Source organism: Lissotriton helveticus, chromosome 2_1 (genome assembly GCF_964261635.1).
Source record: "Lissotriton helveticus chromosome 2_1, aLisHel1.1, whole genome shotgun sequence".
NCBI classification, from domain to species: domain Eukaryota; kingdom Metazoa; phylum Chordata; class Amphibia; order Caudata; family Salamandridae; genus Lissotriton; species Lissotriton helveticus.
The window spans coordinates 935809863-935954041 of NC_136059.1; positions in this window are offsets into that span (position 1 = coordinate 935809863).

Below are 144179 nucleotides of genomic sequence, written 5' to 3' on the forward strand. Positions count from 1 at the left end.
GCGCCTTGGAAAAGGATGCACTGACGGCTGGTGTTGTACGCCTGGTGGTGTTTGTTGTTTGTGAAAGTGTGCATTGATGGCTGATGGTGTTTGGCCCTGGTGATAGCGTGCACTGACGGCTGGTGGTGTGTTGTTGTGTATGTGGTTGTGTGTGTAGTGGTGAGTGTGTGATGGTGAGTCTGTGGGGGTGAGTGTGTGGTAGTGAGTGTGTTACACCAATGAGGCGCACTGGTGCCACTGCACCTGCTGCACAATGGTAGGTACGCCACACTGGTGGTACTACACCTGCTGCGCAATCATAGCTAAGTAACACTGATAACACCTCACCTGCTCCACGAATGGTAACTACGCCACACACTGGTGCCACACCACCTGCTGCACAATCATAGCTCAGCAAAACTACCAGTGCACCAACTCCACCAATGGTAGCTACCACTCACCGGTACCACTGCACATGCTGCACCAATGACACCTATGCCACACTGGTGCCACTGCACCTGCTGCACAAGCATAGATAAGTAACACTGATAACACTACACCTGCTACGCAACGCCATCTACCACACACTGGTGCCACTGCACCTGCTGCACAATTATAGCTAAGGAACACTACCACTGCAACTGCTCCACCTATGGTAGCTACTACACAATGGTACAACTCCACCTGCTGCAGCAATGGTACCTACGCCACACAGGTGCTACTGCACTTACTGCAGCAATGGTACCTACAGCACACTGGTGCCACTGCTCCTGCTGAACAATGGTACCTACACCACACTGTTGCACCTGCTACGCCACACTGGTGCCACTGCACCTGCTGCACTAATGATAGCTATACTACACTGGTGCCACTGCACCTGCTCCACTAATCGTAACTATACCACACTAGTGCCACTGCACCTGATGCAGAATGGTAGTTACGCTACACTGGTGCCACTGCACCTGCTCCAGTAATGATAGCTATACCACACTGGTGCCAGTGCTGGTACTACTCCACCTGCTCCACCAAAGATACTTACACCACACTGGTGCCACTGCATCTGCAGCACAATGGTAGCTATGCCACAGTGCCTATGGTAGCTACTACACACTGGTACAACTGCACCTGCTGCAGCAATGGTACATACGCCACACTGGTGCTACTGCACCTACTGCAGCAATGGTACCTACACCACACTGGTGCCACTGCACCTGCTGAACAATGGTACCTACACCACACTGTTGCACCTGCTACACCACACTGGTGCCACTGCACCTGCTGAACAATGGTATCTACACCACACTGTTGCACCTGCTACGCCACACTGGTGCCACTGCACCTGCTGCACTGATGATAGGTATAGCACACTGGTGCCACTGCACCTGCTCCACTAATGATAACTATACCACACTAGTGCCACTGCACCTGATGCACAATGGTAGCTACGCTACACTGGTGCCACTGCACCTGCTCCAGTAATGATAGAAATACCACACTGGTGGCAGTGCTGGTACTACTCTACCTGCTCCACCAAAAATACTTACACCACACTACTGTACAGGTGGCTGTAGTAGTGGTAGTACTGGTGGCTGTAGTAGTGGTAGTACTGGTGGTGGTAGTACTGGTAGTACTAATGGTGGTAGTACTGGTAGTACTGGTGGTGGTGATGGTACTGGTAGTGGTAGTACTGGTGGTGGTGGTACTAGTAGTGGTAGTACTGGTGGGGGTACTGGTAGTGGTAGTACTGGTGGTGGTGTTGCTGGTAGTACTGGTGGTGGTGGTCGTGGTGGTAGTGGTAGTACTGGTGGCTGTAGTAGTGGTAGTACGGGTGGCTGTAGTAGTGGTAGTACTGCTGGTTGAAGTACTGGTAGTACTGATGGTGGTAGTACTGGTAGTACTGGTGGTGGTGGTACTGGTAGTGGTAGTACTGGTGGTGGTGGTACTGGTAGTGGTAGTACTGGTGGTGGTGTTACTGGTAGTACTGGTGGTGGTGGTACTGGTAGTGGTAGTAGTGATAGTACTGGAGGTGGTGGTACTGGTAGTGGTAGTACTGGTGGTGGTAGTACTGGTGGTTGTAGTACTGGTAGTGGTGGTACTGGTGGTGGTACTGGTAGTACTGGTGGTGGTGGTAGTACTGGTGTTGGTGGTAGTGGTAGTACTGGTGGCTGTAGTAGTGGTAGTACTGGTGGCTGTAGTAGTGGTAGTACTGGTGGTGGTAGTATTGGTAGTACTAATGGTGGTAGTACTGGTAGTACTGGTGGTGGTGGTGGTACTGGTAGTGGTAGTACTGGTGGTGGTGGTACTGGTAGTGGTAGTACTGGTGGTGGTACTGGTAGTGGTAGTACTGGTGGTGGTGTTACTGGTAGTACTGGTGGTGGTAGTACTGGTAGTGGTGGTACTGGTGGTGGTACTGGTAGTACTGGTGGTGGTGGTACTGGTAGTGGTAGCACAGGTGGTGGTACCGGTAGTGGTAGTGCTAGTGGTGGTGGTACTGCTGGCCGTAGTACTGGTAGTGGTAGTACTGGTGGTGGTGATACTGGTGGTGGTAGTAATGGTGGTGGTAGTGGTACTGGTAGTGGTAGTACTGGTAGTGGTAGTACTGGTGGCCGTGGTACTGGTAGTACTGGTGGTGGTGGTAGTGGTAGTACTGGTGGTGGTGGTACTGGTAGTACTGGTGGTGGTGGTAGTACTGTTGGTGGTGGTAGTGGTAGTACTGGTGGCTGTAGTAGTGGTAGTACTGGTGGTGGTAGTACTGGTAGTACTGATGGTGGTAGTACTGGTAGTACTGGTGGTGGTGGCGGTGGTGGTAGTGGTAGTACTGGTGCCTGTAGTAGTGGTAGTACTGGTGGTGGTAGTACTGGTAGTACTGATGGTGGTAGTACTGGTAGTACTGGTGGTGGTGGTGGTGGTAGTTGTAGTACTGGTGGCTGTAGTAGTGGTAGTACTGGTGGTGGTAGTACTGGTAGTACTGATGGTGGTAGTACTGGTAGTTCTGGTGGTGGTGGTGCTGGTGGTAGTGGTAGTACTGGTGGCTGTAGTAGTGGTAGTACTGCTGGTGGTAGTACTGGTAGTACTGGTGGTGGTACTGGTAGTGGTAGTACTGGTGGTGGTACTGGTAGTGGTAGTACTGGTGGTGGTGTTACTGGTAGTACTGGTGGTGGTGGTACTGGTAGTGGTAGTAGTTGTAGTACTGGAGGTGGTGGTAATGGTAGTGGTAGTACTGGTGGTGGTAGTACTGGTGGTGGTAGTACTGGTAGTGGTAGTACTGGTGGTGGTGGTGGTGGTACTGGTGGTGGTAGTAATGGTGGTGGTAGTGGTTCTGGTAGTGGTAGTACTGGTAGTGGTAGTACTGGTGGTCGTGGTACTGGTAGTACTGGTGGTGGTGGTAGTGGTAGTACTGGTGGTGGTGGTACTGGTAGTACTGGTGGTGGTGGTAGTACTGTTGGTGGTGGTAGTGGTAGTACTGGTGGCTGTAGTAGTGGTAGTACTGGTGGCTGTAGTAGTGGTAGTACTGGTGGTGGTAGTACTGGTAATACTGATGGTGGTAGTACTGGTAATACTGGTGGTGGTAGTACTGGTAGTGGTGGTACTGGTGGTGGTACTGGTAGTACTGGTGGTGGTGGTACTGGTAGTGGTAGTACTGGTGGTGGTACCGGTAGTGGTAGTGCTAGTGGTGGTGGTACTGCTGGCCGCAGTACTGGTAGTGGTAGTACTGGTGGTGGTGGTACTGGTGGTGGTAGTAATGGTGGTGGTAGTGGTACTGGTAGTGGTAGCACTGGTAGTGGTAGTACTGGTGGTCGTGGTACTGGTAGTACTGATGGTGGTGGTACTGGTAGTACTGGTGTTGGTGGTAGTACTGTTGGTGGTGGTAGTGGTAGTACTGGTGGCTGTAGTAGTGGTAGTACTGGTGGCTGTAGTAGTGGTAGTACTGGTGGCTGTAGTAGTGGTAGTACTGGTGGTGGTAGTACTGGTAGTACTGATGGTGGTAGTACTGGTAGTACTGGTGGTGGTGATGGTAGTGGTAGTATTGGTGCCTGTAGTAGTGGTAGTACTGGTGGTGGTAGTACTGGTAGTACTGGTGGTGGTGGTGGTAGTTTTAGTACTGGTGGCTGTAGTAGTGGTAGTACTGGTGGTGGTAGTACTGGTAGTACTGATGGTGGTAGTACTGGTGGTGGTGGTGGTAGTGGTAGTACTGGTGGCTGTAGTAGTGGTAGTACTGCTGGTGGTAGTACTGGTAGTACTGGTGGTGGTACTGGTAGTGGTAGTACTGGTGGTGGTACTGGTAGTGGTAGTACTGGTGGTGGTGTTACTGGTAGTACTGGTGGTGGTGGTACTGGTAGTGGTAGTACTGGTGGTGGTAGTACTGGTGGTGGTAGTACTGGTAGTGGTAGTACTGGTCGTGGTGGTACTGGTGGTGGTAGTACTGGTAGTGGTATTACTGGTGGTGGTGGTACTGGTGGTGGTAGTAATGGTGGTGGTAATGGTACTGGTAGTACTGGTAGTGGTAGTACTGGTGGTCGTGGTACTGGTAGTACTGGTGGTGGTGGTAGTGGTAGTACTGGTGGTGGTGGTACTGGTAGTACTGGTGGTGGTGGTAGTACTGTTGGTGGTGGTAGTGGTAGTACTGGTGGCTGTAGTAGTGGAAGTACTGGTGGCTGTAGTAGTGGTAGTACTGGTGGTGGTAGTACTGGTAGTACTGATGGTGGTAGTACTGGTAGTACTGGTAGTGGTGGTGGTGGTGGTGGTGGTAGTGGTAGTACTGGTGGCTGTAGTAGTGGTAGTACTGGTGGTGGTAGTACTGGTAGTACTGATGGTGGTAGTACTGGTAATACTGGTGGTGGTGGTGGTAGTTGTAGTACTGATGGCTGTAGTAGTGGTAGTACTGGTGGTGGGAGTACTGGTAGTACTGATGGTGGTAGTACTGGTAGTACTGGTGGTGGTGGTAGTGGTAGTACTGGTGGCTGTAGTAGTGGTAGTACTGCTGGTTGTAGTACTGGTAGTACTGATGGTGGTAGTACTGGTAGTACTGGTGGTGGTGGTACTGGTACTGGTAGTGGTAGTACTGGTGGTGGTGGTACTCGTAGTGGTAGTACTGGTGATGGTGTTACTGGTAGTACTGGTGGTGGTGGTACTGGTAGTGGTAGTAGTGGTAGTACTGGAGGTGGTGGTACTGGTAGTGGTAGTACTGGTGGTGGTAGTACTGGTAGTACTGATGGTGGTAGTACTGGTGGTGGTGGTGGTGGTAGTGGTAGTACTGGTGGCTGTAGTAGTGGTAGTACTGCTGGTGGTAGTACTGGTAGTACTGGTGGTGGTACTGGTAGTAGTAGTACTGGTGGTGGTACTGGTAGTGGTGGTACTGGTGGTGGTACTGGTAGTACTGGTGGTGGTGGCAGTACTGGTGGTGGTGGTAGTGGTAGTACTGGTGGCTGTAGTAGTGGTAGTACTGGTGGCTGTAGTAGTGGTAGTACTGGTGGTGGTAGTACTGGTAGTACTGGTGGTGGTGGTGGTACTGGTAGTGGTAGTACTGGTGGTGGTGGTGATACTGGTAGTGGTAGTACTGGTGGTGGTGGTACTGGTAGTGGTAGTACTGGTGGTGTTGTTACTGGTAGTACTGGTGGTGGTGGTGGTAGTGGTAGTACTGGTGGCTGTAGTAATGGTAGTACTGGTGGCTGTAGTTGTGGTAGTACTGCTGGTTGTAGTACTGGTAGTGCTGATGGTGGTAGTACTGGTAGTACTGGTGGTGGTGGTACTGGTAGTACTGGTGGTGGTGGTACTGGTAGTGGTAGTACTGGTGGTGGTGTTACTGGTAGTACTGGTGGTGGTGGTACTGGTAGTGGTAGTAGTGGTAGTACTGGAGGTGATGGTACTGGTAGTGGTAGTACTGGTGGTGGTAGTACTGGTGGTTGTAGTACTGGTAGTGGTGGTACTGGTGGTTGTACTGGTAGTACTGGTGGTGGTGGTAGTACTGGTGGTGGTGGTAGTGGTAGTACTGGTGGCTGTAGTAGTGGTAGTACTGGTGGCTGTAGTAGTGGTAGTACTGGTGGTGGTAGTACTAATGGTGGTAGTACTGGTAGTACTGGTGGTGGTACTGGTAGTGGTAGTACTGGTGGCTGTAGTAGTGGTAGTACTGGTGGTGGTAGTACTGGTAGTACTGATGGTGGTAGTACTGGTAGTACTGGTGGTGGTGGTAGTGGTAGTACTGGTGGCTGAAGTAGTGGTAGTACTGCTGGTTGTAGTACTGGTAGTACTGATGGTGGTAGTACTGGTAGTACTGGTGGTGGTGGTACTGGTACTGGTAGTGGTAGTACTGGTGGTGGTGGTACTCGTAGTGGTAGTACTGGTGATGGTGTTACTGGTAGTACTGGTGGTGGTGGTACTGGTAGTGGTAGTAGTGGTAGTACTGGAGGTGGTGGTGCTGGTAGTGGTAGTACTGGTGGTGGTAGTACTGGTAGTACTGATGGTGGTAGTACTGGTGGTGGTGGTGGTAGTGGTAGTACTGGTGGCTGTAGTAGTGGTAGTACTGCTGGTGGTAGTACTGGTAGTACTGGTGGTGGTACTGGTAGTGGTAGTACTGGTGGTGGTACTGGTAGTGGTGGTACTGGTGGTGGTACTGGTAGTACTTGTGGTGGTGGCAGTACTGGTGGTGGTGGTGGTAGTGGTAGTACTGGTGGCTGTAGTAGTGGTAGTACTGGTGGCTGTAGTAGTGGTAGTACTGGTGGTGGTAGTACTGGTAGTACTGGTGGTGGTGGTGGTACTGGTAGTGGTAGTACTGGTGGTGGTGGTGGTGGTACTGGTAGTGGTAGTACTGGTGGTGGTGGTGATACTGGTAGTGGTAGTACTGGTGGTGGTGGTACTGGTAGTGGTAGTACTGGTGGTGTTGTTACTGGTAGTACTGGTGGTGGTAGTGGTAGTACTGGTGGCTGTAGTAGTGGTAGTACTGGTGGCTGTAGTTGTGGTAGTACTGCTGGTTGTAGTACTGGTAGTGCTGATGGTGGTAGTACTGGTAGTACTGGTGGTGGTGGTACTGGTAGTACTGGTGGTGGTGGTACTGGTAGTGGTAGTACTGGTGGTGGTGTTACTGGTAGTACTGGTGGTGGTGGTGGTACTGGTAGTGGTAGTAGTGGTAGTACTGGAGGTGGTGGTACTGGTAGTGGTAGTACTGGTGGTGGTAGTACTGGTGGTTGTAGTACTGGTAGTGGTGGTACTGGTGGTGGTACTGGTAGTACTGGTGGTGGTGGTAGTACTGGTGGTGGTGGTAGTGGTAGTACTGGTGGCTGTAGTAGTGGTAGTACTGGTAGTGGTGGTACTGGTGGTGGTAGTACTGGTAGTACTAATGGTGGTAGTACTGGTAGTACTGGTGGTGGTGGTGGTGGTACTGGTAGTGGTAGTACTGGTGGTGGTACTGGTAGTGGTAGTACTGGTGGTGGTACTGGTAGTGGTGGTACTGGTGGTAGTACTGGTAGTACTGCTGGTTGTAGTACTGGTAGTACTGATGGTGGTAGTACTGGTAGTACTGGTGGTGGTACTGGTAGTGGTATTACTGGTGGTGGTACTGGTAGTGGTAGTACTGGTGGTGGTGTTACTGGTAGTACTGGTGGTGGTGGTACTGGTAGTGGTAGTAGTTGTAGTACTGGAGGTGGTGGTACTGGTAGTGGTAGTGCTGGTGGTGGTAGTACTGGTGGTGGTAGTACTGGTAGTGGTGATACTGGTGGTGGTAGTGGTAGTACTGGTGGTGGTGGTACTGGTAGTGGTAGTACTGGTGGTGGTACCGGTAGTGGTAGTGCTAGTGGTGGTGGTACTGCTGGCCGTAGTACTGGTAGTGGTAGTACTGGTGGTGGTGGTACTGGTGTTGGTAGTAATGGTGGTGGTAGTGGTACTGGTAGTGGTAGTACTTGTAGTGGTAGTACTGGTGGCCGTGGTACTGGTAGTACTGGTGGTGGTGGTAGTGGTAGTACTGGTGGTGGTGGTACTGGTAGTACTGGTGGGGGTGGTAGTACTGGTGGTGGTAGTACTGGTAGTACTAATGGTGGTAGTACTGGTAGTACTGGTGGTGGTGGTGGTGGTACTGGTAGTGGTAGTACTGGTGGTGGTACTGGTAGTGGTGGTACTGGTGGTAGTACTGGTAGTACTGCTGGTTGTAGTACTGGTAGTACTGATGGTGGTAGTACTGGTAGTACTGGTGGTGGTACTGGTAGTGGTAGTACTGGTGGTGGTACTGGTAGTGGTAGTACTGGTGGTGGTGTTACTGGTAGTACTGGTGGTGGTGGTACTGGTAGTGGTAGTAGTTGTAGTACTGGAGGTGGTGGTACTGCTAGTGGTAGTGCTGGTGGTGGTAGTACTGGTGGTGGTAGTACTGGTAGTGGTGATACTGGTGGTGGTAGTGGTAGTACTGGTGGTGGTGGTACTGGTAGTGGTAGTACTGGTGGTGGTACCGGTAGTGGTAGTGCTAGTGGTGGTGGTACTGCTGGCCGTAGTACTGGTAGTGGTAGTACTGGTGGTGATGGTACTGGTGTTGGTAGTAATGGTGGTGGTAGTGGTACTGGTAGTGGTAGTACTTGTAGTGGTAGTACTGGTGGCCGTGGTACTGGTAGTACTGGTGGTGGTGGTAGTGGTAGTACTGGTGGTGGTGGTACTGGTAGTACTGGTGGGGGTGGTAGTACTGGTAGTGGTAGTACTGATGGTGGTGGTACTGGTGGTGGTAGTAATGGTGGTGATAGTGGTACTGGTAGTGGTAGTACTTGTAGTGGTAGTACTGGTGGTCGTGGTACTGGCAGTACTGGTGGTGGTGGTAGTAGTAGTACTGGTGGTGGTGCTACTGGTAGTACTGGTGGTGGTGGTAGTACTGGTAGTGGTAGTACTGAAGGTGGTGGTACTGGTAGTGGTAGTACTGGTGGTGGTAGTACTGGTGGTTGTAGTACTGGTAGTGGTGGTACTGGTTTCTCTGCGTTCCTTCCGAGCACTGTTCACAGCCACCAAACATTCAGAGCGATCTCCCTGCCTGCCACAATCATGGGAGCGCTTAGGTTGTCAGTGCACTGTAGGAGAAAATGTATTCATTTACATTAACCTGGACCACTGAAATTATGCGGCAGAGGAGGACGCAATTAGCAGGCAGGGTTGAGTAAATTATGCTGCAATCAAATCAAATTGCGCGATGTAATCTGATACTCTTTGTAGTGGCATGGTTGTGTCAATCCGCAATTGATGTGTTGTACCCAAAGTACGTGTTGCTATTAAAGAGAAATACATATCAGATCAGCGCTTCAAAGGAAATAAGCAAATGTATGCACCCATGTTTATTTCAGGGTGCAACAGGGTGTCCTTTGGCCCCCCAAATTGCTCAGAGGGACGCCCGGTGTACCGACGGAAAGAGCGGTGCTCCACACACCTGAGCCGGTGCCAGGTGGGGTGATGCAATTTTCTCCTACCAAATAGCCCGTTGGAGGAGACTGAGTAAAATCTGAAATACAGAGGTGATATTGTTCTTATTTGTTTGCCGTAGCTGTTATATCTAGGTCCTGAAGAAAGCAGTGGCGTATCTTTAGTCACAAATGCTGAAACATGTTGACCCTATTTGCAGGCGGATATTTTGTTAAATCTGCCAGTTTATTATACATTTTTAATGTTGGGAGAATTGAGAGAAATCATTAAAATTGTTCACCTCTACTCAATTTCTACCCAATTTTATAATATAATTGCTTTTTCACCACACATTTGAGCACTGCAATTCAGTTACCCAGATGCACTAACTTTTTCGGTCACCCCCGACACAACTCTTTCATCCATCTTGAGTTGTTTTGTCTGTCATCACAATATCTAGTGACAGACTACACCTTCTCCTGGGTATGGAGATTCCAGATGATGAATAGGGCGGTACCGTATGGGAACTGATGGGCACTTTTTTCCAACTCAGGAATTGAGTGCTGTTTATTGCACAATTCTGCACTAATCACTCTTTTAGTCCCACTCCAATACACACAGTGGAACCCTTATCCTCTCACTGACCCACAGACATTTCTTTGTTATAAATACATAGTATTAGGGCACGTGTTTGTCTGGGTCATTAATCTAGCCCTAAGACCTCTCCTCAAACGTTGGTTTATAGTCCTTTGGACTCCCCTGCACCCTCGAAATCATTCTCAATTTGCGATTAGCAAATTGCATTTCGCAAGTTGAGAAAAAATTCCCATTCCTTCCTATGAGCCTCCTAGCCTATAGAAATGAATGGGAAAGTATTCCTTAATTGCGAATTTGCAATTTGCGAATTCGCAATTAAGGAATATCAAGAAATCGCTAGAAAATTGCGTTTTTCTTGATACATACTATTTTGCGATTCTGAAATAGCGATTTCTTAAAAATCGCTATTACAGAATCGCAAATTGGTTCCTTGATACATATGGCCCTCAGCAACCTATCAGCCAAACTTGAAATCAGGCCCTTTCAAAGAATGTTAATGTACATAAACTATTTTTAATTCTCAAACAGTGTGCATCTGTAATTTCGCCGTTTGTAAATGCACAATAGCTTTCCAAGATGTATGAAAGGCCCTGTAGTCGCAATTTTAGGTAATCACAATTTTTTGCAATTACCTAAAATTGTTAGCAGACCACCGACTGCCTATACTGAATTTGTGTATCTGTGAGGGTTCATCTCCTCCCCAACAGTCAGTCTATATGTCGTGCTGCAGGGATATGGAAAGGAACCACACAGCTGGAAGCACAATCAGATCACATCACATATAAACACAGAGCTCTGCTGGGTCCTGCACTTCTCTGTGTGTGACCTAATCTAACCCCCCACATTGGCCAAGTCATCATGTCTGCTTTTATAGTCACCCCAATATATACATAACCCTTTCCTTTAGTCCTAACAGTGCCCTACGACAAGGTCATAGCAGGGACATAACCAGGTCACATGGGGGGTCCCCAAGTTTTCAGGAGCCTGCAACCCTTCGGGGTATGGGGGCTCCATTCAGTCCAACGCCCACGAATATCTGTGAGATATGGGAGGCCTGAGGGGAGGGGGGGGTGGGGGGCTCTTGACATTTTGCAGGGGACACCCGCCATGTTGTGTTGAGTCATGGTCCAGGGGTGGGTTTGTGTGGGTTTCTGGTATAGAACCTTTGAAAAAGCCATAAGCTTACATCTCCTCAGTAACCACAAACACAACACCGTGTTTATCTTTTACTCAACGTTTGAGCCCATGGTCACTGGTAGTAGGGAGACCTGCTCATCACTCATGAACTGGAATGTTTTTGATAAAGAGCATGCATTGAAATGGGCTACAATTCAAGAAATATGAATCAGGCGGACGCGCCTGATTCAATAGGCGCTACGGTGCTGTTGGGGAAGGGCTCTCTGATAGAATTTACACTTTGTAAAAGCATCTGTGACTTGTGCTGAAGCATTTTTAAACTGATAGCAACTCGTGTAGGGAGCATTTTTTAAAAAGCATTTGTGACTTGTGCTGCTTGTATTTACTTCTTGCTCTTACCTGCTTTCCGGTCGTCGCCCCGTTCCACCGCGACAAGTGCCGTTTGTATGGAGGGCGTTTCCGACCGCGGGCCCGCCCCCTGAGGGTGTCACTTTGCACCAGAGGCGGGGACGGCGCCTACATAGCCTGACTCACTTTCTCCCGCGCATCGGATGCGCCTAATTCAATAGGCGCTACGGTGCTGTGGTGGAAGGGCTCTCTGAAAGAATTTACACTTTGTAAAAGCATCTGTGACTTGTGCTGAAGCATTTTTAAACTGATAGCAACTCATGTGGAAGCATTTTTAAAAAAGCATTTGTGACTTGTGCTGCTTGTATTTACTTCTTGCTCTTACCTGCTTTCCGGTCGTCGCTCCGTTCCACCGCGGCAAGTGCCGTTTGTGTGGAGGGCGTTTCCGGCTGAGGGTGTCACTCTGCACCAGAGGCGGGGACGGCACCTACATAGCCTGACTCAATTTCTCCCGCGCAGCGGACGCACGCGGCGGGTAGCTGGCAGGTCGCCAAAGGCGAGCCCGTCTGCGCCCGTCTGCGCTGGTCCGTCGCCTGTTGCCTAGATCCATGGTCACTTGATTAGCGATGGCGCACGGGATGAGCTGTTTGCTCTTAGATATCAGGCTGACTGCATGGCTCACGCATGGCACCCTGGTTCCCCTACTATACACTGCAACCAGTGTGGCTTTAAGGCCTCTGAGGCTTGCCCATCGCCATCTTCCTCAGCCTCTGCGGCTACTAGCTCCTCTAAGCTACACATATTGAGCCTGAACTGTAGGTCCCTTGTGAAGCATCACGAGGACGTCCATGAGCTCCTCTCAGACGAGAGTCCTGACGTTCTGTTTTTGACAGAAACATGGTTAACCGAGGATTCCTCGGCCACTCTAGCCCTGGCTCTTCCCCAAGGCTACCCTATATGTGTTCAGAATAGACCCATTGGTAGGGGAGGCGGAATAGCGGTGATCTATAAGTCTAAATACACCTGCACTCTCAAGGCCACAAGCATAGTTAGCAGCGAATGCGCACTATTCAAGATAAGGGTTTCTGACACCTTCACTCTCACAGGGCTTCTCGTATACCATCCCCCAGGGCCAGCGAATGCATTCCAAGAGTCGCTGGTATCAACTATTTCGTCATTAGCGCTTCAATCAGCTAATTTCAGTGTTCTCGGTGACCTCAACCTCCACCTTGAGCGTCAAGACTCTCCCACTGTATTGAAGTTTCTTGGCGACTTGGAGGCGTGCCAGCTTCATCAGCTGATCGTGGGGCCCTCTCATCAGGCAGGCCACCTCCTGGACCCGGTTTTCACAAATATAGAGGAAGTCACATCTGAACCCCCTAGTCCTCTCAGCTGGACTGATCACTTCCTGTCTCTGTTTCAGTCAAGATTCTAGCTAGTGGCAGGGAGAATCTCCTCCCCTTTCTATGGAGGCGTCCCTGGAATAGTTTAGACAATGCCTTGTTTGAAGCCAGGCTTAACCACTCCCGCCCTGTCTGGTCGAACAACATGGAGGAGGCGGATTCTGCCTATAGGGAGTGGATAAATAATACATTGGATCACTTTATCCCCATGAAACGCTCGAGGCCTAAGCGAGATCAGTCCCACCCCTGGTACCCGGAGACTCTCGCTGACACTAAAAAACAATGCAAGCTGTTAGAGCGTATCTGGAGACGATCTTATGACCCCCTGGCCAAAACTAAGTTTAGATTGGCCACTAAAGCGTACCACAAACTTATAACAAAAACTAAAGCCACCTACTACACAGACCTGATTGTCTCAAGCACCAACCATTCCAAAACGATCTTCTCCCTGGTGATAGATATGACCAAGGCTCCGGAAGGCACAGGCAACCTGATAGTGTCAGATGCACAGTGTGAAGAACTATCCTGTTTCTTTATTAATAAAGTCAAAGGGATATATGACCTATTACAACCGGATGGCCCCTTGGGGTTCCCCAATCCTGCTAGAGACAAATCTGATCCTCCTTACTCCCTCTCAACTCTTCCACCTATAGAGCAGACAGGGATGGAACATCTGGCTCTAAGAGTAAAGTCAGGATCCCCGGATGAACCCATCAAACCGGAATTGTTCAGATCACTTCGTGACTCTGTCCTGCAGGAAGGCCGAGAGCTGATTAACCGGTCTTTACAGCAAGCCTCCATTCCTAAATCTTGGAAACATGCCAAAGTAGTGCCCCTCTTGAAGAAACCATCACTGGATCCCTCTAGGCCAGATAGTTTCCGACCAATTTCGCTGCTTCCTTATCTCGCGAAAGTGGCGGAAGCACATGTCAATTCCACTCTGACTGCCTACTTGGAGTCCAATGGGATTCTAGATGAGTCCCAGAATGGCTTCCGTGCTAACCATAGTACGGAGTCTGCCCTGATAACAGTCACAGAACATCTAAGGGCTTCTTTGGACATGGGCGCAACCTCTATTTTGATTCTGCTGGATTTGAGTGCGGCTTTTGACACGTTCTCCCACAAGATACTACTTGAGAGACTGTGGGAGATCGGAGTCCGGGAAACGGCCCTGGACTGGTTCGTGTCATTTCTATCTGACCGTTTCTTCCAGGTGCACGCCCCGCCGTACTCATCCAGCAGGCTCCCTCTTGAATGTGGGGTGCCTCAGGGGTCTGCGCTCAGTCCCACATTGTTTAATGTGTACGTCCGCCCCCTGGCCTTGATGGCCCAGGAACGTAAGATCCAGCTAATATCATATGCGGACGACACACAACTCATTTTCAACTTTTCAAACAACAATGCGGTGGACCAAATTAAATTCCAAGAAGACATCCTGGCTATATCAAGGTGGCTATCTAACAATTGTCTTCAGTTAAACTCCTCTAAAACAGAGGTACTTCTGATCGGCAATGGCACGCAGACATGGGACGAGCACTGGTGGCCTCTTGCGCTGGGACCAGCTCCCATACCCAAGGAGTCAGTAAAAAATCTGGGGGTGACGCTTGACAACTCACTCAACCTGGAGTCCCATGCCAAAAAAGTGGCAGGCACTTGCTACGGGCGTCTTCGCTCTCTTAAACCCATCTTGGGTTTCTTTGAGCCCCCTACCCGCCAGATTATAGTCCAGGCATTAGTCTTATCTCACCTGGATTATTGCAATGCCCTCATGTTAGGCTCCAACAGGACTGCGATAAATAGGATGCAAAGAGCACAGAACGCTGCTGCTCGTGTTCTGTTTCCTCTACCCAAAACTTGTCACACGTCCCCCTTTCTCCGACGACTACATTGGTTGCCGATACAGCAACGCATTTAATTCAAGACACTCTGCCTCACCCACAAAATCTTGTAAAGCGCTGGCCCCCAAACTCTGCAGGGACTTTGTTCCTTTTATATTCCCACGCGCGCACTCCGCTCAGCGGACCTTTTTCTAGCTCGTACTGTCAGGATTCGGAGGAGTAGAGCCGGTGGCCGCTCCTTCAGGTATCTGGCCCCTAAGCTTTGGAATTCTATCCCCCCAAAAGCTCGGGCCACTTCAAACCACCTGCAATTCCGAAAACTTATAAAAACTTGGCTGTTTGCGTCCATCTAGCACATCCTCTGTCGTACTAGCTTCAGGCATGTCCGCAAGCGCTGGGAAGCCCCGTTGCTGGGGTAGCCATGCGCTATATAAGATTCCATAACATTAACATTAACATAACATATATAATTTATTGTCTAGCTTATCAAACATCAACTCAAATCAAAAATAACTTTATTCAAATGCTAAAAACACTCATAAAAGTACATTACGATAAATAAAATGATCAGCACATACTTCATACAAAAGATTGTGTACACCTTAGCAATACAATGAATCCCATTAACTCGTATGATTAAAACACTAGCAGATACAATTTAAAGTGTCCATAATTTTGTGTCACTCAGTTTCAAATTTTAAAATATAAATATTACCAATAAGAGAGCTTAGTGCTTCTGGGTTGCACAGCCAACTTCAGAAAGGATCTCAAATGATAGCAGCAGTCTGCATCAAGCAGCGGTTACAGACATCTTAATGCTACTGTATACTGTCGAATTTCGTCCTTCCCTAACAACGGAATTAAACACTGGTTTGTGTAAAACATGTAAAATGTACAAAAGAAGAATAAATGCAATAAAGACTGAGAGGTCTTGCCATCACAGTGGCGTCCTGAACCTTCTTTAAAATACCCTAATGGGAAACAGACAAAAATATAACTGTTGCTGCCCTAAAATTGGCCTGTCTTGGAGTCATAAGGACGGTTTTAAACAATAGACCCCAACCAGCTTTATCTTTACTGAAGACAACCCATACCAGAACAATATAGCCCTTTGGAGACATTGCACTGATGATATTCTTCTAATTTGACAGGGAATAAGATCTACCTGAAAGTGTTCCATGGATGGCTCAATGAAAGGTTACAGGATATTAAATTTATGATACAATACAGCCACACCAGTATTGATATCCTAGATATTTCGATCAAGGCAGAGGAAGGTCAACTCTATACCACCCTATTTAGAAAAAGTAGTGAAAGGAACACCCTCCTATGCAAGACAGGTCACCATCCCAGAAACTTGAAGAATAACTTACCTTTTGAGCAATTTGTTAGACTTCGTAGAAACTGTACACATAAAGCAGACTACTTCAGAGTCTCTAAAGATTTACAGAACAGACTAGCCGAGAGAGGGTACCAAAGAGCCTACTCAAGAAGGCCTACTTTGGTATTATGCTTGGTGATGACCTTAACACTATTTTAACAAAAATTCAGAAATTTCTCTTGTTTACATTTATGTTGCTTGCCAGACGTGAGGTGTGTGTAAACTGGATCCTTCCATCTCCTCCAACAGTGGAGAACTGAGTTTGGGCAGTAGATAAGTTTAGGAATCTGGATAGGTCCAGAGGAGAGAGCAGGCGTACCAATCACTGGAAACTTTGGGATAATAGTACTAGGTAGGGTAGGAAGGGACGTCCAATGATTTAAACTATGCGATCAACAAACTCTTGTGTCCCTATGTGCTGGTATGATGTCACATAAACTTAAAGATGGTGTTGGTTTACTATGACTTGGTTTCTACCTCCTCCTCACGATGGACCCCAGAAATATGAGGTGACCTTGCTAGCTATAACCACTAAGATCGCACAAAGCAGGACAAAAAAAAGGCCTATAAAAGGGCCTAGTTTAACCCCAGAGATACACTGGTAGAACCAAAACCACGATTGGGGGACACACAAGATAGAATGATCTGTGTTACTACCTATTGCACTCGCAGTAATGACTGTAAGACAGATCATCAACAACTATTGGAGATTTATATCAGATGAAATTGATATGAGGGAGCCACCTATGTACTCATTCAAGAATGGGAAAAGCATTAGAGATCATGTAGTCAGCTCCTTCCTAGGTGGCCCCCAACAACCCTCTATACGATCAATGTGGAATCTACCCCAAATCAATGGACACTTTAGATGTGGACATTGCAAAACATGTGACCTTACAATTGAGACCATAACCTTCAGCTATAAGGAGCACACGTTTGTGCCTAAAAGTCACACTAACTGCAATAGCGTAGACGTAATATATGTCATTCTATTACCATGTGGATTACGTATATTGTACTATTCAAAAAAAGAGGGGGAGGTAGAGGAAGAGATTAACCAGGTTCGCCCTCCACAGCATTAAGCATACAACAAAGATCTGAACGTTCAGATCCAGAAAACCTGGCTAACTACAGAAACATGACACCTTTCGGTCTGTTTCAGAACAGGGAAAGAAAATGTTTTCTTTATAGTCCCCTCACTCACCGGAGTTTCCTCACGGTGACATGCTTCATCATAGGGGCTTCCCAACCCGCTGCGGGTTGAGGCGTGCTACGACTATCGATATTGCGTAGGAGCACTTTATTGTGAAGACTATGTGTCGTGTGGTATGAAGAGGGGGGTGAAGTGGAGTGAGGAGGTTTAAAAATATCCTACTAGTGAGCTAAACTAACTTTATTCAGGCTCCTAGCGGATACATTAAAAATGGGGTGGATTACTGGGTAATCTGGTTCTATTATGAAAACACAGTACCCTGGTAAAGAGTCAACTAGTTTCGAGCTGTACCCCACAGCTCTTCTTCAGGACTACAACAGGGTCCAGCCCTATGAGTGCCACTCCAATCAAAACATGAAAAGTATGCCTATATTAATATATGAATATACATACTCTTTTTCTGCAAGGCTTTGGCAAATTTTTTCTGAGGTTTAACTAAACCTCATGGTCAATCGCGGGAAAGTTATTTGTCCCCGTAAGCATTTGTTACGAGGCTCTGTTGTTACGGCAAACCTACTCGGCTTCCCGTGTGACCGGCGGACCCACGGGAAGCACGGGAAGCCGAGTAGGTTTGCCGTAACAACAGAGCCTCGTAACAAATGCTTACGGGGACAAATAACTTTCCCGCGATTGACCATGAGGTTTAGTTAAACCTCAGAAAAAATATGCCAAAGCCTTGCAGAAAAAGAGTATGTATATTCATATATTAATATAGGCATACTTTTCATGTTTTGATTGGAGTGGCACTCACAGGGCTGGACCCTGTTGTAGTCCTGAAGAAGAGCTGTGGGGTACAGCTCGAAACTAGTTGACTCTTTACCAGGGTACTGTGTTTTCATAATAGAACCAGATTACCCAGTAATCCACCCCATTTTTAATGTATCCGCTAGGAGCCTGAATAAAGTTAGTTTATCTCACTAGTAGGATATTTTTAAACCTCCTCACTCCACTTCACCCCCCCTCTTCATACCACACGACACATAGTCTTCACAATAAAGTGCTCCTACGCAATATCGATAGTCGTAGCACGCCTCAACCCGCAGCGGGTTGGGAAGCCCCTATGATGAAGCATGTCACCGTGAGGAAACTCCGGTGAGTGAGGGGACTATAAAGAAAAAAAAATCTTTCCCTGTTCTGAAACAGACCGAAAGGTGTCATGTTTCTGTAGTTAGCCAGGTTTTCTGGATCTGAACGTTCAGATCTTTGTTGTATGATTACGTATATTGGTCAGACTCACCAGAAAGTCAAAGCGCGTATACTACATTGTAACCATGTGAGATGCAAGGTTCAAAGAGCATCCTTAGTGGAACATTTCCATACATCAAACCACCCATTGGAGAGTCATAAATGGCTAGTTCTACCAAACAAGCGTTCTTGAACCTCTGTGGTGTACCAGGATGTTTCTTTATCGGTGTTAACGGGCCAGATTTAATGAGCCTACACAGACGCAGAATTATGATGGTTGTATTCAGAGATTTTTCATTGCTCTGCTCAGCCAATAATAAAGAGTTCACAGTCGAGTATCTCAACTCTGATTCGGAATTCTCTGTAAGGGTGGACAGATCAGTGACAATGTTTGAGTGTTTTGAATGGGGCGTGTCCTTTCGGGGTGATATAGCAGGTCAGTCATTCATACCTTCACTGGAGACAGAGTTATAAAAGGGTTCCTTCACTCTCTCTTCCTATAGCACTCGGATTTTGGTGTACGCCAGAGATCCAGGAAGGGTTCCTTGCACCGTAGTTATAGCTACAGTAAGTCTGTCTAGTTGAGATTCAATTAATCTCAGGCGATCAGAAAGAGGATGCAATTCTGCTTGGAAGATGAAGGAAATCCACAGATAAGGGGGGTGCCATAGTTATCATGGATACTATGGCATATAGATCAGAGTGCCTACGACAATTGGAAGACAGGAGATCGTACAAAATATTGAAAATTGATCCCACCAAACGCCTCTCAGAAGAAATCAAGAAAATGGTGGATGAAGGAAAAGAAAGCCATTGGATCACGGACCATGAAGTGTCCTATTTGGTAACATCCTTTCCCACTATCCCGTACTGTTATGTATTACCCAAAATACATAAAGAGAAACGTCCCCCTCCCGAGAGACCTATAATTGGGGGAATTGTGTCAATACTTGAACCCTTATCCACGTTTGTGGATTTCTTTTTGAGACCTATGGTCTCCACCATGCCAACGTTTTTGTTAGGTACAAAAGATCTACTTCGTCACCTTACAGAGATTCCATTTGACAGATACCAAGGTTTTTTGGTCTCTTTCAATGTTGAGTCGCTGTATACCTCAAGATGAGACTCTAGCAACTGTACAACTGATGCTGGAAGAACACTTGACAGAAAGCATAACACCTGTACAATTCATTATGTCTTGCGCCCATAAAGTCATGAAAGAAAACTTTTTTAAGTTTGAGGATACCTTGTATCTACAAATCTCGGGCTCATCAATGGGCAGTGTTTGTGCGCCAAGCCTGGCCAACCTGTACGTCCACCAGTTTGAACAGACATCGATATTACAAGAATGTAACCGTTTCTACAGACACATTAGTGTCTGGCAACGCTACATAGACGATATCTTTGTGGTATGGAGAGGTGGCATTGAGACAATAAAGGCCTTCCATTCATGGATTATGAGAGAAATGAATACTTATGCTTCACCTTGGAATTCTCAAAAGAAAGCCTTGCTTTCCTTGATGTCCAGATCTTTCCTAAGGATGATGGACTAGCTACAGAGCTATACAAGAAGCCTTTGGCTCGCAACTCTGCTACCTTATCAGAGCTACGACCCCAAATCCCTCCGGGAAAATTTGCCCTTCGGGCAATTTCTAAGAATAAGGCGAAACTGCTCTACAATGGAGAAATACAACGAACATGCGAAAATGCTGACAAATGATTTGAAGGTAAAAAATTACCCTATATCAACAATACGTAAATCTTGCAAGAGAGCAGCGAACAACAACCGAGAAGCTCTGATAGAAATTCAAGCACCAAAACAGAAGAATTCTAGATTGACCTTTGTCAATACATTTTAAGGTTATTCTAATGAAATCAAGAAAAGTATCAATCGCCATTGGAGGATACTCAACTCAGGAAATGAGAAACTCCCAGTCCCTATGTTTGCTTACAAGAGAAGCACCAACATTAGAGACAGGTTGGTCCATACCCACCCAAGAGAAAAAAAGAAGAATGATGGGCCTACAGCTTTGTGGAATCTACCTCCTGTGAGGGGCCACTTCCCGTGTGCCATGTGTGTGGTGTGTCCCCAAACCGAAAAAACAACTGAAATCGACATAGGTACAGAGAGACCATGGATACTGTCAAAACACTCGAATTGCAACAGTGATAAACTGATCTATTTGATTTGGTGCCCATGCAAGCTCCGCTATGTCGGGATGACATCACATAAAATCAAAATAAGAATCTCAGAACATGAGAGAACCATTCGGTGCAAAAAGAGAGCAACTAAATTGACTAATCATTTTCTTGATAAACAGCACACAGAAACTGATTTATGTTGGGAGGTGTTAGAACAACCATGGATACCTTCACACATTACAGACATTTCTAATTTCTGTTCCATCATGAACTCTCACTTATGTTTGGGTGTTGAGGCTAAAAAGCGATACAAATGGGCTAAATGATGAGATACCTTGGTTGTCTTTACATTAAGTAACAAGTGGGATCAGGCGCGCAACACTCATTGGACTCACCGGGCTTCAGCCCCCCCACCCCCGTCGTGTGTGGCAGCCCGGGATGTGACAGATCCCGTGCACACACAGAGCTGCACCCGAACGTTTCACAGGTCTTTAAAAGACCATTTGAATGTTAATTAGGCCTTGCAGTTGTTTCACCCCTTCTAAGAGCCCCTACAGCTCCGCTCTGCCTACTGATTAAAGGTTCAGCCCCCCCCCCCCGAAATTTTTTCTTAGCCCCCCCCCCGAAATTGGGCTCTAGTTGCGCCTCTGAGTGGGATAATAGGTGCATTGACACAACACATACTCTACACAGAATTGTTACCATCAACATTCTACACGAAGGGAGAATACAGGCAGGGATCCTCTCACTTTTGCTTGTATGTTACACTACTAGTCAGAACCTGATGCGATTGGCCGTGGTAATCTAACCAGGAAGGAAGGTTCTACTGATGGCAGTTCTTCAAATTTGTCCTCCTGTGTATTTATATGTATATGTTTATGTTGTTGCTGCTAAAGAAATAACAACAACAGATGGGATACCTCTCCTCTCTTGCAAACATACTGACTATGTATATAATTGGTAACTGGCTTTATAGCCCATGCCGATAGCTCACTGGCCCTAGAAATGCACCACCCGGCCGAGCCTGCGCCGCCTACAATGTTAACTTGTGATATTCTTTGGGCAAAAGTTAATGTGTTCCACAGAGCACTCATTTTTCCTTCCCGAACCCCTTCCTGCAGCTGCTTCTTACCCGAAAGGCAGCCATATCATGTGCACAGCGTTTTTCAAAGGCGCATCCTTCTGCTGTGGTGATGACAGCTCCAGCGCGCCTGTTGCAAGACTAATGACCCGAAGGATTTGAAAAGGCGGGACACCGCCTTCACGCACTTAACAAATGATCCCACTCACTCTCACTCGACAACAGCCTTGTCAACGGCAGGCCGAGGCGGCGGCCATACTTAGCAAGCTATTCGCCTTTAGCTGTGTCCTGGTTTGACGCAGAAGAGTCAGGGGGCTACGACGACAGTTGTTTTTTGGGGCCCAGGGCTTATTTTTAATCTTCAGACTTTAATCAATAGGAAGAGAGAGAAAAGACAGTAAAGGGAAAAATAACAAGGAAGCGACAGATAGGAAAATAGGGAAAAAAGAGAAAGTATTGTTGAAAACAACCTGTAAAAGTGAGGTAAAGAAGCAGGAAGGTCAGGGTGATGGGAGAAATAAGGCATGAGGGCGGGCTCTTTAGATACAAGTAAGGCCCTCGCTTTTTTAAAAAGAATTGTAAACAAGAATCCATATTGATTCTAAATTAAACTCTCTACCCTGTAGCATTGTATATTTAAGACGTTTAGTGATATTTTAGCCTCACACAATGTTACTCAGCATTGTCACCATCACCTGATGCCATGCACTCACACTATTCAATGGCAGTATACTGTGACAATCACAAAAAAAATCAAAATAGCATTATATTTATCACAACTTACAATGTGAACGGTAGAGCCAGCCGACGCCTCTCATCTGCTACACTGTTACGGCCTCTCGCCAATAACACCACAGACATGCATGTTTTCAGCTTCTATTTTAATTATGCTCAACAGTTACCGAGCTGTGCACGAGTTCACCATGTCTAGATTATCACAGAATGAAGTGATGTCAAATAGTGGATATAAGCAGCATGAAACACACCTAGTCAAGAGCTAAGGAAAACAGTCTGGGCAGGGCCTATCCAACTCTACGTAGATGAGATGTCATATAAAGCATGTATTAGGGAGAGAGGAATTATTGATCCTGCATAGTGTGCCTAGATCATAACCACATATGACCAATGGATCCTCATTTGAAGGAAGCCTTGGCACAGGATGTCCCCCTCATGGTTAAACAACATTTGCCCTGCGTTGAGTGACCCAGCTGCCCATGAAACTGGTACCCTGATTTTTCTTTGGCCTAGCATACATCTCATATCTCGCATATATGCTGAAGCCTCGGCCTGTCAACGATGACTCTGGACCTGAACCTGTTCTGTGGCATGGAAGAGCACACCAAATGTACCCACTGTCTTGACATGGCACTATTGTCCATGTCCTGGCTTGTCGTAAAGCAGTGATAATAGCATGCTGGTTTTGAAAGAGTATAGTAACGAGCAGACATTTTTCAAGGTTCAGTTGGAGTGCACTGCCTACTGGCTGAACACCTGCACACTCCTGTAAAGTTTTGTTTTTATGTGACACCAGGAACCTTGAACAAAGATCCTGTGTGCATGTCGAGTGCAGGTGTGTTTAGTATGTCGAGTGCGTGTGTGTTTGTTCATGTGCGTGTTTGTGCAAGGTATGGATGGCCGCAAGCCTCTGTGTTCTGGTGAGAGTAAAGTGAGCCTTTGTGGATTGCCCCTGTTTTAACATGGCACAAGAAGGAAGATGGTGCACAGCTTTCCCAGAGAGGGAAAGTACAGCTTATCCCACAGAGGGGAAAAGTATTGCCTGTATTCATGGAGCTGAAAGGAAGAGCTCAAAACACCGAAGTGTGGGTGGATGGTAATAGGACAACCTTTAGGAATTCTATGACAACCTTTAAGCAAGGAACTGTCGTTTAGTTCTTCCCGAACAATGCCATTTGGTTGGTGGTAGTAAAATGGGAGTGAGACAGCAGTTTATATTGTTAGGGTTCAGGTACCTTCTAGGCAGGTCCACCCATTTATTCGTTCCCTCAGTGCTACTTTAGGAAGGCTTATGACAGCCAGGTGCAAAGTACAGACACTTTATTGTGCTCATGTTTTGGATCTTCCTTCTTAGAGGCAATAGTGTCAATAACTGCTGTGGGATTCAATGCCTTGAACAAAGAGAGAGTCTGCACTTCATCCAGGAAATGGCATTTAAAATGGACCAACCCCAAATCGGCTCCTGGATATCTGACGATGGATAAACATTCCATGTCTGTAAAATCAACATAAAGGTGGAGCCCATACCGTCCAACATTGTTCAGATTCCAAGTTCTTCTTGACCTAGAGAGTGCTCAACGTAGCACTTAAATGACTGATGTTATACAGGGCGGATGTATGCCTGACAGCCAGTCTCCAACAGCAGAGAAGATATCACCTGAAATCTGCAGGACTTACTGAGTGCTGAAGGTCTGTCTAGCACCTAAAAGCCTATCTGAATGTTCAGAGACGGATGGAGTATGCCTGGCCCTGCAGGAGAAGAGACTGCTCAGGACGAAAAGCCCAGCCATATTCCCGGAGTGTGGAGCACTCAGAAGAACATACTTGTGATCAGGAGAGTGATATGTGCCAACCTAAATTGAGGGGTTACCTGGTCTTTCTGCATGTGGTGAATTGCATGCAGAATCAGTCAAATCCCAGAGCGGTTGTATGTCCTTCAGCTAATGCAACATGACCAGATGACCCTTTTCTGCCACTGTGTTTCAAGTCCTGCAAGAGCCGACAACACTGCCATAGCAGGGGCCCTTAACTGCAAGAGGCGAGTGACTGCTGCCAACGCATGCCATGTTGTACCTCCCCTGGGACGAGATCCGAGAGACTGCCTGCAATCCTGTGCCCACCGGATGAGGCGCTGACTGTGCAACCTAGAAGGGTGCACCACTAACACCTACACCAGATGATGTCCTAGAGGACAAGTAACATGAGGCATATAGTGAAAAACTGAAATACTGTGTCTCTTTTAAAAAAATGCTTTAATTTATAGCCACAAACAAAACTATGTTACATGAGCAAAAGAATTCATAAACAATATACCAATAGTAATCATAGGACGAAAAGAGAACACACAGGGGCATAAGCAGAAAAAACAAGACATTACGAAATTTGTTGTAATTGTTCAATACAATTACATTTTGGCACTGTTGTAATAAATGAAAGCAGTTATATAGCACGGAAGACTAAAGTTACCGGAAAAAAAATACTTTAAACTATCAGTCCCTATCAGCCTCTAACTTTAGCTAATGCCATCTCCATTTCATATATTTCTCTTAGTAAAGCCCAAAATGCATTAATACTTGGACTCCTGCTCTGGATCCAAGAACGAGCTATACATGAGCGAGCATTAGAAGCAAAGGATTTAGTAAAACAGCCTAACTCTGAGAATATTCCCAACCCCAGCTCTTTCTCAGTTACCAGATTATCGTACCCGGCCCTGACTGCAAGGGCAAGGGTAATACCAGATCAACATTCTTACGACTTGGGGCATGTAACAAACATATGACGCAAATCTGCGGCAAATTCCTGGCATTTCGGACAGTATGATTTAGTGTTATTTAAGTTAGTAGCCCATTTAGAAATTCGCTCCGGAGTGTAATAGAGCATAAATAATAATCTAATTTGCTGAAGCTTCAAATTGACTGGTGTTACTGCTGAATCTATTGCTTCTAGAGATTCGTTCATCTCCTATTTAGTTACATTGCAGTTAAAGATCCGACTTAGTTTAGCCGCTATCTGTATACCATCGTCACTAACCCTCCCTCTGAGTTTCTGGTAGGTTTTGCCAATGACACCTCTTCTAGTAACGCCAAAAAATGCAGACAAACCCTCAGAGGGGCTACATAACTCTAGCAAACCTCGGCCTCAAATAAAATAACCCCTGATTTGAAAGAACTTATAAAAATAAGTTTGTAGCAGGCCAAATTCTTCTTTCAGGGACTGGAAACATCGGAAACCCTGTCCGTTGTATAGATGACCCAACTGTATCACGCCCTTATGTTGCCATTTGTTTCCAATGTGGTCATGGAATATACTAGGCAATAAAGGATTCCCCCATAATAAAGTGTATACATGTAAGTCAGGAAATTCATATGTCTAAGACATTTTGCGCCACATATTAGTAATGTCCCTAACTATCTTGAATAGTACCCGCTTGAAGTAATTCGGGTCAGATGTTTTATATAGTAAATATCCATAGCCAAATCCACAAGCCAACTGGTATGAAAGCCAGCTAGCACCAATTTCAGGTCCTTTGACTAAACTCTATATTCGCCCAGCAAACGCAGCCCAAAAATATAATTTAAAATCTAGAAGTTTGAAACCCCCCTGCTTAAATAATAGTTTTATATATCGTATGGCTCTCCTGGCGCACCGGTATCCCCAAATAAAACTACAGACAGCGCCATCCAAGCACTTAAAAAAGGTCTGGGGCACCCTCAGAGGGATAGTGTGGAAAAAATACAAAAACTTCGTGAGGACATTCATTTTAACAACGTTACTTCTCCCATATATACTGAAGAGGAGCCGTTGCCAGCTTCGCAGATTCACAACAACTTTCCTTAACAAAGGTTCATAATACAACGAAATATCACTAACTTGACTACTAAGAGATACTCCCAGATATAGTGCATTCTTTGTGACGCCTATAAGGCCGTTGGGAGATTTTCAGGTTGGAAGTTCAATAGTGTCTGTGTTTTGATCAAATTAAGTTTATAGCCGGAAAAAGAGCCAAATCGCTATGCCTCCAAAGCTATAGCATTCAGAGCATTTACCGGCTGACTCGAGAAAATGGCAATATCGTCCGCGGTTAATTTAAGATCCATCCCATTTAATGTAACTGGGATTATATCAGCGCTAGATAATAGATGCTTAATAAATTAAATACTGTGTCTCGAACACAAAGATAAATCTGCAGCTTAGAGCAGTGTTTCCTAAACTGGGGTCCGTGACACATTCCTAGGGGGTCCATAGGTAGCAGTTTTAAAAGCACAGCAAAGTTTCTTGCACAATTAGCAGCTTTCAAGCACCAATAAAAGTGTCAAGATAATGTCAGTGATTAATGTACCTGGTGGAGAGAGATGAGAGTTTTGTTCAGTGGCCGCTTTGACTTAACTAATGTAGCACTGAGGGTTAATATGCCTACTGCAAAGAACGTGTAACATGCATTTTAAAAAGCAGTATTTTATGTACATAGGTCCGTGGTTACTGCTTTTGTCATAGAGATTCTTTTGTTACTCTGCACTTCATAAGTGACAATTGTAATCTAGCTGAGGGACCTATAAACTGACATCAAAGAGCTGCTTGTAAACTGCATGGTACCAGTTAGTAACTTATGTTTTTTCCCAGTCATTCATTATCCTGATGCTGCTAAAAGTTTTATTTGGGTGGAAATACATTTTTAATTATTAAAGTCAGTGCTAGCCACTGTGTTATGTTCTGAATCCTGAGTTTGTGCTTTTGCAGACCAGGCACTCTTTAAAAATGCCTACCAGTTTGAATGACATGTGAATACTACACCTTGTAGACCCCTTTACCTTATGTAACATTTTCTATACACTGATTTACATGTTTGATTCATTGTCTCTATATGTGTGTGATGTAAACTGCTCTGACATCCTACAATGGTATAAGAGATGCTATAAAACAAATGAAATACATGTGACAGAGGGGCTATGGAGAGATGAGAGGTACTGTTGGAGGGTGATAATAAGGGAAACATTGAAGAAGCCCAACAAAGATTGTCGTATCCTGGTGCATGGTAAGGCTTTTATTTACTATTCTTTAAAAGTTAATACAATTCAATATATAATGAAAAATGTGTTGTAGAATGCACCATTGTTTCCTAAATATTTTGAGGGGTAGAGCCTCCCAAAGCCCCCTTTGTAGTGGTCAGGCTCACTCCCCGCACTTGGGTGCACCGTGTGGGGACTGGTCTGAAAACATTTGCCAGGGCTGCTTTGGGTTTCTAGTCTGGCCCTGGCAGGAGCAGGGGCCTTGTACTGTGAAATAAAACCAACAATTTAGAAGTTAGTCATGGAGATGCAGCACCAACTTTCCCATTAAATGTTTTCCTTTTTTGCAAATTCCATCAATATAAAATATTAAGGGCCAGATGTACAACCCGTTTTTATATGCGCAAACGGGTTCGCGAAACCGTCTGCGCATGCAAAAACCTATTGGGCCATGTACATAGCCTATTTCGCGAGTGTTCTGCTCGATTTTCCCGGCCCTCTTTTGAGGAAAGGTGATTGAAGGTGACTTCAGTCTCTTATCATTCCAGTGCAAGGGCTAGAGTAGTGAATAGAGCCTATTCACAAGGCCCTTTGATATAATTCTGTATTCTCCTCCTTAGATTAGGGCTTATACACATAGGCTAGGGGATAGATTCTAGTATTAGGGATAATCCGTCCTTTAGTGAGGGTATTATTATACTTTCCATGAAGTTATGCTGAATTCGGGCCTGGTAGGCCTCAAACGGGAGAGACTCCATCTTTCTTTCTGCTCCGGCAGCTTGGGATGCTTCTAGGTCAAGTGTAATGTTTTAGTTATGAGGTGTTGTTCGCTTGGAGAGAACCGGTTCAGGCCGGCCCTTGTCGAAGGATTGTATTTTTCTTCATGCCGAAGACACAACATCAGGCCGGCCGGCTGGGAACGTGTCTTTGGTACGGGGAGGTACAAGAATTTGGTGGGCGGCAGGGTGCTGGCCGGAATTTTCCATGAGGAGACACGCTTCTATATTAGTGAAAACCCGAGACAGTTAGTGAGTTAGTCCGTAGGCGGCATCTAGCCGTTAGCAGCAAAGCTATTACTTATTCCAGGGAAGCGCCATTCCAAAGGCGGAGAAGAACCGAGAAACAGATACTCTCTTAGTAGAACAGCCAGGGAAGAGAGAGTAGCCGATGAGAGAAAGGTTCCAGTGACTTGGAGAAAGGTGAAGGGAACAGCGCATAGCGGTGCAGACGTGTACCCGTGATTGCGGAGGTGTGACTTCAAGACGAGCCAAGCCACAGACGAGAAGGGAACCTAGATGACTGCTGAGCGCAGACTTCATATTAATAAGGTGATGTCGACCCTTTCTTACTAGAGTGCACAGCCTAATCTTTCACTTTTCTTTGCAGGTTATGTGTTGTAGTGTGGTGTTATATGATTGTTTATTGTAATGAGAAATAAAGTACCCCAGTTCTTTGTGAACCGACATGTGCTTCGTATTCTTGTATGAGAGGGTAACCTATTCTTCTAGTCGGATGCAACTATGTGAACAGATGCTAACCCTGATCAGGTAAGTGGTAACTGAATAAGGGAGAGAGGAGCCCCTTGAATTAGAGAATGAGTTGTACATTATCCAAATTGGCAACCGTTGTGTGATCGGTAATACTATAGTTCTATACCCCTGATGAATAGTGAGATTGATCCCTTTATGTAATGGTAATCATAGGATAAGATGCTGCCGTCTGGGTAGGTTGTCTGGGTTCGTCTGGGACCGCGAGATCGCCGCTATTGCTGCCGCTATCTGGGTAGGTTGTCTGGGTTCGTATGGGACCGCGAGATCGCCGCTGATGCTGCCGTCTGGGTAGGTTGTCTGGGTTCGTATGGGACCGCGAGATCGCCGCTGATGCAGCCGTCTGGGTAGGTTGTCTGGGTTCGTCTGGGACCGCGAGATCGCCGATGTTGCTGCCGCTATCTGGGTAGGTTGTCTGGGTTCGTATGGGACCGCGAGATCGCCGCTGATGCTGCGGTCTGGGTAGGTTGTCTGGGTTCGTATGGGACCGCGAGATCGCCGCTGATGCTGCCGTCTGGGTAGGTTGTCTGGGTTCGTCTGGGACCGCGAGATCGCCGATATTGCTGCCGCTATCTGGGTAGGTTGTCTGGGTTCGTATGGGACCGCGAGATCGCCGCTGATGCTGCCGTCTGGGTAGGTTGTCTGGGTTCGTATGGGACCGCGAGATCGCCGCTGATGCTGCCGTCTGGGTAGGTTGTCTGGGTTCGTATGGGACCGCGAGATCGCCGCTGATGCTGCCATCTGGGTAGGTTGTCTGGGTTCGTATGGGACCGCGAGGCCGCCGATTGCTGATATTATATGAGGTTTGGGTATGTATCTTAGGAATTCCCTGTCCTTAGGTGGTAGATATATGTTGTTACCTATTGTAAATAGGCCCTAGGGAGGGGGAGGTGGTAACGTTCTGGCTGAGTTGGTGATGCTCTGATGAGCTGGTCCTATCTAATCAGAAAAACCAGGCAGAACATTTGGCGTCACGAACCGTTTACGAAACCTGTGTGCTTTGTGGTTGTTTTTTTTTTGCTTTTGTTCTCGGCGCGTACGTGGTTTCGTTTGTATATTTTTGTATATAATTGTGTGTATAGTTTTTTTTCTTCAAGATGTTTTTGAGAAAGTCGAAATCTGTTTTTAAGTTGCCTGTTGATATTCCCGGCTGGGATTCAACGCCTTATGAGGCCTTGGCCAACGAGTGGGCTGATTCTACTGGTTTGAGTGAAAATTGGAATTCTTGTTTGGAGCTGGCGGAGCCGGCTGATGTGATTTCCTGTTTGCAGAAGGCGCCAGTGGCGAAGGGTGAAGAGCTTCCTATTTTAGGGCGCAGAGGTTGGATTGTTTTGTCTGCTTACAGGCTTGTACATGAGAGGTTGTCCAAATTGCAGAAGGAGCATGTGGAAATGGAACGGAAGTTTGTTGAAATTCAAAATGCTCATACTTTGTTGCGGTGTCAAAATAAATTGCTTGCCAACAAACTTGAAACGTATCAGACTATCGCTGAAAGGGCGGCTGTTCGGATTGCACGATATAAATACAAGAACCGTCGTGGTCGCGTTTCTAAACGTAAAGTGCGTCTGGTCGTGGCGAAAGCCGGACTGGATTGGAATCCTGATGAATGGGATGGTAATATCTGGAACTCGAGTGATTCTCGTTCCTCGGATGAGGAGTCTAACAATCGCTAGTCTTCTCGCTCCGGACAGGCTTTTAAATCTGCTTCTTGTGCTACAGATGTTGAGTCCCGCAATTACGATCACTCTTTGCATTGTGTTGATACTTCTCATACGGATTGTTCCCCTAAGTTTATTGATCGGGCTCCTTGTGATGCTTTTCCTGCGGTCTCTGTGCATCCTGTTTTTCGTAGGAAGTTGCAGCAGGCTCCCGGTAATCCGAACGGTATTCCTTTAGACTCTTTGGAGGATTTTACTCAACAGGAAATTAGTGATATTTTACAGCGATTTCGACAGCGAGCAGGTGAGACCTTGCTTACGTGGATGGTGCGCCTTTATGAACTGGGCGCTGCTGGCATTATGTTGGATGCTGGCGATTCTTTGAAGTTTTGTTCCTTGAGTTCGGATTCTACTGTTCAAGATCATTTTCGTAATTATAATGGTGCTGGTCAAATCAGTTTGCTTCAGTTGGCGACTGAGGGTTGTAATCAAAAGTACCCTACTGAATCTGATTGGCCTGTGAATGACAAGCCGTGGTATACATTGCGCGATGCTGCACAACGTCTCAAAGAGGAGGTGATGAAAACTGCAATTTTTCTGAGTACTGGCTGACAGATTGCTTGATGGTTTGCTGACGTCTTCTGTGCGGAATCGTATTATTCGTTCTTCCCCGGTTGCTTATAAGCAGGTCATGATGACTTTATTGATCAATCAGACTGGTAACGCGTTGTCTATGGTACTGGAATCTGTACGCCAGCTCGGTGAGCTGGGTGATTGGTTTAAACCTGAACGACAGTCCCGGCCTGACATTCGTAGTCCTGGAGACAATAAGCTTACTAGACGTGACATGTTTCTTGCACTCTTGGCTGACGGTGTGAGGAAGGAGGATATTGATGGTGAAACTACTCCTCGTTTCTGGGACTTGTTTCGCAAACGCGGTTTGGACCGGAAGGAGGGTGCCCGGCGTGTGCGGACGAATGAGTGCGATCGTGATTATTCTGATGACAGCGGGGATGACAACCGTCGTGTGCGTTCTGATCGTCGTGATGATCGACGTTATGTACGTGATGCGTCCCCTCGTCGTGGAAGAGAGAGAGAGCGAGAGGGGGAAAGGGAAAGGGGGAGAGATGATTATGTTAACAGCAGACGTAGAGATGAAAGGGATCAGTCCCCTGAGTTGAGGAGGAGGGAGGATCTACACAGATTTTCCGATCGAAATTCGCAGTACAATACAGAGGACAGGAATCCATTTCGTAATAGAGATGGATATGAACATGACATATTGATACCTGAGAAACGTGAGAATATTTATCCTGATTTGTCCTGGTTGACAGAACGCAGTAAAAATGACTAGGAAGTAGGTCAAGCTCCCGTACATAGATGGGCTCACCGAGATAATAGACCCTATGTTGATATTGAAATTTTTTGGAGACATCGTAATATCCAAAGGGCCCGAGCATTGGTAGATACAGGAGCGGAGGCCACTCTTATTCATGGAAAATCAAAGAAATTTAAAGGCCAATTTTTTACAATTACTGGTTTAGGTGGAAAGGAAACTCCCGCAGTACAAACTACACTTGAAATGAGAATAGGTAGAATTCCTAGAAAAGAATACTCGGTATTAGTCGTGCCTCTCTTAGAGTACATAATTGGAATTGACATTTTGAAAGGAATGACTTTGCATTTGGATGATGGATGTTATCAATTTGGAACTAAACATTATATATCATCCAGACCCGTACGGGTTGGTCATTTAAGAATGGCCCCCATAAAGATTCCCCAGGCGACAAAAGTGGTTTGTCAGAAGCAGTATCGTATCCCAGGTAGTAATGAAGAGATTAGTACCACTATTCAGGATTTGGTGGATGCAGGAGTTATAACTCCGGTTACTTCTGCTTGGAATAATCCCGTTTGGCCCGTGCGTAAGAGTGATAATTCTTGGCGCATGACTGTTGATTATCGAGAACTGAATAGGTATACACCCCCTTTAACTGTTGCAGTACCGGATATCATTACTTTAATTGAAAGAATCCAAAAGCATCCAGGTACATGGTATGCGTCCATTGATATTGCTAATGCTTTCTTTTCGATCCCGATTGCCCCTGAGTGTCAGGAACAATTCAGTTTTACATGGAACGGACGTCAAATGACGTTTAGAAGTCTTCCCCAGGGCTATGTGCATAGTCCTACGATATGTCACCGGCTGGTGGCCGAGCACTTAGCTGAGGTACCTGTACATCCGCAAATTCAGTTATGTCATTACATTGATGATATTTTGATTCAAGGTGAAACACGAGATGAAGTTCAGACCCAATTAGATAAAATCCTTGAGTGTCTGCGCGAGAAAGGTTGGGAAATCAACCCGGATAAATTACAAGGTCCATCCCAGACTGTAAAATTTTTGGGTATTAATTGGCATGAAGGACACAGAGAAGAGATCCCACAGGTAAAACATAAAATTCTTGATTTTGCAGTTCCGAGAAATAGGAAAGAAGCCCAAAGCTTCATTGGCTTGTTTGGCTTTTGGCGCCAACACATTCCCCATTTGAGTCAAATATTGGCCCCTTTGTATCGAGTCACTCGTAAAAAGAATGCGTTTGAATGGGGTAAACCACAGCAAGATGCGTTTAGTTTGGCAAAAGAAGCGATTCAGTATGCCTTGGATTTATGGCCTGTGTGCGAGGGTGATGTGGATTTGAATGTGTCTGTACAAGGCCTTTATGCAAATTGGAGTTTGTGGCAAAAACAAGGAACAAGTAAAGTACCGTTAGGTTTTTGGACCAAAAAGTTACCTGATGCTGGTGAGCGTTATACACCTTTTGAGAAACAGTTGCTTGCATGTTACTGGGCTCTGGTGGATACCGAGCAATTAACTTTGGGACATGATGTGGTCCTGCGACCTGAAATTCCTATCATGCAGTGGGTTTTGAGTTCGCCGAAAACTCACCGAATTGGACATGCTCAGGAGGCAAGTGTGATTAAGTGGAAATGGTACATACAAGACAGGGCACGTGTGGGACCAAAGGGAGTTGCATCCTTGCATGAGCAGGTGGCGCGGGCGCCATCGGTTGAGACGGAGAGTGAATGTTCCGTACCTATAGTACAGGAATCCCCTGTTAAGTGGGGTAAACCATTTGATGATTTGTCCGCGGAGGACAGAAACCATGTTTGGTTTACGGATGGTTCGGCAAGGTTCATAGGTACAAAACGACATTGGAAGGCAGTGTCCTATAATCCGATCACACAAAAGTTGCTGAGTACAACTGGTGAGGGAAAGAGCAGCCAATTCGCTGAGCTTTATGCTGTTTATCAAGTTCTGAAACAAGAGTTACCTGGCACCTGTCATATTTTTACTGATTCCTGGTCTACTGCCAATGGATTGGCAGTTTGGTTACCGACTTGGCATTCCCGTAATTGGGAATTGCATTCAAAAGAACTGTGGGGAAAAGAATTATGGCAAGAGATTTGGGAAATGCTCCCGCAAAGTACTGTTACAATCTTTCATGTGGATGCTCATACCCCGATAGACTCCCTTGACAAATTTTTTCATAATATTACAGATGAAAAATCTAAAATTGCTGAGGCACTGGTGGACATGCAGGATTCTGATATGGAAGGATTGGCGAAATGGGCCCACCAGAAAGCAGGACATTACGGAGAGAAAGTCACTAGCAGGTGGGCTGCTGATCGAGGAATTTATATTTCTTTAGATTTAATCAAAGACATTATTTTGCATTGTCCCATTTGTCAGCATGCTAGACGGCGGAAAGTGCCTCAAATTGTTAAAGGTCATTTACATCGTGGGAAATTGCCCGCTCAAATTTGGCAAATTGATTATATTGGTCCACTCCCTATGAGTAAAAATTGTCAATACATTTGCACCATTGTTGATACATACAGTGGCCTGTTAGTGGCCTTTCCTTGTAAACAAGCCACCCAAGTGAATACCATTAAAACATTGGAATTGATTATGCTTTATTATGGTGTCCCATTTCAAATTCAATCTGATAATGCATCCCATTTTCGTGGAAGATTGGTGCAGGAATTTTGTGTGGAAAATAATATTGAATGGGTGTTTCATATACCATATTATCCGCAGGCCTCGGGCCTGATTGAAAGATTGAACGGTTTGCTGAAAAATCAATTGCGAAAATTGACTGATGACAAGTATAAAAATTGGAGGGATTATTTGTTCCAGGCACTGTTAATTTTGAATAATCGTCCCTTTTTAAATGCTGAATCTCCATTGATGCGTTTGTTTCCTCCGAATGTTGATGCAAAGCCCAATTCTATTGGTGACACTGTGATGTACTGGGAAATTACCCCCGGAGCACTGGCTCCATGCAGAGCAACCCCGGGGTCGGCAGGTCTAGACCTGCATGCCATGAATGATACTATTATAAAAAGTAAAGATCGAGTCATCATTGAAACCGGTGTTGGTGTCTGTATACCCACTGGAAATTTTGGATTAATCGCCCCTAGATCGGGGCTGGCTGTGAAAGGTGTTCAAGTACTCGGAGGAGTCATTGACAGTGACTATCAGGGAGAGATTAAGGTGCTCCTGCTGAATAGCAGTGAGGTTGATTTACCGATACATAAAACTGACCGAATTGCTCAATTGTTGATAATGCCTATTTTCAGTGGTGAGATCACAAAAGGCACTGCCCCAACGTTGCTAACTGTACGAGGACAAAAAGGATTTGGTTCCACGGATAATCCTGGAGCTAGAGTTTGGGTGCAATCGCCTAAGAATCCCCCTGAACAAGCTGAGATTATTGCAACCGGTCATGATAATACTGTTCTAGTCATGAGACCAGGGAAAGATAGCTGGGAAGCTGTCCCGGCTGACAAATGTTACCTACGAGAATGAATAATGCCTGTATTTGATTTTCCTTCAGATCATTCTCTGGACTGTTGCTCCAGGATGTGTCGGCGTTGGACTCCTTTTGGACTGCTACGACGAGAGAGGAGGGAACCCATCGACCCGGGCTGATCTGAGAACCCGAGTACCGCGTTCCTTTGCTGCATGGGATTCGTCATCGAACTTTTGGACTACTTTAGCCAAGCGAGTGACTAATGCTCCTCATTTTTGTTTAACACCGATGCGTTCGGTGACTGACATTCTAGCGACTTGTTTAGTTGCTGTCCCTGCTTCATTAGAGACTTTGGCCCATATTTTTAATATATCGAATGCCCGTCCTAATGTCCTTTTGGGAGATTTTGCTACACATGAATACTGCCCCTTATGTACTGTGTTGTCCGATTCGACACCCCCGATCCAGTCCCAGATAATCACTTATAATATCACGCAGGGTGATTTATGTTTTTTCCTCACTTGCGATCCCAATGCTATTACTGAATGTGTGCGTTTAAAATTGAAAGGTACTACTTCATTCACAGCTCATGAAAGAACTTTGTGCTTCCGAAGATCACCGAAATCATGTAGTTCTGTTCAAAATAATATGACTTGTAAGAGTTTAGTGGTTGCCCCCAGTCATTATCGTACAATGTTGCTACCATCTGGGTGGCTCTTCTCTTGTGGTAATACATCCTGGCCATATATTCCTGCGAACATTTCCGGAGGCCCTTGTGCCATTACCAGACTGAGTTTGTTGATGTTCTCATCGCATCCTAATGCCAATTCTCGTGTGATCCGAGATACTGTAATGTTACAGGAGGACTGTGATTCGTCTATGCATTTATATTCCAAATCTGAATACCTTAGTTTAGCTATCTCAATTGTTGGTGTTCCTGCCTTGGCGGTCTATAATGCCAAGTCTATTGGGAAAATGGCCTGCTGGATGGTAAAATCCATTAATCATACTTCTACAATCCTGTCTGACATACTATTAGACGCCCAGGGTGAACATAGAGCTATCTTACAGAACCGGGCGGCTATTGATTATCTTTTGCTTAAACATGGACATGATTGTTCTGACTTTGAGGGTCTTTGTTGTTTTAACCTGTCTGACCATACGAAATCCATTCAGGCCCATATTGACAAACTTCATGACTTGACGGAAGAGGTTAGAAAACACATTGACCAGGGCTGGTTTGACTGGCCCTTTAATTGGTTACCTGATTTACATATGTTGCGTCAAATATTAGGGGATATTTTGATTACTATTAGCATTTTGGTAGCTATCTGTTGCTTTATTCAGTGTATTCCTTCTCTACTTCAATACTGCAAACCTGGTACTAGACATAGATCAGTTAGTTTTGTTTCATATTATTCGTCCACTGATGTTAGTTCTGTTTGATGAATGTATAATAGACTGAAGTCAAGGGTGAAATGTTCTGCTCGATTTTCCCGGCCCTCTTTTGAGGAAAGGTGATTGAAGGTGACTTCAGTCTCTTATCATTCCAGTGCAAGGGCTAGAGTAGTGAATAGAGCCTATTCACAAGGCACTTTGATATAATTCTGTATTCTCCTCCTTAGATTAGGGCTTATACACATAGGCTAGGGAATAGATTCTAGTATTAGGGATAATCCGTCCTTTAGTGAGGGTATTATTATACTTTCCATGGAGTTATGCTGAATTCGGGCCTGGTAGGCCTCAAACGGGAGAGACTCCATCTTTCTTTCTGCTCCGGCAGCTTGGGATGCTTCTAGGTCAAGTGTAATGTTTTAGTTATGAGGTGTTGTTCGCTTGGAGAGAACCGGTTCAGGCCGGCCCTTGTCGAAGGATTGTATTTTTCTTCATGCCGAAGACACAACATCAGGCCGGCCGGCTGGGAACGTGTCCTTGGTACGGGGAGGTACAAGAATTTGGTGGGCGGCAGGGTGCTGGCCGGAATTTTCCATGAGGAGACACGCTTCTATATTAGTGAAAATCCGAGACAGTTAGTGAGTTAGTCCGTAGGCGGCATCTAGCCGTTAGCAGCAAAGCTATTACTTATTCCAGGGAAGACAAGCGCCATTCCAAAGGCGGAGAAGAACCGAGAAACAGATACTCTCTTAGTAGAACAGCCAGGGAAGAGAGAGTAGCCGATGAGAGAAAGGTTCCAGTGACTTGGAGAAAGGTGAAGGGAACAGCGCATAGCGGTGCAGACGTGTACCCGTGATTGCGGAGGTGTGACTTCAAGACGAGCCAAGCCACAGACGAGAAGGGAACCTAGATGACTGCTGAGCGCAGACTTCATATTAATAAGGTGATGTCGACCCTTTCTTACTAGAGTGCACAGCCTAATCTTTCACTTTTCTTTGCAGGTTATGTGTTGTAGTGTGGTGTTATATGATTGTTTATTGTAATGAGAAATAAAGTACCCCAGTTCTTTGTGAACCGACATGTGCTTCGTATTCTTGTATGAGAGGGTAACCTATTCTTCTAGTCGGATGCAACTATGTGAACAGATGCTAACCCTGATCAGGTAAGTTGTAACTGAATAAGGAAGAGAGGAGCCCCTTCAATTAGAGAATGAGTTGTACATTATCCAAATTGGCAACCGTTGTGTGATCGGTAATACTATAGTTCTATACCCCTGATGAATAGTGAGATTGATCCCTTTATGTAATGGTAATCATAGGATAAGATGCTGCCGTCTGGGTAGGTTGTCTGGGTTCGTCTGGGACCGCGAGATCGCCGATATTGCTGCCGCTATCTGGGTAGGTTGTCTGGGTTCGTATGGGACCGCGAGATCGCCGCTGATGCTGCCGTCTGGGTAGGTTGTCTGGGTTCGTATGGGACCGCGAGATCGCCGCTGATGCTGCCGTCTGGGTAGGTTGTCTGGGTTCGTCTGGGACCGCGAGATTGCCGATATTGCTGGCGCTATCTGGGTAGGTTGTCTGGGTTCGTATGGGACCGCGAGATCGCCGCTGATGCTGCCGTCTGGGTAGGTTGTCTGGGTTCGTATGGGACCGCGAGATCGCCGCTGATGCTGCTGTCTGGGTAGGTTGTCTGGGTTCGTCTGGGACCGCGAGATCGCCGATATTGCTGCCGCTATCTGGGTAGGTTGTCTGGGTTCGTATGGGACCGCGAGATCGCCGCTGATGCTGCCGTCTGGGTAGGTGTTCTGGGTTCGTATGGGACCGCGAGATCGCCGCTGATGCTGCCGTCTGGGTAGGTTGTCTGGGTTCGTCTGGGACCGCGAGATCGCCGATATTGCTGCCGCTATCTGGGTAGGTTGTCTGGGTTCGTATGGGACCGCGAGATCGCCGCTGATGCTGCCGTCTGGGTAGGTTGTCTGGGTTCGTATGGGACCGCGAGGCCGCCGATTGCTGATATTATATGAGGTTTGGGTATGTATCTTAGGAATTCCCTGTCCTTAGGTGGTAGATATATGTTGTTACCTATTGTAAATAGGCCCTAGGGAGGGGGAGGTGGTAACATTCTGGCTGAGTTGGTGATGCTCTGATGAGCTGGTCCTATCTAATCAGAAAAACCAGGCAGAACATTTGGCGTCACGAACCGTTTACGAAACCTGTGTGCTTTGTGGTTGTTTTTTTTTGCTTTTGTTCTCGGCGCGTACGTGGTTTCGTTTGTATATTTTTGTATATAATTGTGTGTATAGTTTTTTTTCTTCAAGATGTTTTTGAGAAAGTCGAAATCTGTTTATAAGTTGCCTGTTGATATTCCCGGCTGGGATTCAACGCCTTATAAGGCCTTGGCCCATGAGTGGGCTGATTCTACTGGTTTGAGTGAAAATTGGAATTCTTGTTTGGAGCTGGCGGAGCCGGCTGATGTGATTTCCTGTTTGCAGAAGGCGCCAGTGGCGAAGGGTGAAGAGCTTCCTATTTTAGGGCGCAGAGGTTGGATTGTTTTGTCTGCGTACAGGCTTGTACATGAGAGGTTGTCCAAATTGCAGAAGGAGCATGTGGAAATGGAACGGAAGTTTGTTGAAATTCAAAATGCTCATACTTTGTTGCGGTGTCAAAATAAATTACTTGCCGACAAACTTGAAACGTATCAGACTATCGCTGAAAGGGCGGCTGTTCAGATTGCACGATATAAATACAAGAACCGTCGTGGTCGCGTTTCTAAACGTAAAGTGCGTCTGGTCGTGGCGAAAGCCGGACTGGATTGGAATCCTGATGAATGGGATGGTAATATCTGGAACTCGAGTGATTCTCGTTCCTCGGATGAGGAGTCTAACAATCGCGAGTCTTCTCGCTCCGGACAGGCTTTTAAATCTGCTTCTTGTGCTACAGATGTTGAGTCCCGCAATTACGATCGCTCTTTGCATTGTGTTGATACTTCTCATACGGATTGTTCCCCTAAGTTTATTGATCGGGCTCCTTGTGATGCTTTTCCTGCGGTCTCTGTGCATCCTGTTTTTCGTAGGAAGTTGCAGCAGGCTCCCGGTAATCCGAACGGTATTCCTTTAGACTCTTTGGAGGATTTTACTCAACAGGAAATTAGTGATATTTTACAGCGATTTCGACAGCGAGCAGGTGAGACCTTGCTTACTTGGATGGTGCGCCTTTATGAACTGGGCGCTGCTGGCATTATGTTGGATGCTGGCGATTCTTTGAAGTTTTGTTCCTTGAGTTCGGATTCTACTGTTCAAGATCATTTTCGTAATTATAATGGTGCTGGTCAAATCAGTTTGCTTCGTTGGCGACTGAGGGTTGTAATCAAAAGTACCCTACTGAATCTGATTGGCCTGTGAATGACAAGCCGTGGTATACATTGCGCGATGCTGCACAACGTCTCAAAGAGGAGGTGATGAAAACTGCAATTTTTCTGAGTACTGCTGACAGATTGCTTGATGGTTTGCTGACGTCTTCTGTGCGGAATCGTATTATTCGTTCTTCCCCGGTTGCTTATAAGCAGGTCATGATGACTTTATTGATCAATCAGACTGGTAACGCGTTGTCTATGGTACTGGAATCTGTACGCCAGCTCGGTGAGCTGGGTGATTGGTTTAAACCTGAACGACAGTCCCGGCCTGACATTCGTAGTCCTGGAGACAATAAGCTTACTAGACGTGACATGTTTCTTGCACTCTTGGCTGACGGTGTGAGGAAGGAGGATATTGATGGTGAAACTACTCCTCGTTTCTGGGACTTGTTTCGCAAACGCGGTTTGGACCGGAAGGAGGGTGCCCGGCGTGTGCGGACGAATGAGTGCGATCGTGATTATTCTGATGACAGCGGGGATGACAACCGTCGTGTGCGTTCTGATCGTCGTGATGATCGACGTTATGTACGTGATGCGTCCCCTCGTCGTGGAAGAGAGAGAGAGCGAGAGGGGGAAAGGGAAAGGGGGAGAGATAATTATGTTAACAGCAGACGTAGAGATGAAAGGGATCAGTCCCCTGAGTTGAGGAGGAGGGAGGATCGACACAGATTTTCCGATCGAAATTCGCAGTACAATCCAGAGGACAGGAATCCATTTCGTAATAGAGATGGATATGAACATGACATATTGATACCCGAGAAACGTGAGAATATTTATCCTGATTTGTCCTGGTTGACAGAACGCAGTAAAAATGACTAGGAAGTAGGTCAAGCTCCCGTACATAGATGGGCTCACCGAGATAATAGACCCTATGTTGATATTGAAATTTTTTGGAGACATCGTAATATCCAAAGGGCCCGAGCATTGGTAGATACAGGAGCGGAGGCCACTCTTATTCATGGAAAATCAAAGAAATTTAAAGGCCAATTTTTTACAATTACTGGTTTGGGTGGAAAGGAAACTCCCGCAGTACAAACTACACTTGAAATGAGAATAGGTAGAATTCCTAGAAAAGAATACTCGGTATTAGTCGTGCCACTCTTAGAGTACATAATTGGAATTGACATTTTGAAAGGAATGACTTTGCTTTTGGATGATGGATGTTATCAATTTGGAACTAAACATTATATATTATCCAGACCCGTACGGGTTGGTCGTTTAAGAATGGCCCCCATAAAGATTCCCCAGGCGACAAAAGTGGTTTGTCAGAAGCAGTATCGTATCCCAAGTGGTCATGAAGAGATTAGTACCACTATTCAGGATTTGGTGGATGCAGGAGTTATAACTCCGGTTACTTCTGCTTGGAATAATCCCGTTTGGCCCGTGCGTAAGAGTGATAATTCTTGGCGCATGACTGTTGATTATCCAGAACTGAATAGGTATACACCCCCTTTAACTGTTGCAGTACCGGATATCATTACTTTAATTGAAAGAATCCAAAAGCATCCAGGTACATGGTATGCGTCCATTGATATTGCTAATGCTTTCTTTTCGATCCCGATTGCCCCTGAGTGTCAGGAACAATTCAGTTTTACATGGAACGGACGTCAAATGACATTTAGAAGTCTTCCCCAGGGCTATGTGCATAGTCCTACGATATGTCACCGGCTGGTGGCCGAGCACTTAGCTGAGGTACCTGTACATCCGCAAATTCAGTTATGTCATTACATTGATGATATTTTGATTCAAGGTGAAACACGAGATGAAGTTCAGACCCAATTAGATAAAATCCTTGAGTGTCTGCGCGAGAAAGGTTGAGAAATCAACCCGGATAAATTACAAGGTCCATCCCAGACTGTAAAATTTTTGGGTATTAATTGGCATGAAGGACACAGAGAAGTGATCCCACAGGTAAAACAGAAAATTCTTGATTTTGCAGTTCCGAGAAATAGGAAAGAAGCCCAAAGCTTCATTGGCTTGTTTGGCTTTTGGCGCCAACACATTCCCCATTTGAGTCAAATATTGGCCCCTTTGTATCGAGTCACTCGTAAAAAGAATGCGTTTGAATGGGGTAAACCACAGCAAGATGCGTTTAGTTTGGCAAAAGTAGCGATTCAGTATGCCTTGGATTTATGGCCTGTGTGCGAGGGTGATGTGGATTTGAATGTGTCTGTACAAGGCCTTTATGCAAATTGGAGTTTGTGGCAAAAACAAGGAACAAGTAAAGTACCGTTAGGTTTTTGGACCAAAAAGTTACCTGATGCTGGTGAGCGTTATACACCTTTTGAGAAACAGTTGCTTGCATGTTACTGGGCTCTGGTGGATACCGAGCAATTAACTTTGGGTCATGATGTGGTCCTGCGACCTGAAATTCCTATCATGCAGTGGGTTTTGAGTTCGCCGAAAACTCACCGAATTGGACACGCTCAGGAGGCGAGTGTGATTAAGTGGAAATGGTACATACAAGACAGGGAACGTGTGGGACCAAAGGGAGTTGCATCCTTGCATGAGCAGGTGGCGCGGGCCCCATCGGTTGAGACGGAGAGTGAATGTTCCGTACCTATAGTACAGGAATCCCCTGTTAAGTGGGGTAAACCATTTGATGATTTGTCCGCGGAGGACAGAAACCATGTTTGGTTTACGGATGGTTCGGCAAGGTTCATAGGTACAAAACGACATTGGAAGGCAGTGTCCTATAATCCGATCACACAAAAGTTGCTGAGTACAACTGGTGAGGGAAAGAGCAGCCAATTCGCTGAGCTTTATGCTGTTTATCAAGTTCTGAAACAAGAGTTACCTGGCACCTGTCATATTTTTACTGATTCCTGGTCTACTGCCAATGGATTGGCAGTTTGGTTACCGACTTGGCATTCCTGTAATTGGGAATTGCATTCAAAAGAACTGTGGGGAAAAGAATTATGGCAAGAGATTTGGGAAATGCTCCCGCTAAGTACTGTTACAATCTTTCATGTGGATGCTCATACCCCGATAGACTCCCTTGACACATTTTTTCATAATATTACAGATGAAAAATCTAAAATTGCTGAGGCACTGGTGGACATGCAGGATTCTGATATGGAAGGATTGGCGAAATGGGCCCACCAGAAAGCAGGACATTACGGAGAGAAAGTCACTAGCAGGTGGGCTGCTGATCGAGGAATTTATATTCCTTTAGATTTAATCAAAGACATTATTTTGCATTGTCCCATTTGTCAGCATGCTAGACGGCGGAAAGTGCCTCAAATTGTTAAAGGTCATTTACATCGTGGGAAATTGCCCGCTCAAATTTGGCAAATTGATTATATTGGTCCACTCCCTATGAGTAAAAATTGTCAATACATTTGCACCATTGTTGATACATACAGTGGCCTGTTAGTGGCCTTTCCTTGTAAACAAGCCACCCAAGTGAATACCATTAAAACATTGGAATTGATTATGCTTTATTATGGTGTCCCATTTCAAATTCAATCTGATAATGCATCCCATTTTCGTGGAAGATTGGTGCAGGAATTTTGTGTGGAAAATAATATTGAATGGGTGTTTCATATTCCATATTATCCGCAGGCCTCGGGCCTGATTGAAAGATTGAACGGTTTGCTGAAAAATCAATTGCGAAAATTGACTGATGACAAGTATAAAAATTGGAGGGATTATTTGTTCCAGGCACTGTTAATTTTGAATAATCGTCCCTTTCTAAATGCTGAATCTCCATTGATGCGTTTGTTTCCTTAGAATGTTGATGCAAAGCCCAATTCTATTGGTGACACTGTGATGTACTGGGAAATTACCCCCGGAGCACTGGCTCCATGCAGAGCAACCCCGGGGTCGGCAGGTCTAGACCTGCATGCCATGAATGATACTATTATAAAAAGTAAAGATCGAGTCATCATTGAAACCGGTGTTGGTGTCTGTATACCCACTGGAAATTTTGGATTAATCGCCCCTAGATCGGGGCTGGCTGTGAAAGGTGTTCAAGTACTCGGAGGAGTCATTGACAGTGACTATCAGGGAGAGATTAAGGTGCTCCTGCTGAATAGCAGTGAGGTTGATTTACCGATACATAAAACTGACCGAATTGCTCAATTGTTGATAATGCCTGTTTTCAGTGGTGAGATCACAAAAGGCACTGTCCCAACGTTGCTAACTGTACGAGGACAAAAAGGATTTGGTTCCACGGATAATCCTGGAGCTAGAGTTTGGGTGCAATCGCCTAAGAATCCCCCTGAACAAGCTGAGATTATTGCAACCGGTCATGATAATACTGTTCTAGTCATGAGACCAGGGAAAGATAGCTGGGAAGCTGTCCCGGCTGACAAATGTTACCTACGAGAATGAATAATGCCTGTATTTGATTTTCTTTCAGATCATTCTCTGGACTGTTGCTGCAGGATGTGTCGGCGTTGGACTCCTTTTGGACTGCTACGACGAGAGAGGAGGGAACCCATCGACCCGGGCTGATCTGAGAACCCGAGTACCGCGTTCCTTTGCTGCATGGGATTCGTCATCGAACTTTTGGACTACTTTAGCCAAGCGAGTGACTAATGCTCCTCATTTTTGTTTAACACCGATGCGTTCGGTGACTGACATTCTAGCGACTTGTTTAGTTGCTGTCCCTGCTTCATTAGAGACTTTGGCCCATATTTTAAATATATCGAATGCCCGTCCTAATGTCCTTTTGGGAGATTTTGCTACACATGAATACTGCCCCTTATGTACTGTGTTGTCCGATTCGACACCCCCGATCCAGTCCCAGATAATCACTTATAATATCACGCAGGGTGATTTATGTTTTTTCCTCACTTGCGATCCCAATGCTATTACTGAATGTGTGCGTTTAAAATTGAAAGGTACTACTTCATTCACAGCTCATGAAAGAACTTTGTGCTTCCGAAGATCACCGAAATCATGTAGTTCTGTTCAAAATAATATGACTTGTAAGAGTTTAGTGGTTGCCCCCAGTCATTATCGTACAATGTTGCTACCATCTGGGTGGCTCTTCTCTTGTGGTAATACATCCTGGCCATATATTCCTGCGAACATTTCCGGAGGCCCTTGTGCCATTACCAGACTGAGTTTGTTGATGTTCTCAACGCATCCTAATGCCAATTCTCGTGTGATCCGAGATACTGTAATGTTACAGGAGGACTGTGATTCGTCTATGCATTTATATTCCAAATCTGAATACCTTAGTTTAGCTATCTCAATTGTTGGTGTTCCTGCCTTGGCGGTCTATAATGCCAAGTCTATTGGGAAAATGGCCTGCTGGATGGTAAAATCCATTAATCATACTTCTACAATCCTGTCTGACATACTATTAGACGCCCAGGGTGAACGTAGAGCTATCTTACAGAACCGGGCGGCTATTTATTATCTTTTGCTTAAACATGGACATGATTGTTCTGACTTTGAGGGTCTTTGTTGTTTTAACCTGTCTGACCATACGAAATCCATTCAGGCCCATATTGACAAACTTCATGACTTGACGGAAGAGGTTAGAAAACACATTGACCAGGGCTGGTTTGACTGGCTCTTTAATTGGTTACCTGATTTACATATGTTGCGTCAAATATTAGGGGGTATTTTGATTACTATTAGCATTTTGGTAGCTATCTGTTGCTTTATTCAGTGTATTCCTTCTCTACTTCAATACTGCAAACCTGGTACTAGACATAGATCAGTTAGTTTTGTTTCATATTATTCGTCCACTGATGTTAGTTCTGTTTGATGAATGTATAATAGACTGAAGTCAAGGGTGAAATGTTCTGCTCGATTTTCCCGGCCCTCTTTTGAGGAAAGGTGATTGAAGGTGACTTCAGTCACTTATCATTCCAGTGCAAGGGCTAGAGTAGTGAATAGAGCCTATTCACAAGGCACTTTGATATAATTCTGTATTCTCCTCCTTACATTAGGGCTTATACACATAGGCTATGGGATAGATTCTAGTATTAGGGCTAATCCGTCCTTTAGTGAGGGTATTATTATACTTTCCATGGAGTTATGCTGAATTCGGGCCTGGTAGGCCTCAAACGGGAGAGACTCCATCTTTCTTTCTGCTCCGGCAGCTTGGGATGCTTCTAGGTCAAGTGTAATGTTTTAGTTATGAGGTGTTGTTCGCTTGGAGAGAACCGGTTCAGGCCGGCCCTTGTCGAAGGATTGTATATTTCTTCATGCCGAAGACACAACATCAGGCCGGCCGGCTGGGAACGTGTCCTTGGTACGGGGAGGTACAAGAATTTGGTGGGCGGCAGGGTGCTGGCCGGAATTTTCCATGAGGAGACACGCTTCTATATTAGTGAAAACCCGAGACAGTTAGTGAGTTAGTCCGTAGGCGGCATCTAGCCGTTAGCAGCAAAGCTATTACTTATTCCAGGGAAGACAAGCGCCATTCCAAAGGCGGAGAAGAACCGAGAAACAGATACTCTCTTAGTAGAACAGCCCGGGAAGAGAGAGTAGCCGATGAGAGAAAGGTTCCAGTGACTTGGAGAAAGGTGAAGGGAACAGCGCATAGCGGTGCAGACGTGTACCCGTGATTGCGGAGGTGTGACTTCAAGACGAGCCAAGCCACAGACGAGAAGGGAACCTAGATGACTGCTGAGCGCAGACTTCATATTAATAAGGTGATGTCGACCCTTTCTTACTAGAGTGCACAGCCTAATCTTTCACTTTTCTTTGCAGGTTATGTGTTGTAGTGTGGTGTTATATGATTGTTTATTGTAATGAGAAATAAAGTACCCCAGTTCTTTGTGAACCGACATGTGCTTCGTATTCTTGTATGAGAGGGTAACCTATTCTTCTAGTCGGATGCAACTATGTGAACAGATGCTAACCCTGATCAGGTAAGTGGTAACTGAATAAGGGAGAGAGGAGCCCCTTGAATTAGAGAATGAGTTGTACATTATCCAAATTGGCAACCGTTGTGTGATCGGTAATACTATAGTTCTATACCCCTGATGAATAGTGAGATTGATCACTTTATGTAATGGTAATCATAGGATAAGATGCTGCCGTCTGGGTAGGTTGTCTGGGTTCGTCTGGGACCGCGAGATCGCCGATATTGCTGCCGCTATCTGGGTAGGTTGTCTGGGTTCGTATGGGACCGCGAGATCGCCGCTGATGCTGCCGTCTGGGTAGGTTGTCTGGGTTCGTATGGGACCGCGAGATCGCCGCTGATGCTGCCGTCTGGGTAGGTTGTCTGGGTTCGTCTGGGACCGCGAGATCGCCGATATTGCTGCCGCTATCTGGGTAGGTTGTCTGGGTTCGTATGGGACCGCGAGATCGCCGCTGATGCTGCCATCTGGGTAGGTTGTCTCGGTTCGTATGGGACCGCGAGATCGCCGCTGATGCTGCCGTCTGGGTAGGTTGTCTGGGTTCGTCTGGGACCGCGAGATCGCCGATATTGCTGCCGCTATCTGGGTAGGTTGTCTGGGTTCGTATGGGACCGCGAGATCGCCGCTGATGCTGCCGTCTGGGTAGGTTGTCTGGGTTCGTATGGGACCGTGAGATCGCCGCTGATGCTGCCGTCTGGGTAGGTTGTCTGGGTTCGTCTGGGACCGCAAGATCGCCGATATTGCTGTCGCTATCTGGGTAGGTTGTCTGGGTTCGTATGGGACAGCGAGATCGCCGCTGATGCTGCCGTCTGGGTAGGTTGTCTGGGTTCGTATGGGACCGCGAGATCTCCGCTGATGCTGCCGTCTGGGTAGGTTGTCTAGGTTCGTCTGGGACAGCGAGATCGCCGATATTGCTGCCGCTATCTGGGTAGGTTGTCTGGGTTCGTATGGGACCGCGAGATCGCCGCTGATGCTGCCGTCTGGTTAGGTTGTCTGGGTTCGTATGGGACCGCGAGGCCGCCGATTGCTGATATTATATGAGGTTTGGGTATGTATCTTAGGAATTCCCTGTCCTTAGGTGGTAGATATATGTTGTTACCTATTGTAAATAGGCCCTAGGGAGGGGGAGGTGGTAACGTTCTGGCTGAGTTGGTGATGCTCTGATGAGCTGGTCCTATCTAATCAGAAAAACCAGGCAGAACAGCGAGTCACACATTTTTTGTAACTCGCTATTTGGAAGGGGCATTCCCTTTCAAACAGCGAGTCTCAAAACCATGTATGAATGTTTTGCGACCGCAATTGCGGTGGCAAAACACTCGCAATTACCACCTACTTCAAGTAGATGGTAATGCATTCGGAAATGGGAATGGGTCCCTAGGGGACCCCTACCCCTTTGCAAATGCATGCAAAACTATTTTTACGGGCAGGCAGTGGTCCCAGGGGCACTGCCGCCCTTAAAAAATTAAACAATAACGTTTCATTTTCTTTTTTTTTAAATGCATGGAAAACTGGCCGCATTTTTTTGAAAAAACTGCTTAATTTAAAAGCAGTCCCAGACATGGTGGTCTGCTGAGCCCAGCAGGCCACCATCCCTGGGAGGGCTGGCATTCCCAATGGGCTCGCAAATTGAAAGAGGCTCAATAATATTAATGAGCCTCGCAATTTGTGACTCCATTGGAAATCCCAAACAGTGTTAAACGGATGTATGTCAGTACAACGCGATCTTTTAGATCGCGGTACTTGACATCGCAGGTTTTACAACGCAAGTCGTTACAACTACTTGCGTTGGAGGGCGCGGATTTAGGAATTTTTTAATTTTATATTCCAACACCAGGCCCTGTAACAGTAGGGAAGGTGTTGGACTATAAAATGAAAACATTCCTTATCCCACAGCGCCATCCAGCGCAAGTCGTAGTAACGACTTGCGTTGTAATAGCTGCGGGGAAAAGGTCGTGCGGTGTAAACACCGCGTTGTAAACGACGTTTCCCGTGTTAAACACTCATTTAGCGACTCGCAATTTGCCACTCGCAATGTGTCGCCAAATGCGAGGCACTAAATGAAATGGTTGTACATCTGGCCCAAAATCCTTAGTAATTTGAGTAATTGTTTTGTGTGCACACGTGTGTTTTTTTTCGAATTACTGTTTTAATATTTTAAATTTAAATCATACAAATTGCTTGGGGGTCCCTGGCTTCCAGTGGTGACTCAATGGGGGTCCTCAGGAGTCAAAAGTTTGGGAACCACTGGCTTAGAGCATTACAGTTTGCCTGCTTGAACACTTTCATTCAGGATCCGAACTGAACTTACCGACGGGTAAAAGGCAAACATATTTGCTTGCACAATGCGATTAAGGAACTCGCACCTGTGCCTGCTTCCTGCCTATCATCAACACTTTTCAGTGCTGCCGGAACAATGTAGTGATGTGGGAACTGTAGCAAATGTGGTAGGCACTGTGCTTGTGGTGGGAATAACTGCAACTATGTTAGAGCGCTGTTTTTCTAGTGGGAACAGTACAAATGTGCTGGAGCCCTGTAATGCACTAGAATCCCGCTGCGGCAGGTAGAGACATGTTCTTCCCATACCAGCGGAAAGAAAACCTGAGGGAGTCAAATATTTTTATTTTTATGCTGACCATAAATGGCATCTGGCAATATTTGGAAACAGTAGAAGAGCAGTTATTTGGATTTGCATTTAGTGCACTTTTGCATAATGATGACAGGGGCTGCTGATAGAGGGATTCAATCAGCAGCCACATTTAGCTTAAAAGTTGAAGAACATTTGACTCGAAGCCCTTAATAGATACCGTGAAATGCCATTGTGGTTTTCTGGAAGTCAGATTAAGATCTATGAAGACGCAGACAAGAGTCACTGAGTGTAATTTGTACCTGCAGAAGAAAACCTTTGGTGATACACAGTTTCATGGATCCAAGACACAATGGCACACAATATCAGGTAATTGAAATGGTTGTGAAAACACGGTAACGAGAGGACAAGAAATGTTAAAGTAACTATCAAAATCTTAAATAAAATCCACCCAGAAGGGTATATGAATTTTTGTTTTTACAGAAGGGATGCTCCGCGGAAATGTATTGTATGTGGATTAGGCATGGAGTTGAGGAATTCCATGAAGCTATTCCCTGACAGGAGAAGGAGCGAAATGTACCCCTCTGTCGAATTTTAGTACAACTTTGAAATTTTACTTTAATTCAGTGGGCCCTGTTGTATGATATTCACAAAATAATGGGACTTACTAACAACAGACATAAATGTCTGGCAACTGCCATGGAAACCTGCTAAAGTAAACCTTGTACTCTGTTGATGGCAACAACTGTCCCCACTCTGGACAAATGCCCCACAGGGCTCTAAAGTATAGCAACATCTGAAAAGCTCATACATAGGCTAAATGACCAAGTTAAAAACATTTGTCAGCTATGGTGTAATTTCCTTGGTGATTGATAGCTTGGGATATAGCCGTCAAGACCTTAAACATCACTTTTGGATGTATTCGGTGAGTAACATGCTCCTATGAAGACCCCATGGCCAGGTAAATGTAGGTGCAACTGCATTGTGTGAGCTGGGTCTTCGTGTCCCAAGTCTTACCCATTGATACATTAACACTGTGGGTGCGGAGTTCCAGAAAATTTTACTTGTCAAAGCTTCAACTCAACAGAAGTCCCATGGTTTGATGAATCGGAGATTGTGTTAAACTTAAATTTCATGAGGCAATGTGTCCCATGGTAAGGCACCTTCCAATATATCAAAATACAATTAATTAAGTAAGTAATTGAATTCTAGATCAGTGTAATACATTTTAAAGTTTATTACAAGATTCAAAAGGACTGTGATTCTGCTCCTGTGAAATCCCATACCTTTTATTTGATAGCATGTCTAAAGTCCAGAGGTAGGTCATCCTTTGTCAAAACTTTGAGCAACTGAACTCTTGAATCATGTGATTTAATTTTAAGCACTGAGTCTTCACTCTGGGGTTCAATTGCGACACCATCAAGTGCGCATTAAAGCATTCAGCTAAATTAGCCAAGCAAGTCTCTTCCCAATAAATTAACAGGACTCAAATCGCACAATATGACCTGATGATCATTGTCCATTGATCCATTATTAACAGGAACATCTGCCAGGACCTGGTAAGCAATATATTTATTGCTAAAGCCAACAAAGTGGACTTTTCTTCCCAAGAGGGGTAGGTTTGGAACCTTCACAGAACAAACTATAGTGCAGATAGCTCTTGTGTCTATCAAAAAAAGACGCAGAGTGGCCATTCACCTCACCATCTATATAAGGCCATATTTTGTCTACCTCCAGGACTGCACCAAGCCAGCAATCCTTCTGCCCTCTCAAACACTGTCATTGGGAATTAGTCTCTGGGGAGAACTGGGGAAAAGCATTATAAGAATCAATGGATTCTGCTGGTACCCTGGATTAGGAGGCATTTTGTTTCTCACATACTGCATTGACAGAATGCTGGGGGTATTCATATGGAACTGCCCTTGGTTTTGCACATTCTTCCCAAAAGCTGGTTGGGCTGGGGCTGCTGATTTGATCTGCATCAGATTTTCATTCTGCTTCATTAGGGGAACAAAACCATTCTGGATTCAATCTGGATTCTGTCTACATTCCTGGTTCCAGTGGCCAATTTTACCACTGAAATGACAAGAAGTGCCCTTCTTTAGAAAATCAATGTTTTCCTTCATTCCAGCATTGTTGACAACTCCTCCGCCATTACCTGCATCTGCATCTGTACCATCTCATATCCAATTCTCATGCCTTGTATTGGATGCACTCCATTCATTCCTGAATTGTCAAACGATGCCACACCCACATCAGAACTCATCTTCTGAATTATACAATTTCTGAGAAAAGTCTATGCACCCATCAGCTTCTCTGTAATCATTTTCTGCTTTGCATCAAACCAATCAATACTGTACTTGGGACATTTTAAGACCCCACCAATACCTTTAGTCTGCCAACATATAGCATTCTGCTGAATATGCAAACTAAGCTCAGGACACAAACCCGTAACAAAAGCAGATATGAAACCATTAATACCATCTTTCTCTGCTGTGTTTCTTAAAACTCAGCATAAGCCTCTCATATTAAGTATGCACTTACTCCTTTGGCTCTTATGTGGCTCTAAAAATATTTTTCTCAATACATTTCTGTCTCTGTCACCTTTTTTTTCAAATTCTCAATAACTGCTTTGTACTTGTCAGCAAGTACCTCAGATGGGCGTTATTTGCCACAACTCTAGCTGGTTCCTAAATCAGCCTAACAAACTTAAATTTGTTGATAAATTACTAGGAATGGCAATCTGAAAGAGCGCATTCAATCAGGCAAAAGCATTTTCAAAATTGTTGTCAATCTATGAACTTCCTTGTACCTTTTCTCAGGTTCCTCTCACAATTTTGGGAAATAATTAGTCATAAAAGCATAAAGATCACCCGTAACTGCAAGTTCAGTCAATCTCTGTGCCTGTGCACTCATAACCCTTCCACCTACACCCATGTCAGGTTTCATGGAACCCTGTACCTGTCTCAGAATCCCATTTAACTATGGAGGAGGTCTGGAATTCAAAATATCATTAAAAAATGTATCCTTTACATCTGAATCTTGTTCTATGCCTTGCTTCTCTCAGTATTCCACATTGTCTTCCTTTTTATCTGTTGTTGCATTCATGATTGGGGGAAAATCTCTCACTCCCTCTATCATATCTTCTCTCCAGCATCTCTCCTGATGATCCCAATTGCCTTCTAACCACTGTCTAAATTAACATTTTACCTGCTTCTTCATTTCCTTCTCTCCTTCTCTGTGGCTATTCAATGCCATTTATTCAATGCTTCACACTGAACTGAGTAGGTCTAGGTAACTGTCTGTCTGTCTCAAGAAATAGAGCTTTCTAGTGTTACAGGCACAGTTTAAAAGAAATTGCAAGTATTTGTCAGAAGAGGTGCATTTATGCCAATTGTGAGTCCAGGTGCTGGTATAAAACCCAATACTCGTCATCCTTTCATATGCAGGCAAAACCTCTGCAGGTATTTTTGACTCCCCATCGCAAGTACACTAGGAGCATTCAGCTTTTTTAACAAAGCACCCATTATTTTCACTCAAAATATTCTAAAGGCTGCACAAAACAAACTAGCAAACAACAACTAATCCCAGATCAGATATGTCAAAGGTCAAACAATCCCAGAGTTTCTTTGACAGCAGCCAATCAATGAGATAGCGAGTCTGTGGTGGCATCTTAACAATACCAGGGCAAAATGAGTCTCCTTGGCTGTCTAACCAATCACAGCAAAACGTGTTCATGAATGGGAAAACAACTGCACAGCCTTTCTCAATAAACACATACTTAAATAAACCAAATAAAATATGGTATGCTCAACATTATTAGGAGGAAATCAGCTTGGTACAATAACAAATCTTGCAAATGATAGGAACAAGACTGGTACCTCTGTGGCACTTGTCAAACTCAAACACTAAAGCAGACTCCGGTCTAGCCGCAATCCACCTCTGCCTAGCTTATTTACTCCTGTGCATGAAGAGGTCAATTACACCAACCTAAATTAGGACACAAACCCCTGTAAAAATATAATTAATTCAGGAAAAATCGCTATGTATGTGTATGCAGAGCCTTGCAAAACAAACTAAAAGTTGAACTCAGGCTCAACGTCACCATACCAAAAACTTCACATGCAGCATAACAATCCATCATGCAAAACAAACTTCGATAACACACCAGAAAACTCACAATCATCAAAATCATTCTTTTTGCTTAAAAGCAACATTACAAGTCAGGAACTCCACCAGGAAAATCCACAGTGTAGAATCCACTAAAATTAGAGACAGTAAAAATGGAAAATGTCCATAGCAGAAAGAAGGTGCTCTTAACTCGCAACCATCCTCTGCTACCACATATTTGTAGGCATGGGTTACCTTGGAAATTTTGCACCCCAAATCTTTACCTGAACAAAACAGGTAGATACATTGGAGATGGTGTTAAACCTCAATTTAATGGAGCAATGTGTCCCCAAGATACACATTAAAATGGTAATTAAGTAAGGCCCACTTAGTAATTGAGTTCTAGATCATCAGTGAAATAAGTGTTAAAGATTGTATTTTTAATATCATATAATTGCCTATCTGAATAAATGTAATTTGGAAAATATACTGATTTTTCTACTTTCACGGGCCCCCACTTAGTTTTAGATGTGCCTCCCTGTCTCCAGGTCTAGGCCCGCTCTCTATCAAACCAAGTTTTTAGAGAGCGAGGACTGCTGATGATCAAGCATGACACCAGGTGGTGTGTGAGGACAGTCCTTCACTCTTTGTGAGATGCCAGTACTTTCACTTAGTATCGATTAAGTTTCGGTCATTGTAACTTGGAGCAGCTTCTTTTGTGTATTGAAACTTACAGATCCTTTTTTCATTTTAGACATCGTGAATGCCAATTGTAAGGCGGATCAAAAGAGATTTGCAATCACGAAAGGGAGCAATATTATTATCCTTCAATAATTTCAAAATCCTGGTTAAATATTTTCACCCTAAGGCTTTAAAAAATTGCTGTGATATACTTGTTTATAAAACCAAATATTGGAACAAGTAAAATTACATCTATCTAAATACATATAGAAAATAAGAATTATTGTAACAAACTAATCAATATATTTAAACAATTGACATGTTTAGCTAAGTTCAATTATTCATATACTATGTTAATTGAAAGAAAAGCAATTCAATTAAAATTCTCTAATGTAACCCATCTCAAAATGTGAATATTGTTATACGTTTTTAACAAAGGACGATTGTCTGATGTAGACTGAAATTTGCAGAGCTTGAAGTCATTAATCTGAATTCACCTTTCAGATTTTTTGTGTTTAACCAGGACACTTTTTAATCTCTAAAAACCTTGGGAGAATATAGTCTGTACTGTTTAACACTTGAGAGGAGGAAAAACTCAAAAAGGCTTTAATAAGGGATACAAAATATTATTGTTTCAAAATGAATTCTGACCATTTAGTGCGCCCAGACTTTTTGTTTTTTAGATCACCCGGTTTTGTTTTTTTACTGTGTGATAGTCTCACTACCTGTGTCTCACCACGCTAATCAATGGAACAAAAAATGGTTCATGTTTACTGGCAGTGTGCGTCATTTAAGATGGCCACTGATAAGGCTGCTGTGATGCAGCAAGAGTAAGGGGCACCTGGCTAGTTACACATGAACACATGTGCACACATGTCAGGGCTGTACCTGTGAGACTATCATCTTATGCAGCCCGATAACTGCGCATAGGTAACCTACCACAAAGGGAACTCTTTAGTGTTAGATATTGGCCTGGAGTAGGCCTTATAATATCAAAGGGCATTCATAGGTAGGGTCAGTATGGTTTACTGTTTTGCCTGTGGTGACACGTTCTAATGTACCTAGGGATAAATCAGCATTAGAGTGCAGGTATGCTTCCATTTGGCCTACAATGTCCGGCAAGTTATCAAACCACAATTTGGGAAACTAATCACTCAGATATACTTTCATGCCCATTCATCTCAATAACTCATTTCAAGATTTGGCCACATATAAAAAGGAAAAAACTCAACTACTGGGTAAAAATCAAATGAAATGGATTTATTATGCCTAATACAGAAATCGTCAAGATAAAAACACAGAAATATCCTATCAATAAATACAAAATTCATAGAATCACAAAAGCTAATAATCCATCAGAAAACAATATGCATGAAAATATAAAAGGAGTGAAAAGACAAGAGTTGGACCAAACAACTTAGTCTTAACTAGTTACACATCCGTTATGATACCATCTCAAAGACGTGGGCTTAAGCACTCTATAATTGGCTTTTTGAACACCACTGTCCCCAAAGCGAATTGTGTATGGAGGTATAGCACCAACGCATTTCGACAGAGAAAACCTTATAAATCCATCTTTTTCAAGACTCTGGTATTTAACACTCTGTATCTTGTGACATATTTTCATGCAGAAACCTCTGCATAAACGAGAAGGGGGTAAAGTCTCCCTTGTTAATAAATTTTCAAAGATAAAAAGTCCCAGCTTAGTGAGGACCTCCCGAGAATTTATTATTGCAGCAGGTGTAGATCACAGAAGTTACTTTATTGTATTATTCTTTTCTTTATGGAATCTTCTCTTGTGATTACACCTTTCATGAAAACAAGGGAAAAAACCTCCCTGGTTGGATATGATATCTTCTCACTTATTGAGGTTAGTATGGACACCGTGGATTTTATTATCGATTCGGATGATTGATTAAAACGGTCCATTTTTTTCTTTAGGAATCCGTGGATAAAAACGAACGGCGAGTATTCTTGCTTCTCGAATAAACCGGGCCCGGTAGCCCGGTTTAATCGAGAAGCAAGAATGCTCGGCCCGGTAGCCCGTTTCATTGAGAAGCAAGAATACTCGCCGTTCGTGCATCAGGCCAGCAACTGCAAAACCTCTATGTGCAGTTTCTAAACTGCCATTTTGACCTGGCAAGTGCACCCACTTGCCAGGCCCAAACCTTCCCTTTCATTACATGTAAGGAACCCATAAGTTAGTCCCTAGGAAGCCCGATGGGCAGGGTGCAGTGTTTTTAAAAGATAGGACATGTAGTTGTGAATTTCATATTTCCCAGTAGTGTTGTTTTTTACTACAGCAAAGCATATCTCTCCTATAGGTTATCATTGGATCTGCCTTGCAACATTTTACAAATGTATCTTCCAATTGGGGGCAGATATAAAATTGGAAAATGGTGTCTCTGGACTCAACATTTAAAACACATCTTTTAGTGAAGTGGGTTTTAGCATTCCAGGTCTTAAAATGCCACTTTTGGAAAGCTGAACAATACAAAAAGACAGCTGAGTTGCACTCTGTTTCACAAAAAATATATGATGTATACAAGAGAAACAACTGTAATTTGTGGAGTGTGCACCCCCTGAGGTGGTTCTGCCCAGCCGCCCTATTCAAAATGATGAAAGACACTAAGACCTGAGTTCTAGACAGGAGGTGCACTACTGCTAACCACTCAACAAGTGTATACCAAATTAATTACAAAAGCTACAATGCTTTAAACACTATTCACATTCAACTTAGACCAAAAGCAACAATGTAATATGCAAAAGTCCATCAATGAATCTTCCTTGCAACCTGGATTTGATTAATTCACATTTATTGAGTAAATGCAGATGATTCACAGGAAGTCCATTCCACATGACTTCAAATTGTATTCCAGAACTTCTTGCAAAAATAAAAAAAGTCCCAATGCATTTCGGGCAGACACAATAGCCCTTCATCAGGGAAATCTTGTGGGTCCGAGCACCACAACCCGCAGATACAGTCCCAGCAAAATACTCGCCGTAAGTATAAAGGTACCTGTAATGAGCTTGTCTACTGTACTGCTCAAGCTCATTAGCAGAGCGCGATTAGGTCACTCAAATGGCTCAACGCACAGAGGTTGGGAACTGAGGGTCATCTTGGCAACCACTGCATCACCTCCCCTGCACCACACAACATCCCCAGGTGTCTGCGACTCACTGTTGCTTCAGTGATGCCTCATCTCCTTCGTGCAAGCACTGCCCTCGAGTGCCGGCATGCTAAAAACCTGCATAGCAGTAAGGAACCACTGCACTAGCCTCGCTGAATCCTCACCTCCTCTGAGTCTTGCATTGTCTTTGCTCATTTTGACTCCTGTTGCCAGCCCTCACTCCATCGAGGCCAGATTAACTGTGTGAAGTCATCGACATTAAGCACAACTAGAGAGCCCCAGTGAAGCTATTGTTTTCTAAAATCTATACTTGATATAATCTTTGAAAATGCATATCTTTACTTGTGTATGTTGGATTTTTGTCGGTCTGATCTTGTTTTGCTCAGATAAAAATTGGCTATTTTTCTAAACTGGTGTGGAATACTTTTATGGTGTTTTCACTGTGTAACTATTTGTGTGTTTTACAAATATTTTACACATTGCCTCTGAGAATAAGCCTGACTGCTCTTGTCAAGGTAGCAGGGGTGCGAGCACGGGTTATTCTTAGTATGAGTATGTAACTTACTTACCCTGACCAGAGTAAAGGTCCCCACTTGGACAGATTGAAACCACTGCCAACTATATCCCCCATTCTAACAGTAGGAAGGACCCTGTTAGCAATGTCAGCAAGTGGTGGAGCTGAGGCCCCCAGAGGTGATGTGACCAGTGACTTCTGTACGGTGCCATTTGGAATGGTCCCAGCATGCTTTGCAGTAGGGTTGTGACAGGGATGTAGGGCTGATGTGGCACCCTAGGATTAACTAGGGGTGCCCGGCTACTAGAATATTCCACCCCATTTAAAAACTCTTGCACAAGGGAGCGTAGTTGTTATTGGATTGAAAATGAGCACAAGATAGTTCAAAGCGGCCAAGCTGGGCTCAATACGGCTTTCTTTAATTTTGGTGACCTTTGACCCCTTTTAAAAATGGAACTCAGGGCCTCCAAGGCTGTTTTCCAACATTCCCCCAGGATGGGCCAGTGTCCAGGGGTCAGCAAAAGATTTAAAAATGTGTTTTTACAGGGAGCGCGTTGGACTTACTCCCTAGACTCCATCCCCCGGCCATGTATGCTGTAAAGGGGCCAGGACCCTATCCCCAACCACCAAAGCAAAGGCGGAAGGGGGAGCGCTGTTGGACCCCACAGTGATGGGGTCTGACCCCCTCTCCCTGTGCTCGTGCCTAGCGAGAGCAAAGAGGCCAGAAAGAAGAACACCCTGTCAGCACAGAGGGGCAAGAAGAACATAACTGCCGGATCTCACACTGGCAACAAAGAGTGCTGGCTGGGCAGGGAGCTGCCTGTGGCAGCTAGCAGTGAGCTTCCTGGGCTGCCCTAAACACCAGAAGTACCTTGGTGCCTGGTGGGCATGGACACCTGGGATTAAAGAGAAAAAAACTAAAGAAAATGCCACCAGAGGTTGCATGATACCAAACACAGTGGGACACCCACTATTAAAATATTCAGTGCTCCTTGAGCACAGGATAATGGCTTGATGATTTTCTGCATATAAGTTTCCTGCTTGTGGTGGCTCCGGTTGGGGAGGGGCACCCCAAATGAAGTTGTGGAGACTGTTGGAGGCACAGCAACCCCCACACAATGAATTACATAACTGGACCCTATGTTTCTTTCATCAACAAGTGTTTGACACTCCCCTCACCCCCACTGGTATTTTCATCACTATTTAAAGCACTAGCAAGGTTGAGCTTTTGAATATCAGCTGGAAGTGCACCGCTTTTTAGGGGCTTGTTCTATGGCTGCATTTTATGTGACCTGAAGGTGTAAGAAAAGACAAAGACACATGTTTGTTCAGTATGAATTCTTTATGAATCATATAATGCCAATAGGGATTTTTGATCAATAGTGAAATGCTTCATTGATACAAATGAGTGGATTTATATAAGCTTATTGATTTTAGTGAAAGTATGTTGATTTTAACATGTAGGTTACTTGTCTTATAATCTGGTGGACCCTTGACAAGCCAATATACTTGCCAGATATGTTGTGGTGAGTACCTCCTGACAAAGCAAATAGGCCTCCTTTGTTTAAAGTGATACCTGCCCATATTGTGATGTGATATTTGGTGTAGATGGGGCGCATTATGATTTGTGAGTCAAGAATCTTTAGTGGTCAAATGTGATTTCAGAGTATTGCAAAGGTATTTCTGTCCGCCTTATGTATATATTTATCAATCAATTCATAATATTTATTAGTGTATGCGTAATAAATGTGCTTTTCCTTTTTCAAAGAAAAAGCACTAACTGGACAATCATTTATTCAGGTTTATTACTGCGTACCAGAAAAAAAATGATTACTAGCCCACACCACCACCCCAAAGTTGGCCTTAGACTGCTCTGCTTCGCTACCTTGAGAGAGTCATGGTAAAATAGGATGCTTGATACCAATAAGGGGAAATTGTGGACCTATCACTTGAGCAGGCCTCACATCCTGCACAACTATTATCCCAATTTCTTATAATTAGGTACAAGCATTATTTCAGTTCAATCAAGCTTACATCACCAAGACTGTTATGAAAGTGAAGTCAAATATCAGTATTGCGTTCCGACGTGATTCAGCCCCAGAGAAATGATCCCTAGCTGAGTGCAGGTACCTTGAGAAACATGTGCTTTTGAGAACAGTTGCCTTTACTCACCCAAAGGTGACACGTTTCATCATAGGGCGGTGCTCCTTGCCTGGTCGGTGCTGCAATGCCTGGTGGGCACAGCGAGAGGGCTCTTTGTCAGAGATATTTTAATAACTATGCCGATCAATCACCATAGGACAAACAATGGTGTGTCCTACAATGTGATAAGATTGGTGAATAGTGTGGAAATAAAATCAACTGTCAACCAGATGCCACCAAAATATTTAATGTGAAATCCCTGGTTGATGTTGAGCTTAAAAATAAGGCAGAGAAACTTAGGATATAATGCTCCCTATCTGTGTGAGTGTAAATTGGTCACTCATAGACCAACTATTGAGCTATGGTCTACGTAACTGGTCAATATATTTCATGCCTTAGGTAGCCATGGAGCAGTCTAGTAACATTTCAGAAGGACCAATAATCTATGATGTGATCTAATCTTCTCAATAGAGTGAGGAGCTTTAGAACTCATTGCCCCATTTTGTGCGTGGATGATAAGTTTGCGGCTGACACCTTACTGTCATTGTTGAGCGATGTACTAATGATGCGCCTGGTTTAGGAGAACCTGCATTATAATAAAATGACAAAGTGTATATATGAATGCACAAAGTTATAAACTCCTGCTGAACAAGGGAGCGCACACCCACCCCAGAACATACCACTATTTTTTAAGTTATGAAAGTGGCCATGAATTAAAAAACTGCTTAATAGAGAAAATAATGCTAATGTCTTGGCATTCAAATTCAGATGCTTTTTTCTGGACTACAATAAAAACGAGTATTATTTATTTGAAGATATACTCTAAATCAATGACAATAATGGACAAGATTTCCATTTGATCTGACATACGTTTGTAACCAGACACTTTAGAGTAGGAAATAGTGTTATACATAAATGGTTCAAAAGAGTACTGAGCACTAGACATAGGGATTAAATAATATCAACATATACTGAAAATCTAACAGCTACTTCATTACAGTCAACCCTAAGAATTTAAACGTCAGGGGTACAGCCATGCATGGGCCACATTTGAGGTGAAAATAAGTGGAAAAGGCCATAGGGAAAAACACAACTTTTGGGATTAGTTTGCAGACTGTTTATCATTTTAAAGAATTTAGCCCAATCTGGAGTAAGCTAAAAGTTTTAAATATTAAAGGTCAATTAATCCTAGCAAAAGCCTTTTTTGCATCAAGCGAAGTGGAAGTAAGGAATTCACTAAAAGACAACGCTGCTAGTATTGCCCACAATGTTCTATACAATACTGAACCTGCCTGGCTGAACCTCTAACAGCCAGGCCATCAGTTGCGCTCAACTGATCTTCAGCCAACCCAGTCCCCCACATATACCATCAAAGGGATTGAGGAGGGAGATCCTTCTCTTTTTCTAAGCCGCTAAAAGCTGGAATCAACCTCTACCTCACTTGTGCTGTATCAGAGACTTCTCTACCTTTAAAACACTGCTTTAAACCTGACCATTCCAGCACTGTTAATCTGCTCCCCTATTATTTCTTTTTTGGAGCACTGGTGCCATGATGCCCTTAAAAAGGCAGCAGTCACGCAATACAAATAAATAAATAATCAAATAAATAAATCAGTTTCACATTGGAAAAACTCAGGCTTTCTATAAAGCCAGTTGCATTTTAGTGGATCCAGATTAGTAAACTTTTATACAAAACACAGAAATAATTCTAATCTAGTAGTTAATAATTTATCATAAATTTAACAGTCATTATTGAGTAACGAAATCAGAAACTATTATATTTTTAAAAGGTCTTCATTTTGTTTGGTAAAACCACAATAACGGCTTCTTTTCAGCTAAATAGGAATGTAAACATTCTAATGCTCTCTGGGCTAAAAATATAAAATCAATGATGAAACCATCTGGACCAGAAGCTTCAGCTTCCTGAGGGGAATAAACACTAAGGGGCATATTATCAAGAAACGGCGTTAAAATCATCGCCGCTCTAGCGGCAGGAAACTGCTGGTAAAGTGGCGATAATGGGCTTGATAATATGCCCTTATGAATTCCCGTAGAAACCCATGTTCTGGTGTGAACATGGGCTTCTATGGGAATTCTCAAGGGCATATTATCAAGCCCATTATCGCTGCTTTAGTGGCAGTTTCCTGCCGCTAAAGCGGCGATAATTTTAACGCCCTTCTTGATAATATGCCCTTTCGTTTTTACGTTCTCCAGAGTTATACTAGCCTCTACGTTAATACATTTCAAATCAATATTTTGTTGACTAGAAATATTAAAATAATATTTATCATGACATGATCTACCTGAGAGAGGTGAACTTCCTCTGAATCTAGTGATTTGTAATATTGTTTAAATGTTTTAGATACATGTTTATCTCAGACTAAAATTCAACCACCATTTTTTCCGGTGTAGTGATTCACCATTAAGAACATTGTTGCTTTTCAGCATAACAATTTTGTTTGATTCAAAGTTTGCAATAATTAGAAAGGATAACATATCCGAAAGAGTTGGAGGTGTTAGAGGATGTTTAAAAATTGTTGGGCCATATGTACATCCTTGTGGATAGCCCCCCATCTACTAAAAGGGCTGAGGTCATGACCTACCCACCCCTGGAGGACTGTGCACTCTTTTTAGAGATCCACGTCTGCCTGGCACAGATCTCTGTGCTGTGCACTGAGCTACTGCCACCTAAGCCCCCTACATAGCACTGAAGGTTTGCTGAGCAGGCAGCATGCTTAAAGTGCCACTTGGCATGTGTTTTTGTTCAGCGTGAAAAAACTCCCAAAGGACGAGTGGGCATCTCTGTAAGCAATTGGCACAAAATGGTAGGGAGTTTTCTCTCAGCACAAGGGGGGCATTTAGTCGAACTAAGGGGCTCATTAGGATGGCGGACGGAAGGACGACCGCTGTCCTTGAGTAGGCGGAAAAAGCCTTTTTTCCGTCCGCCTGCCGCGGACACTCCGTCCGCCATATTAGGATGGGAAAGCCTGTCAAATTACCGTACGCGGCGGAAGAGCACGCACCGCCGCGGTAGTACACCCGACCCTGCGGCAGACGCACCCAATCCAGACACACCGCCGTACGGAATGACGTGTCCGACCATCCCCCAAATCACGATGGCAGAAAACACACATAAAATCACAGCGGAAAAACAACCTGCCTGAACACGGCGGAATCACCACAGCGGAGATACACACCACAAGCAGATCGCAGTCATGGACCCAGCGCTGCACGCCTTTCCGATACTCTTCGTGCTCCACCACCAACAAGTCATGGACCATCACTGACGACGATGCAGGTACGCCATCTCACCTATTGCTGCCGGAAGGGGAGTACTTGCCAGGGCTGTGACGTTGGAAGGGGGAGTGGCTTGTCATAGGAAATACATTGACGATCTCACAAAAATATACACAATTGAAGTACACAACCAGGAATGACAACGACATACCACAAAACATGATTTATTAGCTTTATTCAACATATTAGGTGCATAATATCAGAATATCCAAGAGCATGGGCATTGTGTACAACAGATCATGTACACCATTGGCATCACATGAGAGGGGATAAGTGCATCGACAGTCCAGAACAGCTACATCAGAGGCAGCACATGAGAGGGGGTAAGTGCATCGACAGTCCATTGCACAGAACAGCTACATCAGAGGCAGCACATGAGAGGGGGTAAGTGCATCGACAGTCCATTGCACAGAACAGCTACATCAGAGGCAGCACATGAGAGGAGGTAAGTGCATCGACAGTCCATTGCACAGAACAGCAACATCACAGGCAGCATATGAGAGGGGATAAGTGCATCGACAGTCCATTGCACAGAACAGCTACATCAGAGGCAGCACATGAGAGGGGGTAAGTGCATCGACAGTCCATTGCACAGAACAGCTACATCAGAGGCAGCACATGAGAGGGGGTAAGTGCATCGACAGTCCATTGCACAGAGCAGCTACATCAGAGGCAGCACATGAGAGGGGGTAAGTGCATCGACAGTCCATTGCACAGAACAGCTACATCAGAGGCAGCACATGAGAGGGGGTAAGTGCATCGACAGTCCATTGAACAGAACAGCAACATCACAGGCAGCACATGAGAGGGGGTAAGTGCATCGACAGTCCATTGCACAGAACAGCTACATCAGAGGCAGCACATGAGAGGGGGTAAGTGCATCGACAGTCCATTGCACAGAACAGCAACATCACAGGCAGCATATGAGAGGGGATAAGTGCATCGACAGTCCATTGCACAGAACAGCTACATCAGAGGCAGCACATGAGAGGGGGTAAGTGCATCGACAGTCCATTGCACAGAACAGCTACATTAGAGGCAGCACATGAGAGGGGGTAAGTGCATCGACAGTCCATTGCACAGAACAGCAACATCACAGGCAGCAAATGAGAGGGCAGAATGCAGTATCAGAACAGCAACAGAGCATTGTGGATAACACAGCAGGTACATCATTGGCAGCAAATGAGAGGGCAGAATGCAGTATCAGAACAGCAACAGGGCATTGTGGACAATACAGCAGGTACATCATTGGCAGCAAATTAGAGGGCAGAATGCAGTATCAGAACAGCAACAGGGCATTGTGGACAACACAGCAGGTACATCATTGGCAGCAAATGAGAGGGCAGAATGCAGTATCAGAACAGCAACAGGGCATTGTGGACAATACAGCAGGTACATCATTGGCTACCCAAGTACGTGTGTCAAGCGACCCGTCACAAGGAGGTTAATAATACCTGGGTGGTTACATTCGTCAATCTACACACAAACTTAAATGACATGTGACTGATGGCAACTAGACCTCACACCACAGAATCTGGTGGACTGCTTGAACTACTCGCCTCGGATACACCGCCAGCACCAGCAACAGGAGTGTGAGACACAGCCACAGATCTACTGACTGACACATGAGCCCTAGACCCAGACACACCGCCAGCACCAGCAACAGGAGTGTGAGACACAGCCACAGATCTACTGACTGACACATGAGCCCTAGACCCAGACACACCGCCAGCACCAGAAACAGGAGTGTGAGACACAGCCACCGATCTACTGACTGACACATGAGCCATAGACCCAAACACACCGCCAGCACCAGAAACAGGAGTGTGAGGCACAGCCACAGATCTACTGACTAACACATGAGCCATAGACCCAGACACACCACCAGCACCAGAAACAGGAGTGTGAGACACAGCCACAGATCTACTGACTGACACATGAGCCCTAGACCCAGACACACCGCCAGCACCAGCAACAGGAGTGTGAGACACAGCCACCGATCTACTGACTGACACTTGAGCACTAGACCCAGACACCCCGCCAGCACCAGCAACAGGAGTGTGAGACACAGCCACAGATCTACTGACTGACACATGAGCCATAGACCCAGACACACCACCACCACCAGAAACAGGAGTGTGAGACACAGCCACAGCTGTGGTGACTGACACAGGTGCCATAGACCCAGACACACTGGCCGGACATGTCCCTGTACACTGACCAACAAATACCATGCCTGCACCTGACACATGTGAGTGAACAGCAGCTGAGCCACTAGGACCACTGAAATGGTGAGCCACAGGGCTGTATGGGCCAGGAGGCAGGGTGGCTCTGGGAGCTGGGGACAGCGGTACTGGAGCGACATTGGGGTGTTCAGGTCTCAGTGGTGTGTGTCTCCGTTTCTTTGTGAAATGTAGGGGCACCCCAGACATGCCTTGGCTGGTAAGTGGAGTGGCATCACCAGACATCAAAGGTGTATCATGTGCTTGTGGTGGTTAGGTTGTCTTGTCTTGTAAAGCGCATGGCTACAGCAGCAATGGGGCGTCCCAGCTCTGTAAACCACTGGGGAACCCGTCCTGGCATTCCCTGTGAGATGATCCCTGCTGGGTATCTCCAAGGTGAAACCAGGCATCCCCGGTGTATGTGGGGGGCCGTTGTGGAGATGATTTCAAAAAGGGGGTGGTGATGGACAGAGTATCTGAGTTGATCAGAACACTCCTACCCAGTCAACAGATCAGGGCTTGATCCATCACCGTTTTTTAGCTCACTGCACCATACCAGTTCAGAACCTGGCTATATGCAAATTAGTCTGTCCCTGGCCCAGTGCATCATGGGAACAGGGCAGACCAAACTACCAAGCCAATTCTTCACTGGAAAGGAAACACGCTTCCGGGGACCGGTTTCTGGCATTTCAGCCGTCTTCGGCCCGGCTTGCTTGAATCCTGATGGTGCAGTGAGCAAGGGACTCATGTCTGAGCATACCCTTCCACACTTGTGGTGGCCAAAATAATTTCAAAAAGGGGGTGGTGATGGACAGAGTATCTGAGTTGATCAGAACACTCCTACCCAGTCAACAGATCAGGGCTTGATCCATCACCGTTTTTTAGCTCACTGCACCATCCCAGTTCAGAACCTGGCTATATGCAAATTAGTCTGTCCCTGGCCCAGTGCATCATGGGAACAGGGCAGACCAAACTACCAAGCCAATTCTTCACTGGAAAGGAAACAAGCTTCCGGGGACCGGTTTCTGGCATTATAGCCGTCTTCGGCCCGGCTTGCTTGAATCCTGATGGTGCAGTGAGCAAGGGACTTATGTCTGAGCATACCCTTCCACACTTGTGGTGGCCAAAATAATTTCAAAAAGGTGGTGGTGATGGACAGAGTATCTGAGTTGATCAGAACACTCCTACCCAGTCAACAGATCAGGGCTTGATCCATCACCGTGTTTTAGCTCACATGTCTGAGCATACCCTTCCACCATTGTGGTGGCCAAAATAATTTCACGATTCACCCCCTTTTCTGAATCGTTTTGGCCACTATAGGAGTGGCAGGGTATACTCAGATGTGAGTCCCTTGCTCACTGCACCATCAGGATTCAAGCAAGCCGGGCCGAAGACGGCTGAAATGCCAGAAACCGGTCCCCGGAAGCTTGTTTCCTTTCCAGTAAAGAATTGGCTTGGTAGTTTGGTCTGCCCTGTTCCCATGATGCACTGGGCCAGGGACAGACTAATTTGTATGTAGCCAGGTTCTGAGCTGGGATGGTGCAGTGAGCTAAAAAACGGTGATGGATCAAGCCCTGATCTTTTGACTGGGTATGAGTGTTCTGTTTAATTCAGATGCTCTGTTCATCACCACCCCCTTTTCTGAATCGTTTTGGCCACTATAGGAGTGGCAGGGTATACTCAGATGTGAGTCCCTTGCTCACTGCACCATCATGGTTTCAAGCAAGCCGGGCCGAAGACGGCTGAAATGCCAGAAACCGGTCCCCGGAAGCTTGTTTCCTTTCCAGTAAAGAATTGGCTTGGTAGTTTGGTCTGCCCTGTTCCCATGATGCACTGGGCCAGGGACAGACTAATTTGCATGTAGCCAGGTTCTGAGCTGGGATGGTGCAGTGAGCTAAAAAACGGTGATGGATCAAGCCCTGATCTTTTGACTGGGTATGAGTGTTCTGTTTAATTCAGATGCTCTGTCCATCACCACCCCCTTTTCTGAATCATTTTGGCCACTATAGGAGTGGCAGGGTATACTCAGATGTGAGTCCCTTGCTAACTGCACCATCAGGATTCAAGCAAGCCGGGCCGAAGACGGCTGAAATGCCAGAAACCGGTCCCCGGAAGCTTGTTTCCTTTCCAGTAAAGAATTGGCTTGGTAGTTTGGTCTGCCCTGTTCCCATGATGCACTGGGCCAGGGACAGACTAATTTGCATGTAGCCAGGTTCTGAGCTGGGATGGTGCAGTGAGCTAAAAAACGGTGATGGATCAAGCCCTGATCTTTTGACTGGGTATGAGTGTTCTGTTTAATTCAGATGCTCTGTCCATCACCACCCCCTTTTCTGAATCGTTTTGGCCACTATAGGAGTGGCAGGGTATACTCAGACGTGAGTCCCTTGCTCACTGCACCATCAGGATTCAAGCAAGCCGGGCCGAAGACGGCTGAAATGCCAGAAACCGGCCCCCGGAAGCTTGTTTCCTTTCCAGTAAAGAATTGGCTTGGTAGTTTGGTCTGCCCAGTTCCCATGATGCACTGGGCCTGGGACAGACTAATTTGCATGTAGCCAGGTTCTGAGCTGGGATGGTGCAGTGAGCTAAAAAACGGTGATGGATCAAGCCCTGATCTTTTGACTGGGTATGAGTTTTCTGTTTAATTCAGATGCTCTGTCCATCACCACCCCCTTTTCTGAATCGTTTTGGCCACTATAGGAGTGGCAGGGTATACTCAGATGTGAGTCCCTTGCTCACTGCACCATCAGGATTCAAGCAAGCCGGGCCGAAGACGGCTGAAATGCCAGAAACCGGTCCCCGGAAGCTTGTTTCCCTTCCAGTAAAGAATTGGCTTGGTAGTTTGGTCTGCCCTGTTCCCATGATGCACTGGGCCAGGGACAGACTAATTTGCATGTAGCCAGGTTCTGAGCTGGGATGGTGCAGTGAGCTAAAAAACGGTGATGGATCAAGCCCTGATCTTTTGACTGGGTATGAGTGTTCTGTTTAATTCAGATGCTCTGTCCATCACCACCCCCTTTTCTGAATCGTTTTGGCCTCTATAGGAGTGGCAGGGTATACTCAGATGTGAGTCCCTTGCTCACTGCACCATCAGGATTCAAGCAAGCCGGGCCGAAGACGGCTGAAATGCCAGAAACCGGTCCCCGGAAGCTTGTTTCCTTTCCAGTAAAGAATTGGCTTGGTAGTTTGGTCTGCCCTGTTCCCATGATGCACTGGGCCAGGGACAGACTAATTTGCATGTAGCCAGGTTCTGAGCTGGGATGGTGCAGTGAGCTAAAAAACGGTGATGGATCAAGCCCTGATCTTTTGACTGGGTATGAGTGTTCTGTTTAATTCAGATGCTCTGTTCATCACCACCCCCTTTTCTGAATCGTTTTGGCCACTATAGGAGTGGCAGGGTATACTCAGATGTGAGTCCCTTGCTCACTGCACCATCATGGTTTCAAGCAAGCCGGGCCGAAGACGGCTGAAATGCCAGAAACCGGACCCCGGAAGCTTGTTTCCTTTCCAGTAAAGAATTGGCTTGGTAGTTTGGTCTGCCCTGTTCCCATGATGCACTGGGCCAGGGACAGACTAATTTGCATGTAGCCAGGTTCTGAGCTGGGATGGTGCAGTGAGCTAAAAAACGGTGATGGATCAAGCCCTGATCTTTTGACTGGGTATGAGTGTTCTGTTTAATTCAGATGCTCTGTCCATCACCACCCCCTTTTCTGAATCGTTTTGGCCACTATAGGAGTGGCAGGGTATACTCAGATGTGAGTCCCTTGCTAACTGCACCATCAGGATTCAAGCAAGCCGGGCCGAAGACGGCTGAAATGCCAGAAACCGGTCCCCGGAAGCTTGTTTCCTTTCCAGTAAAGAATTGGCTTGGTAGTTTGGTCTGCCCTGTTCCCATGATGCACTGGGCCAGGGACAGACTAATTTGCATGTAGCCAGGTTCTGAGCTGGGATGGTGCAGTGAGCTAAAAAACGGTGATGGATCAAGCCCTGATCTTTTGACTGGGTATGAGTGTTCTGTTTAATTCAGATGCTCTGTCCATCACCACCCCCTTTTCTGAATCGTTTTGGCCACTATAGGAGTGGCAGGGTATACTCAGATGTGAGTCCCTTGCTAACTGCACCATCAGGATTCAAGCAAGCCGGGCCGAAGACGGCTGAAATGCCAGAAACCGGTCCCCGGAAGCTTGTTTCCTTTCCAGTAAAGAATTGGCTTGGTAGTTTGGTCTGCCCTGTTCCCATGATGCACTGGGCCAGGGACAGACTAATTTGCATGTAGCCAGGTTCTGAGCTGGGATGGTGCAGTGAGCTAAAAAACGGTGATGGATCAAGCCCTGATCTTTTGACTGGGTATGAGTGTTCTGTTTAATTCAGATGCTCTGTCCATCACCACCCCCTTTTCTGAATCGTTTTGGCCACTATAGGAGTGGCAGGGTATACTCAGATGTGAGTCCCTTGCTCACTGCAGCATCAGGATTCAAGCAAGCCGGGCCGAAGACGGCTGAAATGCCAGAAACCGGCCCCCGGAAGCTTGTTTCCTTTCCAGTAAAGAATTGGCTTGGTAGTTTGGTCTGCCCTGTTCCCATGATGCACTGGGCCAGGGACAGACTAATTTGCATGTTGCCAGGTTCTGAGCTGGGATGGTGCAGTGAGCTAAAAAACGGTGATGGATCAAGCCCTGATCTTTTGACTGGGTATGAGTGTTCTGTTTAATTCAGATGCTCTGTCCATCACCACCCCCTTTTCTGAATCGTTTTGGCCACTATAGGAGTGGCAGGGTATACTCAGATGTGAGTCCCTTGCTCACTGCACCATCAGGATTCAAGCAAGCCGGGCCGAAGACGGCTGAAATGCCAGAAACCGGTACCTGGAAGCTTGTTTCCTTTCCAGTAAAGAATTGGCTTGGTAGTTTGGTCTGCCCTGTTCCCATGATGCACTGGGCCAGGGACAGACTAATTTGCATGTAGCCAGGTTCTGAGCTGGGATGGTGCAGTGAGCTAAAAAACGGTGATGGATCAAGCCCTGATCTTTTGACTGGGTATGAGTGTTCTGTTTAATTCAGATGCTCTGTCCATCACCACCCCCTTTTCTGAATCGTTTTGGCCACTATAGGAGTGACAGGGTATACTCAGATGTGAGTCCCTTGCTCACTGCACCATCAGGATTCAAGCAAGCCGGGCCGAAGACGGCTGAAATGCCAGAAACCGGTCCCCGGAAGCTTGTTTCCTTTCCAGTAAAGAATTGGCTTGGTAGTTTGGTCTGCCCTGTTCCCATGATGCACTGGGCCAGGGACAGACTAATTTGCATGTAGCCAGGTTCTGAGCTGGGATGGTGCAGTGAGCTAAAAAACGGTTATGGATCAAGCCCTGATCTTTTGACTGGGTATGAGTGTTCTGTTTAATTCAGATGCTCTGTCCATCACCACCCCCTTTTCTGAATCGTTTTGGCCACTATAGGAGTGGCAGGGTATACTCAGATGTGAGTCCCTTGCTCACTGCACCATCAGGATTCAAGCAAGCCGGGCCGAAGACGGCTGAAATGCCAGAAACCGGTCCCCGGAAGCTTGTTTCCTTTCCAGTAAAGAATTGGCTTGGTAGTTTGGTCTGCCCTGTTCCCATGATGCACTGGGCCAGGGACAGACTAATTTGCATGTAGCCAGGTTCTGAGCTGGGATGGTGCAGTGAGCTAAAAAACAGTGATGGATCAAGCCCTGATCTTTTGACTGGGTATGAGTGTTCTGTTTAATTCAGATGCTCTGTCCATCACCACCCCCTTTTCTGAATCGTTTTGGCCACTATAGGAGTGGCAGGGTATACTCAGATGTGAGTCACTTGCTCACTGCACCATCAGGATTCAAGCAAGCCGGGCCGAAGACGGCTGAAATGCCAGAAAGCGGTCCCCGGAAGCTTGTTTCCTTTCCAGTAAAGAATTGGCTTGGTAGTTTGGTCTGCCCTGTTCCCATGATGCACTGGGCCAGGGACAGACTAATTTGCATGTAGCCAGGTTCTGAGCTGGGATGGTGCAGTGAGCTAAAAAACGGTGATGGATCAAGCCCTGATCTTTTGACTGGGTATGAGTGTTCTGTTTAATTCAGATGCTCTGTCCATCACCACCCCCTTTTCTGAATCGTTTTGGCCACTATAGGAGTGGCAGGGAATACTCAGATGTGAGTCCCTTGCTCACTGCACCATCAGGATTCAAGCAAGCCGGGCCGAAGACGGCTGAAATGCCAGAAACCGGTCCCCGGAAGCTTGTTTCCTTTCCAGTAAAGAATTGGCTTGGTAGTTTGGTCTGCCCTGTTCCCATGATGCACTGGGCCAGGGACAGACTAATTTGCATGTAGCCAGGTTCTGAGCTGGGATGGTGCAGTGAGCTAAAAAACGGTGATGGATCAAGCCCTGATCTTTTGACTGGGTATGAGTGTTCTGTTTAATTCAGATGCTCTGTCCATCACCACCCCCTTTTCTGAATCGTTTTGGCCACTATAGGAGTGACAGGGTATACTCAGATGTGAGTCCCTTGCTCACTGCACCATCAGGATTCAAGCAAGCCGGGCCGAAGACGGCTGAAATGCCAGAAACCGGTCCCCGGAAGCTTGTTTCCTTTCCAGTAAAGAATTGGCTTGGTAGTTTGGTCTGCCCTGTTCCCATGATGCACTGGGCCAGGGACAGACTAATTTGCATGTAGCCAGGTTCTGAGCTGGGATGGTGCAGTGAGCTAAAAAACGGTTATGGATCAAGCCCTGATCTTTTGACTGGGTATGAGTGTTCTGTTTAATTCAGATGCTCTGTCCATCACCACCCCCTTTTCTGAATCGTTTTGGCCACTATAGGAGTGGCAGGGTATACTCAGATGTGAGTCCCTTGCTCACTGCACCATCAGGATTCAAGCAAGCCGGGCCGAAGACGGCTGAAATGCCAGAAACCGGTCCCCGGAAGCTTGTTTCCTTTCCAGTAAAGAATTGGCTTGGTAGTTTGGTCTGCCCTGTTCCCATGATGCACTGGGCCAGGGACAGACTAATTTGCATGTAGCCAGGTTCTGAGCTGGGATGGTGCAGTGAGCTAAAAAACGGTGATGGATCAAGCCCTGATCTTTTGACTGGGTATGAGTGTTCTGTTTAATTCAGATGCTCTGTCCATCACCACCCCCTTTTCTGAATCGTTTTGGCCACTATAGGAGTGGCAGGGTATACTCAGATGTGAGTCCCTTGCTCACTGCACCATCAGGATTCAAGCAAGCCGGGCCGAAGACAGCTGAAATGCCAGAAACCGGTCCCCAGAAGCTTGTTTCCTTTCCAGTAAAGAATTGGCTTGGTAGTTTGGACTGCCCTGTTCCCATGATGCACTGGGCCAGGGACAGACTAATTTGCATGTAGCCAGGTTCTGAGCTGGGATGCTGCAGTGAGCTAAAAAACGGTGATGGATCAAGCCCTGATCTTTTGACTGGGTATGAGTGTTCTGTTTAATTCAGATGCTCTGTCCATCACCACCCCCTTTTCTGAATCGTTTTGGCCACTTTAGGAGTGGCAGGGTATACTCAGATGTGAGTCCCTTGCTCACTGCACCATCAGGATTCAAGCAACCGGGCCGAAGACGGCTGAAATGCCAGAAACCGGTCCCCGGAAGCTTGTTTCCTTTCCAGTAAAGAATTGGCTTGGTAGTTTGGTCTGCCCTGTTCCCATGATGCACTGGGCCAGGGACAGACTAATTTGCATGTAGCCAGGTTCTGAGCTGGGATGGTGCAGTGAGCTAAAAAACGGTGATGGATCAAGCCCTGATCTTTTGACTGGGTATGAGTGTTCTGTTTAATTCAGATGCTCTGTCCATCACCACCCCCTTTTCTGAATCGTTTTGGCCACTATAGGAGTGGCAGGGTATACTCAGATGTGAGTCCCTTGCTCACTGCACCATCAGGATTCAAGCAAGCCGGGCCGAAGATGGCTGAAATGCCAGAAACCGGTCCCCGGAAGCTTGTTTCCTTTCCAGTAAAGAATTGGCTTGGTAGTTTGGTCTGCCCTGTTCCCATGATGCACTGGGCCAGGGACAGACTAATTTGCATGTAGCCAGGTTCTGAGCTGGGATGGTGCAGTGAGCTAAAAAACAGTGATGGATCAAGCCCTGATCTTTTGACTGGGTATGAGTGTTCTGTTTAATTCAGATGCTCTGTCCATCACCACCCCCTTTTCTGAATCGTTTTGGCCACTATAGGAGTGGCAGGGTATACTCAGATGTGAGTCACTTGCTCACTGCACCATCAGGATTCAAGCAAGCCGGGCCGAAGACGGCTGAAATGCCAGAAACCGGTCCCCGGAAGCTTGTTTCCTTTCCAGTAAAGAATTGGCTTGGTAGTTTGGTCTGCCCTGTTCCCATGATGCACTGGGCCAGGGACAGACTAATTTGCATGTAGCCAGGTTCTGAGCTGGGATGGTGCAGTGAGCTAAAAAACGGTGATGGATCAAGCCCTGATCTTTTGACTGGGTATGAGTGTTCTGTTTAATTCAGATGCTCTGTCCATCACCACCCCCTTTTCTGAATCGTTTTGGCCACTATAGGAGTGGCAGGGAATACTCAGATGTGAGTCCCTTGCTCACTGCACCATCAGGATTCAAGCAAGCCGGGCCGAAGACGGCTGAAATGCCAGAAACTGGTCCCCGGAAGCTTGTTTCCTTTCCAGTAAAGAATTGGCTTGGTAGTTTGGTCTGCCCTGTTCCCATGATGCACTGGGCCAGGGACAGACTAATTTGCATGTAGCCAGGTTCTGAGCTGGGATGGTGCAGTGAGCTAAAAAACGGTGATGGATCAAGCCCTGATCTTTTGACTGGGTATGAGTGTTCTGTTTAATTCAGATGCTCTGTCCATCACCACCCCCTTTTCTGAATCGTTTTGGCCACTATAGGAGTGGCAAGGTATACTCAGATGTGAGTCACTTGCTCACTGCACCATCAGGATTCAAGCAAGCCGGGCCGAAGACGGCTGAAATGCCAGAAACCGGTCCCCGGAAGCTTGTTTCCTTTCCAGTAAAGAATTGGCTTGGTAGTTTGGTCTGCCCTGTTCCCATGATGCACTGGGCCAGGGACAGACTAATTTGCATGTAGCCAGGTTCTGAGCTGGGATGGTGCAGTGAGCTAAAAAACGGTGATGGATCAAGCCCTGATCTTTTGACTGGGTATGAGTGTTCTGTTTAATTCAGATGCTCTGTCCATCACCACCCCCTTTTCTGAATCGTTTTGGCCACTATAGGAGTGGCAGGGTATACTCAGATGTGAGGCCCTTGCTAACTGCACCCTCAGGATTCAAGCAAGCCGGGCCGAAGACGGCTGAAATGCCAGAAACCGGTCACCGGAAGCTTGTTTCCTTTCCAGTAAAGAATTGGCTTGGTAGTTTGGTCTGCCCTGTTCCCATGATGCACTGGGCCAGGGACAGACTAATTTGCATGTAGCCAGGTTCTGAGCTGGGATGGTGCAGTGAGCTAAAAAACGGTGATGGATCAAGCCCTGATCTTTTGACTGGTTATGAGTGTTCTGTTTAATTCAGATGCTCTGTCCATCACCACCCCCTTTTCCAAATCGTTTTGGCCACTGTAGGAGTGGCAGGGTATACTCAGATGTGAGTCCCTTGCTCACTGCGCCATCAGGATTCAAGCAAGCCGGGCCGAAGATGGCTGAAATGCCAGAAACCGGTCCCCGGAAGCATGTTTCCTTTCCAGTAAAGAATTGGCTTGGTAGTTTGGGCTGCCCTGTTCCCATGATGCACTGGGCCAGGGACAGACTAATTTGCATGTAGCCAGGTTCTGAGCTGGGATGGTGCAGTGAGCTAAAAAACGGTGATGGATCAAGCCCTGATCTTTTGACTTGGTATGAGTGTTCTGTTTAATTCAGATGCTCTGTCCATCACCACCCCCATTTCTGAATCGTTTTGGCCATTATAGGAGTGGCAGGGTATACTCAGATGTGAGTCCCTTGCTCACTGCACCATCAGGATTCAAGCAAGCCGGGCCGAAGACGGCTGAAATGCCAGAAACCGGTCCCCGGAAGCTTGTTTCCTTTCCAGTAAAGAATTGGCTTGGTAGTTTGGTCTGCCCTGTTCCCATGATGCACCGGGCCAGGGACAGACTAATTTGCATGTAGCCAGGTTCTGAGCTGGGATGGTGCAGTGAGCTAAAAAACGGTGATGGATCAAGCCCTGATCTTTTGACTGGGTATGAGTGTTCTGTTTAATTCAGATGCTCTGTCCATCACCACCCCCTTTTCTGAATCGTTTTGGCCACTATAGGAGTGGCAGGGTATACTCAGATGTGAGTCCCTTGCTCACTGCACCATCAGGATTCAAGCAAGCCGGGCCGAAGACGGCTGAAATGCCAGAAACCGGTCCCCGGAAGCTTGTTTCCTTTCCAGTAAAGAATTGGCTTGGTAGTTTGGTCTGCCCTGTTCCCATGATGCACTGGGCCAGGGACAGACTAATTTGCATGTAGCCAGGTTCTGAGCTGGGATGGTGCAGTGAGCTAAAAAACGGTGATGGATCAAGCCCTGATCTTTTGACTGGGTATGAGTGTTCTGTTTAATTCAGATGCTCTGTCCATCACCACCCCCTTTTCTGAATCGTTTTGGCCACTATAGGAGTGGCAGGGTATACTCAGATGTGAGTCCCTTGCTCACTGCACCATCAGGATTCAAGCAAGCCGGGCCGAAGACGGCTGAAATGCCAGAAACCGGTCCCCGGAAGCTTGTTTCCTTTCCAGTAAAGAATTGGCTTGGTAGTTTGGTCTGCCCTCTTCCCATGATGCACTGGGCCAGGGACAGACTAATTTGCATGTAGCCAAGTTCTGAGCTGGGATGGTGCAGTGAGCTAAAAAACGGTGATGGATCAAGCCCTGATCTTTTGACTGGGTATGAGTGTTCTGTTTAATTCAGATGCTCTGTCCATCACCACCCCCTTTTCTGAATCGTTTTGGCCACTATAGGAGTGGCAGGGTATACTCAGATGTGAGTCCCTTGCTCACTGCACCATCAGGATTCAAGCAAGCCGGGTCGAAGACGGCTGAAATGCCAGAAACCGGTCCCCGGAAGCTTGTTTCCTTTCCAGTAAAGAATTGGCTTGGTAGATTGGTCTGCCCTGTTCCCATGATGCACTGGGCCAGGGACAGACTAATTTGCATGTAGCCAGGTTCTGAGCTGGGATGGTGCAGTGAGCTAAAAAACAGTGATGGATCAAGCCCTGATCTTTTGACTGGGTATGGGTGTTCTGTTTAATTCAGATGCTCTGTCCATCACCACCCCCTTTTCTGAATCGTTTTGGCCACTATAGGAGTGGCAGGGTATACTCAGATGTGAGTCCCTTGCTCACTGCACCATCAGGATTCAAGCAAGCCGGGCCGAAGATGGCTGAAATGCCAGAAACCGGTCCCCGGAAGCTTGTTTCCTTTCCAGTAAAGAATTGGCTTGGTAGTTTGGTCTGCCCTGTTCCCATGATGCACTGGGCCAGGGACAGACTAATTTGCATGTAGCCAGGTTCTGAGCTGGGATGGTGCAGTGAGCTAAAAAACGGTGATGGATCTAGCCCTGATCTTTTGACTGGGTATGAGTGTTCTGTTTAATTCAGATTCTCTGTCCATCACCACCCCCTTTTCTGAATCGTTTTGGCCACTATAGGAGTGGCAGGGTATACTCAGATGTGAGTCCCTTGCTCACTGCACCATCAGGATTCAAGCAAGCCAGGCCGAAGACGGCTGAAATGCCAGAACCCGGTCCCCGGAAGCTTGTTTCCTTTCCAGTAAAGAATTGGCTTGGTAGTTTGGTCTGCCCTGTTCCCATGATGCACTGGGCCAGGGACAGACTAATTTGCATGTAGCCAGGTTCTGAGCTGGGATGGTGCAGTGAGCTAAAAAACGGTGATGGATCTAGCCCTGATCTTTTGACTGGGTATGAGTGTTCTGTTTAATTCAGATGCTCTGTCCATCACCACCCCCTTTTTCTGAATCGTTTTGGCCACTATAGGAGTGGCAGGGTATACTCAGATGTGAGTCCCTTGCTCACTGCACCATCAGGATTCAAGCAAGCCGGGCCGAAGACGGCTGAAATGCCAGAAACCGGTCCCCGGAAGCTTGTTTCCTTTCCAGTAAAGAATTGGCTTGGTAGTTTGGTCTGCCCTGTTCCCATGATGCACTGGGCCAGGGACAGACTAATTTGCATGTAGCCAGGTTCTGAGCTGGGATGGTGCAGTGAGCTAAAAAACGGTGATGGATCAAGCCCTGATCTTTTGACTGGGTATGAGTGTTCTGTTTAATTCAGATGCTCTGTCCATTACCACCCCCTTTTCTGAATCGTTTTGGCCACTATAGGAGTGGCAGGGTATACTCAGATGTGAGTCCCTTGCTCACTGCACCATCAGGATTCAAGCAAGCCGGGCCGAACACGGCTGAAATGCCAGAAACCGGTCCCCGGAAGCTTGTTTCCTTTCCAGTAAAGAATTGGCTTGGTAGTTTGGTCTGCCCTGTTCCCATGATGCACTGGGCCAGGGACAGACTAATTTGCATGTAGCCAGGTTCTGAGCTGGGATGGTGCAGTGAACTAAAAAACGGTGATGGATCAAGCCCTGATCTTTTGACTGGGTATGAGTGTTCTGTTTAATTCAGATGCTCTGTCCATCACCACCCCCTTTTCTGAATCGTTTTGGCCACTATAGGAGTGGCAGGGTATACTCAGATGTGAGTCCCTTGCTCACTGCACCATCAGGATTCAAGCAAGCCGGGCCGAAGACGGCTGAAATGCCAGAAACCGGTCCCCGGAAGCTTGTTTCCTTTCCAGTAAAGAATTGGCTTGGCAGTTTGGTCTGCCTTGTTCCCATGATGCACTGGGCCAGGGACAGACTAATTTGCATGTAGCCAGGTTCTGAGCTGGGATGGTGCAGTGAGCTAAAAAACAGTGATGGATCAAGCCCTGATCTTTTGACTGGGTATGAGTGTTCTGTTTAATTCAGATGCTCTGTCCATCACCACCCCCTTTTCTGAATCGTTTTGGCCACTATAGGAGTGGCAGGGTATACTCAGATGTGAGTCCCTTGCTCACTGCACCATCAGGATTCAAGCAAGCCGGGCCGAAGACGGCTGAAATGCCAGAAACCGGTCCCCGGAAGCTTGTTTCCTTTCCAGTAAAGAATTGGCTTGGTAGTTTGGTCTGCCCTGTTCCCATGATGCACTGGGCCAGGGACAGACTAATTTGCATGTAGCCAGGTTCTGAGCTGGGATGGTGCAGTGAGCTAAAAAACAGTGATGGATCAAGCCCTGATCTTTTGACTGGGTATGAGTGTTCTGTTTAATTCAGATGCTCTGTCCATCACCACCCCCTTTTCTGAATCGTTTTGGCCACTATAGGAGTGGCAGGGTATACTCAGATGTGAGTCCCTTGCTCACTGCACCATCAGGATTCAAGCAAGCCGGGCCGAAGACGGCTGAAATGCCAGAAACCGGTCCCCGGAAGCTTGTTTCCTTTCCAGTAAAGAATTGGCTTGGTAGTTTGGTCTGCCCTCTTCCCATGATGCACTGGGCCAGGGACAGACTAATTTGCATGTAGCCAGGTTCTGAGCTGGGATGGTGCAGTGAGCTAAAAAACGGTGATGGATCAAGCCCTGATCTTTTGACTGGGTATGAGTGTTCTGTTTAATTCAGATGCTCTGTCCATCACCACCCCCTTTTCTGAATCGTTTTGGCCACTATAGGAGTGGCAGGGTATACTCAGATGTGAGTCCCTTGCTCACTGCACCATCAGGATTCAAGCAAGCCGGGCCGAAGACGGCTGAAATGCCAGAAACCGGTCCCCGGAAGCTTGTTTCCTTTCCAGTAAAGAATTGGCTTGGTAGTTTGGTCTGCCCTGTTCCCATGATGCACTGGGCCAGGGACAGACTAATTTGCATGTAGCCAGGTTCTGAGCTGGGATGGTGCAGTGAGCTAAAAAACGGTGATGGATCAAGCCCTGATCTTTTGACTGGGTATGAGTGTTCTGTTTAATTCAGATGCTCTGTCCATCACCACCCCCTTTTCTGAATCGTTTTGGCCACTATAGGAGTGGCAGGGTATACTCAGATGTGAGTCCCTTGCTCACTGCACCATCAGGATTCAAGCAAGCCGGGCCGAAGACGGCTGAAATGTCAGAAACCGGTCCCCGGAAGCTTGTTTCCTTTCCAGTAAAGAATTGGCTTGGTAGTTTGGTCTGCCCTCTTCCCATGATGCACTGGGCCAGGGACAGACTAATTTGCATGTAGCCAAGTTCTGAGCTGGGATGGTGCAGTGAGCTAAAAAACGGTGATGGATCAAGCCCTGATCTTTTGACTGGGTATGAGTGTTCTGTTTAATTCAGATGCTCTGTCCATCACCACCCCCTTTTCTGAATCGTTTTGGCCACTATAGGAGTGGCAGGGTATACTCAGATGTGAGTCCCTTGCTCACTGCACCATCAGGATTCAAGCAAGCCGGGTCGAAGACGGCTGAAATGCCAGAAACCGGTCCCCGGAAGCTTGTTTCCTTTCCAGTAAAGAATTGGCTTGGTAGATTGGTCTGCCCTGTTCCCATGATGCACTGGGCCAGGGACAGACTAATTTGCATGTAGCCAGGTTCTGAGCTGGGATGGTGCAGTGAGCTAAAAAACAGTGATGGATCAAGCCCTGATATTTTGACTGGGTATGAGTGTTCTGTTTAATTCAGATGCTCTGTCCATCACCACCCCCTTTTCTGAATCGTTTTGGCCACTATAGGAGTGGCAGGGTATACTCAGATGTGAGTCCCTTGCTCACTGCACCATCAGGATTCAAGCAAGCCGGGCCGAAGATGGCTGAAATGCCAGAAACCGGTCCCCGGAAGCTTGTTTCCTTTCCAGTAAAGAATTGGCTTGGTAGTTTGGTCTGCCCTGTTCCCATGATGCACTGGGCCAGGGACAGACTAATTTGCATGTAGCCAGGTTCTGAGCTGGGATGGTGCAGTGAGCTAAAAAACGGTGATGGATCTAGCCCTGATCTTTTGACTGGGTATGAGTGTTCTGTTTAATTCAGATGCTCTGTCCATCACCACCCCCTTTTCTGAATCGTTTTGGCCACTATAGGAGTGGCAGGGTATACTCAGATGTGAGTCCCTTGCTCACTGCACCATCAGGATTCAAGCAAGCCAGGCCGAAGACGGCTGAAATGCCAGAACCCGGTCCCCGGAAGCTTGTTTCCTTTCCAGTAAAGAATTGGCTTGGTAGTTTGGTCTGCCCTGTTCCCATGATGCACTGGGCCAGGGACAGACTAATTTGCATGTAGCCAGGTTCTGAGCTGGGATGGTGCAGTGAGCTAAAAAACGGTGATGGATCTAGCCCTGATCTTTTGACTGGGTATGAGTGTTCTGTTTAATTCAGATGCTCTGTCCATCACCACCCCCTTTTTCTGAATCGTTTTGGCCACTATAGGAGTGGCAGGGTATACTCAGATGTGAGTCCCTTGCTCACTGCACCATCAGGATTCAAGCAAGCCGGGCCGAAGACGGCTGAAATGCCAGAAACCGGTCCCCGGAAGCTTGTTTCCTTTCCAGTAAAGAATTGGCTTGGTAGTTTGGTCTGCCCTGTTCCCATGATGCACTGGGCCAGGGACAGACTAATTTGCATGTAGCCAGGTTCTGAGCTGGGATGGTGCAGTGAGCTAAAAAACGGTGATGGATCAAGCCCTGATCTTTTGACTGGGTATGAGTGTTCTGTTTAATTCAGATGCTCTGTCCATTACCACCCCCTTTTCTGAATCGTTTTGGCCACTATAGGAGTGGCAGGGTATACTCAGATGTGAGTCCCTTGCTCACTGCACCATCAGGATTCAAGCAAGCCGGGCCGAACACGGCTGAAATGCCAGAAACCGGTCCCCGGAAGCTTGTTTCCTTTCCAGTAAAGAATTGGCTTGGTAGTTTGGTCTGCCCTGTTCCCATGATGCACTGGGCCAGGGACAGACTAATTTGCATGTAGCCAGGTTCTGAGCTGGGATGGTGCAGTGAACTAAAAAACGGTGATGGATCAAGCCCTGATCTTTTGACTGGGTATGAGTGTTCTGTTTAATTCAGATGCTCTGTCCATCACCACCCCCTTTTCTGAATCGTTTTGGCCACTATAGGAGTGGCAGGGTATACTCAGATGTGAGTCCCTTGCTCACTGCACCATCAGGATTCAAGCAAGCCGGGCCGAAGACGGCTGAAATGCCAGAAACCGGTCCCCGGAAGCTTGTTTCCTTTCCAGTAAAGAATTGGCTTGGCAGTTTGGTCTGCCTTGTTCCCATGATGCACTGGGCCAGGGACAGACTAATTTGCATGTAGCCAGGTTCTGAGCTGGGATGGTGCAGTGAGCTAAAAAACAGTGATGGATCAAGCCCTGATCTTTTGACTGGGTATGAGTGTTCTGTTTAATTCAGATGCTCTGTCCATCACCACCCCCTTTTCTGAATCGTTTTGGCCACTATAGGAGTGGCAGGGTATACTCAGATGTGAGTCCCTTGCTCACTGCACCATCAGGATTCAAGCAAGCCGGGCCGAAGACGGCTGAAATGCCAGAAACCGGTCCCCGGAAGCTTGTTTCCTTTCCAGTAAAGAATTGGCTTGGTAGTTTGGTCTGCCCTGTTCCCATGATGCACTGGGCCAGGGACAGACTAATTTGCATGTAGCCAGGTTCTGAGCTGGGATGGTGCAGTGAGCTAAAAAACAGTGATGGATCAAGCCCTGATCTTTTGACTGGGTATGAGTGTTCTGTTTAATTCAGATGCTCTGTCCATCACCACCCCCTTTTCTGAATCGTTTTGGCCACTATAGGAGTGGCAGGGTATACTCAGATGTGAGTCCCTTGCTCACTGCACCATCAGGATTCAAGCAAGCCGGGCCGAAGACGGCTGAAATGCCAGAAACCGGTCCCCGGAAGCTTGTTTCCTTTCCAGTAAAGAATTGACTTGGTAGTTTGGTCTGCCCTGTTCCCATGATGCACTGGGCCAGGGACAGACTAATTTGCATGTAGCCAGGTTCTGAGCTGGGATGGTGCAGTGAGCTAAAAAACGGTGATGGATCAAGCCCTGATCTTTTGACTGGGTATGAGTGTTCTGTTTAATTCAGATGCTCTGTCCATCACCACCCCCTTTTCTGAATCGTTTTGGCCACTATAGGAGTGGCAGGGAATACTCAGATGTGAGTCCCTTGCTCACTGCACCATCAGGATTCAAGCAAGCCGGGCCGAAGACGGCTGAAATGCCAGAAACCGGTCCCCGGAAGCTTGTTTCCTTTCCAGTAAAGAATTGGCTTGGTAGTTTGGTCTGCCCTGTTCCCATGATGCACTGGGCCAGGGACAGACTAATTTGCATGTAGCCAGGTTCTGAGCTGGGATGGTGCAGTGAGCTAAAAAACGGTGATGGATCAAGCCCTGATCTTTTGACTGGGTATGAGTGTTCTGTTTAATTCAGATGCTCTGTCCATCACCACCCCCTTTTCTGAATCGTTTTGGCAACTATAGGAGTGGCAGGGTATACTCAGATGTGAGTCACTTGCTCACTGCACCATCAGGATTCAAGCAAGCCGGGCCGAAGACGGCTGAAATGCCAGAAACTGGTCCCCGGAAGCCTGTTTCCTTTCCAGTAAAGAATTGGCTTGGTAGTTTGGTCTGCCCTGTTCCCATGATGCACTGGGCCAGGGACAGACTAATTTGCATGTAGCCAGGTTCTGAGCTGGGATGGTGCAGTGAGCTAAAAAATGGTGATGGATCAAGCCCTGATCTTTTGACTGGGTATGAGTGTTCTGTTTAATTCAGATGCTCTGTCCATCACCACCCCCTTTTCTGAATCGTTTTGGCCACTATAGGAGTGGCAGGGTATACTCAGATGTGAGGCCCTTGCTAACTGCACCATCAGGATTCAAGCAAGCCGGGCCGAAGACGGCTGAAATGCCAGAAACCGGTCCCCGGAAGCTTGTTTCCTTTCCAGTAAAGAATTGGCTTGGTAGTTTGGTCTGCCCTGTTCCCATGATGCATTGGGCCAGGGACAGACTAATTTGCATGTAGCCAGGTTCTGAGCTGGGATGGTGCAGTGAGCTAAAAAACGGTGATGGATCAAGCCCTGATCTTTTGACTGGTTATGAGTGTTCTGTTTAATTCAGATGCTCTGTCCATCACCACCCCCTTTTCCAAATCGTTTTGGCCACTGTAGGAGTGGCAGGGTATACTCAGATGTGAGTCCCTTGCTCACTGCGCCATCAGGATTCAAGCAAGCCGGGCCGAAGATGGCTGAAATGCCAGAAACCGGTCCCCGGAAGCATGTTTCCTTTCCAGTAAAGAATTGGCTTGGTAGTTTGGGCTGCCCTGTTCCCATGATGCACTGGGCCAGGGACAGACTAATTTGCATGTAGCCAGGTACTGAGCTGGGATGGTGCAGTGAGCTAAAAAACGGTGATGGATCAAGCCCTGATCTTTTGACTGGGTATGAGTGTTCTGTTTAATTCAGATGCTCTGTCCATCACCACCCCCATTTCTGAATCGTTTTGGCCATTATAGGAGTGGCAGGGTATACTCAGATGTGAGTCCCTTGCTCACTGCACCATCAGGATTCAAGCAAGCCGGGCCGAAGACGGCTGAAATGCCAGAAACCGGTCCCCGGAAGCTTGTTTCCTTTCCAGTAAAGAATTGGCTTGGTAGTTTGGTCTGCCCTGTTCCCATGATGCACTGGGCCAGGGACAGACTAATTTGCATGTAGCCAGGTTCTGAGCTGGGATGGTGCAGTGAGCTAAAAAACGGTGATGGATCAAGCCCTGATCTTTTGACTGGGTATGAGTGTTCTGTTTAATTCAGATGCTCTGTCCATCACCACCCCCTTTTCTGAATCGTTTTGGCCACTATAGGAGTGGCAGGGTATACTCAGATGTGAGTCCCTTGCTCACTGCACCATCAGGATTCAAGCAAGCCGGGCCGAAGACGGCTGAAATGCCAGAAACCGGTCCCCGGAAGCTTGTTTCCTTTCCAGTAAAGAATTGACTTGGTAGTTTGGTCTGCCCTGTTCCCATGATGCACTGGGCCAGGGACAGACTAATTTGCATGTAGCCAGGTTCTGAGCTGGGATGGTGCAGTGAGCTAAAAAACGGTGATGGATCAAGCCCTGATCTTTTGACTGGGTATGAGTGTTCTGTTTAATTCAGATGCTCTGTCCATCACCACCCCCTTTTCTGAATCGTTTTGGCCACTATAGGAGTGGCAGGGAATACTCAGATGTGAGTCCCTTGCTCACTGCACCATCAGGATTCAAGCAAGCCGGGCCGAAGACGGCTGAAATGCCAGAAACCGGTCCCCGGAAGCTTGTTTCCTTTCCAGTAAAGAATTGGCTTGGTAGTTTGGTCTGCCCTGTTCCCATGATGCACTGGGCCAGGGACAGACTAATTTGCATGTAGCCAGGTTCTGAGCTGGGATGGTGCAGTGAGCTAAAAAACGGTGATGGATCAAGCCCTGATCTTTTGACTGGGTATGAGTGTTCTGTTTAATTCAGATGCTCTGTCCATCACCACCCCCTTTTCTGAATCGTTTTGGCAACTATAGGAGTGGCAGGGTATACTCAGATGTGAGTCACTTGCTCACTGCACCATCAGGATTCAAGCAAGCCGGGCCGAAGACGGCTGAAATGCCAGAAACTGGTCCCCGGAAGCTTGTTTCCTTTCCAGTAAAGAATTGGCTTGGTAGTTTGGTCTGCCCTGTTCCCATGATGCACTGGGCCAGGGACAGACTAATTTGCATGTAGCCAGGTTCTGAGCTGGGATGGTGCAGTGAGCTAAAAAATGGTGATGGATCAAGCCCTGATCTTTTGACTGGGTATGAGTGTTCTGTTTAATTCAGATGCTCTGTCCATCACCACCCCCTTTTCTGAATCGTTTTGGCCACTATAGGAGTGGCAGGGTATACTCAGATGTGAGGCCCTTGCTAACTGCACCATCAGGATTCAAGCAAGCCGGGCCGAAGACGGCTGAAATGCCAGAAACCGGTCCCCTGAAGCTTGTTTCCTTTCCAGTAAAGAATTGGCTTGGTAGTTTGGTCTGCCCTGTTCCCATGATGCATTGGGCCAGGGACAGACTAATTTGCATGTAGCCAGGTTCTGAGCTGGGATGGTGCAGTGAGCTAAAAAACGGTGATGGATCAAGCCCTGATCTTTTGACTGGTTATGAGTGTTCTGTTTAATTCAGATGCTCTGTCCATCACCACCCCCTTTTCCAAATCGTTTTGGCCACTGTAGGAGTGGCAGGGTATACTCAGATGTGAGTCCCTTGCTCACTGCGCCATCAGGATTCAAGCAAGCCGGGCCGAAGATGGCTGAAATGCCAGAAACCGGTCCCCGGAAGCATGTTTCCTTTCCAGTAAAGAATTGGCTTGGTAGTTTGGGCTGCCCTGTTCCCATGATGCACTGGGCCAGGGACAGACTAATTTGCATGTAGCCAGGTACTGAGCTGGGATGGTGCAGTGAGCTAAAAAACGGTGATGGATCAAGCCCTGATCTTTTGACTGGGTATGAGTGTTCTGTTTAATTCAGATGCTCTGTCCATCACCACCCCCATTTCTGAATCGTTTTGGCCATTATAGGAGTGGCAGGGTATACTCAGATGTGAGTCCCTTGCTCACTGCACCATCAGGATTCAAGCAAGCCGGGCCGAAGACGGCTGAAATGCCAGAAACCGGTCCCCGGAAGCTTGTTTCCTTTCCAGTAAAGAATTGGCTTGGTAGTTTGGTCTGCCCTGTTCCCATGATGCACTGGGCCAGGGACAGACTAATTTGCATGTAGCCAGGTTCTGAGCTGGGATGGTGCAGTGAGCTAAAAAACGGTGATGGATCAAGCCCTGATCTTTTGACTGGGTATGAGTGTTCTGTTTAATTCAGATGCTCTGTCCATCACCACCCCCTTTTCTGAATCGTTTTGGCCACTATAGGAGTGGCAGGGTATACTCAGATGTGAGTCCCTTGCTCACTGCACCATCAGGATTCAAGCAAGCCGGGCCGAAGACGGCTGAAATGCCAGAAACCGGTCCCCGGAAGCTTGTTTCCTTTCCAGTAAAGAATTGGCTTGGTAGTTTGGTCTGCCCTGTTCCCATGATGCACTGGGCCAGGGACAGACTAATTTGCATGTAGCCAGGTTCTGAGCTGGGATGGTGCAGTGAGCTAAAAAACGGTGATGGATCAAGCCCTGATCTTTTGACTGGGTATGAGTGTTCTGTTTAATTCAGATGCTCTGTCCATCACCACCCCCTTTTCTGAATCGTTTTGGCCACTATAGGAGTGGCAGGGTATACTCAGATGTTAGTCCCTTGCTCACTGCACCATCAGGATTCAAGCAAGCCGGGCCGAAGACGGCTGAAATGCCAGAAACCGGTCCCCGAAGCTTGTTTCCTTTCCAGTAAAGAATTGGCTTGGTAGTTTGGTCTGCCCTGTTCCCATGATGCACTGGGCCAGGGACAGACTAATTTGCATGTAGCCAAGTTCTGAGCTGGGATGGTGCAGTGAGCTAAAAAACGGTGATGGATCAAGCCCTGATCTTTTGACTGGGTATGAGTGTTCTGTTTAATTCAGATGCTCTGTCCATCACCACCCCCTTTTCTGAATCGTTTTGGCCACTATAGGAGTGGCAGGGTATACTCAGATGTGAGTCCCTTGCTCACTGCACCATCAGGATTCAAGCAAGCCGGGTCGAAGACGGCTGAAATGCCAGAAACCGGTCCCCGGAAGCTTGTTTCCTTTCCAGTAAAGAATTGGCTTGGTAGATTGGTCTGCCCTGTTCCCATGATGCACTGGGCCAGGGACAGACTAATTTGCATGTAGCCAGGTTCTGAGCTGGGATGGTGCAGTGAGCTAAAAAACAGTGATGGATCAAGCCCTGATCTTTTGACTGGGTATGAGTGTTCTGTTTAATTCAGATGCTCTGTCCATCACCACCCCCTTTTCTGAATCGTTTTGGCCACTATAGGAGTGGCAGGGTTTACTCAGATGTGAGTCCCTTGCTCACTGCACCATCAGGATTCAAGCAAGCCGGGCCGAAGATGGCTGAAATGCCAGAAACCGGTCCCCGGAAGCTTGTTTCCTTTCCAGTAAAGAATTGGCTTGGTAGTTTGGTCTGCCCTGTTCCCATGATGCACTGGGCCAGGGACAGACTAATTTGCATGTAGCCAGGTTCTGAGCTGGGATGGTGCAGTGAGCTAAAAAACGGTGATGGATCTAGCCCTGATCTTTTGACTGGGTATGAGTGTTCTGTTTAATTCAGATGCTCTGTCCATCACCACCCCCTTTTCTGAATCGTTTTGGCCACTATAGGAGTGGCAGGGTATACTCAGATGTGAGTCCCTTGCTCACTGCACCATCAGGATTCAAGCAAGCCAGGCCAAAGACGGCTGAAATGCCAGAACCCGGTCCCCGTAAGCTTGTTTCCTTTCCAGTAAAGAATTGGCTTGGTAGTTTGGTCTGCCCTGTTCCCATGATGCACTGGGCCAGGGACAGACTAATTTGCATGTAGCCAGGTTCTGAGCTGGGATGGTGCAGTGAGCTAAAAAACGGTGATGGATCTAGCCCTGATCTTTTGACTGGGTATGAGTGTTCTGTTTAATTCAGATGCTCTGTCCATCACCACCCCCTTTTCTGAATCGTTTTGGCCACTATAGGAGTGGCAGGGTATACTCAGATGTGAGTCCCTTGCTCACTGCACCATCAGGATTCAAGCAAGCCGGGCCGAAGACGGCTGAAATGCCAGAAACCGGTCCCCGGAAGCTTGTTTCCTTTCCAGTAAAGAATTGGCTTGGTAGTTTGGTCTGCCCTGTTCCCATGATGCACTGGGCCAGGGACAGACTAATTTGCATGTAGCCAGGTTCTGAGCTGGGATGGTGCAGTGAGCTAAAAAACGGTGATGGATCAAGCCCTGATCTTTTGACTGGGTATGAGTGTTCTGTTTAATTCAGATGCTCTGTCCATTACCACCCCCTTTTCTGAATCGTTTTGGCCACTATAGGAGTGGCAGGGTATACTCAGATGTGAGTCCCTTGCTCACTGCACCATCAGGATTCAAGCAAGCCGGGCCGAACACGGCTGAAATGCCAGAAACCGGTCCCCGGAAGCTTGTTTCCTTTCCAGTAAAGAATTGGCTTGGTAGTTTGGTCTGCCCTGTTTCCATGATGCACTGGGCCAGGGACAGACTAATTTGCATGTAGCCAGGTTCTGAGCTGGGATGGTGCAGTGAACTAAAAAAACGGTGATGGATCAAGCCCTGATCTTTTGACTGGGTATGAGTGTTCTGTTTAATTCAGATGCTCTGTCCATCACCACCCCCTTTTCTGAATCGTTTTGGCCACTATAGGAGTGGCAGGGTATACTCAGATGTGAGTCCCTTGCTCACTGCACCATCAGGATTCAAGCAAGCCGGGCCGAAGACGGCTGAAATGCCAGAAACCGGTCCCCGGAAGCTTGTTTCCTTTCCAGTAAAGAATTGGCTTGGCAGTTTGGTCTGCCTTGTTCCCATGATGCACTGGGCCAGGGACAGACTAATTTGCATGTAGCCAGGTTCTGAGCTGGGATGGTGCAGTGAGCTAAAAAACAGTGATGGATCAAGCCCTGATCTTTTGACTGGGTATGAGTGTTCTGTTTAATTCAGATGCTCTGTCCATCACCACCCCCTTTTCTGAATCATTTTGGCCACTATAGGAGTGGCAGGGTATACTCAGATGTGAGTCCCTTGCTCACTGCACCATCAGGATTCAAGCAAGCCGGGTCGAAGACGGCTGAAATGCCAGAAACCGGTCCCCGGAAGCTTGTTTCCTTTCCAGTAAAGAATTGGCTTGGTAGTTTGGTCTGCCCTGTTCCCATGATGCACTGGGCCAGGGACAGACTAATTTGCATGTAGCCAGGTTCTGAGCTGGGATGGTGCAGTGAGCTAAAAAACGGTGATGGATCTAGCCCTGATCTTTTGACTGGGTATGAGTGTTTTGTTTAATTCAGATGCTCTGTCCATCACCACCCCCTTTTCTGAATCGTTTTGGCCACTATAGGAGTGGCAGGGTATACTCAGATGTGAGTCCCTTGCTCACTGCACCATCAGGATTCAAGCAAGCCAGGCCGAAGACGGCTGAAATGCCAGAACCCGGTCCCCGGAAGCTTGTTTCCTTTCCAGTAAAGAATTGGCTTGGTAGTTTGGTCTGCCCTGTTCCCATGATGCACTGGGCCAGGGACAGACTAATTTGCATGTAGCCAGGTTCTGAGCTGGGATGGTGCAGTGAGCTAAAAAACGGTGATGGATCTAGCCCTGATCTTTTGACTGGGTATGAGTGTTCTGTTTAATTCAGATGCTCTGTCCATCACCACCCCCTTTTCTGAATCGTTTTGGCCACTATAGGAGTGGCAGGGTATACTCAGATGTGAGTCCCTTGCTCACTGCACCATCAGGATTCAAGCAAGCCGGGCCGAAGACGGCTGAAATGCCAGAAACCGGTCCCCGGAAGCTTGTTTCCTTTCCAGTAAAGAATTGGCTTGGTAGTTTGGTCTGCCCTGTTCCCATGATGCACTGGGCCAGGGACAGACTAATTTGCATGTAGCCAGGTTCTGAGCTGGGATGGTGCAGTGAGCTAAAAAACGGTGATGGATCAAGCCCTGATCTTTTGACTGGGTATGAGTGTTCTGTTTAATTCAGATGCTCTGTCCATTACCACCCCCTTTTCTGAATCGTTTTGGCCACTATAGGAGTGGCAGGGTATACTCAGATGTGAGTCCCTTGCTCACTGCACCATCAGGATTCAAGCAAGCCGGGCCGAACACGGCTGAAATGCCAGAAACCGGTCCCCGGAAGCTTGTTTCCTTTCCAGTAAAGAATTGGCTTGGTAGTTTGGTCTGCCCTGTTCCCATGATGCACTGGGCCAGGGACAGACTAATTTGCATGTAGCCAGGTTCTGAGCTGGAATGGTGCAGTGAACTAAAAAACGGTGATGGATCAAGCCCTGATCTTTTGACTGGGTATGAGTGTTCTGTTTAATTCAGATGCTCTGTCCATCACCACCCCCTTTTCTGAATCGTTTTGGCCACTATAGGAGTGGCAGGGTATACTCAGATGTGAGTCCCTTGCTCACTGCACCATCAGGATTCAAGCAAGCCGGGCCGAAGACGGCTGAAATGCCAGAAACCGGTCCCCGGAAGCTTGTTTCCTTTCCAGTAAAGAATTGGCTTGGCAGTTTGGTCTGCCTTGTTCCCATGATGCACTGGGCCAGGGACAGACTAATTTGCATGTAGCCAGGTTCTGAGCTGGGATGGTGCAGTGAGCTAAAAAACAGTGATGGATCAAGCCCTGATCTTTTGACTGGGTATGAGTGTTCTGTTTAATTCAGATGCTCTGTCCATCACCACCCCCTTTTCTGAATCATTTTGGCAACTATAGGAGTGGCAGGGTATACTCAGATGTGAGTCCCTTGCTCACTGCACCATCAGGATTCAAGCAAGCCGGGCCGAAGACGGCTGAAATGCCAGAAACCGGTCCCCGGAAGCTTGTTTCCTTTCCAGTAAAGAATTGGCTTGGTAGTTTGGTCTGCCCTGTTCCCATGATGCACTGGGCCAGGGACAGACTAATTTGCATGTAGCCAGGTTCTGAGCTGGGATGGTGCAGTGAGCTAAAAAACGGTGATGGATCAAGCCCTGATCTTTTGACTGGGTATGAGTGTTCTGTTTAATTCAGATGCTCTGTCCATCACCACCCCCTTTTCTGAATCGTTTTGGCCACTATAGGAGTGGCAGGGTATACTCAGATGTGAGTCCCTTGCTCACTGCACCATCAGGATTCAAGCAAGCCGGGACGAAGACGGCTGAAATGCCAGAAACTGGTCCCCGGAAGCTTGTTTCCTTTCCAGTAAAGAATTGTCTTGGTAGTTTGGTCTGCGCTGTTCCCATGATGCACTGGGCCAGGGACAGACTAATTTGCATGTAGCCAAGTTCTGAGCTGGGATGGTGCAGTGAGCTAAAAAACGGTGATGGATCAAGCCCTGATCTTTTGACTGGGTATGAGTGTTCTGTTTAATTCAGATGCTCTGTCCATCACCACCCCCTTTTCTGAATCGTTTTGGCCACTATAGGAGTGGCAGGGTATACTCAGATGTGAGTCCCTTGCTCACTGCACCATCAGGATTCAAGCAAGCCGGGCCGAAGACGGCTGAAATGCCAGAAACCGGTCCCCGGAAGCTTGTTTCCTTTCCAGTAAAGCATTGGCTTGGTAGTTTGGTCTGCCTTGTTCCCATGATGCACTGGGCCAGGGACGGACTAATTTGCATGTAGCCAGGTTCTGAGCTGGGATGGTGCAGTGAGCTAAAAAACAGTGATGGATCAAGCCCTGATCTTTTGACTGGGTATGAGTCTTCTGTTTAATTCAGATGCTCTGTCCATCACCACCCCATTTTCTGAATCGTTTTGGCCACTATAGGAGTGGCAGGGTATACTCAGATGTGAGTCCCTTGCTCACTGCACCATCAGGATTCAAGCAAGCCGGGCCGAAGATGGCTGAAATGCCAGAAACCGGTCCCCGGAAGCTTGTTTCCTCTCAGTAAAGAATTGGCTTGGTAGTTTGGTCTGCCCTGTTCCCATGATGCACTGGGCCAGGGACAGACTAATTTGCATGTAGCCAGGTTCTGAGCTGGGATGGTGCAGTGAGCTAAAAAACGGTGATGGATCAAGCCCTGATCTTTTGACTGGGTATGAGTGTTCTGTTTAATTCAGATGCTCTGTCCATCACCACCCCCTTTTCTGAATCGTTTTGGCCACTATAGAAGTGGCAGGGTATACTCAGATGTGAGTCCCTTGCTCACTGCACCATCAGGATTCAAGCAAGCCGGGCCGAAGACGGCTGAAATGCCAGAAACCGGTCCCCGGAAGCTTGTTTCCTTTCCAGTAAAGAATTGGCTTGGTAGTTTGGTCTGCCCTGTTCCCATGATGCACTGGGCCAGGGACAGACTAATTTGCATGTAGCCAGGTTCTGAGCTGGGATGGTGCAGTGAGCTAAACAACGGTGATGGATCAAGCCCTGATCTTTTGACTGGGTATGAGTGTTCTGTTTAATTCAGATGCTCTGTCCATCACCACCCCCTTTTCTGAATCGTTTTGGCCACTATAGGAGTGGCAGGGTATACTCAGATGTGAGTCCCTTGCTCACTGCACCATCAGGTTTCAAGCAAGCCGGGCCGAAGACGGTTGAAATGCCAGAAACCGGTCCCCGGAAGCTTGTTTCCTTTCCAGTAAAGAATTGGCTTGGTAGTTTGGTCTGCCCTGTTCCCATGATGCACTGGGCCAGGGACAGACTAATTTGCATGTAGCCAGGTTCTGAGCTGGGATGGTGCAGTGAGCTAAAAAACAGTGATGGATCAAGCCCTGATCTTTTGACTGGGTATGAGTGTTCTGTTTAATTCAGATGCTCTGTCCATCACCACCCCCTTTTCTGAATCGTTTTGGCCACTATAGGAGTGGCAGGGTATACTCAGATGTGAGTCCCTTGCTCACTGCACCATCAGGATTCAAGCAAGCCGGGCCGAAGACGGCTGAAATGCCAGAAACCGGTCCCCGGAAGCTTGTTTCCTTTCCAGTAAAGAATTGGCTTGGTAGTTTGGTCTGCCCTGTTCCCATGATGCACTGGGCCAGGGACAGACTAATTTGCATGTAGCCAGGTTCTGAGCTGGGATGGTGCAGTGAGCTAAAAATCGGTGATGGATCAAGCCCTGATCTTTTGACTGGGTAGGAGTGTTCTGTTTAATTCAGATGCTCTGTCCATTACCACCCCCTTTTCTGAATCGTTTTGGCCACTATAGGAGTGGCAGGGTATACTCAGATGTGAGTCCCTTGCTCACTGCACCATCAGGATTCAAGCAAGCCGGGCCGAAGACGGCTGAAATGCCAGAAACCGGTCCCCGGAAGCTTGTTTCCTTTCCAGTAAAGAATTGGCTTGGTAGTTTGGTCTGCCCTGTTCCCATGATGCACTGGGCCAGGTACAGACTAATTTGCATGTAGCCAGGTTCTGAGCTGGGATGGTGCAGTGAACTAAAAAACAGTGATGGATCAAGCCCTGATCTTTTGACTGGGTATGAGTGTTCTGTTTAATTCAGATGCTCTGTCCATCACCACCCCCTTTTCTGAATCGTTTTGGCCACTATAGGAGTGGCAGGGTATACTCAGATGTGAGTCCCTTGCTCACTGCACCATCAGGATTCAAGCAAGCCGGGCCGAAGACGGCTGAAATGCCATAAACCGGTCCCCGGAAGCTTGTTTCCTTTCCAGTAAAGAATTGGCTTGGTAGTTTGGTCTGCCCTGTTCCCATGATGCACTGGGCCAGGGACAGACTAATTTGCATGTAGCCAGGTTCTGAGCTGGGATGGTGCAGTGAGCTAAAAAACGGTGATGGATCAAGCCCTGATCTTTTGACTGGGTATGAGTGTTCTGTTTAATTCAGATGCTCTGTCCATCACCACCCCCTTTTCTTAATCGTTTTGGCCACTATAGGAGTGGCAGGGTATACTCAGATGTGAGTCCCTTGCTCACTGCACCATCAGGATTCAAGCAAGCCTGGACGAAGACGGCTGAAATGCCAGAAACTGGTCCCCGGAAGCTTGTTTCCTTTCCAGTAAAGAATTGTCTTGGTAGTTTGGTCTGCCCTGTTCCCATGATGCACTGGGCCAGGGACAGACTAATTTGCATGTAGCCAGGTTCTGAGCTGGGATGGTGCAGTGAGCTAAAAAACAGTGATGGATCAAGCCCTGATCTTTCGACTGGGTATGAGTGTTCTGTTTAATTCAGATGCTCTGTCCATCACCACCCCCTTTTCTGAATCGTTTTGGCCACTATAGGAGTGGCAGGGTATACTCAGATGTGAGTCCCTTGCTCACTGCACCATCAGGATTCAAGCAAGCCGGGCCGAAGATGGCTGAAATGCCAGAAACCGGTCCCCGGAAGCTTGTTTCCTCTCAGTAAAGAATTGGCTTGGTAGTTTGGTCTGCCCTGTTCCCATGATGCACTGGGCCAGGGACAGACTAATTTGCATGTAGCCAGGTTCTGAGCTGGGATTGTGCAGTGAGCTAAAAAACGGTGATGGATCAAGCCCTGATCTTTTGACTGGGTATGAGTGTTCTGTTTAATTCAGATGCTCTGTCCATCACCACCCCCTTTTCTGAATCGTTTTGGCCACTATAGGAGTGGCAGGGTATACTCAGATGTGAGTCCCTTGCTCACTGCACCATCAGGATTCAAGCAAGCCGGGCCGAAGACGGCTGAAATGCCAGAAACCGGTCCCCGGAAGCTTGTTTCCTTTCCAGTAAAGAATTGGCTTGGTAGTTTGGTCTGCCCTGTTCCCATGATGCACTGGGCCAGGGACAGACTAATTTGCATGTAGCCAGGTTCTGAGCTGGGATGGTGCAGTGAGCTAAAAAACGGTGATGGATCAAGCCCTGATCTTTTGACTGGGTATGAGTGTTCTGTTTAATTGAGATGCTCCGTCCATCACCACCCCCTTTTCTGAATCATTTTGGCCACTATAGGAGTGGCAGGGTATACTCAGATGTGAGTCCCTTGCTCACTGCACCATCAGGATTCAAGCAAGCCGGGCCGAAGACGGCTGAAATGCCAGAAACCGGTCCCTGGAAGCTTGTTTCCTTTCCAGTAAAGAATTGGCTTGGTAGTTTGGTCTGCCCTGTTCCCCTGATGCACTGGGCCAGGGACAGACTAATTTGCATGTAGCCAGGTTCTGAGCTGGGATGGTGCAGTGAGCTAAAAAACGGTGATGGATCAAGCCCTGATCTTTTGACTGGGTATGAGTGTTCTGTTTAATTCAGATGCTCTGTCCATCACCACCCCCTTTCCTGAATCGTTTTGGCCACTATAGGAGTGGCAGGGTATACTCAGATGTGAGTCCCTTGCTCACTGCACCATCAGGATTCAAGCAAGCTGGGCTGAAGACGGCTGAAATGCCAGAAACCGGTCCCCGGAAGCTTGTTTCCTTTCCAGTAAAGAATTGGCTTGGTAGTTTGGTCTGCCCTGTTCCCATGATGCACTGGGCCAGGGACAGACTAATTTGCATGTAGCCAGGTTCTGAGCTGGGATGGTGCAGTGAGCTAAAAATCGGTGATGGATCAAGCCCTGATATTTTGACTGGGTATGTGTGTTCTGTTTAATTCAGATGCTCTGTCCATCACCACCCCCTTTTCTGAATCGTTTTGGCCACTATAGGAGTGGCAGGGTATACTCAGATGTGAGTCCCTTGCTCACTGCACAATCAGGATTCAAGCAAGCCGGGCCGAAGATGGCTGAAATGCCAGAAACCGGTCCCCGGAAGCTTGTTTCCTCTCCAGTAAAGAATTGGCTTGGTAGTTTGGTCTGCCCTGTTCCCATGATGCACTGGGCCAGGGACAGACTAATTTGCATGTAGCCAGGTTCTGAGCTGGGATGGTGCAGTGAGCTAAAAAACGGTGATGGATCAAGCCCTGATCTTTTGACTGGGTATGAGTGTTCTGTTTAATTCAGATGCTCTGTCCATCACCACCCCCTTTTCTGAATCGTTTTGGCCACTATAGGAGTGGCAGGGTATACTCAGATGTGAGTCCCTTGCTCACTGCACCATCAGGATTCAAGCAAGCCGGGCCGAAGACGGCTGAAATGCCAGAAACCGGTCCCCGGAAGCTTGTTTCCTTTCCAGTAAAGAATTGGCTTGGTAGTTTGGTCTGCCCTGTTCCCATGATGCACTGGGCCAGGGACAGACTAATTTGCATGTAGCCAGGTTCTGAGCTGGGATGGTGCAGTGAGCTAAAAAACGGTGATGGATCAAGCCCTGATCTTTTGACTGGGTATGAGTGTTCTGTTTAATTCAGATGCTCTGTCCATCACCACCCCCTTTTCTGAATCGTTTTGGCCACTATAGGAGTGGCAGGGTATACTCAGATGTGAGTCCCTTGCTCACTGCACCATCAGGATTCAAGCAAGCCGGACCGAAGACGGCTGAAATGCCAGAAACCGGTCCCCGGAAGCTTGTTTCCTTTCCAGTAAAGAATTGGCTTGGTAGTTTGGTCTGCCCTGTTCCCATGATGCACTGGGCCAGGGACAGACTAATTTGCATGTAGCCAGGTTCTGAGCTGGGATGGTGCAGTGAGCTAAAAAACGGTGATGGATCAAGCCCTGATCTTTTGACTGGGTATGAGTGTTCTGTTTAATTCAGATGCTCTGTCCATCACCACCCCCTTTTCTGAATCGTTTTGGCCACTATAGGAGTGGCAGGGTATACTAAGATGTGAGTCCCTTGCTCACTGCACCATCAGGATTCAAGCAAGCCGGGCCGAAGACGGCTGAAATGCCAGAAACCGGTCCCCGGAAGCTTGTTTCCTTTCCAGTAAAGAATTGGCTTGGTAGTTTTGTCTGCCCTGTTCCCATGATGCACTGGGCCAGGGACAGACTAATTTGCATGTAGCCAGGTTCTGAGCTGGGATGGTGCAGTGAGCTAAAAAACGGTGATGGATCAAGCCCTGATCTTTTGACTGGGCATGAGTGTTCTGTTTAATTCAGATGCTCTGTTCATCACCACCCCCTTTTTCTGAATCGTTTTGGACGCTATAGGAGTGGCAGGGTATACTCAGATGTGAGTCCCTTGCTCACTGCACCATCATGGTTTCAAGCAAGCCGGGCCGAAGACGGCTGAAATGCCAGAAACCGGTCCCCGGAAGCTTGTTTCCTTTCCAGTAAAGAATTGGCTTGGTAGTTTGGTCTGCCCTGTTCCCATGATGCACTGGGCCAGGGACAGACTAATTGGCATGTAGCCAGGTTCTGAGCTGGGATGGTGTAGTGAGCTAAAAAACGGTGATGGATCAAGCCCTGATCTTTTGACTGGGTATGAGTGTTCTGTTTAATTCAGATGCTCTGTCCATCACCACCCCCTTTTCTGAATCGTTTTGGCCACTATAGGAGTGGCAGGGTATACTCAGATGTGAGTCCCTTGCTCACTGCACCATCAGGATTCAAGCAAGCCGGGCCGAAGACGGCTGAAATGCCAGAAACCGGTCCCCGGAAGCTTGTTTCCTTTCCAGTATAGAATTGGCTTGGTAGTTTGGTCTGCCCTGTTCCCATGATGCACTGGGCCAGGGACAGACTAATTTGCATGTAGCCAGGTTCTGAGCTGGGATGGTGCAGTGAGCTAAAAAATGGTGATGGATCAAGCCCTGATCTTTTGACTGGGTATGAGTGTTCTGTTTAATTCAGATGCTCTGTCCATCACCACCCCCTTTTCTGAATTGTTTTGGCCACTATAGGAGTGGCAGGGTATACTCAGATGTGAGTCCCTTGCTCACTGCACTATCAGGATTCAAGCAAGCCGGGCCGAAGACGGCTGAAATGCCAGAAACCGGTCCCTGGAAGCTTGTTTCCTTTCCAGTAAAGAATTGGCTTGGTAGTTTGGTCTGCCCTGTTCCCCTGATGCACTGGGCCAGGGACAGACTAATTTGCATGTAGCCAGGTTCTGAGCTGGGATGGTGCAGTGAGCTAAAAAACGGTGATGGATCAAGCCCTGATCTTTTGACTGGGTATGAGTGTTCTGTTTAATTCAGATGCTCTGTCCATCACCACCCCCTTTCCTGAATCGTTTTGGCCACTATAGGAGTGGCAGGGTATACTCAGATGTGAGTCCCTTGCTCACTGCACCATCAGGATTCAAGCAAGCCGGGCTGAAGACGGCTGAAATGCCAGAAACCGGTCCCCGGAAGCTTGTTTCCTTTCCAGTAAAGAATTGGCTTGGTAGTTTGGTCTGCCCTGTTCCCATGATGCACTGGGCCAGGGACAGACTAATTGGCATGTAGCCAGGTTCTGAGCTGGGATGGTGTAGTGAGCTAAAAAACGGTGATGGATCAAGCCCTGATCTTTTGACTGGGTATGAGTGTTCTGTTTAATTCAGATGCTCTGTCCATCACCACCCCCTTTTCTGAATCGTTTTGGCCACTATAGGAGTGGCAGGGTATACTCAGATGTGAGTCCCTTGCTCACTGCACCATCAGGATTCAAGCAAGCCGGGTCGAAGACGGCTGAAATGCCAGAAACCGGTCCCCGGAAGCTTGTTTCCTTTCCAGTATAGAATTGGCTTGGTAGTTTGGTCTGCCCTGTTCGCATGATGCACTGGGCCAGGGACAGACTAATTTGCATGTAGCCAGGTTCTGAGCTGGGATGGTGCAGTGAGCTAAAAAATGGTGATGGATCAAGCCCTGATCTTTTGACTGGGTATGAGTGTTCTGTTTAATTCAGATGCTCTGTCCATCACCACCCCCTTTTCTGAATTGTTTTGGCCACTATAGGAGTGGCAGGGTATACTCAGATGTGAGTCCCTTGCTCACTGCACTATCAGGATTCAAGCAAGCCGGGCCGAAGACGGCTGAAATGCCAGAAACCGGTCCCTGGAAGCTTGTTTCCTTTCCAGTAAAGAATTGGCTTGGTAGTTTGGTCTGCCCTGTTCCCCTGATGCACTGGGCCAGGGACAGACTAATTTGCATGTAGCCAGGTTCTGAGCTGGGATGGTGCAGTGAGCTAAAAAACGGTGATGGATCAAGCCCTGATCTTTTGACTGGGTATGAGTGTTCTGTTTAATTCAGATGCTCTGTCCATCACCACCCCCTTTCCTGAATCGTTTTGGCCACTATAGGAGTGGCAGGGTATACTCAGATGTGAGTCCCTTGCTCACTGCACCATCAGGATTCAAGCAAGCCGGGCTGAAGACGGCTGAAATGCCAGAAACCGGTCCACGCAAGCTTGTTTCCTTTCCAGTAAAGAATTGGCTTGGTAGTTTGGTCTGCCCTGTTCCCATGATGCACTGGGCCAGGGACAGACTAATTTGCATGTAGCCAGGTTCTGAGCTGGGATGGTGCAGTGAGCTAAAAAACGGTGATGGATCAAGCCCTGATATTTTGACTGGGTATGAGTGTTCTGTTTAATTCAGATGCTCTGTCCATCACCACCCCCTTTTCTGAATCGTTTTGGCCACTATAGGAGTGGCAGGGTATACTCAGATGTGAGTCCCTTGCTCACTGCACCATCAGGATTCAAGCAAGCCGGGCCGAAGATGGCTGAAATGCCAGAAACCGGTCCCCGGAAGCTTCTTTCCTCTCCAGTAAAGAATTGGCTTGGTAGTTTCGTCTGCCCTGTTCCCATGATGCACTGGGCCAGGGACAGACTAATTTGCATGTAGCCAGGTTCTGAGCTGGGATGGTGCAGTGAGCTAAAAAACGGTGATGGATCAAGCCCTGATCTTTTGACTGGGTATGAGTGTTCTGTTTAATTCAGATGCTCTGTCCATCACCACCCCCTTTTCTGAATCGTTTTGGCCACTATAGGAGTGGCAGGGTATACTCAGATGTGAGTCCCTTGCTCACTGCACCATCAGGATTCAAGCAAGCCGGGCCGAAGACGGCTGAAATGCCAGAAACCGGTCCCCGGAAGCTTGTTTTCTTTCCAGTAAAGAATTGGCTTGGTAGTTTGGTCTGCCCTGTTCCCATGATGCACTGGGCCAGGGACAGACTAATATGCATGTAGCCAGGTTCTGAGCTGGGATGGTGCAGTGAGCTAAAAAACGGTGATGGATCAAGCCCTGATCTTTTGACTGGGTATGAGTGTTCTGTTTAATTCAGATGCTCTGTCCATCACCACCCCCTTTTCTGAATCGTTTTGGCCACTATAGGAGTGGCAGGGTATACTCAGATGTGAGTCCCTTGCTCACTGCACCATCAGGATTCAAGCAAGCCGGGCCGAAGACGGCTGAAATGCCAGAAACCGGTCCCCGGAAGCTTGTTTCCTTTCCAGTAAAGAATTGGCTTGGTAGTTTGGTCTGCCCTGTTCCCATGATGCACTGGGCCAGGGACAGACTAATTTGCATGTAGCCAGGTTCTGAGCTGGGATGGTGCAGTGAGCTAAAAAACGGTGATGGATCAAGCCCTGATCTTTTGACTGGGTATGAGTGTTCTGTTTAATTCAGATGCTCTGTCCATCACCACCCCCTTTTCTGAATCGTTTTGGCCACTATAGGAGTGGCAGGGTATACTAAGATGTGAGTCTCTTGCTCACTGCACCATCAGGATTCAAGCAAGCCGGGCCGAAGACGGCTGAAATGCCAGAAACCGGTCCCCGGAAGCTTGTTTCCTTTCCAGTAAAGAATTGGCTTGGTAGTTTGGTCTGCCCTGTTCCCATGATGCACTGGGCCAGGGACAGACTAATTTGCATGTAGCCAGGTTCTGAGCTGGGATGGTGCAGTGAGCTAAAAAACGGTGATGGATCAAGCCCTGATCTTTTGACTGGGCATGAGTGTTCTGTTTAATTCAGATGCTCTGTTCATCACCACCCCCTTTTCTGAATCGTTTTGGCCACTATAGGAGTGGCAGGGTATACTCAGATGTGAGTCCCTTGCTCACTGCACCATCATGGTTTCAAGCAAGCCGGGCCGAAGACGGCTGAAATGCCAGAAACCGGTCCCCGGAAGCTTGTTTCCTTTCCAGTAAAGAATTGGCTTGGTAGTTTGGTCTGCCCTGTTCCCATGATGCACTGGGCCAGGGACAGACTAATTGGCATGTAGCCAGGTTCTGAGCTGGGATGGTGTAGTGAGCTAAAAAACGGTGATGGATCAAGCCCTGATCTTTTGACTGGGTATGAGTGTTCTGTTTAATTCAGATGCTCTGTCCATCACTACCCCCTTTTCTGAATCGTTTTGGCCACTATAGGAGTGGCAGGGTATACTCAGATGTGAGTCCCTTGCTCACTGCACCATCAGGATTCAAGCAAGCCGGGCCGAAGACGGCTGAAATGCCAGAAACCGGCCCTGGAAGCTTGTTTCCTTTCCAGTAAAGAATTGGCCTGGTAGTTTGGTCTGCCCTGTTCCCCTGATGCACTGGGCCAGGGACAGACTAATTTGCATGTAGCCAGGTTCTGAGCTGGGATGGTGCAGTGAGCTAAAAAACGGTGATGGATCAAGCCCTGATCTTTTGACTGGGTATGAGTGTTCTGTTTAATTCAGATGCTCTGTCCATCACCACCCCCTTTCCTGAATCGTTTTGGCCACTATAGGAGTGGCAGGGTATACTCAGATGTGAGTCCCTTGCTCACTGTACCATCAGGATTCAAGCAAGCCGGGCTGAAGACGGCTGAAATGCCAGAAACCGGTCCCTGGAAGCTTGTTTCCTTTCCAGTAAAGAATTGGCTTGGTAGTTTGGTCTGCCCTGTTCCCATGATGCACTGGGCCAGGGACAGACTAATTTGCATGTAGCCAGGTTCTGAGCTGGGATGGTGCAGTGAGCTAAAAAGTGGTGATGGATCAAGCCCTGATCTTTTGACTGGGTATGAGTGTTCTGTTTAATTCAGATGCTCTGTCCATCACCACCCCCTTTTCTGAATCGTTTTGGCCACTATAGGAGTGGCAGGGTATACTCAGATGTGAGTCCCTTGCTCACTGCACCATCAGGATTCAAGCAAGCCGGGCCGAAGATGGCTGAAATGCCAGAAACCGGTCCCCGGAAGCTTGTTTCCTCTCCAGTAAAGAATTGGCTTGGTAGTTTGGTCTGCCCTGTTCCCATGATGCACTGGGCCAGGGACAGACTAATTTGCATGTAGCCAGGTTCTGAGCTGGGATGGTGCAGTGAGCTAAAAAACGGTGATGGATCAAGCCCTGATCTTTTGACTGGGTATGAGTGTTCTGTTTAATTCAGATGCTCTGTCCATCACCACCCCCTTTTCTGAATCGTTTTGGCCACTATAGGAGTGGCAGGGTATACTCAGATGTGAGTCCCTTGCTCACTGCACCATCAGGATTCAAGCAAGCCGGGCCGAAGACGGCTGAAATGCCAGAAACCGGTCCCCGGAAGCTTGTTTCCTTTCCAGTAAAGAATTGGCTTGGTAGTTTGGTCTGCCCTGTTCCCATGATGCACTGGGCCAGGGACAGACTAATTTGCATGTAGCCAGGTTCTGAGCTGGGATGGTGCAGTGAGCTAAAAAACGGTGATGGATCAAGTCCTGATCTTTTGACTGGGTATGAGTGTTCTGTTTAATTCAGATGCTCTGTCCATCACCACCCCCTTTTCTGAATCGTTTTGGCCACTATAGGAGTGGCAGGGTATACTCAGATGTGAGTCCCTTGCTCACTGCACCATCTGGATTCAAGCAAGCCGGGCCGAAGACGGCTGAAATGCCAGAAACCGGTCCCCGGAAGCTTGTTTCCTTTCCAGTAAAGAATTGGCTTGGTAGTTTGGTCTGCCCTGTTCCCATGATGCACTGGGCCAGGGACAGACTAATTTGCATGTAGCCAGGTTCTGAGCTGGGATGGTGCAGTGAGCTAAAAAACGGTGATGGATCAAGCCCTGATCTTTTGACTGGGTATGAGTGTTCTGTTTAATTCAGATGCTCTGTCCATCACCACCCCCTTTTCTGAATCGTTTTGGCCACTATAGGAGTGGCAGGGTATACTAAGATGTGAGTCCCTTGCTCACTGCACCATCAGGATTCAAGCAAGCCGGGCCGAAGACGGCTGAAATGCCAGAAACCGGTCCCCGGAAGCTTGTTTCCTTTCCAGTAAAGAATTGGCTTGGTAGTTTGGTCTGCCCTGTTCCCATGATGCACTGGGCCAGGGACAGACTAATTTGCATGTAGCCAGGTCCTGAGCTGGGATGGTGCAGTGAGCTAAAAAACGGTGATGGATCAAGCCCTGATCTTTTGACTGGGCATGAGTGTTCTGTTTAATTCAGATGCTCTGTTCATCACCACCCCCTTTTCTGAATCGTTTTGGCCACTATAGGAGTGGCAGGGTATACTCAGATGTGAGTCCCTTGCTCACTGCACCATCATGGTTTCAAGCAAGCCGGGCCGAAGACGGCTGAAATGCCAGAAACCGGTCCCCGGAAGCTTGTTTCCTTTCCAGTAAAGAATTGGCTTGGTAGTTTGGTCTGCCCTGTTCCCATGATGCACTGGGCCAGGGACAGACTAATTGGCATGTAGCCAGGTTCTGAGCTGGGATGGTGTAGTGAGCTAAAAAACGGTGATGGATCAAGCCCTGATCTTTTGACTGAGTATGAGTGTTCTGTTTAATTCAGATGCTCTGTCCATCACCACCCCCTTTTCTGAATCGTTTTGGCCACTATAGGAGTGGCAGGGTATACTCAGATGTGAGTCCCTTGCTCACTGCACCATCAGGATTCAAGCAAGCCGGGCCGAAGACGGCTGAAATGCCAGAAACCGGTCCCCGGAAGCTTGCTTCCTTTCCAGTATAGAATTGGCTTGGTAGTTTGGTCTGCCCTGTTCCCATGATGCACTGGGCCAGGGACAGACTAATTTGCATGTAGCCAGGTTCTGAGCTGGGATGGTGCAGTGAGCTAAAAAATGGTGATGGATCAAGCCCTGATCTTTTGACTGGGTATGAGTGTTCTGTTTAATTCAGATGCTCTGTCCATCACCACCCCCTTTTCTGAATTGTTTTGGCCACTATAGGAGTGGCAGGGTATACTCAGATGTGAGTCCCTTGCTCACTGCACTATCAGGATTCAAGCAAGCCGGGCCGAAGACGGCTGAAATACCAGAAACCGGTCCCTGGAAGCTTGTTTCCTTTCCAGTAAAGAATTGGCTTAGTAGTTTGGTCTGCCCTGTTCCCCTGATGCACTGGGCCAGGGACAGACTAATTTGCATGTAGCCAGGTTCTGAGCTGGGATGGTGCAGTGAGCTAAAAAACGGTGATGGATCAAGCCCTGATCTTTTGACTGGGTATGAGTGTTCTGTTTAATTCAGATGCTCTGTCCATCACCACCCCCTTTCCTGAATCGTTTTGGCCACTATAGGAGTGGCAGGGTATACTCAGATGTGAGTCCCTTGCTCACTGCACCATCAGGATTCAAGCAAGCCGGGCTGAAGACGGCTGAAATGCCAGAAACCGGTCCCCGGAAGCTTGTTTCCTTTCCAGTAAAGAATTGGCTTGGTAGTTTGGTCTGCCCTGTTCCCATGATGCACTGGGCCAGGGACAGACTAATTGGCATGTAGCCAGGTTCTGAGCTGGGATGGTGTAGTGAGCTAAAAAACGGTGATGGATCAAGCCCTGATCTTTTGACTGGGTATGAGTGTTCTGTTTAATTCAGATGCTCTGTCCATCACCACCCCCTTTTCTGAATCGTTTTGGCCACTATAGGAGTGGCAGGGTATACTCAGATGTGAGTCCCTTGCTCACTGCACCATCAGGATTCAAGCAAGCTGGGCCGAAGACGGCTGAAATGCCAGAAACCGGTCCCCGGAAGCTTGTTTCCTTTCCAGTATAGAATTGGCTTGGTAGTTTGGTCTGCCCTGTTCGCATGATGCACTGGGCCAGGGACAGACTAATTTGCATGTAGCCAGGTTCTGAGCTGGGATGGTGCAGTGAGCTAAAAAATTGTGATGGATCAAGCCCTGATCTTTTGACTGGGTATGAGTGTTCTGTTTAATTCAGATGCTCTGTCCATCACCACCCCCTTTTCTGAATTGTTTTGGCCACTATAGGAGTGGCAGGGTATACTCAGATGTGAGTCCCTTGCTCACTGCACTATCAGGATTCAAGCAAGCCGGGCCGAAGACGGCTGAAATGCCAGAAACCGGTCCCTGGAAGCTTGTTTCCTTTCCAGTAAAGAATTGGCTTGGTAGTTTGGTCTGCCCTGTTCCCCTGATGCACTGGGCCAGGGACAGACTAATTTGCATGTAGCCAGGCTCTGAGCTGGGATGGTGCAGTGAGCTAAAAAACGGTGATGGATCAAGCCCTGATCTTTTGACTGGGTATGAGTGTTCTGTTTAATTCAGATGCTCTGTCCATCACCACCCCCTTTCCTGAATCGTTTTGGCCACTATAGGAGTGGCAGGGTATACTCAGATGTGAGTCCCTTGCTCACTGCACCATCAGGATTCAAGCAAGCCGGGCTGAAGACGGCTGAACTGCCAGAAACCGGTCCCCGGAAGCTTGTTTCCTTTCCAGTAAAGAATTGGCTTGGTAGTTTGGTCTGCCCTGTTCCCATGATGCACTGGGCCAGGGACAGACTAATTTGCATGTAGCCAGGTTCTGAGCTGGGATGGTGCAGTGAGCTAAAAAACGGTGATGGATCAAGCCCTGATATTTTGACTGGGTATGAGTGTTCTGTTTAATTCAGATGCTCTGTCCATCACCACCCCCTTTTCTGAATCGTTTTGGCCACTATAGGAGTGGCAGGGTATACTCAGATGTGAGTCCCTTGCTCACTGCACCATCAGGATTCAAGCAAGCCGGGCCGAAGATGGCTGAAATGCCAGAAACCGGTCCCCGGAAGCATCTTTCCTCTCCAGTAAAGAATTGGCTTGGTAGTTTGGTCTGCCCTGTTCCCATGATGCACTGGGCCAGGGACAGACTAATTTGCATGTAGCCAGGTTCTGAGCTGGGATGGTGCAGTGAGCTAAAAAACGGTGATGGATCAAGCCCTGATCTTTTGACTGGGTATGAGTGTTCTGTTTAATTCAGATGCTCTGTCCATCACCACCCCCTTTTCTGAATCGTTTTGGCCACTATAGGAGTGGCAGGGTATACTCAGATGTGAGTCCCTTGCTCACTGCACCATCAGGATTCAAGCAAGCCGGGCCGAAGACGGCTGAAATGCCAGAAACCGGTCCCCGGAAGCTTGTTTCCTTTCCAGTAAAGAATTGGCTTGGTAGTTTGGTCTGCCCTGTTCCCATGATGCACTGGGCCAGGGACAGACTAATTTGCATGTAGCCAGGTTCTGAGCTGGGATGGTGCAGTGAGCTAAAAAACGGTGATGGATCAAGCCCTGATCTTTTGACTGGGTATGAGTGTTCTGTTTAATTCAGATGCTCTGTCCATCACCACCCCCTTTTCTGAATCGTTTTGGCCACTATAGGAGTGGCAGGGTATACTCAGATGTGAGTCCCTTGCTCACTGCACCATCAGGATTCAAGCAAGCCGGGCCGAAGACGGCTGAAATGCCAGAAACCGGTCCCCGGAAGCTTGTTTCCTTTCCAGTAAAGAATTGGCTTGGTAGTTTGGTCTGCCCTGTTCCCATGATGCACTGGGCCAGGGACAGACTAATTTGCATGTAGCCAGGTTCTGAGCTGGGATGGTGCAGTGAGCTAAAAAACGGTGATGGATCAAGCCCTGATCTTTTGACTGGGTATGAGTGTTCTGTTTAATTCAGATGCTCTGTCCATCACCATCCCCTTTTCTGAATCGTTTTGGCCACTATAGGAGTGGCAGGGTATACTAAGATGTGAGTCCCTTGCTCACTGCACCATCAGGATTCAAGCAAGCCGGGCCGAAGACGGCTGAAATACCAGAAACCGGTCCCCGGAAGCTTGTTTCCTTTCCAGTAAAGAATTGGCTTGGTAGTTTGGTCTGCCCTGTTCCCATGATGCACTGGGCCAAGGACAGACTAATTTGCATGTAGCCAGGTTCTGAGCTGGGATGGTGCAGTGAGCTAAAAAACGGTGATGGATCAAGCCCTGATCTTTTGACTGGGCATGAGTGTTCTGTTTAATTCAGATGCTCTGTTCATCACCACCCCCTTTTCTGAATCGTTTTGGCCACTATAGGAGTCGCAGGGTATACTCAGATGTGAGTCCCTTGCTCACTGCACCATCATGGTTTCAAGCAAGCCGGGCCGAAGACGGCTGAAATGCCAGAAACCAGTCCCCGGAAGCTTGTTTCCTTTCCAGTAAAGAATTGGCTTGGTAGTTTGGTCTGCCCTGTTCCCATGATGCACTGGGCCAGGGACAGACTAATTGGCATGTAGCCAGGTTCTGAGCTGGGATGGTGTAGTGAGCTAAAAAACGGTGATGGATCAAGCCCTGATCTTTTGACTGGGTATGAGTGTTCTGTTTAATTCAGATGCTCTGTCCATCACCACCCCCTTTTCTGAATCGTTTTGGCCACTATAGGAGTGGCAGGGTATACTCAGATGTGAGTCCCTTGCTCACTGCACCATCAGGATTCAAGCAAGCCGGGCCGAAGACGGCTGAAATGCCAGAAACCGGTCCCCGGAAGCTTGTTTCCTTTCCAGTATAGAATTGGCTTGGTAGTTTGGTCTGCCCTGTTCCCATGATGCACTGGGCCAGGGACAGACTAATTTGCATGTAGCCAGGTTCTGAGCTGGGATGGTGCAGTGAGCTAAAAAATGGTGATGGATCAAGCCCTGATCTTTTGACTGGGTATGAGTGTTCTGTTTAATTCAGATGTTCTGTCCATCACCACCCCCTTTTCTGAATTGTTTTGGCCACTATAGGAGTGGCAGGGTATACTCAGATGTGAGTCCCTTGCTCACTGCACTATCAGGATTCAAGCAAGCCGGGCCGAAGACGGCTGAAATGCCAGAAACCGGTCCCTGGAAGCTTGTTTCCTTTCCAGTAAAGAATTGGCTTGGTAGTTTGGTCTGCCCTGTTCCCCTGATGCACTGGGCCAGGGACAGACTAATTTGCATGTAGCCAGGTTCTGAGCTGGGATGGTGCAGTGAGCTAAAAAACGGTGATGGATCAAGCCCTGATCTTTTGACTGGGTATGAGTGTTCTGTTTAATTCAGATGCTCTGTCCATCACCACCCCCTTTCCTGAATCGTTTTGGCCACTATAGGAGTGGCAGGGTATACTCAGATGTGAGTCCCTTGCTCACTGCACCATCAGGATTCAAGCAAGCCGGGCTGAAGACGGCTGAAATGCCAGAAACCGGTCCCCGGAAGCTTGTTTCCTTTCCAGTAAAGAATTGGCTTGGTAGTTTGGTCTGCCCTGTTCCCATGATGCACTGGGCCAGGGACAGACTAATTTGCATGTAGCCAGGTTCTGAGCTGGGATGGTGCAGTGAGCTAAAAAACGGTGATGGATCAAGCCCTGATATTTTGACTGGGTATGAGTGTTCTGTTTAATTCAGATGCTCTGTCCATCACCACCCCCTTTTCTGAACTGTTTTGGCCACTATAGGAGTGGCAGGGTATACTCAGATGTGAGTCCCTTGCTCACTGCACCATCAGGATTCAAGCAAGCCGGGCCGAAGACGGCTGAAATGCCAGAAACCGGTCCCCGGAAGCTTGTTTACTTTCCAGTAAATAATTGGCTTGGTAGTTTGGTCTGCCCTGTTCCCATGATGCACTGGGCCAGGGACAGACTAATTTGCATGTAGCCAGGTTCTGAGCTGGGATGGTGCAGTGAGCTAAAAAACGGTGATGGATCAAGCCCTGATCTTTTGACTGGGGATGAGTGTTCTGTTTAATTCAGATGCTCTGTCCATCACCACCCCCTTTTCTGAATCGTTGTGGCCACTATAGGAGTGGCAGGGTATACTCAGATGTGAGTCCCTTGCTCACTGCACCATCAGGATTCAAGCCAGCCGGGCCGAAGATGGCTGAAATGCCAGAAACCGGTCCCCGGAAGCTTGTTTCCTTTCCAGTAAAGAATTGGCTTGGTAGTTTGGTCTGCCCTGTTCCCATGATGCACTGGGCCAGGGACAGACTAATTTGCATGTAGCCAGGTTCTGAGCTGGGATGGTGCAGTGAGCTAAGAAACGGTGATGGATCAAGCCCTGATCTTTTGACTGGGTATGAGTGTTCTGTTTAATTCAGATGCTCTGTCCATCACCACCCCCTTTTCTGAATCGTTTTGGCCACTATAGGAGTGGCAGGGTATACTCAGATGTGAGTCCCTTGTTCACTGCACCATCAGGATTCAAGCAAGCCGGGCCGAAGACGGCTGAAATGCCAGAAACCGGTCCCCGGAAGCTTGTTTCCTTTCCAGTAAAGAATTGGCTTGGTAGTTTGGTCTGCCCTGTTCCCATGATGCACTGGGCCAGGGACAGACTAATTTGCATGAAGCCAGGTTCTGAGCTGGGATGGTGCAAGGAGCTAAAAAACGGTGATGGATCAAGCCCTGATCTTTTGACTGGGTATGAGTGTTCTGTTTAATTCAGATGCTCTGTCCATCACCACCCCCTTTTCTGAATCGTTTTGGCCACTATAGGAGTGGCAGGGTATACTCAGATGTGAGTCCCTTGCTCACTGCACCATCAGGATTCAAGCAAGCCGGGCCGAAGATGAGTGAAATGCCAGAAACCGGTCCCCGGAAGCTTGTTTCCTTTCCAGTAAAGAATTGGCTTGGTAGTTTGGTCTGCCCTGTTCCCATGATGCACTGGGCCAGGGACAGACTAATTTTTCTTGTAGCCAGGTTCTGAGCTGGGATGGTGCAGTGAGCTAAAAAACGGTGATGGATCAAGCCCTGATCTTTTGACTGGGTATGAGTGTTCTGTTTAATTCAGATGCTCTGTCCATCACCACCCCCTTTTCTGAATCGTTTTGGCCACTATAGGAGTGGCAGGGTATACTCAGATGTGAGTCCCTTGCTCACTGCACCATCAGGATTCAAGCAAGCCGGGCCGAAGACGGCTGAAATGCCAGAAACCGGTCCCCGGAAGCTTGTTTCCTTTCCAGTAAAGAATTGGCTTGGTAGTTTGGTCTGCCCTGTTCCCATGATGCACTGGGCCAGGGACAGACTAATTTGCATGTAGCCAGGTTCTGAGCTGGGATGGTGCAGTGAGCTAAAAAACGGTGATGGATCAAGCCCTGATCTTTTGACTGGGTATGAGTGTTCTGTTTAATTCAGATGCTCTGTCCATCACCACCCCCTTTTCTGAATCGTTTTGGCCACTATAGGAGTGGCAGGGTATACTCAGATGTGAGTCCCTTGCTCACTGCACCATCAGGATTCAAGCAAGCCGGGCCGAAGACGGCTGAAATGCCAGAAACCGGTCCCCGGAAGCTTGTTTCCTTTCCAGTAAAGAATTGGCTTGGTAGTTTGGTCTGCCCTGTTCCCATGATGCACTGGGCCAGGGACAGACTAATTTGCATGTAGCCAGGTTCTGAGCTGGGATGGTGCAGTGAGCTAAAAAACGGTGATGGATCAAGCCCTGATCTTTTGACTGGGTATGAGTGTTCTGTTTAATTCAGATGCTCTGTCCATCACCATCCCCTTTTCTGAATCGTTTTGGCCACTATAGGAGTGGCAGGGTATACTAAGATGTGAGTCCCTTGCTCACTGCACCATCAGGATTCAAGCAAGCCGGGCCGAAGACGGCTGAAATACCAGAAACCGGTCCCCGGAAGCTTGTTTCCTTTCCAGTAAAGAATTGGCTTGGTAGTTTGGTCTGCCCTGTTCCCATGATGCACTGGGCCAAGGACAGACTAATTTGCATGTAGCCAGGTTCTGAGCTGGGATGGTGCAGTGAGCTAAAAAACGGTGATGGATCAAGCCCTGATCTTTTGACTGGGCATGAGTGTTCTGTTTAATTCAGATGCTCTGTTCATCACCACCCCCTTTTCTGAATCGTTTTGGCCACTATAGGAGTGGCAGGGTATACTCAGATGTGAGTCCCTTGCTCACTGCACCATCGTGGTTTCAAGCAAGCCGGGCCGAAGACGGCTGAAATGCCAGAAACCGGTCCCCGGAAGCTTGTTTCCTTTCCAGTAAAGAATTGGCTTGGTAGTTTGGTCTGCCCTGTTCCCATGATGCACTGGGCCAGGGACAGACTAATTGGCATGTAGCCAGGTTCTGAGCTGGGATGGTGTAGTGAGCTAAAAAACGGTGATGGATCAAGCCCTGATCTTTTGACTGGGTATGAGTGTTCTGTTTAATTCAGATGCTCTGTCCATCACCACCCCCTTTTCTGAATCGTTTTGGCCACTATAGGAGTGGCAGGGTATACTCAGATGTGAGTCCCTTGCTCACTGCACCATCAGGATTCAAGCAAGCCGGGCCGAAGACGGCTGAAATGCCAGAAACCGGTCCCCGGAAGCTTGTTTCCTTTCCAGTATAGAATTGGCTTGGTAGTTTGGTCTGCCCTGTTCCCATGATGCACTGGGCCAGGGACAGACTAATTTGCATGTAGCCAGGTTCTGAGCTGGGATGGTGCAGTGAGCTAAAAAATGGTGATGGATCAAGCCCTGATCTTTTGACTGGGTATGAGTGTTCTGTTTAATTCAGATGTTCTGTCCATCACCACCCCCTTTTCTGAATTGTTTTGGCCACTATAGGAGTGGCAGGGTATACTCAGATGTGAGTCCCTTGCTCACTGCACTATCAGGATTCAAGCAAGCCGGGCCGAAGACGGCTGAAATGCCAGAAACCGATCCCTGGAAGCTTGTTTCCTTTCCAGTAAAGAATTGGCTTGGTAGTTTGGTCTGCCCTGTTCCCCTGATGCACTGGGCCAGGGACAGACTAATTTGCATGTAGCCAGGTTCTGAGCTGGGATGGTGCAGTGAGCTAAAAAACGGTGATGGATCAAGCCCTGATCTTTTCACTGGGTATGAGTGTTCTGTTTAATTCAGATGCTCTGTCCATCACCACCCCCTTTCCTGAATCGTTTTGGCCACTATAGGAGTGGCAGGGTATACTCAGATGTGAGTCCCTTGCTCACTGCACCATCAGGATTCAAGCAAGCCGGGCTGAAGACGGCTGAAATGCCAGAAACCGGTCCCCGGAAGCTTGTTTCCTTTCCAGTAAAGAATTGGCTTGGTAGTTTGGTCTGCCCTGTTCCCATGATGCACTGGGCCAGGGACAGACTAATTTGCATGTAGCCAGGTTCTGAGCTGGGATGGTGCAGTGAGCTAAAAAACGGTGATGGATCAAGCCCTGATATTTTGACTGGGTATGAGTGTTCTGTTTAATTCAGATGCTCTGTCCATCACCACCCCCTTTTCTGAACTGTTTTGGCCACTATAGGAGTGGCAGGGTATACTCAGATGTGAGTCCCTTGCTCACTGCACCATCAGGATTCAAGCAAGCCGGGCCGAAGACGGCTGAAATGCCAGAAACCGGTCCCCGGAAGCTTGTTTACTTTCCAGTAAATAATTGGCTTGGTAGTTTGGTCTGCCCTGTTCCCATGATGCACTGGGCCAGGGACAGACTAATTTGCATGTAGCCAGGTTCTGAGCTGGGATGGTGCAGTGAGCTAAAAAACGGTGATGGATCAAGCCCTGATCTTTTGACTGGGTATGAGTGTTCTGTTTAATTCAGATGCTCTGTCCATCACCACCCCCTTTTCTGAATCGTTGTGGCCACTATAGGAGTGGCAGGGTATACTCAGATGTGAGTCCCTTGCTCACTGCACCATCAGGATTCAAGCCAGCCGGGCCGAAGATGGCTGAAATGCCAGAAACCGGTCCCCGGAAGCTTGTTTCCTTTCCAGTAAAGAATTGGCTTGGTAGTTTGGTCTGCCCTGTTCCCATGATGCACTGGGCCAGGGACAGACTAATTTGCATGTAGCCAGGTTCTGAGCTGGGATGGTGCAGTGAGCTAAGAAACGGTGATGGATCAAGCCCTGATCTTTTGACTGGGTATGAGTGTTCTGTTTAATTCAGATGCTCTGTACATCACCACCCCCTTTTCTGAATCGTTTTGGCCACTATAGGAGTGGCAGGGTATACTCAGATGTGAGTCCCTTGTTCACTGCACCATCAGGATTCAAGCAAGCCGGGCCGAAGACGGCTGAAATGCCAGAAACCGGTCCCCGGAAGCTTGTTTCCTTTCCAGTAAAGAATTGGCTTGGTAGTTTGGTCTGCCCTGTTCCCATGATGCACTGGGCCAGGGACAGACTAATTTGCATGAAGCCAGGTTCTGAGCTGGGATGGTGCAAGGAGCTAAAAAACGGTGATGGATCAAGCCCTGATCTTTTGACTGGGTATGAGTGTTCTGTTTAATTCAGATGCTCTGTCCATCACCACCCCCTTTTCTGAATCGTTTTGGCCACTATAGGAGTGGCAGGGTATACTCAGATGTGAGTCCCTTGCTCACTGCACCATCAGGATTCAAGCAAGCCGGGCCGAAGATGACTGAAATGCCAGAAACCGGTCCCCGGAAGCTTGTTTCCTTTCCAGTAAAGAATTGGCTTGGTAGTTTGGTCTGCCCTGTTCCCATGATGCACTGGGCCAGGGACAGACTAATTTTTCTTGTAGCCAGGTTCTGAGCTGGGATGGTGCAGTGAGCTAAAAAACGGTGATGGATCAAGCCCTGATCTTTTGACTGGGTATGAGTGTTCTGTTTAATTCAGATGCTCTGTCCATCACCACCCCCTTTTCTGAATCGTTTTGGCCACTATAGGAGTGGCAGGGTATACTCAGATGTGAGTCCCTTGCTCACTGCACCATCAGGATTCAAGCAAGCCGGGCCGAAGACGGCTGAAATGCCAGAAACCGGTCCCCGGAAGCTTGTTTCCTTTCCAGTAAAGAATTGGCTTGGTAGTTTGGTCTGCCTTGTTACCATGATGCACTGGGCCAGGGACAGACTAATTTGCATGTAGCCAGGTTTTGAGCTGGGATGGTGCAGTGAGCTAAAAAACGGTGATGGATCAAGCCCTGATCTTTTGACTGGGTATGAGTGTTCTGTTTAATTCAGATGCTCTGTCCATCACCACCCCTTTTTCTGAATCGTTTTGGCCACTATAGGAGTGGCAGGGTATACTCAGATGTGAGTACCTTGCTCACTGCACCATCAGGATTCAAGCAAGCCAGGCCGAAGACGGCTGAAATGCCAGAAACCGGTCCCCTGAAGCTTGTTTCCTTTCCAGTAAAGAATTGGCTTGGTAGTTTGGTCTGCCCTGTTCCCATGATGCACTGGGCCAGGGACAGACTAATTTGCATGTAGCCAGGTTCTGAGCTGGGATGGTGCAGTGAGCTAAAAAACGGTGATGGATCAAGCCCTGATCTTTTGACTGGGTATGAGTGTTCTGTTTAATTCAGATGCTCTGTCCATCACCACCCCCTTTTCTGAATCGTTGTGGAGATGAGGCAAGCTAATGCCCAGAGTTGCAGAGTGTGATCCCTGGTTAGAGTAGGCACCGAAGCGAGAATTATCGAGTCCGCTGACCCTGGTCCACGACCCTGCCGCGTCGGGAATTGAACCCTGGTCCCAGGCCGCCTTCTGCTTCCGGGTCTGCCGCCTCTAACCAGTGAGCCACACCACTCCACTAGTCTGCTCTCTGGGGATGTGCTGGACCCTGCCTGCCGTTTGCTGTGTGCCTGCCTTCTGCCCTCTGCATCATGTGTAATGGGGGATGCAACAACAGTTTACTCCTTCCTCTGCTTCTGCGGGGCGTGGATGTGAGTAGAGGTATGGGGGGACTCCACCGCTGACACATGTGTTGTACGTTCCTTAAACATCAGCCTCAGTGCAGCCAGGGGGGATATATGCCTGTCCTTGATGGTGCTCGTGTCCATGGGAGAACCCTTGGCCATGGGATGTGCCTTGGACGTCGGAGGTGTCCTGTCCCTGGAATGGCCCTGATCCCTTGCCTGTGCCCTGTCCCTGGGTGCAGACTTGTCCATTGTAGTGCCCCTCTCCTTTGAAGCTACCTTGCTCTTGGGAGGTGCCCTTTCCTTGGTACTGTCTTGTCCTTGGGAGTGTCCCTGCTCCTGGGAGGTGGCCTTGGCTTGGGAGTCACTTTGGTGGGGGATGGCTGTGTAGCATGTGAATCCATTTCCACACACACCCCTAGATTATCCTGTGTGTCAATTCCAGTGTTGGACACGTCGTCTTCGGATAAAGAGATCACAGGCTTAGGGGATGGTGTCTGTGCCCTCCGTGCCCTGCCTTGCTGCCTGTGGCTGCTCCTAGTGTAATAACCTGAATAAGAGGCCTGGTCTGATGACTCAATCCCCTGTACTAGGAAAAAAGAAGGGGTTGTGCCCAAATTACCCTCATGGACATGAGCACATGACATTAAAAAGATGTATACAAATACAAAGGAGCAGAGAGGGATCGATTCAGTATTTATTTGTAATCAAGGTTAAATTAAAAGCCTTGATATATCCAAAAAATTAATTTTATAAAGTAATTAATACACAAATTATAGTCACATATATAGCCATATCAAACAACTAGGTGGAGCACATAAAACAAGGAACAAGTAATTATATACAGCAAGAGTACCTTCACTTGAACTCAATCTTTCCATATAATACAATATACAACATATACATCACATATATATATATATATTTACACACGAATTTCAAAACAACACAGCCCTACAAAAAACAAACAAAACAAGCATTGTAAATGCAATAGGTCTCGGATTTATTTGAGTTAGAGCTAATGGCATTGCAAATGGCAATGTCTTTTAGCCATGTGTTATGGAGTGTATGCATGTGGTGTGTAATGGAATTATGTGGTTTGGATTGGAATTGTTCACCCTGCACACTCACAAACTGTTCACCCTGCAGGCTCACACACTGTTCACCCTGCACGCTCACACAATGTTCACCCTGCACACTCACACACTGCTCCCCCTACACGCTCACACACTGCTCACCCTGCACGCTCACACAATGTTCACCCTGCACGCTCACAGACTGTTAACCCTGCACGCTCACACACTGCTCACCCTACACACTCACACACTTCACACTCTGCACTCACACTGTGCACTCGCAACTCTGCACTCACACTGTGCACTCACAACTCTGCACTCTGCACACTAACTCTGCACACTCACTCTGCACACTCACTCTGCACACTCACTCTGCACACTCACTCTGCACACTCACTACTCTGCACTCACTACTCTGCACTTACTACTCTGCACTCACTACTCTGCACCCACTACTCTGCACCCACTACTCTGCACCCACTACTCTGCACTCACTACTCTGCACTCACTACTCTGCACCCACTACTCTGCACTCACTACTCTGCACTCACTACTCTGCACTAGCTACTCTGCACTCACTACTCTGCACTCTGCACTCACTACTCTGCACTCACTACTCTGCACTCACTACTCACTACTCTGCACTCACCACTCTGCACTCACTACTCGGCACTCACTACTCGGCACTCACTACTCGGCCCTCACTACTTGGCCCTCACTACTTGGCCCTCACTACTCGGCCCTCACTACTCGGCCCTCACTACTCTGCACTCACTACTCTGCACTCACTACTCTGCACTCACTACTCACTACTCTGCACTCACTACTCTGCACGCACCATTCTACACTCACCACTCTACACTCACCACTCTACACTCACTACTCACTAATCTGCACTCACTACTCACTACTCTGCACTCACTACTCTGCACTCACCAATCTGCACTCACTACTCACTACTCTGCACTCACTACTCACAACTCTGCACTCACTACTCACTACTCGGCACTCACTACTCGGCACTCACTACTCGGCACTCACTACTCACTACTTTTCACTCACTACTCACAACTCTCTACTCTGCACTCACTACTCACTACTCTGCCCTCACTACTCTGCACTCGCTACTCTGCACTCACTACTCTGCACTCACTACTCTGCACTCACTACTCTGCACTCTGCACTCACTACTCTGCACTCACTACTCTGTACTCACTACTCACCACTCTGCACTCACTACTCTGTACTCACTACTCACCACTCTGCACTCAATACTCTGCACTCACTACTCACTACTCTGCACTCACTACTCTGCACTCACTACTCACTACTCTGCACTCACTACTCGGCACTCACTACTCGGCACTCACTACTTGGCACTCACTAATCGGCACTCACTACTCAGCACTCACTACTCACTACTCTGCACTCACTACTTACTACTCTCTACTCTGCACTCACTACTCACTACTCTGCCCTCACTACTCTGCACTCGCTACTCTGCACTCACTACTCTGCACTCACTACTCTGCACTCACTACTCTGCACTCTGCACTCACTACTCTGCACTCACTACTCTGCACTCACTACTCTGCACTCACTACTCACTACTCACTACTCTGCACTCACTACTCTGCACTCACTACTCACTACTCTGCACTCACTACTCACTACTCACTACTCTGCCCTCACTACTCACTACTCTGCACTCACTACTCTGCACTCACTACTCACTACTCGGCACTCACTACTCGGCACTCACTACTCAGCACTCACTACTCGGCACTCACTACTCGGCACTCACTACTCACTACTCTTCACTCACTACTCACAACTCTCTACTCTGCACTCACTACTCACTACTCTGCCCTCACTACTCTGCACTCGCTACTCTGCACTCGCTACTCTGCACTCACTACTCTGCACTCACTACTCTGTACTCTGCACTCACTACTCTGCACTCACTACTCACTACTCACTACTCTGCACTCACTCCTCACTACTCTGGACTCACTACTCACTACTCTGCACTCACTACTCACTACTCTGCCCTCACTACTCACTACTCTGCACTCACTACTCTGCACTCACTAATCATTACTCACTACTCTGCACTCACTACTCACTACTCTGCACTCACTACTCACTACTCTGCACTCACTACTCTGCACTCACTACTCTGCACTCACTACTCACTACTCACTACTCTGCACTCACTACGCTGCACTCACTACTCACCACTCCGCCCTCACTACTCTGCACTCACTACTCTGCACTCACTACTCTGCACTCACTACTCACTACTCACTACTCTGCACTCACTACTCTGCACTCACTACTCACTACTCTGCACTCACTACTCACTACTCTGCCCTCACTACTCACTACTCTGCACTCACTACTCTGCACTCACTACTCTGCACTCACTACTCTGCACTCACTACTCACTACTCACTACTCTGCACTCACTACTCTGCACTCACTACTCACTACTCTGCACTCACTACTCTGCACTCACTACTCTGCACTCACTACTCACTACTCACTACTCTGCACTCACTACTCACTACTCTCCAGTCACTACTCACTACTCTGCACTCACTGCTCTGCACTCACTACTCTGCACTCACTACTCACTACTCTGCACTCACTACTCACCACTCTGCACTCACTACTCACTACTCTGCACTCACTACTCTGCACTCACTACTCACTACTCACTACTCTGCACTCACTACTCACTACTCTGAACTCACTACTCACTACTCTGCACTCACTACTCACTACTCTGCACTCACTACTCACTACTCTGCACTCACCACTCTGCACTCACCACTCTGCACTCACTACTCTGCACTCACTACTCATTACTCTGCACTCACTACTCACTACTCTGCACTCACTACTCACTACTCTGCACTCACTACTCTGCACTCACTACTCTGCCCTCACTACTCACTACTCTGCACTCACTACTCTGCATTCACTACTCTGCACTCACTACTCACTACTCTGCACTCACTACTCACTACTCTGCACTCACTACTCTGCACTCACTACTCTGCACTCACTACTCACTACTCGGCACTCACTACTCGGGACTCACTACTCGGCACTCACTACTCGATACTCACTACTCTGCATTCACTACTCACTACTCTGCACTCACTACTCACTACTCTGCACTCACTACTCTGCACTCACTACTCACTACTCACTACTCTGCACTCACTACTCACTACTCTTTACTCACTACTCACTACTCTGCACTCACTACTCTGCACTCACTACTCACTACTCTGCACTCACTACTCACTACTCTGCACTCACTACTCACTAGTCTGCACTCACTACTCTGCACTCACTACTCTGCACCCACTACTCTGCACTCACTACTCTGCACTCACTACTCATAACTCACCACATTGCACTCACCACTCTGAACTCACCACTCTGCACTCACCACTCTGCACTCACTACTCACTACTCACTACTCTGCTCTCACTACTCACTACTCTGCACTCACTACTCACTACTCTGCACTCACTACTCTGCACTCACTACTCACTACTCTGCACTCACTACTCTGCACTCACTACTCACTACTCTGCACTCACTACTCTGCACTCACTACTCACTACTCACTACTCTGCACTCACTACTCACCACTCTGCACTCACCACTCTGCACTCACCACTCTGCACTCACTACTCTGCACTCACTACTTTGCACTCACTACTCACTACTCTGCACTCACTACTCACTACTCTGCACTCACTACTCTGCACTGACTACTCACTACTCTGCACTCACTAACTACTCTGCACTCACTACTCTGCACTCACTACTCTGCACTCACTACTCTGCACTCACTACTCACCACTCTGCACTCACTACTCACCACTCTGCACTCACCACTCTGCACTCACCACTCTGCACTCACCACTCTGCACTCACCACTCTGCACTTACCACTCACTCAAGTCCATGCAATTAGAGGACATAACATTCTGAATAAGCACCTACCTCTCAGTGCCCTCACTGCGTTGCGAAACTTCTCGATGCCGGCCAGGAAGAGAGCAGTGATCGGCGCGCGGCGGGGACGCTGGCGCCGTGAGCGTGCGCGCGACTGAATCCGCGCGTGGCCAGCACTTGGCGCTCCCTCTCCCATTAGGTTTGCTGGGCGCGTGCCCAGCTCTTGTCTCCTTTTGTCGGCTTTGGCGGCTGACATGATTACAATAGTTCTCTGCCGAGAACGCGCTTCGCTCGTCTCTAGGCCGAGACCTAAAACACAAAAATGACACAAAAAACATTTATATATCTATGTGCGCATTGAATTGCAATGCTACACTACCAGGTAGTCCTATGTAACAGCCCCTGGGGAAATTAATTACCCCAAAATGATTATTTAGACCGGCGCTTATGCTACAGTCTAGCACAAATTAACAGTTGAAACGGACTCCTCCACAGAATGTCAACGCAGTCGCGGTCGCGTTTCAGCCACACGTATCTATGGGCTTCCTCAGGACAGAAGGGCCAAATTACAGGGATCCAACAATAAATTACGGACCCTGTGCACCGTAGCTGGAATATCCAGGGTTGGAGTACACCCCACGGGGGGTACCTATGTGTTGGTGCCCACTTCAAGTGCCCACTCGGTAGGGAATAACACAGCAGAGGAAGGGATCAATTCTTCTCTCTCTTACGTCTAAAGTCCACACGGCTAAAGGCTTTCAGGATGCGTCGGGAACAAGGTTTACCGGCACTCCCCCCTGTAACATCAAGTGGTGTGGATGGTTGTACAGAAGTAGCACCCTGTCTATGCAACTGTACAATGGCTGAGGACACAGTGTTTGCCAATGACTGAACTGTTCTGTGGAGACCAGCAACATCACCATGCATCCCCTCCATGAATGCCACCACCTGCCCCAACTTCCTATCATGGTCTTGGAATGCATTGATCATGTAGGTCTGCCCTACACACAGCTGTCGCAGCAGATCAACAGCCTCTGCACAAAGTGCACTTTGTGTCACAGGGGCAGGGGCAGCGGTTCCTGCACCAAAGGCAACTCTGCTCCCCCTCCTCTGGCGAGCACGAGCAGTACATGTTGCAGTGGGTGGCAGTGTGGGCCCTGTGTGCTGTGTCCCGACTGAAGGTGTTGATTGCCCACTCCCTGTCTGTGCCAATAGTGCGGACTCACCAACACTTTCTGAGGATGAGGGCGATGGTGTCTCCACATGTGAGTCCTCTGGGACGGTTCTGTCCCCCTCTCCGTGGCTGCCATCTTCAGTGTCAGTCTGCGTGTGTGTCATCTCGGATCCGGATGTATTGCCACCACTCATCTCCGTCGTCTGTGTCTCAGTGCCCTCGGCCAAAGCTGAAAGAGAGAGAGAAGAGATGTTAAACTAAGTGACACACCCACGTACTGAAGGTTTCTAAGTCACACCGTTCCTTACAGTCGATTGACATGTAGCACACATCTTGTACACGAACCACCCCTACCACACATCCAACCATCATCGATACGTTGGTTTCTGTGAAACCTGTACATCATACAAACAGGGCAAGTGCATGCAGAACACCACACATGTCATGCCATGGGACACCAGACCTCAACGGCATGTCCTGGAACCCTCAAATACTAATCAACTGGCATGTTCAACTGGCATGTCCACCTGGCGGACATGGGTGCTACCGCTCACTCCGCTAATGACACCAACATGCAATATATGCATCTGATACGCACCACGGATGTCACTACTGTGTCTGAGCACGGATACATGCATTCACTCACAGGTTACAGACACATACAGTCTGCTTACCGCTAGTTTGCTGTGGATCCCCTCTCAGCCGGGCGGACATGTCAGGATGCATCACAGCAATGATACGGTGCATTAGAGGGGTCATGGTGCGTCGTTCAAGGCGGCCTGTTCTCGGAATTATCCCCAGTGTCATCTCTGCAACGTTCTTAATGAGCCTGGGTATGTCGTCCCAGCGCTTGTGGCAGTGTGTGTGTCGTCTATTGCACACCCCCACTGCCCGTACATCACGTGCTATGGTCTTCCACACGGCCTTGCGAAGGTGCAGCTACACCTACCAGGATGGGAGACAAGAGGCTAACGTCAGTGGACTGTTTGACAATCATAGACATTGCAGAAACACGTATCTTCATGCAGCCATGCGCAGTACAACACATGTGAAGGTCCCACAGCACACCGCCAAGCTTGCAGTAGCAAGGAGTCAGTGACCACCTCATGCCCACCAACATGTTACCCACTTCACTTACCACCTGTCCGGGGGCACCGTAGAGCCGTTCATAGTGGCTGAGCACACCTTCCACAAGGACATCCAGCTCCGCTGCGGTGAAGGGACGAGACCGGGTCTCTAGCACTCCCTGCATGGCAAGGTTGACGACTGTGGCAGTACAGCAGCAGTAGTTGGATAGCTCAGGAGCAGCAGGTCGAGGTGACGGTCGCAGGCAGCAGTAGTTGGTTAGCTCAGGAGCAGCAGGTCGAGGTGACGGTCGCAGGCAGCAGTAGTTGGATAGCTCAGGAGCAGCAGGTCAAGGTGATGGTCGCAAGCAGCAGTAGTTGGATAGCTCAGGAGCAGCAGGTCGAGGTGACAGTCGCAGGCAGCAGTAGTTGGATAGCTCAGGAGCAGCAGGTCGAGGTGACGGTCGCATGCAGCAGTAGTTGGTTAGCTCAGGAGCAGCAGGTCGAGGTGACGGTCGCAGGCAGCAGTAGTTGGATAGCTCAGGAGCAGCAGGTGGAGGTGACAGTCGCAAGCAGCAGTAGTTGGATAGCTCAGGAGCAGCAGGTCGAGGTGACGGTCGCAGGCAGCAGTAGTTGGATAGCTCAGGAGCAGCAGGTCGAGGTGACGGTCGCAGGCAGCAGTGGCTGGAAGCGGTAAATGTGTGCAGGAAATCTTCACACATATATAGGGCCCTGAGTTCATACCAGTGGCCTACGTCTGCAGCAATTGGTTTTCCATGGATGCTTCATTCAAAAAGAGCCAATGACTCACATTGTTGTGGCGGATCACGTCTTACGAAATATATGAATGCGCTTACGTGCAACGCGTTACCTGTTCCCATTGGCTACATGTGCACGGACCGTCACGTTCACACAACGGCAACCGCATGTGCGCGCTACCGCGACGGTGCAACATTTGAAAATATTCACTCACTGGCACCGCAGTGCAGTGCCTGGACTGGCGGTGGGTGACCGGCCTGGACTGGTGGTGGGTGACCGGCCCTGACTCACGGTGGGTGACCGGCCCTAACTCGCGGTGGGTGACCGGCCCTGACTCGCGGTGGGTGACCGTCCTGGACTGGCGGTGGGTGACCGGCCTGGACTGGCGGTGGGTGACCGGCCCTGATTCGCGTTGGGTGACCGTCCTGGACTGGCGGTGGTTGACCGGCCTGGACTGCCGGTGGGTGACCGGCCCTGACTCGCGGTGGGTGAGCAGCCTGGACTGGCGGTGGGTGAGGCAATAACACTGTAAGTGGTTGTGTCAACTGCCATTTCAGATTGCATCATCAAATATACGTGTTTGCCTGCACCGCCACCGCGGAAGGCGTGCACCGCCATAGCGGCGCCAGTGAGTGAATATTTTCAAATGATGCACCGCCGCGGTAGTGCGCACATGCATTTAGCGGGGTGCAACCGGGATGGTCAGTGACCATACAGCATATGTAATGCTTAATTGCTGTGTAATCGATCATCTCCTGTGTTGCTAGAAGGCCTCCCCAGATGGCATATGTACACACACTACATGTCTCCGCACACATGTAGTTGTACGACTGTGTCAGGACATGTCTGGAATGCTGTAAGATATTTTGATGTGTAGTCTATGGAGCATGTCCACGTGCGACAATCATGTCCATTTTTTCAATGTGTGCTCAGACTGTAGACCTTGCCAGGGGTCAACGTAGGCTAGTGTTGTTGCCCAAAGTAGCGTCAGATGTGCATTTTGACGTGTTGACGGTTTGGTCTTGTGGACACGTGTTCATTTCTACACATCAACACAGTACCTCAAGGGTGTGTACTCACATTCATTACCTGTTGTGAGTGTGTTGTTTGTGTGTGCAAGTAACAATGATGTGTGTGTACATGCATTCTGTGTATGCGTGTCTGTTGTTGGGTGCCCATGCATGTCAGCTGAGGGGGCATTGTCTGTGTGTTCATGGGTGCATGAACACAAGTCGGGTGTCTTCAAATTTCACGTTGTTTGTGCACGTACATGTGTGTCTGTGTGGACGCTTGTCCACATATGGGCCCTCAGTCATGTGTTGTTGCAAAACAGTTCTAACATGTGTGCACGTTACATTGTACATGTGAGGCCAAGGGATGGTCTTTGTGGCTGTACATTGTGTGTAGTCTGCTCTATTTCATGATATTTTGTCCTGGTCACACATATCATCACTGTCTGCAACATGTCTTATTAGCATCGTGGTGCTCTTGATGTGATAGTGTTGCACGCCTATGCGTTGTTGGTCATTTTACATCTGCTGCCATCTATTCCCACACAGGAGGGCTCCGAATGTGCATCGACCATACACTGTGCTGGAGGACATGGTTGACGAGGAGGTGATCCGCAAATACCGGCTTGACCGACTAAGATTGCAGGAGCTTGTCACACAATTGACACCTCATCTGCAGCCACGCCGGACATATCCTGGGGCTTTCACACCCACAGCAAAGGTGATGGCCGCACTACATTTCTTTGCGACTGGCAATTTCCAGTATACCGTTGGCCATGCGGGAGGGATGTCAAAATCCATGTTCAGCATGGTTCTGCGGGACGTCCTGAATGCCATGATGCAGTACAAGGATGATTACATCCATTTTCCATCAGGCCGAGTTGGCAGCAGTCAAAGGGGACTTCAATGCCCTGGCCCAGTTACCACACGTGGTGGGTTCAATTGATGGGACACATGTTGGTCTCATACCACCCCGGGCACGTGAAGCTGTATATAGGAATCGGAAGCACTACCATTCCCTCAACGTGCAAGTGGTGTGCCTGGCTGACAACATCATCTCGCATGTGTGTGCCAGATTTCCCGGTTCCGCCCATGACTCCCACATCATCCGGAGTAGCATTGTCCCCCAACTGATGGCTAATCTGCGTCCAGAACGTGCGTGGCTTGTAGGTGAGTGTGCTGAAAGGACTATTGTGTAGTCAATGTGTTGTGAGGACTAATGTGTTGTATGTGTGGCAGAGTGTTTCCACAATTCATGGTAATGACATTTGTGTCTGTCATCATACCATCCAGGCGACTCGGCGTACCCAAAAAGGCCGTGGCTGCTGAGCCCCATCAGGAATCCTACTACCCCTGGTGAATTCCGTTATAATGATGCCCATGGGAGGACACGTCGAGTGATAGAACGTACTTTTGGACTGCTGAAGTCTAGGTTTCGCTGCCTGGATAAAACCGGAGGGGCCCTGCCATACTCACCAGGCAAAGTATGCAAAATCGTGATTGCCTGCTGCATGCTCCACAACCTGGCATTGCGCAATAACATAGAACTGATCATGGACCCTGAAGACCAACAGGTTGCTCGGCCTCCCATCCCACCCGTGTCGACTGATGAGGATAGTGGTGAGGAAGAAGGTGTGGACCAGAGGCGTCAGCTCATTGATCGCTATTTCCCTTGAATGTGAGTAACTACCGCTTGTACAGCCAGACAATGCGTGATGTATGTTTGGTGGTGGAGTGTGGATGTGGTGTGTCTATGCTGCCTGTTCTGGTATGTTCAGTTAGCAAATGTGTGTGTTACATGGGGTACATGGTATGCTCCCTGATGTGTGTCCTGTGATCAACGTAATTGGTGATGAGTGTGGTTTGTGGGATGTTGCAGTAGAGTGTGTTGTGATGGATGTGAATCTCTTTCATGACCTATGTTTGTTGTTCTCTCTTTATCCCTAGGTCACTCCCACAGAGCCATGATTCTCAACAACATTGATCCCTGCATATGGTAACTTAACATACTGAGACATTCATGTGATTAAAACATGGAGGCAACACATCATTGAGTGTGTATGTGATGTTTATTTACAGGTAGAGGTTTGTTGTTGGTGCATATTTACAAAGGAGTGTTGGTGGGGGAGTGAGAGTTGAAGGTCATGGCAGATGGAAACACCGTTGGGACACCACATTCTGTGATGTCCACCTAGTCCAACAGACGTGTGGCAATGCTTGGCATTGTGGGGCAGAATAGTTGGCAGGGTGAATGGCAGGCTAGGACAAGGGTGAAGTCATTGGCAACCCCTCTTAGAGCGGGTAGCTAGAGCAACACCGCTGCTCTCACCGGCATCCAGCCTCGGACGGCCCCTCCGTCGTGTAGCAGGAGCGGAGACAGCTGTGGGTGCAGGTTGGTCAGGGGCCACCTCCCTTTCCGTGGGCTCAGATATGGGTGGCGGTGGTGTTGGGGAGCGGTCCCGCTGGGCACTAGGGTGAGGGGGTGGTGGTGTGGCGTGGGATTGCCAGTCCCTCCACAGTGCAGTTGCTTGGGCCATGATGTCCACAATTTGCCCTATGCGCGTATCTATGGACAGCAACAGATTGCTGTTCTCCTGTGAGTCTTGGTGGGCCCGTTCAGACTGTTCCTGTGCCCGTTGATAGGATGCATTGACTCTTGCAATGGCTTCCAGGGTTTCTGCGGCTGGATGGGGTGGGTGTCCTTCCCCACCTCGGCGGGCAACTGCACTCCTGCTTGTGTGCTGTGTCCTCACATGTGTCCTCTCATGTCCACTCTCCCTGCTTGCCTGTGATGTAGATGGCCCATCATCGGCTGATGGGTCAGGCAGGGTGGCACTGGCAGGAGTGGTGGTGGTGGTGGAGGTGGTGGTGGTGGTGGTGGCTGCACAGCTCACTATGGCAGGTGATGGTGTGGTGACAGGCAGTGATGTCCTGTGAGCCTGATGGCCCTGGAAGTCTGCTTGGTTCCGCTTCGTCCTCTGTGTCTGAGCTGGCAATGGGCTCGTCCCCAGATAGTCTGTGCTGTGAGGGGGGCGACTGGTGCTGGCGGTTGGTGCTTGCGGCAGTCAAGTTGCGATCACCTGAGGGACAAAATTATCAAGTTGAATGCTGTGGACATGACATGGTTTTGGTAACAACATTACTAATCAGTTACCTCTCTCTCGCACTCCCCCCCACCGCCACACCCCACCCACCTCTCTCACACCCCCACCCACCGCCACTCTCCCTATGGACATGGGGGCCTGTTGGGAGTTGTAGTGCTGGTCTCTCACACCCCCCACCCACCGCCACCCTCCCTGTGGACATAGGGGCCTGTTGGGAGTTGTAGTGCTGGTCTCTCACACCCCCACACCCCCACCGCCACCCTCCCTGTGGACATGGGGGCCTGTTGGGAGTTGTAGTGCTGGTCTCTCACACACCCCACCCACCTCTCTCACACCCCCCACCCACCACCACCCTCCCTGTGGGCATTGAGGCCTGTTGGGAGTTGTAGTGCTGGTCTCTCACCCCCCCACCCACCACCACCCTCCCTGTGGACATGGGGGCCTGTTGGAAGTTGTAGTGCTGGACTCTCTCACACACACACCCCCACCGCCACCCTCCCTGTAGACATGGGGGCCTGTTGGGAGTTGTAGTGCTGGTTTCTCTCACACACACACCCCCACCGCCACCCTCCCTGTGTACATGGGGGCCTGTTGGGAGATGTAGTGCTGGTCTCTCACACCCCCCACCCACCGCCACCCTCCCTGTGGACATGGGGGCCTGTTGGGAGTTGTAGTGCTGGTCTCTCACACACACACACCCCCACCGCCACCCTCCCTGTGGACATGGGGGCCTGTTGGGAGTTGTAGTGCTGGTCTCTCACACACCCCACCCACCGCCACCCTCCCTGTGGACATGGGGGCCTGTTGGGAGTTGTAGTGCTGGTCTCTCACACCCCCCACCCACCGCCACCCTCCCTGTGGACATGGGGGCCTGTTGGGGGTTGTAGTGCTGGTCTCTCACACACCCCACCCACCGCCTCCCTCCCTGTGGACATGGGGGCCTGTTGGGAGTTGTAGTGCTGGTCTCTCTCACCCCCTCCCCCCCTCCCCCGCCACCCTCCCTGTGGACATGGGGGCCTGTTGGGAGTTGTGGTGTTGGTTGCTCTGACAACATGCAAGCATGGGAACGTAGGAGGCGACATTTGTGGTTGGTCATGGTAGGTGGATTTGAGGGGAGGACTTCACATTTGGGTGACTGTGTGGTCCACATGCATGGATTGGTGGCTGGGAGATTTGTCTTGTCAGTTGTGCATGGCAGAGCATATCGGTGGGTTCGTGGTCGTTTCTTTGTACTTACCAGCCTCTTCTCCCTCCTCGATTCCCTCCAGGCTCTCAGGGTGCAGTATGCCCAGCACCTTCTCCTCCCACTCAGTAAATGGTAGGGGCTGCGGGGGAGTGCCGCCGCCAGTGTGGTGTGCCCGCAGGTGGTTCTTCGCCCTGATGCCTTTCACCCTTGCCTTGAGGTCGTGCCACCGCCTCTGGATGTCGTGCTTGGTGCGTGGCACGGTCCCTGACGCATTCACTCTGCTGACTATCCTGTCCCACATGTGGTTTTTGGTTGCCAAGGTTGTCTGCTGGACTAGGTTGCCGAAGAGCTGTGGTTCGACACGGATGATTTCATCCACCATGACCTTCAACTCAGTGTCAGTGAATTTAGGATTTTTCTTGCGTGCCATGGTGTGTGATGTGCTAGGTGTGTGGGGGGGTGTGGTGGGATGTGCAGGTGTGTGGTGTGTATGGATGGTGTGGTGTTGGGTTGTGTGGTGTGTGTGTTTGTGAGCAGGTTGTATGTGTGTTTGTGTGTGTCTGCTGGTCGTGCTAATGTGGCTCTTGCTTGCAGCTATGCTGTGATGCAAAGGACTGTGGTAGTGGGAGGGATTCATTTTATACTCTGTGTGGTGGTGGTGTCCCAATGGTAGTTACCAATCAGGTGTTCTGTGGGTGTGGTGATTTAGGTGCATTTTTCGGTGCTTGGGGGGGTGTAATTGGGGCGTGTAGTTGCTGGGGGTGGGGGTTTCAGGTGGTTGGGTGTTCTGTTTGATGTGGTCTATTTACTTCCGTCTGCCATTTTATAATCGGTTTGACGGATGGGATGGTGTTTGTGTGGTCCTTCCGCAGTCATGGTCCGTTTTCGGAGGTATTGTTTCTGCGGCGGTGCAGGACCGCGGTGAGTTCCGTTGGAATGGCGGCATTATCCTAATCGCGCGGATGGACCCTCCGCAGGTATGGCGGCGGTTGGGCCTGTTCCCGCGGTCATGTGCATCCGCGGCGGTGGGGGTTCTTTTGGTTCCGTCCGCCGCGGACGGTGTTAGATGTGTTCCATCCGCCGCGGACGGTGTTTGATGTCATCCGTCCGCCGCGGTCGGAATTTCTTGACATGAATATCCTAATCGCAACCGCGGATTATCCGCGGTGCGAGCGGGAGTGATTTTTCCGTGACCATGGTGGACGTTACCCGTTTCCGTCCGCCATCCTAATCGACCCCTATGGCAGGGAACCCCAGAACCATGGAAGTCAGCAATTGTAGTTGTCGTTCTTAAAAAAGGGAAGGCCCCATGCAGCTCCCGATCTTGATTAATACTGATGCAAAAATCTGTTCCAAGTTTCTAGCTCTCAGACTGGGGGCAGTATAAAATCTATTGTGGATATGCAGCAGAATTGATTTGTTCCAGGCAGGGATAGTACTATCCATACTAAAATGGCGAATACCTTGTTTGATGTTGCAAATAATCTAAGTAGATCGACAGGTATGATCCCCTCGAAGCCAACAAGGTGTTTGATAGGGACTCTTGGCCTTATCTTTCGGCAGGAACGAAACGAATGGGGTTTGGCACGATTTGTTTCCACTGTGTCCATACTTTGTATCAGACATAATGTGCAAGAGTAACTATCAACAGAGAACTATCTGAGGCTCTTCAATCAGTTTTCAGTTTCAAATTCTTTATTCGACCTTTAAATAAAGATCCTAAAAGTACATACTACAGACATCACAGCATAGCGCAATATAAACGTTAGAAAGTTAATAAATGTATAAATTAAAATTAGATCAATGCACTCCATAAATATCCGCCTTAATATACAAAATACAGTGCATCACATACATGAAAACATTTCACGGTTAAAAAAATCACGTTAGGATGTCAATATAGAATCAAAGATGGACATATATTAGTGCAAAATGCTATTAATAAAATTCTTCTACAAAATTACTGAAAGGTCTATGCGCTCATTACACCTCTATGGTTTTCCTACTGCGGGTGGACATTTTAAGAAAGGAACAAACACTAAAGCAGATATGGGGGCTACATAACATTTGGAGGTATGTTAGAGCTTCTCTGCACTTCTTAAAAGCTAATTATTTCACTATGTCCTTGAGGCAAATTTGAAAATATCTACGATAACATTTGCAAAAAAATATAAAATGCAGCAGAGATTGCTCTGCCATCCAATGACATGGACAAGGAGACAACTTACTGTCCCATGCATTCTCCCCCTCGGAAAAGCACATTAAACGCCACACTGTACCTGATGTGAATCCAAAAAGACCTTTCCCACCATGTAAGCTCCAGAGTTAAATATAGGTCTAGGTCTCCTGTTGATAAAGTGATCAAATAATTACACATGATGGGGCATATTATCAAGGACCGGTGTTAACATTATCGCCGTTTTATCTGCAGTATTCTGCCGATAAAACGGCGATAATGGGCTTGATAATACCCTTGTTAATTCCCATAGAAGCCCATGTTAACACAAGAACATGGGCTTCTATGGGAATTAACAAGGGCGTATTATCAAGCCATTATCGACGTTTTATCGGCAGTTTCCTGCAGATAAAACTGCGATAATTTTAACACCGGTCCTTCATAATATGCCCTGAAGTGCTTTCTAAACACTTAATTGAATTTTTGGTGGAAGGTGAACTTGACGTGGCAGGACTTACCCCGCCTCCAATCAGACTTAAAAATAGTATCAGGGGCTGTAAACAGTTCTGGAAGGCCAATGTCAGCAAAATACTTGCTAATGCAGTTCAGCCAGGGGTTCAAGAGATTCTTATCTTGACTGAGACAATCTAAAATAAAGTCTCTGTAAAAACGTGCTTTATTGTTGGTCCACACTGCCGTTCAATGAGGCATTCATCAGGTTTGTCCTCTCTCACCACTTCTTTTTAAAATCTATTTGGAGCCTTTTTAATTATCTCTTATTCTTAACCATGAGTCGTTGTCAGCCCCAGTGGTTAACTGTGTCAAATTGCATGCTACGACCTATGCGGAGGCATGGCTGTATACTTAGTTAACATCTTTCCAGATGTCTCCATATTTGAGCAGGAGGCATTTCAATTTGATAGGGTGTCTGGATATAAGATGAAAATTAACTGACAGAACTTTTACTGAATCATTCCAATATCACTATATGATTATTGTGTCACCTCCTGTGCAGCCTAAGCATTTACATTTTAGTTAACATGCAAGAAGTTCTCAAAATTAGTTATGAGGCTCTCCTTGCAAAATCCAGAGGCTCAATAAGACTTTGCCATCAGTAATCTTTTTCTATCATCAAGTGGTACAATATTATCAAAATGATTGTACTGCCGAAGTTTCTATATTTGTTCCATGCTATACAACTCTGCCTTCCTAATTCCTTCCTTAAGCGGTTTGATTCTGTTATTAGTAGCTTTCTCTGGGTGTATCAGTGATCCAGGCATGCCTTAAAATGGATGGAAGAATCAGAGGAAGAGGTTGAATAGTCTCTACCGGACTTCCAGCAGTAATTTTGGGGATCTTTCGGGCAACACATTCACTGTTTGGTCTCAGATGCCGGTGATCTTAATACCCTATATACCAATCAAATTGGCTTAGGGAATGAAGCTTGTGCTTGTTTCTCTAAATTTGTCCCCAACTATTTCAAGGGGGTTCGATTTAAGGTAATACAGGATGCCTGCTCCATTTGGAAAGATTGAGGCAAACAATGCACCTTTGGTTTAATTCACTCCTATGTATCGATATATAAAAACAAGGTTTTTCTGCTTATTTTTCATTATTCAATTTTTCAAAAATTGCACGCATTTGGTTCAAAACCATCAGTCCGTTTTTTTTTGTTGCTGGTACAATCCATTATTTTTCTGATTTACAGGAGGAGTTTTCTCTCCCACATAATAGCTTTTCTAATTATCTCCAGATATAGAATTTTCTAAATTGGAAGGCTATCTGTATGCTTGAGGAACATAATATATTGGACTTAATTTGTAAAGGGGTTAATAGGTTTAGTATTGGGAGATTATACATCAGCTTTAATCAGCTCATGGAGCATGATTTGGAAATACTGGCTACAAAATGGTCCAATTTGTTGAGGCAAGAGGTTGATGCTCTCATATTTGCTCAGGCTTTTGCAATATGTTCTGCTCATTTAATTTCGGTCAAGCTCAAGCTACAGCAATAGGGCTTTGGGGGGGCAGCCGACCATTGGGAGGCCTGCCCCTCCCGGGGAGTTTTGGGCTGGGGCAGACAGAGCCCAGTGGGCTGGTTGGGCTCTCTTGGGCTCCCCTTGAGCTTCCTTGGGCTGGGGCTGGGCTTGTTTTGGGCTCGGCTAGTTTTGGGCTGGTCCCTATATAGCCGGCCATCTCGTGTCACGGGCCAAAATTTTCATGGTTTGTGACACGACAGCCTGCTGTGTCGGTCATAGAGGTTTGTTTTGTCCCGCCCCCCCCATACAAGTTTTTTGTTTTACTACTGTTTGGTACCCCTTTTCCGTTTCGGCTCTACCTTCTTCTTCCAGGTGGTTTCCTTGGGAACAGGTGCATGGGGGGGGGAAGCTTGTATTGTGTTTGTAGCTGGAGCAGGTGCTGGTGTGTTGCAAGTTGGGTCTTGGGGCACTTTTCCTAGGTCATTTTGTGGTACAACAATGTATAGTTACAGTTATGTAGGAAAATAAGTTTAAGTAGTTAGGTAGGTGAAGAAACGTTAGTAAATTGCAAGTTATGGTTATAATTGTTGCAGGGGGGAACATGTTTAGGGGAGGGGGTGGGGGAAAAGATAGGAGGACATTACTTAGTGAGGTATAGTTTTGTACGGCAAAGGACAAGGGTTTTTAAATGTGTAAGGTGCACCTTTTTCCAATAAAGCAGCCTTTTCCACACCAACAAGCTAGCCTGTGGTCTGTGCTGCCCCCCTCTTGGGCCCAATACAAGACTATTGCATTGCTGTATTATAAACTGAAGCATTTGGCAAAGTGGGCAGAGATGCAGATTGGGGGTATTAGCTACCCTAGGTGTAGGAAGCCAGTGGCAAATATTGTCCATTTGTTTGCAAACTTCCCACGAATTCAAGTATATTGTATGGAAATTTGCCGGTGTCTTTCTCATAAACTTGGAATTATAATGGAATTTGATATTTTGAATATTATGATCTCCATAGAATTGAAGACGTATTGGAGCAATATGCCAGCTCTCTTCTATCATTATTGCTATGATTTGTCTGGCATGTGATTGGAGAAAAACTCTTCTGCCCACTTTCGACAACTGGTTAGTTACAATGAAGTACTGTTGTGAACTAGAGATGGCTACATTGAAAATGAAGGGAGTAGGGAACACTTAGGGCTGTTTGGTACCGGGAGCAACTATTTCAACGAGACCAATTCTTTTATATTTGCACTTCCTGGGGTGGGTGGGGAGGACGGCATTCGATAATTGTGGCCTTTTGTTCTCTATTTCTTTTCCATTCCTTATGTAAATATATTGCTTCCTCTTTCTTCATCTTTGAATCACTTTGTAACAATGTTATTTCATGTAACGCCCATATACATATATTCCACTTCAGGTGTATTCTGATCCTTCCATAATAAATAAATCACTTTTTTTTAAAGGAACAATTTAACAATGTTCCTATGACAAGAACGGGCAGAGGAATGAGTAGCATTTGTCCAGCCTTCAATAGGGCAGGGTATCTGCTACTTTGACCCAATGGTACTGTGGTGGATGGGCTGGTGGCCAGGAATTACTGCTGCAGACGCACCAGAGGCCACACCATCTGTGAATCTGACTCTAAATAGAGCGAAGGAACTGCAGGTTTGGCAGGCGAAAGGACTGCTTATTTACAACATTCCTCATTCTGCAGAAAACTCTAAATTAGGCCATTCATTTAATGTAGTAGCATTAGGGACAGTCGATAAATTTTTGACACCAAAGTAAATGGTAAACACTTTTAAAAATACCTTATATGTTTGATAAGGACTTGTCTCCAGGATTATTCACGGAGAAAAATTTGCCATGGAAATTAGTCAATTCCTTGGAAAAAGCAGAATCTCGTAAAGTGGTGTCTGTTGAAAGGTAGTTATAAACCCTGCCTCTAGCACTGGGTTTTTCAATAAACATCATATACAGTCATTATCACAGGAGAACCTGCATTGTGATCTTAAAGGCGGAAAAGTCGCCCTTTGGGATTAAGGGCCAGCCTCCGACTGGCCGACGGGATCCCTAAGCCCGTCGGAAGCCAGCCTGAATGACCGCCCGGTTTCAATTCTGACCGGCTGATTCATAATCAGCTGTTCAGAATTGAAACCGACAATGACAGTCGGAAAACCTCCAACCAAAGGTCAGAGGCTTTCCGACTACCATTGTAATAAGCCTCATAGCATAGGAATGTTGCTAAAGTGAGTGAAATTTCAAATGTCATTTCTAGGCATTGAACAAGATTTTTCAGGAAATGCCATTGATTATTTTATTTTTATTTGAAGGGTTTATATAGCACGAACAAGACTCTTACGAGTATCAGAGCGCGTTACATGTCATATGTTTGACAATAAGTATAAGCATAGAAAGAAGTACAATTGTAGGTTATTCAGACATAGGGTGCTCCATAATACAAACTAGTAATTAAATACAGTGCTCACTAATATCTACTAGTGATTAGCGTCCAGTCGTAGGTAAATAATTCACGTGAATTTCGCCATGAGAATCGCTTTCACTTCTTTTTTGAAGGAAGCGGTGGAAGGGTTCATTCAGTCTTGTTTCTGTAGGCAAAGCATTCCAGATCCTGGGAGCCCATCCAGAGAAGGACCGGTTGTATGTTTTCTCCTTAAAAAACGTTGTGGTTTCAGCAGAAGATTCTTGGAACTTCTGGAGGCTCTATTCCCAGCCGAGAGTACCAATTTCTGAGCTAGATAGCTCGGGGAATTGTAGTGTAGCGCCTTGTGTGTCATACAAGCGATCTTCAGCTGTATTCTAGCTTCAAACGGTAGCCAGTTGAGTGATCTAAGGTCAGGAGAGATGTGCGATGTTCTTTTTGAACCTGTGATGAGTCTCGCAGCGGAGTTGATCGCTGTTTTTTGAAGAGCAGTCGTTGTCCTGGGAGGCTGACTAGGGCTACCCCCCATATTCCACTCTTGGGATTACAAGGGCTTGAACAGCTTGTTTGAAGTTATTAACTGGTAGGAAGGGTTTTAGTTTTCGCACGGTGTTCATGCGGAAATTTGCTCCTGTTGTGGAGGCGCTGATATGCTTCTGAATGCTTAGGTTTCTTTCCAGTGTCACACCTAATTATTTTTATGATTCCACAATGAGAGGTTGCCCTTTGAGTGCTGTTAGATGCTTCATCCATTCAAGGATGGTAGATGATTAGTTGTGGGGGGGGGGGCGATTAGGAGGAACTCCGTTTTGAGGGAATTAAGTTTCAGCCAGCCATGTTTGAGTTTTTTGTAGCATTGAGTTGAGAGACTTGATGTCCTCAAGTGAATTGATCTGGATGTAGAGTTGGGTGTCGTCTGCGTACATATGGAAATGTATCCCAGAGAGACTGAGAACTTCGGTGAGTGGTTCCATGAAAAGGTTGAAAAGTGTGGGCGAAAGGGAAGAGTCTTGCGGTACTCCTAATGTGACTGGTACAGGGTTGGACAAGGATTGATTGCCCTTGAATCTTTGAGATCTATTTTGGAGGAGAGAGGTAAACCAGGTAAGCACAGATCCAGATATTCCCATTCTGTGTTTCAGTAGTTCTAGCAAGTTGTTGTGTTTAATGGTGTCAAATGCTGATGACAGATCAAGTAAGATTAATAAACAGGCTTCGTTTTGGTCCAGGATTTTTAAAGCATCGTCAATTATTTGTGTCATGGCTGTTTCAGTACTGTGACCAGCACGGAAGCCTGATTGGTATTGGTTAAGCAGGTTGAATCGATCTATGTGGTTGCTAAACTGGCTGTGAACACATTTTTTTAAAAGCTTGGCTAGAGTGGGGATGTTGGATATTGGGCGATATTTGTTTAAGTCAGCTGGGTCAGCCGTAGGTTTCTTGAGGATAGGGGATACCTGCTCTGTTTTCAAGCTTTCTGGGATGGTTCCTTGAAGGAAGGAGCTATTTAAAATTTTGGTCCAGAGAGGTAGTATCAATGGAATGAAGTCTTTTAAGTAATTAGCGAGGAGAGGGTCTGTGAAGTGGTTGGAGGGGTTCAGGGTGGTTAGCGTTTTTAGTATAGTTTCTTCACTGTAAATGTTGAAGTGTGACCAGGTTGACTTGTTTTTAAGGTTGAGTTTTGTGGAGTATTTACCTGGGACACCTGTCAAGGGCAGTGTGGCATTCTTTTGCATGTCCGTAAGGGACAAAAGGTCATTGTGCAAGTCCATCTTTATGGATTCTGATCTTGTCGTGAAAAAGGAGGACAATTCCTCACAATTGGGTAGATTGTCAGGTATAGTCTTGGAGTGGTTAGGTGCACTCTTGGTTTGGGCTTTGAGTAGATCGAATAGTTTCTTGGGGCGGCTTTTGGCTTGGTCTAGATTCCTGAAGCAGTCGGTTTTGGACCTTTTGATCTTTCTGAAGGTGGAGTTTCTGGTAGTTCTTAATAGCTTGAAGTGGTCAACTGAGGGTGCAAATCTCCAACGTCGTTCAAGTACTCTAAGTGAGCGTCTGTCTTCATTTAAACTACCATCATGCCAGGGTTTTGAGACTGTTAAGGTGGTTCTTTTCCATTGTACAGGGGCTATTTTGTCTAGTAGGCTGTTCATGGAGTGAACCTATTGGTTGGTCAGACCTTGAACATCGACTAGGTCTTCCAGGGGGCTTAGAATGTTTGGATAAGAGGATGCTAGTAGGTTGGCGCTGACTTTTTTCAGATTTCTCTTACAGATCTTTGTTCTCAAAGGTTGTGTCGAAAGTCTTTTAATTGATACCAAGACTTGGAATGTAATGATGTGATGGTCAGACTAATCACAGGGGATGATCGAGTTGAGCTGAGTGGTGTCAGTCTTGGAGATTACTAAGTCGAGGGTTGTGCCTTTGTCGTGTGTGGGACTGTTACAGGTTTGGATAAGATTAAGGTCTGCGAGGAAGGCTTTGAGGCTGTTGACATCAGACTCGTTCTGGTCGTCCCAATGCAGATTGAAATCACCCAGAAATCAGCCGCGGGCCGTGGAGGGTGTTACGGTGGGGCAGGGAGGCGGGGAGAGGGAGGGGCAGGGTGGAGAGGGCTAAAAACCGGCACATGGATAATTACAGGTAAGTAAACAATTTAATTAATAAAACGAATTTCGTAGCGCGCACTGCATCGCATTTTGCGATGCAGTGCGCGCTAGGAAATTCGTTTTATAATTTAAATTGTTTACTTACCTGTAATTATCCATGTGCCGGTTTTTAGCCCTCTCCACCCTGCCCCTCCCTCTCCCCGCCTCCCTGCCCCACCGTAACTCCCTCCACGGCCCGCGGCTGCCAGAAATATTTGCATATTTTGTTGCCCATCATTGGTAGGTAAAATGTCCATGAGTTGTTCTATGAATGTGAGGTTATCGCCTGGCAGGTGGTAGAATGTGTGTAGTGAACATATTTGTTTGTTGTTGCTAGAGATGTTTAAGCAAATGTATTCACAGGAGGATGGTGCTGGGGCATTGGCGTTGGTCACTTTTAGATTACTCTGATATATGCAAGCGATCCCTCCACCTGGCCTATCATTTCTGTCCAGTCTAGTAATGTCATAGTTAGGGACTACTAGTATGTCGAGGATAGGTGAAGATGAATCCTTTAGCCATGTTTCCGTCAGGATAAGAATGTCTGGTTCATTAGTGAGTAGGAGGTCAGCTTTATCGGCCGCATGTCTAGATGCGGACCTGCAGTTTAAGAGTACACATTTTATCTGCGTCTTGTCAGATACAATGGTGGATTCGGATGTGAGAGTGATTCATGTGAGGTTGTTTTCAACTATTCCTCTGGGGTTGTGTCTTGTGGCTCTGTGTGAGTCGACAGGGATAGACTGGATAAAGGCGTCCATATGTAAATTATCTGGGTGCACAGAGTTGTGTGAGAGGTACGATAGCTCGTAAGATCGGAGTAAGGCACCTAATTAACAAAAAGAGCTGAAAGCATAAACTATAAAACTGATCAAGCAGAAATCCACTGTGAATGCAGGAATCCATTTGCATCCTATTCAAAAGATATGCCCAACAATCATTCAAATATAAACCTTAAAATCCTAAACCAAACACAGATTGCAACCAAGAACAGAAGTTCAATACTTTAATGAGCGATCAATATTTCTGTAACAATTCTGTCAGTCCATGATAAAGATACCAGGCATTGGCAAAGCCAATTGTTCCAGTTTATTTATGATGTATCATTCTTTGTAATGACTGTGTGCTTTGTGATGTAATTGGATGCACAAACAAAAAGCATACATGTAGGCATCAAAATGCATAGATAAAGTGCCAAGAAGCACATATGCACAAAGACAGCACAAGCATACAAATGCACTCAGGCAACATACACACAAGCAAAGTAAGTCACAGATGGACGAATGCCTGGATTTCTACACGAACTAATGGATGCCTAGACACAATGATGTTTGGTTGGGTGGATGGATCCGTGTGGTTGCCTAGTGTTGTGGATGGATTGCTCCAAGGGGAGGGTGGATTGATGCTTGTGGTATGAATGTGTACATGTAGATAGATGCATGAAGATGGGAGTTTGGGGATGGAAGGATACAACCGTGACTAAGCAGAACAGTGGATGGACAGCCTACTATGGGTGAAATGGTGTGGGTAGAGGGTTGCTTAGACAAATGCATATCGGTGTCTGTTGATGAATTCATGAGGTTGGGTGGACAGACAGAAGTAAGTCTGTGGTGGATTGACTCAATAATATGAAAGGACTGAAAAATGTATGCATGTATTTAGATGGATATGTGTTAGAAGATGAGCTAATGAATGGATGGGTGTCAGTGTATGTAGTTGTAGAAGCGGGTGTGTTGGTGAAAGAACATTTATATGTGAGCTTGTATTTGTGCATGTATATTTCTCTGTTGTTATATTTGTGTGTTTATGTGTTTCTTGTTTGGATGGACGATTGTGTTTACCATTGTTGCCACGGTGCATGTGTTGGTCAGATTACTTAAACGTATGTGTTTAAGATTCAGATATTGAGATTATGAAGTACGTAGTATCTGTGTGAAGCAGTACCCAGAGTTGAAGGAAACTCCAAAGAATGATACGTATTTACGAGCTGCATTGAAACACACAGGATAAAAGTGATTTTTATTAAATCAAAAATGTGCTCAAAAGGCAGCTGCGCTTTAGTTGACCAACAGGCAGCCATCGACAGGAAAGTGACCCTGCTCCCAGACTGCACCCTTCGACCATCAAGTGTGAGGTCCCACTAGAGGACAGAATCTGTTGTCTTCCATCCAACTCTTCCTCTTGTCTGCTGTTGGCCAATTAAGGCTTTGTCTTTGTGTTGCATTGTTCCTAAGGTCTGGGCATCAATAAGGGAGCAGGACCTTGGTCCAACGCTCAATCAAGCAGGAAGAGTAGCAGCATCCTCACAGGGGCCTATTCCAGGAGCCAGCAGCACCCAACCACCTAACCACCCTCACAGCATCATTCAGTCCCCATTACGGCCATATCTTCAAGTTACAGCAACACCCACGCAATTCTGTCCGAGGACTGCAGCAGCTAAATGTGCGCCTCTGCCCTGTAGAGAAGCACACAGAACCATCCCTGCCACAGCTCCAACCACCCTCCCTCTACCGGGGCCTGCAAAGGCAAATTTAGGCCATCCTCCAGCAGCTTCCATCACCGAAGCTGCAGAAGCCTTTGACAGCATCAACAACCTGAGACCATCTCTGAAGGGGCATGCAGTAGCATCCAGGCCCCGAAGCCCTATCTGTCAAGGCATGCACCCTGATGAGCTCCCTCCGGTCCTTCGGGAACCTGCAGGAGTGCTCAGCCTTCGGGTCCGATCTAGAAGACCACCCAGCCCTCTGGACCATTTTCAGCAGATGCCTGCAGCCTAATACCGCCCACTGCAGGGACATAGAACACCATCATCAACCCCCTTGGAGGAGCCAGCAGGGACCTTCAGTAACCCAGCCCAGCTGCCCTGTTCTTTCGGGGAGACGGTGAGCAGCCAACAAATAGACCCACTGCCCACTTTGTGTCTTTTATAATGCTCTCCAGAGGACAGAATATGTTTTACGGCCAAAAATGACGTTATAATTAGGGCCCTTGGAGATTGTCCTTGACCTTGGGCAGCTGGAACTTTTGCCAGCATTATTCAAGCTTCTTCTTCAATTTCGCTTAATGCAAGTTGTGAATCCGAAAACCATTTGTTTTTACTGAGTCACTGAGAACATTGTTTGTGTTCTCTTCTGGGGTGCTAAATGACCCATGGATGCTCTCAGCATGTCATTATATTGAGAAAGAAATGAATTTGTACTTGATAGGAAAGCAAACCCTAACTTCCTTTGCAGCACAAAATTAAAGATATCATGATATAAAACTATTAAAAATGTACTTTAATATATTTTACAAGACTTCATTACAGAGCTTGCTGTTACAGATAATGATGACAAACTGCACCACGCGATGCTGTGCCCAGTCCTTCTCAGTGTAGGTGACGCAGATACTAATTGCTAGGTTACAACAATACAGTGACGCCACATTTTTGTGAGAGGCAAAACGTCACTCGTGAATCTGCTGTGTCGTTTCTTATGGCTGCATGTCCAGATTCTTGACCCATGTATGTTCGAACAGCGGGTGAGCACCCGCTGCTGTAATATACACTGCATCTTGGGAACACATTCACGTGTACAGAACTTAAAGGGCTAGTTCATAGCAATGTATTGAGTTACGTGTTTACCGTGGCTAATACATTCCATGAGCAGTGAAGTATAGGGTCTGCAATGCACACATAAGGCCTTTCGGCTATCTCCCAGTAGTCTTTCCTGCACTTTTGGGCAGCCCTGCACTAATTTAGGACTGCGATGATGGAGGAACAGGAAGTAGGCCAGGCGAAACTGTCAGCATGTGCTCGTGTGAGTAGGGGATGAGTTGATATCTGTGTCTATCACACCACCTGGCATGCCCCCAAGTACTGAATTTGTGTCAGGGTGATGTCTGATGTTCACAGCGATTTGCACATATGCGGTGATACATTTTTTGCCATTGTACATTTTCTTCACAAATATTGCTTGCGGACAATATGCCTTTTTTTCTGATCTGTCAACTCAAGGTGGGAAAATTCTTTCAGGAATCTGGTCTTAAGAAGATCAAAATTGTACAATGTTTCACACATGTAGCAGTCATCTACATAGCATCATGTACTGTTTGCCTCTCAAGACTTGCCCATAAATTCCAACAGAACCAGTTGCAATAGCTAGCCCACTTCTTACTGCAAATAACCATCTCTTTGTAATGTAATGTAAGGTGGATTAATAGAGCATTGCTTGTCACCCGTGAGGTTATCCAGGCAATGAGTACGTGAGTGCAGGCGTATGGTGAGGCTGGGCCTGAGTACAGGCAGTCTCAGTAGTCCAGCAAGAAGGCTAATTTAAACAGGTCCTCAGTTTCTTGTGGAATTCAAGAAGTAAGGAGGAGGTCCTGATGTATTGGAGGAGGTTGTTCCAGGATTGGGCAACTTGGTAAGAGAATGATAGTACCTCCCGTTCGGCTTCTATGGGTGTGCCTGAATGAGAGTGATGCTGAGCGAACTTGTCTGGTGAGTTGGTGGAAGTGAAGCTGGTGATTGAGGTATGCAGGTCCCGTGTTGTGTGCTGACTTGAATGTGTGTGTGAGAAGTTTGAATTTGCAGTGCTTCTGAATTGGGAGCCAGTGGAGCTCTCTGAGGAGTGGTGTGGGTTCAGAGCACAAGATCGAGGGTGAATCTGGCAGAGGCGTTTTGGATAGTTTGAAGTTTATGAAGATGGGTTGGGATGCTGGCGCAGAATGCATTGCTATAGTCCAATCTGCTTGTGATTAGGGTCTGTGTTATGGTGTGCTTCAGATCAAGTGGGAGCCATTTGAAGATTTTATGTAACATGTCGAGGATGTGGAAGCATGAGGAGGTGACAGCATTGACCTGGGACTTCATAATGAAGTTGGTGTCCTGTGTTCCTTGCATGGTCAGTTGGGAATGGGTGCTGATCTAAATTTGGCAGGACACCAAGTGGAGTGCCAAGGTGAGCTCTCATTCCCAAAGATCAGCACTTCAGTGTACTGGGGTAGGGACTGGAGGGGAAGGAATGGAGTCGGAAGGCTGAAATAACGCTTTTAGAGAGGGTTTTATTTCCAAGTAAGCTTTTTTCTTCTATTTGTCAGTCTTATTCGGGCGATCTCGTCAGGCTCCGTTCTGACGCCCTTTGGAAAAAACGGGAGTTCCAGGGTGTTGCGGCGTTGATAGGGGGGTGTTGCAGCCAGAGTGATGATGTTGTAATCGACCTCCAGGCGATGTCCGGGATAACGCCACCAAAAGAAATGAACAAATAAAGAATAATCAGTGGGACATCCGGAGCGCTGTTGCTTAGGGGCCGGGAGTGAAGGAAACCACGTGCCAAGTGTATTTACAAAAGACGGCCGTGTCGGTAGTGCTCGTGAGGTAGGGGTACAGGGAGTCGATTAGGCGGTTTTTATTCACACAGTGGGCTGGCCACTCCAACCCGCAACTTTGCCCCGTACCTTTGTAAGCCACGCTCCTCCCGCGGGAGCGTGGCGGGGCGCTTCGCCGGAAAGTTGGCCTCCTGGCTTGCTGGTCTCAGCTGGGCTAGTCGAGGCTTCGTCTTCTACGTCGATTCTCTGGTCCGCACTCCGTCTCCACTCCACATTCACTCGTCCTCCGGGGAATCGCCGTCCGTCGTCTTCCGGGATCCTCCTCCTTTTGGCGCGATGACGCTCTGGATGGGCGGAGCCTCGTCTTCACTGCAATCGGTTTTAAAGGTGTAGCGTCCTATTTCCTCCTCGCATCCCCAAGGATACACAGAGTCAGCGGTCGACCAATCCTCCGCAGAAAGGGAAGAAGGCTGCTGGATGGAAAGAGAAAGGGGCGCGAGGGGAACAGCTGACGACCAGTCACGGGAAATGGACTCCTCATACTCTTTGTCCTTACAGGGGCGACCCGACCCGTCACATTCAGTTTTGTCCGTCCTGAGCTTGAGACCAGTTTTCTTTCATTAAATTTACCATGCTGGTCATGCATCGTTTGAAGTTTGTCTTGGTGGTGAAGGTGTCATCTGGGAGGGAAACAATTAGCTGGGTGTCGTCAGCATAGGAGATGTATTAGATTCCGAGGGATCTGATGATGTTAGACAGAGGAGTCATGTACATGTTGAAAAGTGTGGGGTTGGGTGATGATCCCTGTGGGACTCTGCAGATGAGGTCCTTAGGTTCTGAGATGAAAGGCATGAGCCTGACTCGTGTTCTTTCCAAGAGAAAGGAAACTATCCATTTGAGCACTGGTCCTTGTATTCCCACTGTGTGTAGTCTGGTGAAGAGTGTGTTGTGGGAGATGGTGTCAAAAGCAGTGGAGAAGTTGAGTCGGATGAGGCGGTGGTCTGTCCACAGTCAAAGATGGTGCGTATTTTGACTGTAGCCGTGATGAGGGTTGTTTCGGTGCGATGGTTGTTTCGGAATCCTGATTGCGAGTCACCCAGGAGCTTGTAGTGTTCTAGGTGGTCAGAGAGTTGTCTGTTGATGGTCCTCTCGATGACTTTGGCTGAGAACGGAAGCAGCGAGATAGGTCGTAATTGCTGAGCACTTCAAATCAGTTGAGGGTTTTTTGAGAAGGGTGTTGACTTTGAGGTGTTTTTTAGCTATTTGGAAAGGTGGCTGTCTTGAGGGAGGTGTTGATGACTGAAGTGAGTGAAAGACTGATCGTTGCTTTTGCCAGGTTGTAGATATGATGGAAGCAGTGAGTTCCCCTGAGTGGACTGTCTTCAGTGTTTCTGCAATGTCCTCGATGGATAGAGGGTTCAAGGATGTCAGTTAACAGTCTTTGGTTGATGAGGTTAGCAGGCT